The sequence below is a fragment of the Rhamphochromis sp. 'chilingali' genome (assembly GCF_963969265.1).
Source record: "Rhamphochromis sp. 'chilingali' genome assembly, chromosome: 11".
Taxonomy (NCBI): Eukaryota; Metazoa; Chordata; class Actinopteri; order Cichliformes; family Cichlidae; genus Rhamphochromis; species Rhamphochromis sp. 'chilingali'.
In genome coordinates this window covers 30766026-30910204 of record NC_137938.1, presented here as the reverse complement: position 1 = coordinate 30910204, position 144179 = coordinate 30766026, and the positions used below count along the sequence as shown (strand labels likewise).

Here is a 144179-nt window from a genome sequence, read left to right as displayed (position 1 = left end):
TTTCTTGAGCCTAGTCTACACATACAGGCATGTGTATGATACAGTGAGAGGTATGATATTGTGTTTGGTTAGATGTGAGGACATTTATTGAATCAATGCTTGTGTCTGTTATTACTGTGGGTGACCTTGGTTCTTTGGTTCTGGGTTGTTACCTGCTCAATTGCAGATGGGTCACATGTTAAACCATTTATTTATAACCTCCAGGCTTTTAATAGATCAGATGTGCTTCGGTAAAACGTCAACTCGTTTTTCAGAATTAATTTTAGGAATTAAGCACATTTTAACAAGGTTACAGACGGTAACTGAAAACAAGGACCCGCAAGATTGTCTTGGCATTAAAACTATACAAAAATCATAAATCAGTCTTCACATTTTAATATTCTATTTATAAATTACATTAATATTTTTTTATTGATATTAACATCAATATTAATATAGTAGTTTCTGAATATCCAGTAGTCTTCTGAAGAATTTACTTTGCAGCATTCAAACAGACAAAGCTTTCTTCTTGCAGATCCATTGGTTCTTCTCATCACAGCTGACTGATTTAAATCCTTGGTTTTGGAGAGAGATTGCACAGTGACCATCAGAAGGAGATGACTGGTCGATCCAGGAGCTGAGGAAAGTAACAAATTTGCTCAAGGTTGATGGACACTTGTACATTGTAACTAATTTATTCCAAATTTGGCAAATATTTTAATTGTCTCTTACTTATTAGTCAGATTCCTTCCATCCAGCCACTTCCATTTCCCATCTTCAACTCTCAGGCCAATCCAGTATCCTTTGTTTTCATTATTTTGCCAACTCTTTTCACGAATAATTTTCTGAAAACAGAGGGAAAATGATCAGAGATATTTAAATACTTTGCTTAAACCGCTGACTGAGTTCAGATCTATTTAACTAAGTCTGTAATAAAGAGTCTCTCTGTGCTGTCATTACCATTTCTTCTTCATTAATTGCAACAGCCAAATCTGAAATCTTTCCTCTGCAGTCTTTTCGAGCTTCTTCCCAGGTTTTCCATTCACCTTGGTCAGCATTATTAGTTGCATAGCAGCTGGAATTTAATTCCCAGCCCTTCTGACAAGCGTTACACTTTCTGTCTGCAAAGATGGAGATCAATTAATAAACATCACTGCATATTGCTGTTAAATTTGGTATTATTGTAGGTAATGTAATTGGAACATACTGTTATTTTCTCGGGGACAGTAGGCATCAATGCTCCACTGAGCTCGACTAACATTGAGCTCATCCCATGGTGTCGTCATCTGTTGCGTTTGTTCTGTTAGGTTTTTCTTCTCTGCCTCCAGGTCCTTATTCTGAGTCTTCAGCTCCTCATTTTTCCCTTTAAGTTTCTGGTTTTCTTTTGTCAGGTTTGTCACCTCTTTATCTAAGACATTAAAGACTTGAGTCAGGTTGTTCATCTGGAGTGTGAGCTTGGTTTGGTTCCTCTTCAAGTCTTCATTGTCTGAGCTGAGTTGGTTGTTGAGTTTTGTCAGGTTATGATTGACAGCATTTAAAGTTGTTTGGTTTTCTTTCAGTTGGTTCAGCTCAGTTTCATCAATCTCATAAATTAATGTGACATCTGCAAAATTAAAATTTGTTTTTTAGAATATGGTGGATCTCAATTTATTTATTTATTCATTTATTATCATTTTACTACTGTTTAAAGTATTTCCTCTTCTGTTCTAATTAAACGTTTTTAGTTTAGTCTTTTTTAGATTTATTTAAATCTTTTAGTATGAATTAAATCCACTCAGATAATAAAAAGTATAAAATGCATTTTTATTGGGAATTCATTTTTTAAATGCAGAGTCCACAACTACATTGGTTGTGTCACCAGTTACAGCATAAAGACTTCCCCTATGACTGCTGTTGTATTTCCTTGTGTATCACCTCACCTTAAAACCAATTATGTTACTATAGAACATTTCCAATGTCAAATAACAGCTTTGTTTGGGATAATTGTATCTTTAGATACATTTTGAAACATTAAATTGAATTAAATGAAACATAAATTGTAAAATATTGTTTAGCATAATTTTCTGTGAAATTTCTTGCTAACAGATCTGCAAAATCAGAAAGAGAAAGTACCATAAGTGTGACTGATGTATGAATGTTTTCATACTTACGGTAGACACTGACTGCTATGATGCCCAATGCCAAAATTATACAAAGCATGCCCAAACAACAAGCCAACTGCTGATAGTGGCGACATCTACGGTTTGATTTCTTGTCGGGCAAGAATTCTGCAGAAGCTAAACAACAGATAGAAATATATAATTTTAGCTTTCTGAATAATTTTAAGTTTTATAAGTTTTATAAGTTTTATTCAAAGTTACAATTTGGTTTTGTTTTGTTTCCTTTTGTCTCACTGTCTCACAGCAGAAAAATACAAATCGCAAAGGTTTTGATGAGGCTATCTTGAAAATTTTCTGTAATTCATATGAGGCAATCAAACTGTTAAAAGCACTTGTTTTTAGACTTTAAAAACACAGAATAGTTAGCTTTTAATAATGCACTTCATAAGCACTTAATGCTAACTCAAAATCTCAAGTTTGTCAGACAAATAGGCTGACACTTCCTCATTCTTTAAGGAGTTGGACTTGATTATCACTTCTTACATATGTAACAACAAGAATCCTAGAATCTCAAAACTACATCTACATAAATCCAAATTGAAGGGAGGTCTGAGTTTACCAATATTCAAACATTATTATTGGGCTTCAAATGTAAAAGTGCTGACCTTCTGGCACCAGACATTCCCATCATTTAATCAGCTTAGGCATTTTGTCCAACTTAACACAACTTTTTTAATGTGCTCCTGAGCCCTCCTTATTCCAAACATCTGATTTCTACAATTGTACATTTGTTTGATGACAGTGTTGAGGCGTGGATTACGAGGATAAGAGACGCTTGGAGGGATGAACTGGGTATAGAAATATTGGAATCAATGTGGGACAAGTGCTTATCCAAAATTAATTCCTGCCCTTTTAACAGCCGACATCAATTAATACAATTTAAAGTTGTCCATCAGCTACACTACTCCAAGGTTCGACTACACAAAATGTATTCTTCAACTTCCCCCATATGTGACAGATGTAAAATATCAGATAGAATACTGGCTCATGCTTTATGGCATTGTCCCTCATTGACTAATTTCTGGTCAAGATTATTTGATTGGTACTCTAAAGCTTCCGGAATCTTCGTCTTGCAGTTTTTGGTTGCATACATTCCAGAACTATTCCTGCAACTACGCGGGTACCAGTCGATCTTGGAATGATGGTTGCGAAAAGACTTATCCTAAAGGAATGGAAGTCTGATGTTCCTCCCTCCTTCAATGTCTGGCTCAATTACATGCTATCAGTCATACAAATGGAAAATATTCGATACCTACAAACTTCTGCAGTAAATGTTTTCTCAAAATCCTGGACTCTGTTTTTTAATTACCTTGGGAAAGCCCTGGTTATATGAACATGTGTCATGGCACTGTGGTTTCTCTGTTTGTTACAAATGCATGATATTTGATTTACTCTGGATACTGGTAGTTTTTATTATTACTGTGCTATTTCTTGTCTTCTTGCCCTGCCTTAGCACCTGAGCTGTATTTATTTGTTTGTTGATGGGGTTTTCTATATTGAAAAATTAAAATAAAATATTGCAAAAGAAATGTTTTCAGTTGCATGGGTTTTCATTTGACTACTCACCATTTGTGACAGGAGTTTGTTCTGTTGCCTTATTTTGCACCTTTACTTCATCATATACTGTTTCTTCCTTTTTAACTGAAAGGTTTAAAAATGAATTAGTAATCACAAGTTATCAAATAACAGGACATTCTAATGCTTATTTCATTATTTGGACTTAACATTACAGTATCTTTAATCCATGTTTTCCCCCTGTCTTATAACTATTGCCTAAGAGGAAGAAAGGATCAACTGCCTTAAAAACCTCTAAATATGCTTCATTACATTCTTCTGAAATCTTTTTTCTTTTTTTGGTCACATTGTAATCTTTGGTGGAGGTTGCTTAAATGGGAAGTGAAAATATTAGTGTGTGGCTTCACATCCATTATACTGAAAATATTACATAAATACCCTGAGTTGATTAATCTCTTTTTCTTTCGCTTTTTCTTTCTTTTCAAATGGACCAATATGGCAAGGCCGGGATGGTCCACTTGGTAGAGTGAATCCATTGGGCATCTTTCTTGGCCTTTAGACAACAATTCTGATGGCAAAAGAACCAGGCGGGGAAAAATGAAGAAATGCTTTCATGTTTTTCATTTGACTACTCACCATTTGTGACAGGAGTTTGTTCTGTTGCCTTATTTTGCACCTTTACTTCATCATACACTGTTTCTTCCCTTTTAACTGAAAGGTTTAAAAATGAATTAGTAATCACAAGTTATCAAATAACAAGACATTCTAATGCTCATTTCATTATTTGGACTTAACATTACAGTATCTTTAATCCATGTTTTCCCCCCTGTCTTATAACTATTGCCTAAGAGGAAGAAAGGATCAACTGCCTTAAAAACCTTTAAATATGCTTCATTACATTCTTCTGAAATCTTTTTTCATTTTTTGGTCACATTGTATTCTTCGGTGCAGGTTGCTTAAACAGGAAGTGAAAATAATAGTGTGTATCTTCACATCCATTATACTGAAAAGACTACACAAGTACTCTGAGTTTATGAATCTCTTTTTCTTTACGCTGTACATTTGAAAGGCTTAACTTACCTTCTGATCTTTGTTGTTGGTTAGGTTTAAATACAACTGATGCGTAGTTAACCTCGTCCTCTGCCATCCTTACAGTCTTTCTGTTTGGTTTTTTGTGACTCGTAGACGGAGAAGAGTATTGTATTTGAACCACAGGACATACATGAGAGAAGTTGTTTTTTCCTGAGTTATGTTAAGTCTGTTTGTAACACCAACTTCTGCTTTTGGCTTTAAATGTAATTGCATACATGTCTGGCTGGAAGAACCTCAAACACTTTACAGTGTGATGAAAAGATAATACTATTACTGTGAGCGGTGAATATGTTGTTAACAGATACCTAATGTGTACCTTAGACATTAAATTTTGATTTTATATAAACTGTGAAGCAAAGCAATTCAATTTATCATCCCTCTGTGCTGTTATTAGTAGGTTTATTTCCAACTTGGCCCATAGACTATATGTTTCTTCCTGTGGTTCGGCCCAAGAAATTTTTTTCTGGCATCGGCCTAATTATGATTTCTTGTAGATGGTGACAGGCTCTCACTATTTTGTAGCTGTAGAAGTTCATAGTTACCAAACCAAAGCTTGATTCAACTTTTGCTAACACACACATTTTATCTTTGATCTTCCTTGTTCCATAATAAGGTTATGGATTTCATAAGCTCATATTATTTTTGCATTATCAGGGTTAACGATTCATATACGTCACTGTGAATTTAGTCAGATTTATTTAAATAAAAATGTGTATTAACTGTTGGTTAGGGTTTTCAAGATCACTTGTTTCAGTCTGCTTAATACTGTGAAGTCTAAACTAAAAACGTATTGACACTGAGTCCTTTAAAGGTTTAAATTCCTAATAAAGTGGGATACAGAGGAGAGGGAAGTATGGAAGGTTCCATGGCTCAGCTCAAATTCAGCTAGAAAAAAGTGCCAGTGGTGAAAGAGTTAATTTTATAAATTAGATCACTGCTTCTCTCTCTGCCCTTTCACTGCTATATCCACCCCTGCTACTCCAACCCTCTATCTCATTTCATATCTGCTTTCCTTCATCCCACTTAGTCACTCCATCCATCTTCCTCTCCTCTCCCCTCCCCTCCTCTCCCTTTCCAGCCTTGAGTCTCCTCCCTCTCCACCCCCCTCCCCTTTTGTCCATGTGCCCGGCCCCTTCATTAAGCCTAGTATGAAAGGAAACCCTCTTGCAGACAGTCACATTTCAGGGGTCTCCCAGAAGCCTCACTCTCACGCTGTCTCAGGCCTGGATACAGGGATATAGGCAGTTGCCAATTTCTAATCAGCATACCTTTGAGTGAGGCTTCAGTTTTTCATATCTCTTATTTTTAACACTGACATGGAGCTCCACAGTTTACAAAGGACCACCCACACCAACCACCTGGGTGAGGAGAAGCAGCAAATGCTGAACCTAAATCGACGACTCGGGACCTACCTGAACCGAGTTAAACTCCTAGAGGAGGAAAACATGCTGCTTGCAAAGGAGATACAAGCTATGAGACACAATAATCAAGGTGCTTTGACACGCAGAAGAGGCCTGGAGGAAGAGTTGCGGCAGGCAAGACTGGAAGTAGATGCAGTCTGGAGAGATAGGGTCCTCACAGAGCTGGAAGTTGGCAAGTTGACTGAGGAACTTCAAGCGCTGGACTTGTGGAGACAGAGGGAGGCTGAAGAAAAAGTGAAGGCCAAGACAAAGCTGGAGCAAAGCAGGAAGGAGTTGGAGGAGGAACAGAGGGCACAGATTTGGCTTAGAGAGAAGGTCAACCAGCTGGAGCATGAGATGAGACTCCTGATCCAAACACATGGGGAGGATGTAGCCCACCTGGAAGCCACACTGACCCATTCTAGAGCTACATTATCTTACACATTTTCTCAAAAGGGCAACCATACACCGAATCTCCTTCAGCTGGGGCATGAATACTCTCAGAGTGCCACCAGAGCATGGCAGGAGGCAGCAGAGGCTTATCAGGACCAGCTGACTCGGTTAGAGGAGTCACTTAACCAGGCCAGGAGCCGTTTGACCCAAGTGGGTCAGGAGAAACGTGAGAGCCAGCTGAAGCTCCAAGCCCTGGAGAAGGAGATCATCTCAGCTCAGGAAATCAGACAGCATCTGGAGAAAACTGTTGCCCAGCAGACAGACAAATACAGCCAAGAGATGCAGCAGCTCCAGGTGAGTGAAACAATCCATACATGTTGGGATGCAACAGTTATTACAACAGTTGCAATAGTTGAATGTACATGATATTCAATCCAATTATTACCCTTTGAAACTGAAAATTGTTCCGCATATTCACACATTAGGCAACTTCTGACTGGTTGGAAAAGAATGCCAACAAAATCATTGGGTGTTGGTTGTGAAATATGCAATAAGTCATTGTGGTTAATGTCACAGTCTAAGATAACAAATGGACAAACCACAGTGGAATTTGAACATGTGACTCGTGACAGCTGGACAAAATAGAGTCTGTGGATATCTACTGTCACTACATTTGACTAGCCATGTCCTAAGAGATCAAATACTCAGTAAAAAGAACAAGAATACTAGATACATTTTATTTGAATATAGATTTTCCTGGAAATATTCAAGGCCTCCAGCAAAATACGCAAGAAGCTCCACTAAAGGCTTTTGGAAGCATTTATGAGTCCTCTCCCCCCCAAGGGATTTTGCTCCCTTGGCATCCACATTTTATATGCTGATGAAATGAACACATTTGGTTATGAAAGCAACTGGGGGCTACGTATTTGTAGGCTGGGGTTGATGGGATTAGTTCTGGGTCACAGTTAGGTCTGAGGGGTGAAGCACCTACACTAAATACTTTTTATGGCATTTCTTTTTCTCTCACTGAGGTCCCAGATCACTAGCAGGCAGTTATATTGCTTGTAACAGTGTGTAAATCTAAAAGCACGCTAGTGTGATAAGTAAAACAGGTTGAATAACTTAGATGCAGTAATAATAAAAGCCTGTAAACAACCCACCACATATAACAAGCAAAAGAACAAGGAGATTTATTCCTGCTTAATATAGCACAACACTGAATTCTTTTCCAATGCTTTTTTTTAACCTCTTCCTTTTCCTCTTCTGCTTCCTGTTTTGGCAGGAGCACTTGGAGTCCTTAGAGGTGGAGAAGCATGAGCTTGGTCAACAGATCAATCATATCATAATGGAGAACCGAGGCCTGACGCAGCTGAAAATGTCTCTAGGTCTCGAAGTAGCAACATACAGGTACACTGAACTGCCTGTTGCACTGTCAATTCTAAAGCACCTTTAACACTTATTTTTCTACCCGATAGTAGAAGTAGAAGCTAAAGTGTACTTTACCTTAGAATTTTTTTTACTATTTTTTTCATGAGTGTGTAATGTATCAAAAAAAATGGGTTACTTTGCACATGGAGTATCTTTCAAAGTGAAATAAAGTTTGTCTTGTGTGCTTCAGTAACAGAATATAAGATTAGTGGTTACAAAATTATCATATTTATCTCTGTCAAATTTATTGTGAGTCATTATTTCATCAGCAGTACTACCTGATTTCGCAATGCCACTATTGCATGAGGTTCACACAGTTTGCAGAAGGTCTTCTGTTTTATTTATTAATAAAGAGACTGTCTAATGCTGTGTCTGCCAGCCCCCCTTCCTTCTGTATTATCTGTGGCTGAAGATGCTTCATGCTCTTTGTGATTTAAAATGAAACATTAGACTGATCTGCATACGTTTTCTATTTAAAGAAGTCGGCCTGTGCATTGACTTAGACGTCCCGTATCCAGGTTGCTGTTATATAGCATCAGTGCTTTACAGTGCAATGTAAAAACAATATTGCTTCACCAGGTAGGGTGATCTGAAACACTGAGCTGCTTGATGTCAGACAGTTGGGGCTGCACCTTGCAGTTGATTTTGACTTGCTTAGAGGCAAGTGCAGCTTCATGTGTTTTTGATAGGTGTTCGAAGAATCTCACTAAATGGCTAAATTATCATATTTCCAAAATCAGTTTTCAGAAAGAGTCTTTGTCTGTAAATTGGTTATTAATGCACAAAACAATCAGTGTTTTTGCTTTCCTGCAAAACTCTAAGAATGAACCAAACTGACGTGGAAAAAATATGATTTAAAGATTTACTTAAATAGGTTTTGAATTGCAAACTGACTCAAACTCCACATGCATACAGCTTAGCTATTAGCTCAGTTTACCATGTAAACGATGAGTTGCATGATTAATTTAACCCACTTAGAAGCTCAGTAACAGGGGATATGTTGTCTCTTCCAGTAGTTAGAGAAACTGACAAAGGAAAAGATGCCCACGGAGGGAGCAGCCTGTCTGGAAGGTCATTTCTTTGAAGCAGCAGCCTCTGTTGCCTTGAACTGAGTAACTTATCCATTATGAAGCTCTATAGCCCACATCCCCACCCCACCCTCAAAATATTGACCCTCACCCTTTAGTGAGAAGCTACCAATTTCTCAGCTATGGGAGTCTAGAATTACAGCGTAGGGGAGCAGATGGAGACAGGACATTACTAGAGGACAAATCTGAATGTCATTTATACCATGTTCAATTGTGATTCTATGCCAAAAAGAAGAAATTATTTTGTAATAGAGCTAATTATTTAAGTATGTGTTGGAATGGAAACAACAGTGGTTCAAACATGAGAATGGAAACAGTTGTATTAGTGCTGCATGAGCTGCTTGTAAAATCTGCTGTCATCGTATGTGTGTTCATGAGAGTCCCCCCTGTTGTTGTGTATGTGAGGAGGTTTGTGGACTGCAGATGGCTCCTCAATGGCACTGCCTTTCCTTCATTACCATAACAACAGACCTCAGTCTTTTCTTTCTGCTTGAGAACAGCTAGAGTCTCCCTTCGCTCCTCTTCCCACCCACAGCTCAATGTGCAGCATCATGTTTGCATCCTCCAAATCTTATCCTGGAACCTCAGGACGTAATTGTGTCTTGTTGTCCATCTCCACAGAGCTTTGCTGGATGGTGAAAGCCTGAGGGGAGACGTGTCTGTGTTAAATCAGCCAAGAAACATTTCCATCACAGGTAATTAAAGTAAACTGTATTAACACATCCGCAGCATCATCACCACTGATTTTACCTCTGGCTTGTTTAGAACCACAGCATGTCACATTAATCCTCTTGCTTTTGTCCACTCTTCTTACTACTTTAAAACTCATCATTTTTCTCTAAGTATAGCTGAAATTATTCTAAGTAAAGGCTCCTCAGAGAGGGAGACATGTTTGATTCAGTTGTAATCGCGTTAGTCTCACTGGAGACTGGTGCTGGTGGGGGGGGGGGGGGGGGCTTGACTAAAAGGGCTGAGCTGAGGTAGGCACTTTGGGTCTTGTAATGCAAGCCAGCTATGACAGTCCCCAAAGGTTATTGAGCCATATGGCTTTGCTTTCCAGTAACTTAGACAGCAGAGAAAGGAAACTGCGATCAATATCTCCCCATTAGTGTCCAAACCCGGTTGACAACACACAATACACATACTCAATACACATTTAAAAACGCATTGTAGATGCCAGTTTTCCTCAGAAAAGTACACACACTGACTAATGTTTTGTGGAGATACCTCAGCATGTAGAAAAACTGTCAGGATTAAAGGATTAGGTTAGTAACATTTAAATGACACGTGTTGAAATGATTGTTGTACATCATTATTATTACAGTAGCTAAGGTCATTGTGTATTCATGAGCTGCGCTCTTGTCTTCCACAGATGCAGTTTTCAGTTCTCAAGGGGTTAAAAAGAATTACCAGACTCAGCTGTCTGCTAGCCGCAAAACCACTTCTCTCTCATCAATTCGCAGCATAGCAGAACCAACAGTAATGTCTACCACTCTATTTTTAAGTAGAAAACCTGTAACGTCAAATGAAACACCAAAGACTTCAGAGAAATGTCCTGATGCAAGAAAGGCAGAAACATGGGAAACCCCTTATCCAAAAATAATGCAGGATGGAGCTGTTGAAAATTTCAGACCACAGGAAGTTTGTGAAAAAGTCACGTATGCTGAGCCTTTGTCGCCTCCTAATGAGCCAGAAACGAATGCTAAAGCACCATCAGGGGACGAGGAAGCAGACTGGAACGATGTTGATGTTAAATGCTCTGATGAAAGGCCAATTGTTGAGTCAGTTGTCAGTTGTCAGGTTGAATCTACCCTCAGCACTGAGCAATCCTTTAATGATGAAGTTGGCCGTCACCAGTTTACAGCACCCAGCTATACACCATATCATGCAAATTTGAAAGAAGAGCCCAGCAGTTTCCCAGATGAGTCTGATGAGGATGTAGCTTTGTTAGGGGAAGCTGAAGAGCAATATAAGCAACAGGATCCACTTGATGCATGTGTAAGGGAAGTGTGTACAGGCAAAGATACAGGGCATATTCAAGAAGAGAGTTCAGATTCTGAAACAGAGGCAGTGCTTGAACCGACACCCGAATCCAGGCCTTGCAGCCCAGAATCTCAATGCGTTTTTAACCAAGCTGTTGATAAAAATTTAGATGAAAATGTTACAAATGATGTCGATCCAACTGAAATAAAACAAGAAATAAGTTGTTCTATGATAGAGACAAACCAAATGGATGTCGAAGATAAATTATACCCTGATGGAGAAGAGATGGATACATGGGATAGTGTAATAGAGAGGAAGACTGATGTAAAGAAAGACGATTGCAATACAAATGATGAAGTAAAAGGACAACATGCTGAACCAGAGGAGGACATATCAGCAAGAGAACAAGTGAATGAGCAGAAAGGAAGCATTATGCAGGATTTTGCTACAGTTGTACAGCAAGGCAACATTATGACTTCTTCCCTGATTGACAAGCAAGCAGATGACCAAGAGCATGCTGCATTAGAGCAAGAACTCGTTCCACTTCCTGATAATGAAGGAGATGATGATGATGAAGACTCTCAAAATGTTTCCATGTCTTGGAAGACTGAGGTGGAGGGTGACAGTTATGCTCAGGATAACACTCTGGCTGATACTCGTCCTCTGATCCGATACAAAAGCGATGAGACTGATGCCAACACTCAGGCGTCACACATGGATGAGAGTGAGTCCAGTGAAGGTGAGCAGGAAAAAAAGATCGGAGAGACAGGAACTGGAACGTGGAGTGAAAGCAAGGCAAAGAAATTTGGAACAATGGAAGATCTGTGTGAAGAAGTTGAGGGAGAAACAATGGATGATGAATATAATCTGAGTTACACTCATATCAAAGATGGGGATGATGATGACGGTACAACTGTAAGTGAGCGCGTTATCCAGGTGAATGATAAAGAAAGTGCAGAAGAAGGGATCAGAGATGGCCGTGAGGGACATTCAGATGAAGAAACTGAAGAACTAACAGAACACATGGTACCTGCAAATGTAGCCTATGACGAAGAGTTGGAAACGGACAAACTTGTGGAGCAGGAATTAGAAAATCTGTGCACAGACAGCTATAGTGCTCACTTTGCGCAGCAGCAAGACGGCGACCAACTGCTATACACGAATGACGAGTCTGACCGTGAGATAACAGAGGAAGAAGAGGACATGTCTTACTGTGAGACTGGAACAAAGGTGAACCATGAACTTGTATCTTCCACTACAATTATAGATCAAACTTCTGAAAACCCAAGTGTCAGTGATTTGGCGGATATGACGCATCACATAGACACTGTGGATGTAGAGGACATCCACTATGAAGATCAAGAAGTGAAAGATACCCCAGAGAAAAGAGAAGAAGAGGGTGGGCCTAATGTGTCCATGGTGACGCATGCTGATATAGCAGAAGATCAGTCTGGATTTAGCAAATTTATGAGCAGTCCTGAGATGGAAGAAATCAACAACTCAGTGGATCCAAATTCTGTGTTACTCGTGACAACAGATGAGGAAAATGTGCAGGATATGGCAGCTCAGGATGAGGTAAAAGATGCTTTCCCTCTTGAAGTTATCGGTCAGTCTCAAGAACAAGATGAGAGTGATAAAGATTGCCAGGAGCTTCCTGAAGCTGAATGGGAAGTTCTAGGAGACCCAAGAGAGGATTCTGAAGCCAGGGATGAGATTGAATATGATGATAAATGTCAAAAAGTGCCAGAAACCACAAACGAGGGTGATGTTATACACCAGGAGGAGCCCCTTGAGATTCCCAATGAAAGTACAGCTGATGAAAATGGTATTTTTAAGGCAAATGATCCAGCAAACAATGGGCTCAATGGTCTCTTTTCCTCTGGCATAAAGAGTGACTTCTGGGTGTCCTCTTTAGAGAGCGGTGCCACCGGTGAACCAGCTGATGCCTGCAATGAAGCAGCTGAGCAAACTAATGAGAATCTGGGATTTGTTGACAACCTAGTCTGGGAGATTACAAAAAACCAGAATGCCTTTAACGGCAAGTCCAGGGTGGATATTGAGTCAGCGCTCACTACTAAGAGCGAGCACGAACAAATGGATAAACAAGTAAAGCAGGTGTTGGGTAGAAATGTTAGCGAGGGGGAGTTGGTTCATTCTGAGGAGTCTGAAGCTGAAGCTGAATTGTGGTCATCTGGAGAGGAACCAGCATAAAATTGTGTGAAGTTTTAGATGTAGTGTTAGTCAAAAGTGTGTTTTCTTTAAAACCAAAGTTGTGCCTTGGTGCGCTCCTTAGTGACGCTAACCACCAATGTGCCAATTCTGTCTACAAACATACTGAGCATTTGCTGTGTTTCACGTTTTCCTCATTCCTAATTGTTTAAAGGTTTCAGTCAATTAGTGTGCATGCTGTGGAAAAAGATTGGGGGCTTTTGCATGAGGGAACGGCACGATGAAAGAACAAAGAATGTCATTTGAAAGTCAAAGCATTTATTGATTGTTTGCTAATCTGATTGTACTGACTAGTGGGAATCAATAATAGCAGAAGGGTAGAATTACTTGTCGAGCTACTATTCAAAGAAACGACAGGCAGCTAGTGTTTCTGTTAGTGAGTTATTTCATTTAACTAGACCAGAGTTGACTTGGTGCATGTTTTACACATGTAAAATGAATAACTGGTGGTAAAATGGCATAAATCAGTTTAGATAAGCAGATAGTTGTGTTTGTATTTGGCTGATCTCAACGAATAAAGGTTTTTCCATTCATGAAAATATATAATGCACTACGGTACAGTTCCAGTTCCAAAATAAACAATAGCTTCTAGACATTCTGTCTTTTTGTCTTTTTGAACTTATTTGCTTGCACAGTGCCCCTCATCGATGCATTTAATTCCACATCACAATGACATTTTTTACTGGTGTAAATATACTCCTACTTATCACTAGTAAAGGTTAAAGCTAAACTGAAATATTTTAATGGTCAAGTTTGTTTTTGGTAAACATTATTAACATCTTATTAGCCTTTTACAAAAACATATCAGTTAGCACCTGAATTTATTAACTTTTTACACATTTTTAAAGAACCTTCCTGCAGGCTAGAATCCAACATAAGAAAATTAAGCTTTTAATAACAAATAAATGACCAGTAGATTTTATTTGGGTTTAAATCAGATCAAACAAAAAGCTGTTTGATGTGAATGAGACAAGCCTCTCAAAAGTGCTGAACTTTTCCTTTAGAGTACAGCTGTATTCTTAAGAGAAGGTCAAGAAAAGCAGCTGCTTGCCGCCTTCCAGCAACATCCATCTCCATTTCCTTTGGGGTTTGCATAGAAGAAGGGAGTAAAGCTCGTATGTGCCTGGACTTGGCAACAGCCCAGTTTTCACTGACCTCGAAGCAGGCGAGACAACAAAGCACCACCGAGGGTCTCCGCAAGCATGCAGCCATCCCATGAGGCGACCAGGGGAAAAGTACGAAAGAGAACAATGTATGACCTCATCTCCTCTCCTTCACAACCCCGCCCCCACTCCCCCTACCCCCCTCATGTCTTTCATTAGTCAGTTTACCGAACAATGATGGCTATTTCAGTGGGTGCTCGCCTCCTCACTGCCCATATCTGCCCAATGGGAGATTCAGTTAGGAAGGAAACTGCGGACGGTTGCATTCAGGATGACAAAGCTGAAGAGCTGGAATGGCATTACAGCAGCTGTCTGGCATGCTCCTATTCTCCACCCATCAATAGAGCTGTTCTACCAAAGACATTCTCTCTTCAGTCACTAAATAAAACTAGAAGAAATGTATTAATCTGTTAAGAGGAGAACAGCAAGAGCAACTACACATAAGCTGAGACATTCGCTAAATGGAGTTGATTTGGGCTTGTGTCCCATCTGTGCATTAATTTCACTTATTTCACTATTTCATTATTTAAGATCTGTTACAAAGCTATTCACATAGCATAGTTTTTGCTATTTGATGACTACAAACCACATTATGTTTAATAATTAAAATGTGACATATTGGTATCTCCCCTTTTTAAATTTTGACGTTGCACATATGCAAGTGTCTGTGTAGTTAAAGTAAGCCTGTCTCTGTTTTCAGATTTGAAGAAACTTGGCACAAATCAGCGGTGACCACTATTCATCTTCGTGGTTGGATTTGTCTTTTGATGGCAGCATGAATCATTATATTCCTTGGCAGCTTAACATAGAAAAACCTTGTTGCTGAGGGTTAAACATACTGTCAACAACATGTGTATACTCCATTCCAAGTTTTGACTAACAAGCTCCCTAGTGATCACAATCTGGGCTACTAATGAAGTATTGTTGTGTTTGAGGTAAGTTATCAGCACAACTACAGCATGTTTGGGTACCCCGCAGACCATAAGAAACACAAAATACTTTTAGAGCCAGTTGTGGTGGGTTTAATTTGTGCTGTGTTCCAGTTTCTTGCAAACTGAACCACAGGTACTTTCTCTGGATTTCTGCCATAATTTTATTCTCTAAAGGGCAACTACCTTAAAGGAATACATACAATTTGAGTGAAATTCTTTGTTAGTTTTAACACTGGTAACCAAAGGTCCAGCTGTGACCAATTATTGATTATTGGTCACTGTTGATTAACATGGGGGAGGTGTGTTTCTACAAATCCATTATAAGAGAATTGAACTCTTTGTGGTAGTACTTGCACACATGTGCCCCAGTTGTCATCTGCTAACCACCATCCATCTCCATTGATTTACTCTTGATTGGTATGAATAATGGAGGAGCCAGCTACAGAGCCAGACTGAGAAGGAAGAGGTTTCTCCCACTTCAGACCACCTTTACATCATGAAAGACATCATGGACATATGAGCCATATAGCCTAAGTAAACAGATGGTGCCAATGTTAAAGTCCAGCAAGAGATAAATCAACACTCATCCATTGTGTCACATGCAGCTGTCTTTAAAATAAATGCATGAGACACAAGCCAAAGAAATTCAAGTGTCTGTTTTCTGAGGTCATAAATTTGCTTTTCAAATTCAAACAATCAATTTAATATTGCTATTAGATATTATGCTATGCTATCTTTAATTTTATCCTTAATCAATCCCCCAAATGGAAAATGGTGATGTGCACAGAGCGTTAACTTGCATAGTATCAAAGGATGTCATCAATAATATCAATGAATAGTTTTTCTCTGGGGACCATAAATATAAGCACTGAATCTTGCTCAGTTGTGAGATGTCTTGCTGTGTTATTCAGTGCTGAATAAATTATCATAAAACAATGAAAAAGGTGAAACTGCTGGTTCAGATTCTCAACAGAGAATCTCTCACCCACTTTACATTTTAAACACTTTCTCTACGCAGTTGTTTTTTTTTATTGTCACAAACTAAAGAAATATTTGTCCTGTTAACACTCAGGCCACTGACCTCATAACTGTAATTTATTAATGTGCTACAATAATTTAGAAACCAAAACTAATTTGCTTACAATTAGTCTAACCTGATCATCACATAAAACATAAACTAAATGCTTAAAACACAAATCCCCACACGTCTCTGACAAGCTTAAAACCCGACAACTGAATAAACAACAAAATCATGTTACCGTCAGCAGAGATGAGTTCCAGCATGAATTTCCTGTTAATTAACATATACAACAATGCCTGTATGCAAAATTTAAATGGTAAATGGACTAATTCTTATATATGATGTTATATAACACTTTTATACTCTGAGCACTCAAGGCTCTTTACACAATTTGCCTCATTGGAGAGCAGAATGGAGCAGCCAGGGATCAAACTACCAACCTTTAGTAGATGACCTGCTCCACCACCTGAGGTAAACCTACCCCACTTATACAAGCTAAAGTCATGCAAACCAACTCCTTAAACCCAAACTGCAAACTCAAGTTGAATGTTTTTAGCTGGGTGTGGTCAGTATTGTGCTGCTACTTCTTGTTACACTTCTGGAGATCAGACCATGCACAGTATGTTAACTTTCTATGTTTTGTTACATTGACTAACTCATAAGACCCTCTAAAGCCAATATTATTAGTAAGTCATTAGGTTCTTGTTGCACTCCAATGATCTATTCTTTATCTCCTCTAAGTATTACACTTGTTTTTCATTTTCTCCACCTTGTTCCTCTAAAACAAATATTCCATATGCATCTCAACCCTGCTCTGTCCTGCCTAAACAGAAGCATCTATCTGTGTGTGGACAAGGCTTAAAGACTCTTGAGCATATTATATCACTATCATATCCTACCTATCAAACCATCAGGCTCCAGGCAGTGTTAAAATAGAACAGAAGTTGCACCGCGCTGTGCAATCTGCTGATGACAGCTGCAAGTTGCTTTAATAATCTAGGATGAGTGAGACTGCAGGAATGACACAGGAATCAAAGCTCTAATCCTCCACGAGAACAATATTAGCAAAAGTTGTGACCTGTAGTTCTGAGTTCATATTCAGCTGGTTGAATAGTAGTAGAAGCTATTGTAGTCTTCACAAAATGACAGATTCAAATGTCCATTCACTTTTTAATAAAATTATATTAAATGCTTCAGAAACCATTTAATGTGATCTCATCTGATATTATACATATATACAAGAATTATACAGTCCTACAAATTACATCCATATCTCCATATTCATTTCATGTTTCTATGAGTTGATTATTAGATATTATAATATTTTATGTCCAGTTCAGCGTTAGGTGAATGAGGCGTAGGCAGAGGAGAGGTGGTTCAGTTCCTCTATTGATATAGCTTTGTGTGTTTCTGCCAGATGTCCACACAGTAATTCAGTTAGTGCGCAGAAATGAAGTTAGACTTTAGCTGCCCGACAGTCCACTCCCATAAACACAGAGACACATATAAGAGGTAAAGGGGAAGAAGCTGAGTCATAATTCTTTCACTTCTCATTTTCTGATCAACCTCAAATTACACTCTGAACACAAAATTTAAAAATCACACGTATAGTTTTTTTTTTACTATACATATTCAAATCACACAGTGAACAGTAAGCTCTAGAAAGATATGATTACAGTCAGAAAATGGCTGCCTTCATGACTCAGCAGTAGGAAGTGGGGTTGTATGTCTCGCAGACAATGCCTGGACTGTCCAATATGACTTTTGACTGATCTGTCTGAGGGCGTGTGTGGTTATTATTAGCAGCCTCTTGAGCCAGGAGAATATGAGTCTATCTGAGACATGCACCTGATCATTGCTGTGGACAAGCCAGCTGAACGTGCCAGATGACAGCCTGCGGTCAGTTCAAGCAGTCCTGAGTTGGGTTGGTTGAGCAATTGTGTGGGTATCCCCTTTTTGTCTCACATACCCAACCAACTATTTAAATGTCTTTTTGTCCTGAAGCCCATTCGTAAGAAAAAAGGAATGCTACGACTAATTACAGACATCACTACTCTACCCCCTGACAGAAAAAGCAGGCTGTGATCTTCCTCTTTATCACTTTAGTGCTGTACTGTACATTCATATAAAGAAACATCTTAAAAAACATATTTAAAAAGAGAGAGAGAAATATCCATATTGGGGTTTATAAAATACACATTTACTTGGTTTGTACAAGCCTGGTACTATATATCAGCAATATTAAATACTGGCATAGTTTCTTTAACACTTTGCTTGGTACAAATTTTTGATGATTTCATGTTAATGTGAACTAAAATCACCTTGTTGAATCTATGCCACAAATAATTAAAGGAATTCTAAAAGCAAAAGAGAATCCATCCCATTATTAGCAATGTGTACCTCATAAAGTGTCCAGGGAATGTAGCGATCTGTTGTGCAGACCTGTGCAGACTGGATTTCTTCAAAGTGGAGAACACTAAGGCTTTTCGAGTGAGGAACTACAGGTTTTGGCACTTCTGCGATTGCGTCATTTATCCCTCAGGTTTATTTCTTGAAAAAAAAAAATACTCAGAAAAAAGTTCATGTTGGCATGTTTTCACGTTGAAATCATTTGAATTCGTGGGCACATTGTGATCTACAGTTACATAGCTACATGCAAATGCTCCTGAAAGCAGCTGTGTAAGATGCTGCTATTCATGGAAAGTAGCTCCACATATTTGACCTGGCAGATTTTTATGCCAGATGCCTTTCCTGACACAATCCCCAAGGGAATTGGATCTCCTCTTGAGACTGAAGCAGGTGTGTTTTTGTTAGGCGAATGTGTGAATCCATACAGTATGGCGCCACCAAGTAGCATTATTGCTTTCCAGATACAGATGTTAACACAAATTGTTAACTGTGGGATATATATGTGCAAAGCAACAGCTGACTATGGATAATATAGACATGTGTAGAAACATTTATTTAGCTGTATTGTTAATTTGTTTCAAATATAATTTTATACGCTCATCACATCTTCCAGATGTACTTCCAATCGCACTTTTGCAAATCACTCTGCTGCACTCTCAGTTTGTAGGCTGCGAAATAAAAATAGACTTTAACACACTGGCAAGTAGAATGAGCTTGGGAAGGTGTGCGTCTAATTATTTCTCTTGTGTTTCTGAAGCTCATTAAAGTTGTCATACATTGTTTTTCCTGTAATCGCCAAATAATTATCCTTTGATACCACATACTGTAAAGCTTTGTTTACCCATCATCACAAAGCAATTATCTTTGATTTTGAGACATATGTTGAGATGAAGGAATAATTGCTTGTTATATTAAGATAATTGGACAAATTGTTTTCTTGCGATTTAACTCCAGGAAATCAGCATGTTGTTTTAGAAAGTCAAGTAAGTTCAAATGTACTAACATATTTTTAAAACCCTCTTTAGAAGTAGATTGCATCCACTAGGCAGGCTGCTTCTTATATTTAATGGTTAAAAGCTTCAGCTCAGTGTTTAGTGTATTGTGCCACTTTTCTTGGAAACAGATGACTTCACTTTAAACACTAGACTGGAATCAACAGGGAGCAGGAAACCACCCTGCCAAATTGTTCTTAAGCACCATCCATCCATCTTCTTCCGCTTATCTAATTCAGGATTGTGGCTGAGCTAGGGCCTGTCCCAGCTGTCATAGGGCAAGAGGTGGGGTACAGCTCGGACAGATCACCAGTCTATCACAGGGTTAACACAGAGAGACAGTCAACTATTGAGGCTCTCATTCACACCTACAGCCTATTTAAAATCACTAATTAACTTAACATGGATGTCTTTGGACTCTGGGAGGAAGACAGAGTAAGTTTTCTATTCATGTATATATGCGATTAGTCTCAGATGGCTCAATATAAATAAAAGAAATTTTCTGAAACATTTAGCTTTATCTGTCCTTTATCATTGGGTTCAAATGTGGAAAAACCCCACAAAAGCTGTGAATATTTTTCCTTTGCGGAGCAGTCACACATCACATTTTATTGCTCTGCACTTAGTGGCAGTTACAGCACTGTGCAAAACTCTCAGGCCACCCCTCATTTCTCTATATTTAGCTTCCCCGGACTCAAATACTCTTGTATTTTTTCTAACTTTTGTACAGTACTGTAAGTCCATAAGTATTTTGAGAATGACACGCACTCTGTATACTGTCACATTGTTTTTAAAATGAGAACTTAAGATGTGTCTGAAACACAGACTTGTAGCTTTAATTTAACAGGTTTTAACAAAACTGTTGCATTAACTGTTTAGGTATTACAGCCATTGCTATGCAGACATCTACACTTAATCAGTCACTGATAACAAAGAAGTTTCATCCAAGTGTTAAAATCACTCCATATATTTAAAATCATATTGGTCTGTCCTGTTACTTTTAAGCCTCTGAAAACTGGAGACAAACACTAATACCAAACACTCTGGTGCCCTCTAGTGGTGGCAACACCATGATGCATCAAATCAGACTAAAAAAAAGGAATCCAAATAAGTTACACAAACTCAAACTTTTTTCTGTAGGTCAACTCGTCTATTTAATATATAAAATACGGTAAAACATACGCAAAAAGGGGAGGGTAAGAGGGGACCAATGGATACTTTGGTACAATAACAAACACTTTTTTTTGTAAAAGCAGTATAGAATTTGTAATAACATATCAGTGCATACTTTATTTATGAAAATATACACAAATTGTATATCATTCTCCAAAAACAAAAACAAAATTATCTTTACAACAAAAAAGCAGACTAGCCGAACACAATATATTAGCTATAATTTATTTAAACTTTTTTTTCTTTAATTTCACTTTTTTTTTTATGTAATCCTGTGTGATGTGTTTTTGTGTCAATATTACATTTTATTTCCTATAACATGATTCACACTTCTGTTGTTTTGAAACGCCCATGCATTGACATAATTGTGTCTGGTCAGAAATAAGTTAGACGTGTCACGCTGCCCCACCCCCTTTAGACTCAGAGGTTTGTACATTGGACTCAAAGTTTTGCAGCATTGAAGCGATTTGTCGACTCAATCAGCGATTCCATCCACAGCCACACGTGGAAACTAATATCACTACTCGTGTGTTGCTTGTTACGTGTTATAAAAATCGTGCAACATTAGTAACACCCTTGTTGAAGAAGAAAGAAAAATCCCAAAAAATGAAAACAAAAATATATTTATAGAATATTCTTATATAATAAAATAAAATTCCAAAGAAAACAAGAGGTCTAACCTACACAAAAAAAACCAAAAAACAAAAACAACAACAACAAAAAAAAAAAAAAAGAAAATGCAGAAACCTATATCATCATGACAGCTACTATCAGTGTGGCTGTGGTAATGATGATAAGAATAATAATAACAATAATATCAATTGTCAGAGAACAATTAAAAACAGACTGTCACCAGCACAAATTAACACTGGAAAGTGAGTGAGACTTCTAAACATCATTGTACAGGAGCATATATCTCTCTTTCAGGGGGGGATGCAAGTTCTTAGAACGGCTTCTCAGCACGATTGTCTGTTGTGTGATTACAGCGACCCCTAGTGTTGTTCTAAAGAACATGTTAGGGCTTCACGAGGGCTCTCACCTGCCTGCTCACAAACAATCTCATTTCTTGGACGAAACATAACAACTTGCAGACTTTTTTTGTTTCTCTTTTTTTTTTTTTTGTTCGAAGCTCAGGGCACAACAGTCTTAACAGTCAAAGTGTTTACACTCTGGGGATTTATGTTAACTCTGCCAAGCACTCAGAAAAGCAATATTGACACTCAGACTTGTCACAGAGGATGAATGTGTGTGTGTGTGTGTGTGTGTGTGTGGGGGGGGGGGGGGGGGTGTGTGAGTGAGTGACAGACGGAGAAAAAGGAAATGAGAAATCACTGATGAACTGAAGGGCGGATGATGGCAGTAGTGTGTGGGATGAAGCTGCAAGTCGAATAGAGTTGGGAGGGGGGTTGGTGGTGGTTGTGTTTCTCATGGAAATGACCCCAAAATAATTTGACTTGTCATTTCAGCGCTGACACCCGCTATCTGGACGGAGTAAACAGAAGAGGAGTGTGTAATGAAATGTGTGCGTGTGTTTGTTTGTCTGGGTGTAAGATTAAGCTTCCAGAGAGGAGGGGAGAAAAAAAAAAAAAACCAAGTGAGTGACAGGGGTGAGAGAGAGGTGACGAGGGCCTGCCCATGAGAAGGATGTGGTGGCTGGATGCGGTAAAACCTAAAGTCGACAAGTCTGCGTTGGATTTGGGAGGTAGTCATTAAAAGATCAAGAGTCATTCTGAAACCTCCGGCTTAGCGACGAACGACACCCAAACGCCAGTGCTTTTAACAAGCAAATGGACGGAGGCTGAGAGTGCTTTTAGGAAAAATAAATACATGAATTTGCACTTTTGACCACCACGTTTAAAAAGAAAAAGAAAAACCTAAATCAACCGTTGCCACCTTTATAGAGTAGAAAAATTACATCCTTCACTTCTCTTTTCCTTCATAGTCTTCTTAAACTCTCCATAATATAAAACTGCAGCCAACCAGTGACAGGCGAAGGAGAGATCCTTTAAATATAGAAACATGGCTTTTAATTGGAGGAAAAGGTAAACCTCTAAAAGGAGAAGAAGAAAAAAAAAAGAGGGATCAGGGAAATCCTTGGCTTGCTTAATCATAAACTATGTATTTATTCTAGAGTTTGACTGATATGGTGGTAGCGGATAATAATCTTTTGCATCAAGTTGCACAAAATACCCAATATTTGGCAGTCGCTGCACGAGGAAAAATTCCAGTAAAGTTTAATTTAGCTAAATGATACAATAGGAATGGCATTTTTTTTGTTTTTTGTTTTTACTAATCTTTAGTTTTTAGCAGGTTTCAAATAAATGCTTCCATAAAAGATTCATTTGAAAGATGAAACTACATCAGCAATGACTTTGAAAGATTTACAATTAGTAACTGAATTTGACGTAGACAGTGCTACACAGCTATAAGAAAATTTCTGTTCCAATTTTTATACAACATAACTCTTTTGTTTGAAAAAAAAAATGTAAACAACTCCTTAAATTGGACTTATGATCCTTTTCCTTGCTTTCTATCCAACGTATGCAGCTCACACTAAACATATCCAATCCTTTCAGCCCTAAATGTTCGATTTTTGTTTTCTACTCTTGGTTCTTTACAAAGCCAGTTGCAGCAGTCATTTGAGACACGAAGCACTGGCCATGGCCACCTACCTGCTATTCCAAGTCTTTTTCTTGTGAGGGGCAGGCAAATAGAAAAGAAAAAGTAGTTGGCTTAAAGGGAGAGGTGAGGCTGCTTTCACAGAGTTGATAAACTGAGGGTCTGCAAAAAAGATATACAAGGATTTATTTGAACTGTGAGTCATGCAAAGCTACCCTGATAAACTTTAAGTTTGAAAATCTGGAGCTGGAAATGGGAATAAGAAGTCTCATTTAAAAAACTGCTTCAATCTATTAACTTAATATATTGACTCTTGCAATTATTGAATTATTAATTTAATTAATTAAATTGCTCCAATTAGGCAACCACACTGAGACCCTTACTGTAGCTTGTAAATTACTTAAATTAAACTACATCAAAAGAGAATTTTGAGAAATAAATAAAAATTGCAATATGTTACATGTACCTGCCATTTTTAGGTTGTTATCCAGCCAAATACATCAGTCTAACTCTAGTGTGTGCGTGCTGTGCGTGCGTGTCAGAGGTGGGAGTTAAGGTAAAGTGTCCTCCATCAGCAACAGAGTCCTAATCATTGCTCACTCTAAACAGTCCGAGTCACCACGGCTACGTCTTCCCTTCCTGCCTCTACAACACCCTCTCTGGGCTCGTCCACATATTACACTTTATATACACACATAAATAATAATAATATAACAGAGACAGATCCACTGAGAATCAATGTTTGTTTGTTTTTGTTTTTTTCCACTTCCTTAAGGGATATCCTGCCGAATATATAGTTTATATATACAATCCCTGTCGTCTGGTCTAGTCTCTTGCCCCAAATGCAGAGCTGCCCTTGCTACCGCCTGAAGCTGTTTAAATATATACTTGAATATGATTTTTTTTTTTTAACCTTCAAAAGAAAAAAAAAAAACCTTATCCCTGTCACACAAAAGCCACAAAGGTTACAGATTGCTTATATACATGGTACCTCACGATTCTCCTCTTTGAACATCAGCTATCTATTCAAAACATGAATTGCTCACAAAAATAATTTCACCTGTGTGCGTTGCAGGTGTGTGTTCAAGGATGAAATTGAAAGTGAAGATTTATCCAAATTCACTTGGTTTAAAAAAAAAAAAAAAAAAAAAAAAAAAAGCAAAAAAGAAAACAACCAGTTGAGGTAACAAACCCGTATACACACACACGCACACAAACAAACCAAACACACACCTTTCTCAGCATCTGTAGTTGACACGATGTGGGCGAAACGAGGAGAATCTGCGTCATGTGTCGTTGAGCTGTGGCAGCTCGTCCCTGATTCAAAGAAAAGCAGTCTTTTACCTCGGCAACAAATCACGTTCCTCGTTTTACAGCTGGTCTGCGTGGTTCTGATTAAATAAAGACCCCTGGTGGTCGCCATTCTTGTACAGGACCCAATGCCGGCCATGTTGATGGAGCCGCCGACTTGACTGAGAAGGGAGGCAAGTTATTCTTTTAGTGTCTTCATATTCAAAATGAATCCAAACTCTAAATGTCAACAGTCAAGACAGAGGGACAAAACTCCACGCTTTAAAAAAAAGAAAAGGAAGAAGAAGAAGAAGAAAAAAAAAAAAAAAAAAGAGCACAGCTGCTCCTCTTAGAAAACAAACAAAAATCTAGAGTGATAGCAATACAACTGTGGATGGGCGGATGTGTACATCGATGTGGACTCGTTGGTGGCACCGTTTTAATACAGCGCTGTCATATTTGATCAAAACCTACCAGACAGTAAAGATATGAAGGTGAGAGATTGCCACCAGCCGTGAATCATGGCAGGGGCATGCTGGGAAACCAAGTCTGGCTTGTCTGCTTTTCCAGAAACTGTCAAGAAGTCCATGTGGCCAAATTTAATCAGGCCACAGTTCCTAACCACTGCAGCCTGATTACAAACTCATTCACTTCTATCCGAATCCAGCTGAATGATGCGCAGCATGGTCTTTTTTTTTGATAAATAATTCCTGGTCTTGTTGGGTTTGGTGTATGTCAGTGAGAATACATTACAGTTCAAACGTGACTGCACATTGCTATACGAGTGAGTGTCCACATGTGCGAGTATGTTAGCATGCTTGTGTCATGTATGTATCCATGTGAGGTTTACTGTGTAGACAGCAGGTTACTGGGTTGGTGGTGGGTGGATTTTGTCTGTGCGTATGCAATGTGGATATTGGGGCTGCTGGAGCTGGTGGGGCATGTACACAATCCACAAGTACACATCTCCATCCTCCATCTGTCCATCGATCCGTTTATGTGACCCAGGTGTCCAGTCTCATTCTCTTGACGTTGGTCCCATCCTGTTCTTGAGGCTCTGCTGATGAGGGCCGCAGAAGGACCATGGTGGGCTGCTGGGCTCCGGCGCCGACCTGGTGGTGATAATCCAGACCCCCACCTCGACCCTGGGTGCCATCGTCTCGGTCGCTGCCTTCATATGAGCTGCCGTTGCTGCTGAGACTGTCAACAGGTGAGCGGCCTTGGCCTCCCGCTTCAAGACGCAGAGTACCAGGGTAGGCGATGGACACCAGACCTTGTCCCTGGAGTTGACTCTGGCCCACTCCAACTCCAGCCACCCCACTGGTGGAGCTGGGAGTGCTGCGGTCACGGTTTGGTGAGACGGGTTCGGACTTGATATTGACGTTGGGGTTTGTGTTGACTGTCAGTGCGGCACCCTGTACTCCCACTTGCCTGGAGAAATGACGGATAGAAGAAGAAAGAAAAGAACAAGAAGCATTATGTCAGTATGAAATTACACAACTACACGTATTATCCATCAAAAGTACATGAGAGCAGATCTTCATTAGACAAAAGTTTGCAGGGATGGAACACAGAGCTCAGCCAAAACTGTAAAAGAATGGTCGCTTTAAAATGAATGGATCAAAGAATTCAGTAAACATATGCTGGACTTGTAAAATGAAAAGCAGGATTTTCAAGCAAAAGGCACCCAGGTAACACTATACACTCGGAACACGAAGGCGTGTGTGGACTTAAGCACATGGAGAACAAAGACACAAAGAACAGATAAGGCTACATTTAAGGGCACATTAAAGCAAATTCAGTAAGCCATGCAGCTGAAACACTCGGATATTAGGTTTGATCCCATAAGGTCTACAGCTGAACATCATACTGGAGCATCAAAAAAGATACTCAAGCCATTATTCAGTGGATGCAAGTAGCTAAACAAGAACATCTGCATTTTGTATTTGCTCTGTTTTATATCTTTGTTTGTGATACAACAGCTATTAAAGGGCCTAAAGAACATGTTTCCTAAAATAAATGAAAGAATGACACATCACACATTTTGAAGGGTTTAAATATGATAAGAAGTACGACAGAAATTAAATATATTTTAGTTGTCGTTTGCTAAAATTATGTTTATTAAAAAAAACTGGGAAAATCTGTTGCAGTGTAAAAATATAAAAATATTGGAATTGAAATGTTTTTACATGTCTATTTTAAAGTTATATTTTGTCTTTGCTGTACTTTGTATTTTATTCTTATGGGAAAATTTTAGGCACACCAAGGAGCAGTGCAAACCAAGACTACAATTAACACACAACCTGTAAGGCTTTTGGTTCAGGGTTTTTTTTTAATTTTTTTTTTAAACACTATACTGTTATACTATCCTGTCATACTTGATCTGGTAAGGTTGCTTTCCTCCATGCCTGGGCCACTTCCACAGCTCTTTAATGAGCAAATCTCCCTTTGTGCTTGTGGATTTTTATCTCCATCTGTCCATTTTTTCTGCCAGGTGCGCCCCTGATTCCTTCTCAGAAAGCAGCTAACTTTTACTTTCCCTTGTACTCAAAAGAGCATCTTTTTCACAAGGTCACAAATTACGCATCCTCCACTCTTCTATTCTGTTTTCGTGTGCAAGGTCATTGCCATGTTCGTTTTTAGCTGCATATGCCACAGAGCATCTTTCCCGGCCGATATGGTCCATGCTATGAGAGCGGCATCGGTATTATATTCAAATAGACAACTAAAGCAGCAGCGTGATCTTCCTTCCTTAATGGCTTTTTTTCATGCTGTCCATAATTTTTTTTAGCATTAAAACCAAAATTTCTCTTGTGCTGTTCGTTCCCCCCGGAACATTTTAACATTATGTCACATTTGATTTGACTTGATTATTATTAGTTTACAAATCTATCAGCAGTTCTCTTAAACCTCCAAGTAGCGCCAACCAAGAGCGTCACAGTAGAGTGTAAATTATGCTCTATTGTTATATATGATAAATTGTATTCACTTGGTGTTTTGTAAGTTAGATCAGCATAAAACGTATTTTCCAGATAAACAGAAAATATTTAGATTCACACGTGAAATGTTCACAGGTTTTCAAATGAACCAATCCACACCTAACTCCTTGACTGCGCTGCCCTAAGATCTTCAAGACAATTATATGCCAAAAAGCTTTCGTCTTTGTCACCATCTCTGCTTCTACCTGCCAAAACTCTTTGATCAGCACCACCTCACCCTCCTCCGCTGGCTGGAGGCTGAGTCGAACCTGTCACTGTGGCTGACACCGACTGTTGACGCTGCGGTGTGGCTCGCTCCTTTTAACGCAGTCGACATGATTTTTTGGATTGGGCTCGTTCTATCTTTCCCTCTCCTCCAGCTTGACATGGTGGATCTGAATTTGAAGCTCCCAATTACTGCGTTTCGCCCCTTGGGTGTGTTCTAATATGTCATATCATGAGCCATCTGCACCACTGTATCTCTAATATTCCCTCAATTACTGGCAGACTGAGAGGGGAATTTAAGATAGGACTCCTCCAGGCGATCTGGGTCCGTGGCACTCAAATGTGCTCGCTGTCTTCCTCTGTCTGACACACACTTAAAGTTGTGCACTCTTCCTGCCTTACATAAAAATGCTCCTTCCCTCCCGTACTGTCTTACAAACACACCTACACACACACACAACGACACAAATCCCTTGGTAGGACGATGCTCACGCCGTCTCTCTCGTACCCACTTCATCAAACCTGCGTGTCGTGGCTCGGGACGGTACAGGTAGATGGATGATGGTGCCACAGGGGTGCCGTTGCTATGGCGAGTGAAAACGGCTGAGTCAACAGTCCAGTGACAGTGATGAAGGCGAGAGCGGCAGGCTACCCCCGAGCACTAACAACATGGTGAGCACAGCCAGAAGCAGACACTTGGTTACAGTGCGGTTTGTTGAGCTGCAGCCGTGTTTCCCAAAATGCTCTGCTTTTCTCAGGATGAGAATTGGGAAGAGAAAAAAAAAAAGTTCATCTTTTCAAGAATTTTAACTCCAATCAGACTGTTGACCTGTGCACTATCAATGAAATACTAGTCTATTAATACTGCTGATCTTTTTAAGGGGTGTTACAGATCAAGATCAGTTTACTAATCACGAGTAGGCCTACTCATCAGCTCAGCAGGAGCTTTTTCAGGACTGAGAAATTAGCCCTGGTGATGTAACAGTGATGCTATCAGTATTACTTTGGCTTAACAGAAACATTTTACAAACTGAAGTACAGAATGAAGGAATAAACAGGTACTGGCGTAGCTGACTTCTTGACTATTACTTTTGAGTTCAGCTTTCTAAATGGTGTTCTGCTGAGGATGTCCATTACTGAATCTTAGCTCCTCAGTTAGTAATTGCAAGCAGTTCCTTTGTCAGATTAGTTTAGTTGAACCATCTTGGTGGTACATTAAAAACAAAGGAAATATTATCTGCTTGACGCCATGATACTTTTGTTTCTTTCTTACTACTAACCACTGCTGTTTTGGAGTTAAAGTACCAAAAGGTTCCTTTGTGAAGCAGATATTTTGGGAAAGCGGCATGCTGCAGCTGTGTGGCTTAAGTGTAAAGAGTACTATACCAGCAGAGGCCCTCCTCCCTACCAAAGAGCAAGTTGGGCTGAGAAGCCAAGCTGTGGAGGGAGGTGGAAAAAGAGACAAGCAAGTTTTAAAAAGCTAAAACAGCAGGGAGACAGTGGGACGGAGACCAGTCATGGTCAATCCAGACACGCTTACGACAAAAAACAAAGGGCCTTAACAGCTGCTTCGGTCAGGCTGGGATGTTGTTAGAGGCAGAGTCGTGAAAAGCAAGAAGTGCTTAAGCCTGTGCTGAGAAAATGTGATCCACATGCAAAGCACTTTTACAGACACTTTCAGTAAAACTGAAATGGTTGAGTTTCCTAAAATGGGATCAGGCAAATTGGCAATCTGTAGTACAAACTCTCCTTAAAGGAATATACCACTAATTTTCTGTGTAGTTTGCAGAGACCTTTATACTTAAAGTCATTTTTGAAATTCTATTCTTCTTTAACTTTCTTTTGCCTCTGCGTCAGTTGTGAAATTGTAATAAATTCATGCTAATTAGTCTGTTTATTAAAGTCTGCTTATTAAAGTTGAGTCCACGTGGTGCCAAAAATCAGCTTGCTGTTGCTAAATAAAGATTTCTGAGCCCCATAAAGTAATTCTGCAATTTAACAATCTAACATGTGACCATCTTATATAAATGTAATGGATAAATAAACAAATTACCCACATGGCACACACTTAATAGAAATAAAATTGTATTTTTATTGTACAGGTAGAGGGATGTAAAATGAATCCCCCGTGGTTTCTAATCTAGGGTTTGAGAAAATACTGATTCCCACCAGGAGGTTTAACTGCTCATACTCTGACAGCATGTACACATCATGCCCTGCCAACAAACAGTGTGTCCTCTCAGCAATTTATCAGAGTGTGCACCGTCTCCAAAAGTTCTTCCTTTTTTTCAGTTTGTGTTTACGAGTTAGGAAACAAGTATAACGAAAAAGAAAAGCTGGGCACAAAAAAAAAAAAAAAAAAAAAAAAAAAAAAAAAAAAAAAAGAGTTGGAAACCAATAATTTTTTTTAAGCTCCGTACTGATTGATTAGTAGCTATGTACATTAAAACATCACTTGTGTACTAGCAAACAGCCACCCCTGAAAGTGGGTCTGTTTGTTTCCTGTGAATGTCCCAAACGGAGGCTGTGTCTGCTGATAACACATCGACTCAGTGAGGAAACAAACCATGGCGACATGTCCTGCAAAACCAGTATGCAGAGACCACTTCTCCATAAACACAGACAAGCTGAATGCAAGGCTGCGCAGCGAGGGGATTTAGGGGCAGCCGTGACATTAACATTTAGATTAGGAAGTCAGGTCGAAGATGAGAGTCAACAGGTGTACACCAAATTAACTGAGCCTGACCAGGAAAGCAGGAAATAAGCAGAATGACAGAACTAGTGGAAGAAGGGATGATTAAAACGAGGGAAATGGAGAGAGTAAGTTGACAGGAATCATTTCCTTGTGAAGCCTGTGGTGAGGAAAAGTGTGGCCGACAGCGAAGGCGAGGCTCGCAGCCAAGCTGTCAATCACCATTTGATTGGAGGAGCTTGTTTGCTCGCTGTGAGGCTGCGGTGTGATGAAATCAGAAACAAAGCAGAGCAGTCTGGACTGCAGAAGAGCCCACGTCTGCTCATGCTGTCCTTAGGAAGGCACGATTTTCCGTTTTGCCGAGAGAACAGTTTGGCAAGCTGGGAAAGCATCCCACATTTTCTGTGGTGCTTGCTTGTTTTCAGTGGCAATGATTCTGTTATTCTGATCCCACACACAACACTGTAAATCCGCCTGGTGTCAATTCCAGTGTCACACCTGAGGTTGCTGAAACTCTGCCACAGTCAGCATCTGGGCGGCATGATTATGCAGAAAATGGGAGATCCTGCTTTTTCGTATTTTGAGGAATGTCTTGGTTATTTTATTATGAAAGAAATCCTTTGTTAGAGTAGCTCAAAAAGCGATGAAACATGGCGATCAAACAATTAAGGAGTAGAGCAAAGCAAAAACGCCAACTTTCCGCAGTTCCATGAGCTCAAACGTAAAACTTCCTGCTCCTTCTGTTTCTTTTCTTTTTGCAAATACTTGAACATACTTGAACTTTGAGCTTTTATCTTCCTACAAAATTCCTGAAAATCATTAGTATGTTAAGAATATTTTTGATATGAAAAATGCTCCATATTGCTGTCGGTATAAGAAACAGTTGTTGTATTATTACAGCCAACGCTCAAGGAAATCACTGCTGGCTGCTTTTTCAGGATCTCCGAGTGGTTCAATTGATTTGTTTGCAGAAGGATTTCATACAATCTGGACTGCCATTTGTTAACATTTACAAGGCGATATGAAGAGTTCTGCTGCATATGAGCTGGTGGTGACTGTTAACTATATGCTGCTTTTTCAAAGATGCTCAACCCCCTGGAGTCACAGCTGTTGTATACACTAACAAACAACCCATTATCATATTTTCCTGGATGATTTTCAGCTTGTCAGACAGAGGAACAAATAACAATCTCTTTCCTGACAGCTAGAATTATTCTAAGTGTCTTTAAAAAAAACAAAAAAACCAACAAAAAACACATTTCTCTTATTTGTTTTATTTTGAATCTGTTTTGTGATCAAGATTCGAAGCCAATGTTTAATTGAGATACATACATTTTGAACAAGAGGATAGCAGCACTTTAACGCCCCTGTCTGTGTGTATACGAGTATTTTACAGGGAATTAAATATCAACTGGAAATAAACACGTCTTTTTTTTTTTTTTTTGTAAGAAATAGCTGCACTTGACAGTGATTCTATACCGTCGAGCTCTAAATTATTCTTTTAGTCCCACTAGTGTAGGAAATTCAGACCAACGTGTACCTGAGCAGTTCAATCTTCTGTCTGACTGTCAGCTGAGAGTGACAGCTAAATGGCTGAAAAGTAAAATTTTAATGCACTAACAATGCTGGTGGCGCAGAGCTGTGCGCTGGTTTTGTGTTAGGAATTGAAAGCAGCACCCAGAGACTACTTCCATTCAAGAACATAGCAAGGTGCTGCTGCTGTCACACTGAAGCTTCTTCCTCTTTGTTGATGACACTTCCAAAGAGCTTCAGATCTAAGCTTTAGGTGGCATAAAAACTCCTAGAACCAGACTAGTCAAATGATAATCTGAGAGGGAAAAAAGGTGCTTTTGCCTCAGCAGAAGTGAACGAGCGGTGATACACGGAGAGAGCAAAGCAACAGGCATCACATCAAACATACAAATGGAACGAGAAGACTGGCTGATATTGTGTTTGTCATGTAATTGCATCAATTTTGTATTTCTTTTGGTTATTTTGGTCACAAACTGTCAAGTTATTATAGACTCATAATTCACTGTGGGAGTATAATAATTTGACAGATAAACAGTGTGGCAGAGCACCAGATGCTATCATGTCATTCACCTCAGGTTAGCAGCAAAATTGGAGATGCAGTTAACCATCTCCGCATTCTGTTTCTCTGCACCCCACATGCTGTGGAGAAAAAGGGGGGGAGGGAGGACAAAACAAGAGGCAGTTACAAGCTGCTCCCCCACCCACACATTAACCTAGCAAACCCAGAATGGTCACATAAAGACTTAGTTGTACCAACTTAATTTGTAAAGTAGAAATGCAGTTGATTAGACTCAGGTAAAGGTCACATCAGTTCTGCAAGTGTAAAAATAATATCGTGACATTTCACTTTTTAAATTGCTTTCATGGTCTTGCAAAGCACCAACAAAGGGAAGATAGGTTAAAAAAAAAAAAAAAAAAAAAAAGCTAACCTCGGTTAGAAGGACTTACAAAGAATGTCTCAATAATAAAGAAACATACTCCCAAACACAAACACTGAACTCAAAGAACGGACCCACCTTTGTAGCTGTGTTTGCAAAAGTAAGTTAGTTGTTTTAAACCTAAGAAACTTTTTAAGGAGCTGTTTTTCTTCATCAGTTGTCTGCTTCCTGTACTGCACTGAGCTGTGAAAAAAAACTGTTTACAAAGTAGCTTTTGAGTGCTGTATAATCAGTTAAAATATGATGGCTTGATTCAGCTACTAATGGTGTGTGTCTGCTCTGTAATGACCTCGCTTGTTTGGAATTTATAAGTTCGTCTGACTCGTTATAGATCTGGTCATCTGAAGGAGATAAGAACGTCCTTAGAGCACAATTTAACCATGCAATGCAAATCGAGCCTAGTGTGTCTGTTAATACGCACCAACATACACATTATTTTTGTTTTGTTTTTTTCAAAGGCAGTCTGTGGTTTCACAGATGCATTAGAAGTATCCATCACCGGATAGCCATCAAGACACCAAGAACAATGGGACTACTAAAGTAAGAAGACGGACCATCATTCTAGTGATGATTCCAGGCTTTTTTTGCTTTACAGCAAAGCAAAATATAAGGTCTGAGGGCACTCAGACCAGCTGCAGGGATTTATTTTTTAATTACAAATTAGCTCAAATTCTTCAGGGTAAACTTTGTTCTAAGAGTAACCTATTAGCTGGAAAATTAGGAAGACTTGAAAAATGGGAACGTCCAAGAGTGAGTCCACCTTTAAAGTTTTAAATCTAGAGTGCCACATAATGCAGCTAGAAGCAAAGCCTTGCAACCAGAAGCTAAAGACTGGGACCGCAGTGGGAGGTGGAGCTGAGCAGGGGGAAGTATCTAGGTCACCACGAAGATGAATAAACCGCAGCTTGGGTGATGTTACAGCTTTGTATACGACCATGTGCTATGGTTTGTGTAATGGATCATGTGACATGTGTGGCTCTTGTAAAAGTTTTACTGCTCAGGTATTTCAAGGAGAAGGTTAAAGGTTGTAAGATTAATGGATTCATCTCATTAACGGTGTTTTATAGTAAGAAAAGGGAGCTTACACCAAGTTGCTGAGTGATGCCAAGCTCAGTTGCTGTTGCTGCTGTTGCTGCTGCTGAGAGACTGCTGGTTGCTGTTGCTGTTGCTGTTGCCAAGCAGCCATGTTGCCAGGCACCAGCCCCGGTGGCGTGAACGTCTGGAGCGCTGTGAGATCTGCGCTCGTCAGCTGGTACTCTGAGATTAAGGGATGGAGGGGGAGACGCAGAGGGAGAAAGGCAGAGAGAGGAGACGGAGAGGAGGGGTGAGGGGGATTGTTTTACATCATACAACTTTCGGGTGCATCAATATTAATCAGCGCTAATCCATATTAATGGAGACCTTTGAAGTAGAATCACTCCAGAAGCTCTCACACAATGAACAAAGTGAATATTCATAGTGGTTTGTGGCATCACACTACAAGACTTCCAAGTTTTGCTGCCTTCCACAACTCACCAGTGTTGTAGGCCGTCTGCATGCCGGAGAAGGGCGCTAGGAGACTGGGTGTTGCCACGGAGACCACTGGTGTGGTGAGTGGCTGTGCCACCTGGGAGCCGCCTAGTCGTTGAGCATTCTGGGAACACAGAGAGATGGACAGAGGAAGCTGAACATTGGGGCATGTGAAGTAGAAGAAGTGATTCTAAAAACAAAGTCTGCATTGAGCTACTGACAAGTAGCAAGTTGATTTTCATATGCAACATTTCCTCTTGGTATAAACATCTGCAAGTCTCTCTCTGCACAGTGTAGTTAATCCATGCTAAAACACTTGCACTGTTAAATTCACAACCAAATCCTTCTGATGTTTTTCATGTTGAGGAATCTCTGATAAGACACGCAGTATTTGAAAGAGAGGGTTTGGTTATAAATCTCAGATGGATGTTTTAGCCAGAATGGTTTCATAGATCCAGTGTTGCGGCTCCATGTCGTGAGAAAACCTGGTCTGGATCCACAACAAATCATCTCTTTTTCTCCTTATATGGACTGAGTGTAGAGGTTCACGGCACATGACTTCATCCATTTTCAACAGCAATAATGATAATGGTTAGCATGTGCTTTTCACTGTACAGCAGAGTGGAAGCAGAGACTGTAATGTACCCAAGGTCAGCTACTACTTAAATAATTTTACTAAAACCACAGCTTGCTCTACTTCTATTTCAAATAAAAACAGACACATTATCTCCTGCATTCTACTCTGTGCTTTACAAAGTACAAGTGCAGCAACTCTAATTAACTTCCAGCTCTGAGTTTTACTGACACTTTAGAGGTTTTATTAAGAGATAGAAGCAAAGAAAACCTAATAACTAAAATCTAATATAATAAACATTTAGTTGATTTCACTTGCGCCTGTGCAGGGCATTGGAAGATTCATTATTCACCATGCCACAGCCAGAAGCATATCCGCTTCCAGCAAGAAAATCCAAGCACCTCAGTTCTCTCTGAGGTGTTTTAACTTTTCTGTGACACTTTAACATCGGCGTGCAAGATGAGAAATGTCTCGCATCTCAAGGTGGCGTTGGCACGGCAATGCTGTCGCCAGGGCCGGGTGCTTGTGTTATGTAGCATCACGGTGGAAGGTGTTATGAGAGGCATCGCTGTGCTGGAGAATCATGCTGACAGGAACGCATGCATCGACAAGGCTGACAGAAGAGAGACGAGAGGGGCTGAATGTGTGTAAGGACGTGTTTTTATTTAGTGCGTGCATGTGTGTGTGTACAGAAAGGAATGCAAGGCATGAATAAACAATGTGAGGTGTGCGTTTGCTCTGAGGGGTGGGTATTGGTATATTTATGCAAGGAAACACCCGTGAACCTGTCAACATGCATGTGTGTGTGCGTGTGTGTGTGTGTATGTGGACTGAAGAGGTCAGCGTATCTGAGTCTAACACGTCCATCTGTGTTCCAGGTTGGAGACTTTGTGAGCTTTCCTCACTCTGATCCTCAGAGTATCGACACTCGGATGAAACCAAACATGCACATGCTGAGCAGCTTTCACACACAGCAGAGAGTCAGGTGGTTGCTCCGGTTCCCTTGATGTTTTCTCTCTACAGTCTATTTGTGCTTCACAAATGTCACTTTAGGCTAGGCTCAACTGTCCCTTAAATATACACATTTTAAAATTCAATTTGCTTTCAGGTTTTCCTTCGCAATAATTCGCAATAATACTCCATCAATAACAAAAACTGGAAATCGTGAAAATGCAAGTGCTAAAAGACCAAGACTGTTTTCAATATATTTCAATTCAAAGGATAAAAAGCACAGTCTTTGTAAAAGAAAATACCTGGTCTCAAATGTTTTGGTAATATTTTACAAAGAGTACTGAGATTTAACCCTTTAAAGAATGAACCATGAAAAAACTGTCATGAAATTGTAAATTTTTTTATAAAGAGTGATTATTGAACCTTCAGCCAAATCAAAAAAATATAATAAATAAATAAATAAATATATTAAAATGCATTATTTATTTACATTTTTATTATAGTTGCTATATCTGGCATTTTCTCCACACAATCTATTGCTTAATCGATTGCTTTTCTTCTATACTATATATAAACTTTTTAAAAAATTATATCAAACACTAAGTTCTAAGTTCATTTTAGGTTATGTTTCCCAGACTCTTACAACCTTTGGTAAATACACATTAATTTGCAGTCTTGCAGAGAGTTGTTTAAGGAGACGGACAACCTGTCATGTTTTTATGAATCTTATTTTAGCTAAGAAATATTAAAAAACCCTCCTGTTAAAAGAAGATTTACACTTTTATGATTTGTGCACAGATTAAACATACACGATAAATTCTATAACACAGCTTTAGGGATGTTTATCACTAGTGTGCAGCTAAGCTTAGCTGATACCACCTTTTTCCAGTCTTAATGCCAACCTAAATGGAAGCTTCATATCACATCTTAGAAAGCAATACAGAGATTATCATTAAGCAGCTTTTGGATGTAACTTTATATTTACATAGCATCACATAGAAATGTTATCCATCTTTTCATCTGACTCTGAAAGAAAGCGTTTTTTTTGTTTTTTGTTTTTGTTTTTTTTTCCCCACTGGTCAAACTCTGCCTCGTGGTAAGCTTGTAGCTAATAAAGTCTAAAGACGTTTAAAATAATTAAACAGTGCCTTTTAAAACTTTATGTTCTGCATAATTGAGAGCGCATCTCATGAAAAGCTTTTCAGTCTAGTCGTATTGTAGCCATCTATATGCATTTAGTTCTCCGTTTAAGAAAATGATGTCTGTCAAATAAATGGAATATTAAAGTCCTTTCAGTCCTTGGGCCTAATGAATTAAGCATGCAAGGTATGTGGTTATGCAGAGCCTGCCTTTCTTGTATTGTGTATTGTTCCGAGACTTTCCCTGACAAACTTGAAGTTCAAGTCAAGTCTTGTAGGATTGAAACATCACAAGTTCAAGTCTTTTCATGACTTTAATCAAGCCATAAACTCTGTTGGCATTTACAAATCTTGTGGTGAAGCTTGTAGTGAAGCATAACCCTTACAGTCAAACTCATCCAGGAAAAGAAGCAAACAGATGATTTCTCCACTGTCTGTGTGTAGCTCTGATGCTCCAGTGGCTTTACACCTACTCTTCTCATAACACCAGTGCCACTGATTCAACCCTGAAGTGATGCGTTTGCTGACCGTGTCACACTCATGCTCGGTGAGATCACACACCACATCCATGAGCCTAAAACTCTAAAAGTCTATTCACCTCACTCACCAACTCCAGCTCTTCCTCAGTCTGCACGGCCGGTGGAAGAGGGGAGAGTAAAAAACAAAGGGCTGTTAAGTTTCTATAAAATCTAACTGGTGTAGAGATATGAACATGTTATGGTTACTTTGAGAATAATTATAGAGATGCATATCATGGTAATAAGATACTGAAAAGTGAAGGAGAAAGACTGGATCCAGAAGTCAGCTGCGGATCTGTCTGTCTGCCTTGTTAGAGACTGTACACCATGTATGGATGGACATTGTTGCTTTATTGTGTTTACAGATTTCTGGCTGTAGTAATAGAAATTATGTAATAGTGAGAAAGTTAGAACCATATTTAGAGAAGGAGAGCAGACATTATTATATTTTAAATTACATAAATTATTTCACTTTCTGGCCATTAAAAGGCACAGTGGCCACAGCAAAAAAGGAATCTGTGAACATGTCACACATGTGAGAACCACGTGAAACATTTTTATTTTCATCTTCTAAGCCTCTCAGTTATTCCAGACTACTGCCGAGTCCATCACCTGCACAATCTTCTTGTAGACTATTTTCTTCAGCCTGATGAATGTGGACAGGTTGTTCGCATCGCTGGAATAATTAATAACCAGAGTTTTCATATAAAGTAACTCATCTTTATAGTTAGATTTAGAACAAAGGAATCTAAGGGTAAAGTGTTTTAAACACTTCTAATTCCTGCTGTCAGAACTCAGAAATGTTCAAAGTTGGGTTGTGTCAGTTGTCGTTTTTAAGTGACCCAAACAATTATTACTTCAGCTGCCAATGGCGAGTCCCCGCAAAGTTGTGCAGCAGCAGAAATAAAGATGAAATGGTTTGGCAGTTTCATTGCATGACTCAAACTGGAAGTGGCTAAAGAGAAGTAGCAGTCGTGGAAATATGTTTTCATGATATGACACATACTGCTGGAGGCAGACAGGAGGTCCTCCTGGACAGTGACTTGCACAAAGATCCTGACAAAAATCTCCCACTGTAGCATTTATGTCATTTTTGTAATACATTTAAAATCTAGATTCATCAAGTTGCTCATTCAACATTGTGGAGGTTTGGACTATCAATGCAAACTGAATAGGATAGAAAATATGAATGGTTCACCCACGAGGCAGGCCCCTATTGTATATATTATAGGCTTCATCAAAAGGCACCGTAACAAAAAGAAAGGAAAGATTACTGATACTCATCATTGAGAGACTGGCTGTATTACACTTGAGAGATTAAAACATCTGAAGCCTTCATCGCATAATTTTGACTAATTCTGAACTGAAGTACTGCTTCCACTCATGATCTCCTTACCAGCTGCATGAGGCTCTTGCCACTCTGTGAGGTGATGACCCTCAGGTCCGGCTTACGGCTGTTGACCATCTGAGGGCTGGGTGGAGGTGGAGACTTAGCCGGGACTACTTTCCCCAGGCTGTTGCCATTGGATACAGAGAGGAGGCCTGGGGAGGCCCTGGCACTGATGTAGCCATTAGCTGGAGAGAAACAAATAAAGAAAGTGAGGTTCAGTGCAGAGGAAGTGTAGAAGAAGGTTGTGTGTTTGTCTGTTTTGATGCTTTTTATGTTTCTACCTGTGAACTAGTGACTTTTTGTGCTTGTCTGCCTGGATGTGTATATTCAGCTCTGCATGCGTGTGTGAGAGAGCTCTCATTAGTGAGTTGATCGCTCTGTCGCACCACATGCTCATCATTGTTTCTGTACCTCAAACAGCTTTTTTCTTTGCAAGATGATTCTCTGCAGCTTCTTCACATCAAAACCATGTCATGATCTCTCCAGATCTATGTTATTTCTTTATTTCCATGTTCACACTCACTCTCTACACATTTCCTCTTTTACTTTTACGTGTCTTGGCACTTGGTTAAAACAAAAACATGCAAATCTTTCTGGACACCTGCCATCTGTGAAACACTGTGAAAAACCCCCACTTCCTTAGAAACTTAGCTTTCATTGCCACTGAATTATTGCTAAATTGGTCTCTATGACACAGTCAAAAATCTTCCATGCAGTTTAACGATTACACTGTACTTTCAATACTGTGACTGCATATAATGTACATGTGTAAAACCATTATATTGTATTTACACACATGTAAATTATTACTTGTAGCAATACATGATATTATAAACTGTTTTTTGAGAAAAACAAAATAAAAATGTTTCTTTTATATAAACTAAGGTCCATAAGGTTTTGGAAAATAACAGTTTTTGTCATTTTTCTTCTGTACACCACCACAGTGAATACTCTGAAAATCAGATGAAGGGACAAGGCAATGTATACAAATGCATTTAATGTCCTTACAATTCATGCAGTAGCTTTTTAAAAAACATCTTTTTTGCATCTCATTCACCAAAATTGGAAAAAATGATCATTACAAAAATATTTACAGACCTAACTATTAGGGGTGCAACGATATTCGTATCGATATTGAACCGTTCGATACAGTGCTTTCGGTTCGGTACGCATATGTATCGAACAATACAACATTTGTAATTTATTTTATCAATTTTCCTTCTGACGATGCTGTCTGTGTTGAGCGCTCAGTGAATCTGTGTTCGACTACTCCGCCTAGGCTGCACTGTTGAGCGCAGATCCACTGAGCGCTCAACACAGACAGCATAGTCAGAAGGAAGAGCGCAGGGCAAGCTAGCGAGACAGAAGTTAAGCTCTCCTTGCAACAGGCAAATTGAACCTCATTCAGATCTGGCGTTTGGAATTATTTTGGTTTTCATGTGACGTATGACCCTGAAGGTAAGCGAGTCATGGACTAAAGTAAAACAGTATGTTGAATGTGCCATGCAATGCTCAATTACATTGGTGTGAACTAGTGTGTTAGCGCAGTTAGCTCGTTAACGTGTTGGCCGTCTAGCCCCATGCACGGAGTGATCGGCGGTAGCTCGTTAACGGAGATTTGCCGTGTTGTGGCGTTAAGGTCATTTCAACGAGATTAACCTGAAAGCACTAGTGGGAACACAACGAATATGACTGCACATTTACGCCGACATCATCCTAGTGCAAAGACAAGTGGAAGCAGACAAAAAAAAGCAAGCATGCTACTAACTTTAGCCGAGTCATTTAGACAGCTGTTAGCACATGATTCTCCTTATGCTGCTGAGAATATAGCCCAGAAGAAGCGGATAGTATAGCTTTTATTTTGGAAAGAGACATTTCTCTGTAATAAACTCTCTTTTCCAAAGATGAGTGATTCCTCAATCAGATACAGGGCTCGCAATATCGCTAGCCCGACGTCCCGGAGCTAGCGATTTTTTCAGTCGGGCTACCAAAATCTCTCTCTTCCCTGCCCGTCGGGCTATTGTAGGAAAAATATATGTCAATGCTTTTGCATTCTTTCGGAAATGTAGCTGGGTAATTATGTCATTGGCATCGGTGAGCCACTGTCAATATGTGACATATTGAAGTCGCGTTTGAATTTGCGCTTGTTTTTTTGCTTTCACTTTGCAATCGTGCGAACTGTGTATAGAGAGCGACAGCACTGATCTGTGAGTGATGATAATTTGTGCACCAATTCCTCTGACATCGTCTTATTAATCGTTAGCTTACTATGCAAACATGACAAGTGAAATCTCCCGCAGCAAGCTTAAACATGTGAGAGGTTGATCGTGCAGAGAATCGCTGAGCTTATGTGAGTGAGTGTGTAAAAGCATTTCAGTTCTGCTGAGCCAAATAAGACAGGTCAGGGTGAAGAAGTGACAGCCAAAGAAAAGCTTACCACAAAACGGAGAAGTTATGACAAATCAGACTATGAGGCAAAAAGAAAGTGCAGCTTTATGGTTTCATGGACAAAAGAATTTCTGTGGCTGCAATATGATGAGCTAAATAACCAGGGCTGCACATAAGTGGTCCGCAGGTGCGCATTCGCTGTCAAAATAAAAAACACGCACAAGGGTTAGGGTTAAATTCAAAAACTGTACTTTTGAGTTAAAATATATATTTATAATTTTAATAAATGACAAATTAAAAAGGCATGAACATTTTTTTGTATCGAAAAAATATCGAACCGTGACACCAAAGTATCGAACCGAACCGAACCGAACCGTGAATTTTGTGTATCGTTGCACCCCTACTAACTATGTGTAAATTGATCTAAGGGACTTTATATATAATATTTAACTTCATCTCTTAAGGCTTTCCTTCCAAATCATTTATTAAAATGAACAGATGTCAATTTGCCAAAAAATGAAGAATTATCCAATACACAAGATGCTTAAAAGAGTGCATATTAAGAAATTAAACCTGTTCTGATCTCACATGGAAGTCTGGTAATGTTTGTTTTGTGTTTTAGTTAATGAGAAATGTATGAAAAGTCAAAGATAATTTTTTAAGGCCATCTAGTCCAGATGAGTAGCTCACTGATAAGTTTTTAATAATTTCAACAGTGGAGCTTTACAAGGTCTTAAATATGCACAATACATTTAATTACGTTTAAGGTTAAATGAACTGGTTTTAGTCTTTTCATGAGGCTTGTTGACAGTATTCAAAGATAAAATAACTTCTGGTTTGCAGTGTAAAAGTTCTCTCCCCCTTGTTCTTTTGATCTTTAACGTCGATCAGGGCATTCCAGTAACATGTCTGGCCACATTACAGCATGCTACACCTGTTGAACGCACCCTCCTTTGAAATGGCACAACTGCCACATTCCAAACCTGAACACTGCCACACAACAGTTACTCTAAGAAACAAAGCCTGATTCGTGACGTGCTTCTGTCACAGAAAAACACTGCACGATACAATGCTGCTTCCTCTCCCATATTTACGTTCTTTTCTATTAGTAGGTTGTGTAGTGTATTTAAGATGGGTGTCGTTGGGGTTTTTTGTCTACTGTGTTTACCTTTGTTGCCTATTCATGTTAAATCAAGTTTAAAAAATTAAAACGAACGATGGATTTGGTGGTGATGTGGAAGATGGAGGATATCTGCTTGTCATAACAACAAGGCTCCAGCAGACAGCAGCCTGTTCGAGGCTAAAAGACAAGTAGGCTCAAACAGAGACTCAGTCACAGAGTATATAAAAAGGGGGACAGCAGGGACTTTCCCAGCCCTAACACACACACACACACACACACACACACACACACACACACACAGTATTCCCCTTGGACAGACAAGGGATATGTGTGATAGCAGTTCTCCATGACGCTGCCTCCAGACACAGTGGCATGTGACTCTGCTTCATCTCAGTCTCACACACACACCTCCCATAAACGAAACCTCACAACAACAACTAGAAGCGAACACTACCTCTGTTATCAGCTCAGCGGGAGGGAGACCGGGCAGAGAGGGAGGAAAGAGGAAAAGCACAATAGGAGCAAAGGAAGGAGTAATAGAGGGATAAATGGTGGAAAAGGGAAGGAGGCTTGAGAAGTTAAGGCAAAGCTTCTTAATGTGAAGCACCTTTAGACATCATGTGAGACAAAGAGACAAAGAGCTTTATAAAAAAACAAAAACAAAAGAAAGATATGAAGATGAAAAGTAGACCCTGACAAATAGATTTTAAAAAGAGTAAAATATGATTAAATATAACCTAAATAGGATTAGATGAACATTATGAAAGAAAATAAAGTTACAATACAGCTATAGTGCAGTACATGATAAGACCAAATTTACCCAAATTAAATTTAATCAGAGGCAGAGGCAAATAGAAAAATCCTCAGACTTGATTGAGCTGCCGTAGACTTGAACTTATCTGAGACTTTGTTGAAAATATATGAAGGAAAAAAACCCTGAATGCTGAGTCTTCATGTTTAGTTTTGACTCTGGGGATATTAAGCAGACCTGTTCTTGTCCTAGAAGATTTGACAGGTCTGGATAGTTCCTGACAGAGCAGTATCAGATTTGTTCTTTGGCCCTAAAACATGATATAGACAAAGAAAGAAAGCTGGAAACAAAAAGAGATAAAGCAGAGCTTAAATAATTGCACTGTATAGTATTACCATATAGTTTATGTTATTTCCTCCAAGTAGGAAAACAAAACAAATCTTCAATAACCCCTCAAAGAAAAGAAAATGATCATTACAAGAAAAAAAAAAAACTATTAGCCTTTAAACTGAATTTCAAGTGTGAAGAAGGAAGGCAAGAAATGATAGAAAAAAGGAGAATTAAGAAATTACTCAGAACTGTGGGAGGGAAAAGAGAAAGGAGAGAAGGAGGAACCAGTATGGTCAGGAACAAAGGAGACAGGGAACAACCAAAGAGTAAGGTATATGGAAAAAATCATTAGGAGGGAAGGAGAGACAGGACAGAGAAGGTACTGGAAGGACATGTGAATGCTGGGAGGAAAAAAAGATGTTGCAGAATGCAGCAAGGTAGAAACAGATGGAATGAGACAAGCCAGGAAGATAACAGTAGAGGATGTCAGAAGAAGGTACTGTAAGTCAAAAGACAAGAATGAGATGAAGCAATACGAGATGATAAAAGAAGAAAAGGATGGTGGAAGAAGTAGGACGGGAAGCAAGGAAGTAGACAAACTATGACCACGACAAGAGGACAAAGGAAGCTAGCAAGGAAGAAAGAAAGTGGGCTTGAAAAGTCATTTGTAAAGAAAAGACAAAACAGGATAAGGATGGAGATACTGAAAGCAACAGGGACAGAAGAAGGGGGGAAGAAGGAGGAAAGAAAAGATGCCAGCAGGTAATGAGGTAATGAGACAAGAAGCAGAGGGCATAAAGTGACCACATATTAGATATGACTGAAACAGAAAGGGAATACAGGAGGAGTGGCAAGAAAGCTACTTAGGAAAAAGGAATGAAGCACATAGGGATGAAAGGGTATCTGGTTACAGAGGCGGGGGGGTGGAAATAAGTAGCAACAGAGGAGGAGAAGATAATAAGGGAGGAGTAGAGATGAACAGAAAGGCTAGGAAAGGAAAAAAAAGCATTTAGGAAATGAGGGACAGAAGGTAGAGAGGTAATGCGAAAGGAAAAAGAAGAGTTTGTTTTTCAGCATCATCTGACCAGTGAGAACACCTGTGTCCTGTTGACGCACAGTGAACCCTCATTACATCAGGTGACTCGGGGAAATTCTGCGATCCTCCGTGTGTTTCATGCTGCACAATGTGCACCGAGCACTTGTGCATGTCTCTGATGGAAATCTGTTGCTGTTCACATTGTGTTCATGGCTCTGTGTAAACAGAGAGGGTGGTGGCGTCGTGGCGATCCAGAGTCAGGAGTTACAAACAATGTGAATACGAGTGTGAGCCTCTGCTCGAGTTTGTGACGCGTTTTTCACTCGCCCTCAAGCCAACTCCAAATCCCCTTAGAGAAAATAAAGATGGAGTGCTGAGATGCTTGTGTAGCCCTGTATGTGCATGGATATCTGCTTACACTATACTAGACAAGTGTTGGTTTTAGCTGGAATTTGGAGATGCAGATTACTGACACATTTTTGTGTTTACTGAAGTCATTTTTACAAGACTCCAGACGCATTCTTGTTTGGACACTAAGGGATGAAAAATGGTAAATTGTGGAAAAATATGTAACAGCAAGGAATAAAACACAAAGACAGTATAAAACATGGTCCCCCATTTCCTTGGAACTCTGAATTCTGAAACATCAACATCAGCTTTTTGAATGCTGCCATGCTTTCTTTTTTCATTTTGTTTTTTTTATTTTGAACGACAGAATTTAACTATTCAATTCTTTTTTTTTTTAATTACTGGAAAAACAAAATTGAGAAAATAACTTGAAATTTCGAGTTAGGCATCTTAAAAATTTGTGTTAGCTCTGCCAATCAGGAATCTCAGTGAAGGAAGTAATTTCCTTGTTACACGGAAGCAAATGGTGCAGACACGCACAATCAAAATCCAGGTAACATGGAGATAAGCTTCCTTATTGGCAGCACTAACTCGAGATTTCAAGTTTTTAACTTAAAATTTTGAGATACCTTAGTGAAATTTTTCAATTTTCTTGGAATTTGGAGTTAGGCATTTCCAAATTTTGAGTTATTAATTCAAAATTTTCTACTATAGATATAAATATATATATTTTTAGTGGTGGAAACAAGCTTCCATATTTACCTTATGTGGATTAAATGAATTAGAGGAGCAGATTCTGATTAGGAAGCCTATGAAACAACATGGCCACACCATAACTCATTAATTCAAGTGGATGAGTTACAAAAAAACCACCCCAATCAGAGCTGTTATAAAGGGGGAAAACAATGCAGCATCTGCTATAGGCATGCTTTCAATTGTTGTAAAGTCTGGCAATTTAACACAGCAGTCTATAGCAGACTTCCTTTTGGAGTTAGCCGCAAGTGGTCAAAAGAGAAATGTCAGTTTTTGCCACGTCCTCTTGCCTTCACTTTTCAGCTTTGGAGGTTGGCCCTGACCTTCAAAATGTACTTTTAAAAAACTGAAATCTACAATACAAATAAATCTGACTTATTTTCTAACATAACCAGCAACACAAAACAACTTAGCTTTACACGTAACTGTGAAAATCAACCGAAGAAGTAAAGGATGTATAATCCCATATTTCTAGCTGTATCTAGTAACAAATAGAAATTTGTCTTGATCTGCTGAGGTCTGGAGCTTTCTGCCTTGCCCACAGAATGCATTTGAATCGAGGGCACAAATGAAAATGGAAAAATGAAAAAAAAGATAAAAACCTACAACTAAGGTAAGGCAAAAAACAAACATACACATTTTTAGAGGAAAAAACTGCCCTACTTACAAAGAAATGTGAATTTTGAATAACAGAAAAGAAATTCTTTTGTGTTTATCTCTGGTCTTTGTTTTAATTCCATGCTTGCTTGTTTTCTACCCTCTCAGTATCTCTTTTACATTCTAATATAATAACAAACAGAAACTAAATAATTTTTATGTTTTCCTAAAAAGAACTACAAGAAAAATGTTAGACTTAACAGAAGAGTTCAAACTTGCAGATTTGTTTTTGTTTTTTATTCCAAGCAGTTAAAAATAGCATACGCTTATTGAGTTGTGGACCCCGTGTTTTCGTGCCGAGTCGTGAAGTGACTGTATTTTAATACTTCGTGTGTTTATATTTATTGTTTACACTGAGCATCCAGAAGCTCACATGAATATAAGTCCTATTCTGAGCATGAGTCACAGAACCGCTCTGAGACATCTGTGGCTTTATTTGTGTACGTTGACTGTTCGAATGCACTTTTCCATATACTTTACATGTGTTCTTGTCAGTGTCCGGGTGAACATGTGTGACTACCGTCAGTGTGTGTGTGATGTCTCTTATTACGCGAGGCTGGGCGTGGGAATGTGTGGAATGCTGGGTGACGTCAATGGTGACATTCCCGTAGCACTGACTCCCTGGACAACAGCTGAGAATGACAGATTCAAGAGGAGGGGAGGGGAAGAGGAAAAAAAAAAAAGAGGGGAAGAAGGGAGGAGAGAAGAAGAGAATGGAGAAGAAGAGATAAAAGGAGTAAAGCAGAGAAAAGAAGAAGATGGGAGAAAAATCTGAAGAAGTGAGGAACTTGAAAAGAGTGGGTTGTACAAAAAAGTAAGAAAGTAAGCAAAAAATAAGACTCCTAGGTATAGAAAGAAGACAGAAAAACTGGGATGAGGAGAGCAGCCATAAAGTGAAAGAGGAAACAAAAGATCTGGAAGAAGGGAGGGAAAAAAATAGGTAACACTGTCAGGATGGTAATGGGAGACACAAAAGATGAATAAAAAGAAGAAGAAGGAGCAGGCAGAGAGTGATTAATGAGATGAAGGAGTGAGATGGGAGGACGGAGTGGAGCAGCCATCCGGGTGGATCAGGTAACCTTAGATGAGTTCTGGTACAACGAGGTTTCATATTTCGACACACGAAGGAGTCGTGATGTGTTTACAGAAGTCCTCGTGGTCACATTCATCCAAATCGAAACACAGATATCCACCTACCTTCTGAGGGTCAACTCAGCACAGCCATTGACAACTAAACAAAGGCTTATTCTTACAAGAAAAATACAATGTGTGAAGAGTTTAATAAAGTTAACAATGACTCATTTCTGAAATACTGTTAAAAACAGCTCTTTGATCTTCAATAACAAGTCCAATTTACAGCATTATTAGTCAGGACATGACTTTAAATGCTTATTTATTGAATGATGACTTGCTTTTAGCAACACTTGGTAAAAAAAGAAAAGTCTCCACACTTTCATTAATAGCTTTGAAAAACTAATATCAATATTGAGCCTTGGCTTTCGAGTATTCCTCTCATACAGTGCAGGGAAGTTAATATAAATGCATTGATTCATTTTGGCCCACCTTACCCTGAGACAATGCGTTTATCAAGTGAATATAGACAGGAAAAAAGCTCCACACCTTTCCACCATATCTATTACTATGGGTTTGCTGGCAGTATCTTTCCCAGCTAATGGGATTTAAGGGGAGAGCTCTGGCTAGTGTCAAAGTCACCTCTGAGGAGAGTCCTTTGCCAAGACAGGGGACAGTTGGATCGGGGGGTGGGGAGGTGCTGAAGGTGGTGGTGAGCGGGGTGGGGCGGTAGATTATTCTAGAGAGAAGATGAGGGGGAACAGCTGAGAGAGACAGCATGAAAAGGGGGGGAGGGAAGCAGTGCAGCTAGAGGGTTGAATTGCGGGTGAGGGGTGGTGGGTAAGCACGGGAAGTGGTTTAAGTGAGGGGAGTTAAACAGGCTGCTCTTTTCAGCGCCAGATGACGTTGGAAAGGTGCGGGGTGGACGCCATTAATCCTATTTTTCAGATTTCCAGAACAAGATTTGACTGGTTGTTCATTTTTTTTAAGCTTGCCTCATTACAGACCATTGAATCACTCCTACGATTTGTTCAGTGATTAAAACAGATCTGGTCTTGTGATCACTGGAGTCTGTTTCCCTTGGTTGGAGAAACAATCAATCAATCAAAGCTTTGTAGGTCAGGATTAATATACAGTACAAATGCTGAGCAGACGTCCGATTCCACTTTTATATTAAGAAGACGACAAGAAATGATCCTAAATGATAAGAGTCTTAGTTTTGCATGGATGGAAAGAGCTTCATTGACAACGACTGTTAAACTGGCTAGTGCTTAAGTTATTACACTCTAGCTCCCAGCTAATCACGTTCTGACACTTTGCTTGTGTCCGTATGTGACAAATACTATTTTAAAACAGTGGCTATACTTTTATTGTTGATTTCTAATATTAGAAAGAACAAAAACAAAGAGAAGTGATGCATGGCACAATCATTGTTTTAATTTTTTTTAAATTTGATAAACTTTAGCTTTGTTTTGGTTTGATTTGCTTCATTTCCTTGGTTACCGTCTCACGCCAGTGACAAGATCAACAAAGCATTTTTGCCAGATGCCGAGGGACTCCTACTGAACTTCACTGGACTAACCCGCACAATTTAAAGTGGCATGCAGTTTGGCATATGAAGTCTGTGGGTGTAAGTGCGTCACAAAAGAAACAGTGACTGATGATGTCTACGTTAGATACTAAACAGGAAACGGAGCTGACAGAGAGAGCTGGTCAGTATATGTTGTTGTTCATTTCTTTCACTGTGATCCTCTGATGCACTGAAGGGTCAATAACAAAACAGAAGATGCCCGTATACACGCAGCCTCTGTCCACCAATCAGGATGCAGCATTAAGTGGCCATAATTGGTGTCGCTTAGCATTGCCAATCAATATCCAAGTGGCAGTTTCGCCCATTTTCAATGACACTTGTGTTATGTTTAGAGGGACATAAATCTCTAAACTCTCTTCTCAATGTACCACAGTACTCACGATGATGAAACCAAAATTAGTGAGACTGACTATTGATCGTTTGGGTCAAAATAAAGTAGAAATAAGACCCTTATCACCCTCACCAGGTGACATCAGCACAATGTCAGGCTGAATAAATGAAGTGAAACAACACGGCACTTTAGTGCGATTAGCATAGCTCACACCACCTTTTAAAAAGGACAGTTTACCCACAGCAAAATAATATCGACAAGAAAAAGCATCACATTCAGTACATAAAAAATAGTGGAAAAATTTAATTCAATTAAAAACTCATTAACAGTATCATAATTTGAGTATTTTAACATGCTATCGGGTGTTTTACATTTCTTTTTTTTTTTTAAATATCAAAGCTGCCAATTAAAAGTGAATGACTGTCATAATAATAATAATAACAATGACAACATATTCAGTAGTGGATTCAATCTTTTATATTCAATACCTTGAGTTGCACCACAATTTAAGCTGCCATAGAAATCATGAATCTGAGTAAACCTGAACTTACAGTTTGCTTCAAATACATTTATCAGTACTCTGCTCAATTTTCATAATTCATTAAACTGGCACTAAAAATGAAATTTCGAACTCACTTTGAGATTCATGTGTCACATTAAAGCCGGTAGACCCCAGACTGGCTTTCTAATATTGCCGAAGATTTGAATTTAAAAAACAGCTGAGAAGCTTCACAGAAGTTATTCTGTAACATCAACAGTTTCTTTTCCTCTTTTTAAAGTCTCTGCTTGCCTTTCTCCCTCACAACCTGAAACCCATTCTGTTCTTTGGACTGTTGACAAGCAGCTTGTACTGTGACCCTCAGCTGTCGCCAGTCAACAGGTGTTTCATGCTTGTGCTTGCATTTGTGAGTTCGTGTGTGTGCGTGTGTGTAGCTGTTTGAGTTGGCGTCCGAGTTGTGTGAGCCTGCTGCCACACAAAATATTCTGCATTGCTCTGTCTCTACGTCAGTTTCAGAAACCATGTCTCTTTAAAGAGTCCAGCCAAAATACAGAAAGCAAAGAGGTGTGTGTGTGTGCGCGTGTGTGTGTGTGTGTGTGCGTGCGTGCGTGCGCGCATCTTTGTACCAAAACTGGGAAGAAAGGTAAAAAGATAAAAGAAAACATTTACTTACGGACTGGACTCGGGCACGCTCCATTAGAGTTCCCCAAGTCTCCCCCTAACAGAGCACCTGGGATAATAGGAAAACACACCACGGTCACATAAATAACGCTAAATATTACCTCACATCAAACAGTTAATCTGAGTAGCACTAATCTAAAATGATGCATGAAAAATGAAATCATTAAATCAAGTATCATTAAAAAGTCCTACTGCAATCGATGCTCATTTCACTCACTGAAGGACCATAATTGGTTTCAATTCTGCATTTCCAGTTAATGTTTAAGTGTTAGTTTCATTACTTCTCAATGGCACTTATGTGATATTTTGAAGGGAAAAACTCTGAAAGACTAAATGCTCACCTAAAGCTAATTAAAAGTACAATATTATTTAAAAATGAAAGCTCTTCATTGGGAGGAAGACAGTCCATGTTTACAGTGTATTTAACTGCCAGTCAAACTCTCTTGTTACATATTTAAGATCATCAGAATAAACAAAATGTTATATCCAAAGGTATTTCCTCATTCTCCTCATAGGATTACTATGAGGCTACTGGAGTGCTTAGAGACATTATTCTAATGTTAATTTACTATAAATGTGTGAATGTTGAAGCAATTCTACTTTAATCATAAGTAGATGAGTTCTCCTTCTCACGGTTATTGATCGGCACAAACCCACAGTGATATTAACAAAAATCCTGACTTTGGAAAATAAACATCAAACACATTTTACCCTTGCAGTGTAGGTTTGAGAGATTTATCTTCAGAGATTCACAAGCCGGTCTTTAAAATGCTCTGTGTCCGATAACACCAATGTGCGAACATCACAGCATCATATGTGCTGCCTCCTGCACGCTCTATCCAAGCAGCTCTCCCGCCTAAATCACACAGAGTATTTCCAGTAGCGCGAAGGTGTCTGAAGCCGACCATTTCCTGCTGTCTGTCACATGTGAGCAAGGACAACTGTGGAAAATACTTTGCTCTGATTCTCCTGAAATGTGCATGTGTGACAACTGATTTTTTATTTTGTTTTGTTTTAGCTTAGCCCCACCAACAGCGCATCGCATCAAAGTGAATATCATTAAAGAAGCTGTGTTGCTGCTAAATGTTTAAAAAAGCAGGTTTGTAATAACACAAACTTGTGAGAGAGTTTTTCAGTATTTTTCCCAAATAACCAAAAGCATAAAACGCATAAAATAGTAATTTCACTGTTGTCATAAAATTAAATCTCATGTGCTTTGTCTCTAAGCACAGGAAACCGAGACATTTTTATACACTGCAACAGCTACATACATTTATCTTCATTCTAGCAAACATTATGCTTGCTTTTTCCTCACATCGCAGGCAGCATTTTTTCTGCACTGACACTTATTTTCCCTCGGTTGGTGCAATTTCAGTTCTTTGGCTCCAATGCGCTTTAGAAATTTGGGGTCATTAGGGGTGACTGAAAAAAATCTGGCTGGACAGACACATGGAAAAACACCAATAAGCAAAGACAATGAACCCAATGCAACTCTGATAATGTGGGATGCATAAAAGGGTACAGCGATGTATTTGCACTGCTGAGGTTATGAGGAGTAAGGGGAGGGGAGGAAAGGGGCGTCCATTACTGCTACGTGAAACCCACTTGCCTCAGAGAACGGCATGTTATGAAAGATGCTGTAATGCATTTGTTGCGAGTTACATCACCTAATTCTGACTTGCAATGAGATTACGCTGGTCGGAACAAAGCTTGATAAGTAACCTTGTCTGAGTCGCAAAAATGGGGCACAAATCCTTTTAGTCAGAGGTTGAAGGATTGGTTTGCCACACAGAGGCAGCGGGCGCACGGTGTACCAGCCAACCAGTCATAGAAATGATGGATGTCTGTCATTATAGGTAGTGTGCACTTATTTCAACAAGCAGAGGAGTTATTTAGACTGATGGAGCATGCAGGCTGCACAACACATCACTGGTCATTTTGCTGCTTGTCGACTCAGAAGATTCTCTATTAAAACGCTGCTGTTACATAAACCGTGCTTCTGCATAGACCGAGGGCACTTTATGAAATGGTCTTTAAGTAACTACATCACTATGACAACCATGAGTTTAAAAGTGGTTCAAATCATTTCAGTTACAAGAGAAATTTAGAAACCAGTACAATAACATGTTTGTCCACAGACTGACTGCTTGGGATGCAAAAAAAAAAAAAAGGAAAAAGAAAAAGGAAAAAAAATACAATTATTAAATGTCAAAACGAAACATTTGAAAACCGATAAAAATCAACTGTACGGAAAGTAGGCCAAACATCGACGGAGAACCACCAGCCACAGGTTTACACGGGGATTTGAGCCTCATATGCATAACACAGAGTGTTGACAGATGCTGCTAATTAACATTCAATGTGGCGTGACCCATATTTACAACAGTTTGCAGGTCATGTAGTTACTGAAAGTCCTTTTTCAAAATCCTTGAGACTAAGTGATTGTTTAATGGAATCAGCAATGTCTGAAAGACCTCTTTGTTCAATAATGTTTCCCTTCAAAATAAATAAAAACCGCTAAACTGTATTTCAAATGTTCAAAAAGACATAATTCAAGGCAAACTATTTTTGTCATCATGCAACGACACTAAGAACATTTTCCACTGACATGGCGTTGGTGCCAGTGTACGACTGGTTTCTCGCACTGTCAAGACTAAATAGCCCACAGAAGCACCGCACCACAAATCCGGCGCGCCCCATCATCAACATCGGCAGAGAAGGGAAATCATCAACGTCTGGCAGATTCAGCCTACAGAATCTGTATGCCATATTTTACACCCATGGAAATCACCTCAAATTCTTCGAGTAACAATGTATAATGACCGGTTATCAAACCTGACAAAATGTGGGCTGATTTCCAAAGACAGCAATGCAAAACTGGTTGTGAAACTGCACTGGCACCACACCGATAAGAAGAAGATGTATAATGACACCGTGGTTGCACGGAGTCTTTCTAAGAGGTTCAATCTGACTTGGACTCTATGACACAGGGGCAGCTGCAGTGGTCAAAAGGTTTTCCAGTTACTGTTACTTTTGTTGCATTTTTCCCCTCAAAAAACAGTTTTTTTATTTTTGTCTGTCATTAAATATGATAATCTCTTTGTGTGAGCTTTCACAGTAAACATGACTACACTTGTCAGGTTTTACAGAACTCTAAGGTTACACAAGGTTACGACTGAACTGCATTAAAAGCTGGAACACTGAATGTCAAATGGTTATCGGCCATTTTACTGAACAAAGAATTGCAGAATTTTAAGAATGATGTATTTCTGGCATTATTTAGATTAGGGGTACAAGTATGCACACATTTGAGAAACAGTGGCAAGCTGCAGCCACTAAAAGAAGAGGTTTTTAGTGGGTGCAGCCGAAAACAACAAAATATGAGATTTTAAAAGTTTTTTTTTTTAAATGTAAAAAATAAATAAATATATATATATATATATATATATATATATATATATATATATAAAATCATATTATAAAGACTTAATGTAGCCAGAAATTTCTAGTCTGTTCATTTTCTTTTTAAATATTGTCTCCATGTTTTCTCCAATACTTGTCAATCAAGCAGTGTGGGTGGCAGTCTAATGGCTTTTTTTCTTTAGTCATCTTTTGAAGAAGTTTTGAGATTTTGTCAGTTTGTCTTCTTTGTTCTTCAGTCTATCTCAAAACTGTCGATGTTTTCAAAAAAAGTAAAATTCATCAGTTGCCTAGCATCAGAGGATCCTTCACTGACAAAACCCAATCAATGTTTAGAACTGCAAATTGAAAACCTACACTGTTGATCGATCAATCAGCTGCTGGTATTAAAATTGGAAGTTTATGTATGAGAAGATGTTTCAGATGATTATTATAAGTTCACATTATCAATCCACACAGAAAACAGAGCATTTTATTTTGTTCATGCTGTTTCTTACCTGCACTGGCTGGCCGCTGTGGTAACCCTGGCGACACGGTGTTTCTCTGCAGAGCGGGTTGCTGTGGGGAAAGGAGCCGGGGATCTGTGAGGGTGGAGGTGACAAAGGAGGTGGTGGTGACCAGGGCGCCGGAAGGGTTGTTACTGAACTGAAGGGCCGCCGCTGCCGCTGCGTTCTGGTTGGATACTGGCACGGTGACTGGCATGGAGAAGGTGGGCTGTGGGACTGTAGACTGGTGGAATGACAGGAAGAGGGCAAAGATTAGAGTGTGGCCATGTTTATCCACCCTCACATATAATTATATATTATAAAAAAAATAATGAACAGGTGATCAGTTAGTGATCAGCAGCAGTGCAAACAAGCCTGCAGGTCACACACGCACACACACGCACACACACGCACACGCACGCACACACACGCACACAGCTGCAGCAATAAAACCGATCACAATGAGAAGAGTCTTCCCAAAACGAAACTTTAAAAAGTTACACAACAAAGGAGAGTCCTACTTTAAAGCAACAACATAAAAAGAAACGCAAGTGGAACATCTTCTGTTTTGCACGCTAATTATTGTTTCAAGAATTTGTAGCTATTCTTTCAAGCTTATTTCACCTTGATAAATATATTTTTCATTTAAAGGGCAATTTGTTGTGAAATAATACAGTAGTGAATTATTTCAGTAGTTCAGAATTACTTGAAAAGTAGAATTTTTTTTTTTACCCCAAACACTTTATCTGATTTGAATTTGGCTCCTCTTCAAGACTGTCTCCTTTTGCTCTGCTGGGCAGCTTTCAGTGCTGTTGCAAAATTTGATTTTAATTAAAGAAAAATGTTTGTATTGTAAATTTTATTGTACATCCAATATACATACGAAGAAGGAACTTTTAATCCTTGCATAATGACTGATGTCTCCACTTTTTAAAGTTAAAAAACAGTTAATAATTAAATAAATAAATACAGAGGGGGGGAAAAAAATCACTCTTCCCAAAACTAGAGCTTTGTATTCCAAAACAGGTCAGTGCACAAGAATAAAAATAGTATACAAAAAAAATTGCAAAAAACTGATTAGCATTGGGAATATTTGTTTCCTACACTGATAGATATTTTCACCTGTTTAAAGAAAATCAGATTCAAAAAGCTCAAATGCTGACACAAAAATAACTTCTTAAGTAGATCTTTGTTTTTCAAAGAAATCATTTATCATCATTAGCCTTAATGGCTAAAGTAATGAACAATAAACAGGAGTCCATGAATTCTGAATATCATATCATATGTTTCAGATCTAAAACTTTGCAGTTAGTAATAACTTTTAAATCATACCCGTAAGATATTAAAAATGATCCTCAATAACTGAAATCTACCTACACTGCATTGGTATTCTGTCACGGTGAAGATTTTTTGATTCTTTGCTTGTTTGTCAAGCTTCACTCTTGAGGCAGGAAATCAATTCAAAAGTATCAGACATGTCTGATGTTTGCTGTTTCTACTGTGCTTTAAAAGAACACAATTTTGTTTTGGAAATAAAACTCTTCAAAACAACCAAAAACACACACATCAAATCTCAAACACACGCAGACGCACCCAAACGCAGACACACGCACACTCACTCACTCAGTTGTCATGCAAGGTGACTTGGTGAAAAGGCCAAAAAGCTGTCTCGCCTTTCACTTTTCATGCCAGGTTAAAACTTGTCGCAGCAGCAGCAGGTTATTGCATCGGGTTATTGGTGACATTTCATAGCGTGCTTGTCACATTCCAGCAGCATCCCACCACCCCCACTGACATGTGCTCATCACTGGGGATTTAAGGAAATATTCAGCAGGAGCTTGCCTACCAAAATGGGCTTTACAATATTACTCTTGTTCTCAAAAATCCTGAAGACAGTCCACCTTTCTGTTCAAAAACGTATCAACTGCACTTTTTTTTTTTTAAAGAAATGATCAGTCTCGTCACCTGAGTTGATGAAGTGTATGACCAGACGTCCCCGAGTGCAAAAAAAGAGAGAGAAAAAAGGAAAATCAGGGGCAAGGACCTCGGGTTGTCCAGCAGTCCGACCCATTTCACCCTGTTCCAACTCAATCTGAAATAAGGACTTCTATATATAGAATATGGGCCACCGCTGCACTGTACTGTACTCAAACTGCCTGGGACCCAGTTTAATATCAAGGAGGACGAGGGCACCTTCCTGCCCTTGATCTCTACCTCTTTTCCCTCTGCACTGCATTGGAGATCACACGAAAATAAGGGAGTTATGGGACTGAAACCAAACCAAGTGCTAGTTTATTCAGTCAAATCTCAAAAATTGTTACTTGATCATAGGTTTTCCTCAAACAACTAAACAACTTTTTCCCAACTAATAAAGTGGTCTTTTTATATAAACCTCAACAACAAAAATAATCATCTTTATTCATTATTTTATAATTAGGGTTTTTTTTCGTCACACAAAGTCTAAACAGAGTAAAAACTGGCCCTTTTTTCATAAAACAAACAACAAATTATAGTTCCACAAAAAACCTTTCAATTTATTCGCTATGTTAGCCTTGAAAAATGACTAATCTTTATTAAATCTTCCAAATACATGAAATGTAAAATTCACTCTTCAGCCTACAAAGAGGAAGTTTGCAAAGCAGGCTGTACAGAGAGAGCTGTAAGTGGCTAACAGGGAGAGTGAAGAGAACGGCTAACAGCATTGCACCACTGCACACAGGCCAAGCAGAAGGTAAAGGAAGGGCATGGATAAATGGGAAAGGGTAGACAGAGGTGGGGTTAATCCAAAGTGGGCCAGAGGTGTATGAACGCAGAGCATAAGGATCCAGAAAGAGTTTATCCCTACAGTGGTTGGGAATGTTTTTTTTTCTTTTCAGTAATAGATTTCATTATATATTTTTTCTTACTGGGAGAACAACTACAAACAGAGGACAGAGCTGGAGTCTTTGCTGACGGCCATTTTTACCGAATACAAAGCAATCAAACTGTCACCTTTACCTGAGCCTGAAACGCTCTACTTTCCCATTAATCAAGTCTAAAACTTACTAAGCTACAGTTAAACTACGGTTAGAGAGAGAGAGAAAGATGGACTGCAGTCTGTATTTACAGATTTAAAGTTGGAATAATGGAACTGTGGTTTTAAATAAATTGACAATAAGTAATAGCATTCAGGACAGAAAATATCACTGAAGACAATGTGACCTTGATGGTATATTTGTGGTGATTTGGAATTATGAAAAATAGGATTTGAAAAAATCTAATTAGACGTTAGAAGCAGAGTCAATTTTTAATAATAATATAATAATTATAAATATCGTTTAAGCCACTTTAAACTGACCTATGAATCATTCAAACACAAGGTTAAGCCAAGGTATGAACCAGTGTTGTATCAATCAACCATCTATCAGCAGTCTTTTGCAAAAACATAATTTGTTCCCAAATTTAACAGTTGAACTACAGAAGATTCTCAAAAGTAATATATTTGGCAGGCATAAAACAGCATTTTTTCACAAACAAGGTGATTCACCAAAAATTTTGAATGTAGGGAAAAAAGGATAAAAGAGGGATAAAAAGCTGAGGTATAGCAAATAAGACAAGGACTGGACTGAAAAATCAGTGGCCACAGCTTTTATGAATCAAAACTTAAAATCTTTGCTTCAAATGTATGTTAGTTACATGTACGGCCATCTGTAAAACATGGTGGACACTATATCATGGTTTGGGGCTGGATTTAATTTCAACTAAAGAAAGACAAAAAAATATGACCCACCATGCAATACAATCTAGAAAGCATCTGATTGGTAAAATCACTATTTTTCAGTAGAATATATCTACAGTAAGCGTCTAGCTGAATAGAACAATGTACACTAGAACACTATAAGTCAAGGATTGGCCTCCAAACACCTAAACACTGCTGAAGCAGTGTGGGATCATCTTAACAGAAATCAAAAGGCAGAAAACATTCAAAGAAGAGCTTTGAATGTCCTTCAAGAAACCTGGAGAACTATTCCTGACGACTACTTAAAGAAGTTCTAAGAAAGCTTGCGTAAGAGAGTTTAGTAGTTATACCAGATATTGCCTTCCAAGCTTGTAATTGCATGTTTCTGTACCAACTTCCTATTATCCTGACTGAATATGAAAAATGAGAAATGACTCAAGAGTACCATGCATACCTTAAAAAACAATCCTCTTCAGCTGTCTGTCTCTTTATTGGTACTTTGTAATACATTTAGCCATCGACTGTTTGCTGCTCGCCACCATTCCACAAGACCTTCATATCTGTATCAGCCTCTGGTTGCTAGGAGATTGGTGACATAACTCCAAAACCTCTTCATTTATTCTGTAAATATGAATTTTAAATTTGTCTTGACCCTGCTCTCCACTGTGCTACACTGAGAATTAATCCATGTCTTTGGCAAATTACAAGAGAATTTACATCTGCCCACTCTGACTCCATTTAACACTGCTGCTCCTAATTGCAGAGAGGAGGGTTAACTGGGTACTGCTCCTCATCCTGTGGATTTAGCACAGAGGATGGGAACCATAGAAAAAAATAACAAGAACCTGTTAGGTAAATAATTGACTAGGAGCTTTTCCAGAGGCTCATGTGAGGAAGCTTAAGGCCTCTTCTGTGTGAAGAGAACAAAAAGAGGGGAGAGAAGGCTAACCTATTTTCCCTCGGAGGAGCTCTCTCAACAAGGGTGTGTTTCCTGGATGCAAGGGTAAATCAGAATGAATTAAACTCATGGCCTAGTTTCCCTTTTCCTCCCTCTTGTCCTGAAAGCCTTTGAAAGTTTTCTCTTTTTTCCCCTTTTTCAACTGTAGGATTGTCGCATCGTATTTGTAAGAGGCTGCAGATCTGAACACAGATGCAACATTGGAAAAGTGTTTGACGGACCTTTAGATGTCCCAGCAGTTGACCAGTAAATTAGCTTTAGTTGTTTAGTTCTATGCCCCCCTCACTCTAATTTCTTTCTGACGTCACCAATATTTGATCCTAAATAAATAAAAAGAGGCTGAATGACTCGCAGCTCACCTTCTCCAAAACATCTGATTCTCACTGAAAATTGTTTTATTTGCAGCTCTTAACAGAAACTATTAATAGGGATGCTGAGAGTCCTCATGCTTTCATGGCATGAAATTCAAAGCTAAACTAATCTCAAAACTAAATTAGATGTGATTAAGTGTGCAGCAGTTTCAATAACACCATGTTTCACTTGACATTCATACCAAGCTTATACAGGAGACAAAACATTCAGCTTCTTGCTGAAAGGCACCATGGAGGTGGTTGTTAAAAGGCAGAAATCTATTTCTTATTCAATTTCCTGGCCCAGAATCTCAGAGCCAGAAAAGGATCAAACCAGGGGCCCTCCGGTTAGGAGAAAAAAAACAAAAACCCAAAGCTCTTTTCTCTTGCCTACTACAGTGCCAGTTTAACAGGAAAAGATACGTTAGCTGGGGGCTCGTTTAGCCAAGTGTCCTGCCCGTTCTCCCTCACCACTCTCTTCCTACCTTGGGAGGTATTTGAGTACAAGTGGGATTAAGCTTGTATATCCCGGCCCCTATCTGTCATGCTGGGGATTATGATGCTGAGGGGAGGAGTGGCAGGTGGTGCTGCATGTTTCTGATTACTGGTTGACCGTGAAAGGTGTGCTGGAAAACCAGACAGGTAGGCAGGCTGACTGGGACACCGAGGGGCAGAGTGATGTCGGGGCAGCTTGTCGCTAGAGTCATTTGCTAGCAGCGTTACGCTAGCATACAAATGGCATGAGCCAAGAGCTGTAGCTCTCTAAGTGCAGTAGATTGAATCCGCTTCTTCTTCTTCTGTGGTTTTCTCTTTTGAGAAAGTCTTTTTAGAGCTATTTGTCTCACACAGCACAGAGAGGCTGATGGAGGCAGGGTGGATATCAGGAGGGGAGAGATTCACTGAGCTGATTAATCTGAGAGGCAGCTCATTTTCTCCATTATGCTCTGATGTATGTGAGATTTTAGTAAATTAATATTAACATTAGCACTTGATGTCATTTTGAAGAAAGCCTTTTCTTCCCTCCAAACCACCAGTGTGTTTTTTATACTAGTTTTGTCCATAAAACTGCTTTTAATTTAACAAATAGTGTGTTTCAAGCCTTTAAACTGAAAACCAGGCGAAGGCATAGTCTTTCCATCGCTCTAGCTGTAAACTAGATATGTAGCTGACAATGCATACATTATACATTGTTCATAATTATATTGCTTTTCACAGTCCTATTTTCATAAACATATGAACAATTACAATTACAGCATGATTATGAGACTAGTCATGCATACCACAAAACAAGCCTAATACAGTAAAGAACAACAATAAGAAAAAAGAAAAACGCCTCCACCCTCCATAAAGGTGTAACACCAAAGGTGTGACTGTAGTAAACAACTACTGCCTAACTATTCTGCAGAACCTCAAAGTGACTGTGTCCCATCCCAAGCGACCAATCAGGGGGCCGGCAGACAGGAAGAGGAGCTGTAAATTAAGTGCTAGTCATTAAAGTGACATTAATGGCATTATTGAGCAGAGAGGAAAAAATGAATCACAGAGAAATTGGCAAAGAAGTAGAGCGGTAAAAGGGGATTGGCAGAGCGCCAGTCAGGAGGCAGAACCTGGATAATGTCAGGAGCCCATCGGAGGAACAGGACTACACTGGGACTAAAGTGACCTCAGTAATGCTGCTAATAACAGCCGGTTATCAACTGCACTCTGGCTTTCTATGTGTTATCTGAGAAACAGACACAGCCCTGGTGGATACAGACTATCTGAAATTGCAACGCTCTTTCTTTAATGTTGCTAAGTATTACACAATTGGTGCATTCAGTCAAAAAAAAAAAAAATCTGACTGCTCGAAGGCATGCTCCAAACGTGTTGATTATTACCATAAAACATGATTTCCCCTTGCAATATTAGTTGCTATGCCAACTTTTGTGAGAACCAGGGACCTAGTTATCGCTCCTCTCCCTCTGTTGTTTATTCTTGTACGTTTGCGAACTTGCAGAGGCATCAGAAACATTGTATTAAAAGCCATAATACTCCTGAGAATGTGCTTCACTGTGATGACTGTAACTTCAGATGAATAATCACAGTTAGCATGCCCTATTTGGTGTCATGCTGCTTTTTTAAGGATCACTTTCTGTCTTACACATGCGCAGCGCTGCAAAAAACAAAACAAAACAGCAAAAAAAGAATATTATTTGTCTTTTTTATGAGTCCTAGGAAATTTAACTGCAGAAAACGAATCTCCATGTACCCCATAAATTATGTCTATCTGAGCTATGTTACTTTAAAGTTATTATATTCGTGTTGGTTGTTGAAAAGACCAAACAACATTGGAAACACAACTTTAGGCTTTCTTACAAAAAAATAATACCATTCCATTAATTAATGATGAATGTGAACATTAGTTAAAATTTTACTTTTAAGAGGCTTCCCTTATGAACTTGGCTGCTCTTATTTCTTGCTGAAGCACACACCATCAGTGGGGTGGGGTGGTTGTGGGTAGTGATTTGGGGGATGGGGATAGGTGCTATTGGTAAGCGGTGAAGTAGAGAAGGTAAAGGAGTGGGGAATGGTGAAGGCGAGTGCTCTGTGAGTAGTCAGGCCACCATCAGCAGCCGGAAATCTCCGGTTGTCCGGTCAGCGGCAGCAGCAAGGTACCAACATGAAGAGGGGGCAGGGTTACGCAGAGTGGTGGGAGGTACTCACTGACAGCCTATAGTTCTGCATCATTTTATCAAACTCCTCGTCAATTTTTTTGTATTTCTCTTCAGTGCGGGGGGTGAGGGAGAAGGGCTCCTCGGGGTCTGGGCTCTCAGAGTCCCGGTGCTCTTTCTTGTTCAGAGCCTTCGATCCCCAAACAAAAGAAGAGAAGGCAGACAGGGAGAGAGAAAGAGAGAGAGAGAAAGAGAGAGAGAGGAAAGTAGAGAAAAAAGGGAGAAGAAGAAAAGGGTAGGTTAGATAAGGTGACAAAAATGTGATTGTACTCACGCCGTAGCGCTTGAAGAGGCTGTCCAGGTCCTCGGTCTTGCGGTCATTTAGCGGGCTTTGGTCGATGGAGTCGTCGCCGTCGGGCTCAGGGCTGTTGCAACCGTTAAAGCCTTTCTTTCGCAACGTCTGAAGCGGTTAAAGAGGGGTAGAGGAGGAGAAGGAAGCACATTTACATTTCATTTTTCCATGCACATATTGAAATTAGCACACAGTGAAAGATTTTCATTTCTCAAACACAAATGAACATCTTGATTGCATAAAATGTGCTGACTCCTACGCTATTCATTGTATAAACATGAGCCAGCTAAGGTCAGATGGAACAATTTGACCCTGATGATGACATAAAAAGAGTTTGTCTTTTTTTCCTTGCGGCACCTTCTGTGAGCAGAAAAGCTGCCTTACAGAACACACATTCTCAACTTCAACCTTTGAAAATCCTCTGTCGATTTGTGAGGTCAAAGTTCGTAACATCTGCCACCCACCTGAAAGCAAGTTATTAAGGAAGAAACTGTACTTGCTTATCCAGCAGGTGCACTCAGGAAGTTATGGTTTAAAGGGCTGAAAAACTACTGAGTCTTATTCCAACCGCAGAAAGCTTTCAAATCGGAGGATGTGGTCTGAGAGAACAAGGCCAATAAACTATGTGCATGTCAGAAGATACAGCGAGGCATCACACTTGTGCACACGTTGGCTAATCAACAGTGTTAGTAATTGGTGTGAAGCTTTGCACTGAGGAATGTGGTAAAGTAAAGCAAAAGGGTAAAGGGTGAGCTAGGAAGCATGTGCTGGTATTAGCACTTCAGCTAACGGCAGACAGGTTGCGTCAGTGTTCGCACACTTTGGAAAGGGCGAGAAATGGAAGAGGGAGACCGACGGGCGAGAGAGGGAGATAGAGGCTCTTATTTTGAGAGGATTGTGCTAAACAAGATTTGCTGTTAAGTAGCTTTGCCTGGTGGGCCCTTGACCACAGAGCCAAGCAGAGAGATCCTCGTAGCAAAATGGATCTTAAACTGGAGCTGGAGATCCTACTGTGGTCCAAATACAAGCTTTAGCCTTGAGTGGTGCGAAAAGAAAGAAATCCCTCGCCTTGAAATCTATCCCAAAGGAAAAATAGACTATAACCATGGCCAAAAAAAAGAAAAGAAGAAAAAAGACTCTAGTTCTCACTCCAGCAAGTCATTCCATCCAAAACATTTTTTTATTGAATAAAAAAAAAAAAAAAAAAAGAAAAAGGAGGGGAGGGGAGGGGGCATCTGTCTGCGAAGCACTATATTTTAAGCAGCACTCTGTAGAAATCAACTGATTTCAAGAATTATCAAATGACCTTCAGTGTCTTACAAAAAAGAAGCATCATTAAGTCATAGGAAAGTGGCTGTTTAATGAACAAGCAATCACAGGAAAAGAATTTCTTTAAAAGCTCGTAAATCTAGTTTCTAGTATTAACTGTAATGTGCAGTCATGTGAAAAAAGTGAAAAACTAAGTAAGCTCTTATTGCTTCCATTGGTATTATGAGATTAAGGTGCTGCTAATCATATGTGCTTGATTAGATGATCATCAGCAAGTGTGAGCACCTCTATAAAAGCAGGCATACAGATGTGAGCATCCCAGCGAATTCCCCCCAAAGTGAGACCGTGGAAAGCACAGAGAACAACAAGAGCTACATCTCAGAGTCTACAGGCCAAAGTCACGACTTTACAATTACAAAGACACTGAATGATTATGGTTGGTTTTGAAGGGCTGCTGGGAGAAAACTACTTAGGTGTGGAGATGTTTGGCCAAATTGCACCACATTTGTAGAAAACCAAACACAGCATATGAACACAGAGCAAATACTAACAGTGATGATTCTGGCTTGTTCTGCAGATATGGGACCAGGGCATTTTTCAGTGATTGAGTCGACTATGATTAAACAGCTAGAACTGGGTCATGCAACAGAACAATGATTCCAAGTACACCAGCAAATCTGGTGTCTCGATGGTGCAGTAAAACCAGACCTCAAGCTCACTGAAATGCTGTGATGGAACCTCATTGAAAGGTGTGAATAAACAAATGCCTTCGTACCTGAATGAACCCAAGGAACACTGGAAAGAAGAGTGGGCCAGAATTCCTCCACAACGATGTGAGAGAATCATAGTCACACGGAAAGTGATTACTTCAAGTTACTGCTGTTAGGAATGGCTCTACAAGCTACTGAATCATAGGGTTGGGCATAGTTTTTCCACAGTATTGTGAAACAGTCCTTTTTCATATGTAAGTGTAATTTGGGGGTTGAACAAAAACATGTAGTCTACCTAATTTGTAGTTCAGTATGTAAAACAAATAAAACCACTGGCATCTTTTGACATTCAATTACACACAACATATAATGCAGGGCACTGTTACATGTATCACCCAACAGATATTATATTCAATATCTCATGCACCCTTTACTTTCTTTAATTAACAAGCACTTGCCGTGTCAGGTGCGACTATAGTCTAGTGGCGGTCTGATTAAAACCTAACCATGTGTTACATGAGTGCACAGCACACAATCATTGTTAAGTGAGAATGATTCAACTGCATGCAATTCAGCCTCTAAAGTGAAGCTGGCGGGAAGTCGTTGTATCGAGAGCTCCAGACTAAACCCCGAGGAGGAAGAGACAGAGATTCTTTTCATTTTTGATGTATTAGCCTGAAATCCTAAAAACAGGTGAGGGCAAGAGGGTAATGATGCCATTTGGATGTAAGGGTAAAAAGACTTTCAGTGTTAATAACAATACTGCTCTTTGATATGAATCTCATTAAAAACCAAAGCCATTATTATTATCGCAGTGTCAAAGCTGCTTTTTTATCTACCCACAGAAACGGGTTATTAGAAAGATTTGTTCCAACATGGAGACAGTCTCCTGATTCAGCTGTTAACTCTCACCAGAACAAGTAAGGGCTCTGATCTGCAGCTTAATGTAAATTTCACACACAGGAGCAGCCACCATGCGCTTTGTTGTGCACAGTTCATAGAAAACACACTCTGCTGAAGCAGATGTGTGTGCGCACTGACCTAAAAATTGAGAGAATAAAAGAACTACATAAAATAAATAAAAATAGAACAACTTTCAACTTGAAAATGACGGCATGTGACAGAGGGCTGTGTGGAGGACGTGATAGAAGCGTGGACCTCCTGCCCTGACTGTCAGGACACAAAGAGATAAAGAGCCTGCAAACAAAACTGTGATGACACTGGAGCCATGTTGGTGCACTGTTCACATGTAGTGACACACATTTGTACTTTGATACTTGTGAGGAGAGACAAAGTTCCAGTTTTGCATTTCCTAAGCCTAATTTAAAAGGTAGATGGTTACACCAACCAAAAAATTAATCTCCTTCAATTTAAGCTTTAGTTCAATTAAACCTTGATCCTACTTTCATAGATCTGCGACCAAAACGTCGTCAAATATCAGTCCTCATTAGAGTTGATATGATGAACAGGGCCAAAATACAAATGGATTTGGTGATCATATACTTTTTTTTTTTTTTTTTAATAATAAGAACAAAAATAATGACAATAAGACCAAACATGCAACTGTCTTTGGGGTTTGGACAAAATTCCCTAAATGCCCTCGATCTTCTTAAAATCGTCCCATTTGAATTTCTGTACTTGATTAAATCTGGCATTATTTGTCATAAAGATGCAGCTATCATGCATATGCTATTAAGGCGCCATGTGTTATTAACTCTGACACAAACATCATTTCCCCCAAAGGACAATAAAAACATTTCTTACAATGCTTCCACTAATGCTTCCAATAAGGACAGTGTTCATTCATTTTCATTGTCTTTATGCCATCGTGGCAATAGATTCACCAGTTAGTTGGCATACAAACTTACCTTCATCTGTAACTTCTTCAGCACGTAGTACTGAAGTCTAAATGCTTCTGCTTATTGCTTTTCCTAATTTGAGGCCGTAATTATCCACTGAGATTGCTAGCTTACTCTATTTTCTGCCAAAGAAGCAGGCCATGGAATAAGGTCAGAATGACACTGCATTTCAGTTCCACTGAAGTACAAAACGCCCGACCCATAAATCAAAAATCTGAACGGATTACCACTGGTCAAATATTCCTTTGTTTCCTCTCCATCTGACACTTTCAAATTCATATAAAAAGCAACAATCCTAATGGACACACTGACATATGGATGCAAACAGACGTACAGTAGGCTTCCTTCTCACACTGTCTCTACTTGCTTTCACACACACTTGATATTTTTTGGACATCACAGGCTTGCCTCTCTGTCTTTCTCTCATGTAAACTCCACTGATATTTTGTGAACATTACAGTGTAAACATGGGCATCTTTCCCCCTCTCTCACTCGCTCTCACTTTCTTTGTTTGTTTTCCCACTCTCTCTCAGACTGAACATTTTGTGTTACATTGCATTACATTCACATTCTCTCTTTCGCTCACACTCACACACACCCCTCTGTTGTGCACTGATCAGCTTGTCTCTCAGTCAGCCATCTGTTCACCTGTCCGCTGTCTCCCTCTCTCCCACTTTCCCTCTCGCTCTCTCGCTCTATTGTGTTGCCAGGGTAAGATTCACCCTGCAGAGCACCACGCCAGCCTCTAACTGGCTATGACTGCTCGCAAGCCCCGCCCCCACCTCACTCTCTTCGTTCCCCTCTGGCTCGCTCGTTCGCCCACCCGCCTGTCCGCCCGCCCTCTGTTTCCAGCTCTCCATGAAACGCTGCTGCTGCTTTGTCCTGTCTCTTTTTGTCTTTCTCTCGGCCTCTCATCTCTCAGCCCACCACCTTTAACGTAGCTCTCGCTCGCTCACAGTGCAAGTGCAAACTCTCGCACTTGTCCTTCTGTGTTTTTCCACCCTTAACATCTCTCGCCATTGCTTCCTTGAAATGTCTCCATACGCAATACTCCCCAGTCGCTCATTTCCTCTCATCAACCTTCATTCTCTCCTCTGTTTCAGTTTCTTTTCCATTCCTCTTTTGCCCTGTCTCTTGTTCCCAGAGCTTTTCCCATCATAATTTCCTTCCCTTTTCCTCTCTCTTTCCTGCTCCAACCTTTTATCCCTTACTCTGAAAATGTGTTTGAAGCCTCTATGTGTCTAAGTCGTGAGTGAAAGTCACTGTACGACTGCATGCATAGTGTCAGTATTTGACGTTTGATAACAGTGGCAATAATACTTTGAGTGTATCAGGTTCCCTTCCTGGTTTTTTGCATTTCCTTTTATTTTTCTCACTTTTGCCTCTATCAGCTTTATCGTCACATTCATTTGGAAGGTGCCAGAAAAACAGACCTTTACCTAAAACATACATGTGTGTTTGGGTGTCACCATATCTAGCCATGTATAAGTTTAAGAGATACACACACTGCCTCTGAAAGCAACTCTGGGCTCTGTGACTTGCCCAAGGACACTTTGGGAGGTGGGAAGGCCCAGATATGAAACTGCCGAACAGCACCGCTTGCACAGTTTTCCTGTTTAGCCACTTTAGATGTTTAAATTCTTATCTATGATAAAGTAATTGTTCAACATGGCAAAAAGACCATGAAACCTATCTTTGTTATCAAGAAGAACAAAGAGTCTTGCAACTGATAGCGTAACCTCTACACAAACCTAATTTCAACATCATCAAGTTAACTTGGAATCAGCTGTAATCCACAGAAACTTTGGCCAGTCCTCCAAAACAACTGGAACAATCACAACTGCTTTAAGAACAAAGGAGGGTCGGACTAATCACTGATTTGTACTGTACTTTAACTAAAGTTAAAGGATGTGAGTCACCAAACTATTGTCTGGTGTTCATAAGGCCACTGATCACTCCTCATTAGAAAAATTTATCTGAGAATTACAAACCGATTTCAGTGCTATGAAGGCAAATAAGACAGATAAAAATACAACTGACTTCTAAAGTGGCATTTACTTTACATACGAGTACCAAATTCCCCACTTTGACTTAGTGTTGCTGCGCTGCAGGTCAGCACAGAATCAAAATCTATGTAAAAGGAAGGTGGCCACTTGACTGGATGAATTTTGAAATCTATTCAGGAACCAAAGACTGGATTTTGTTCTTCATCACTTCTAACAGAAGTATATTTCAACATTATGCACTCCACACTGTATATAAATGCCACTTGTTTTGCACATATTCAACTCTGTATATTTTATATATTTTTTTTTATTATTATTATTATTATTATTATTATTATTATTATTATTATTATTATTATTATTATTATTATTATATTTTATTTTTTTTACTATTTAATTTGTAAAAATGTGTACACACACACACACACACACACACACACACACACACACACACACACACACACACACACACACACACACACACAGAGGAAAATATTTAGTATACACATCCAGAAATGCATACACTATTATATATTGTACATATATTTATTAGTTTCAGGTTGGCCATTCTTGTATTTTGCTCGTTTGTGTTGTTGTGTTTGCACATCTCTGTTGCTTGTGGGGCTCGCACACAAGAATTTCACTCGCATGTGCTGTGCCAGTGTGCCTGCACATGTGATGTGACAATAAAAGTGATTTGATTTGATTTGATATTAGGAAGGGATGTTTTAGTGACAAACATGATCATGAAGGATAAACAGAATATTAACAGAGACATGTAAAAATCTTTCCTTTAACTGATTATTATAGTTTTCTAATCTCACTGTCTAACACTTTTATTTGCCCGGTACAGTATGTGCTGTTTATTGTTAGGCTTTCTTTTGGACTATGACGGTGCAGGTTATATGGTCCCAAAAGTACTTAGGTAGCAGGCAGAGTCCCTGCTGTCTAGGCCTGGTAAGTGCAAAGCAAACTGTAATGTCACCTCCCATTGTGGCTTGTCAAATACAGAAATGCAGAAGAAAGTCTCTCCCTCTCTCACGCATGCAGCCCCCTACAGTCAGTCATTTGGGGCATCGTATCCACAGTCTCAGCACAGCAGTGGCTGCCAGGCTCCTCAGATGTTGTATTATAGATCAGCACTTGTTTTTTCTCATGTCAGTAACCTGCCAAGCCGTGAGACGTGAGGAAGTCATGTCCTCGCTGCCCACAAAAAACCAAAAAACAAAAAACAAAAAAAAAAAAAAAAAAAAAAAAAAAAACACACACTCGCTATCGTGTGGGTTCAGAATGTATTTTTTTGAACGCCTTGTTAAAACAGAAAATCAATAAATAAAATAAAATAAAACAGAAAAGAACGTAAATGCATTTCCTCGTCCTGCTCTCTGTCACTTTTGTATTTAGATTAATTATGCTTCCTGTTCCTAGTGCTCCCCTGTGTGAAGTATTAATTATGCATTAATTTCAGGGTCAAAAGCGCATTTAACATGAAAATGTAAATGAAAACTCAACTATATGTTATGCATTGTGATGGTCTAAGTAAGTGGGTTTTTTTCTAATTAAAGTATAAAATTCAGGAAGTTAGGTTGGAATAATCATTTAAACATTTGGACAAAGTTTAGTTTATGACTTGTAGACTTCCTTTAATTTCTAACCATTTAGTTTATTAAAAACCATCACTGCATAAACAGCCATTACCCCTCCAGCTCTCACTGGAATTATTTGTCCATGAAAATAATGGACTTCTCTCACTTAGCCCTCAAGAGGCCTCTGGATGGTTTGCTATGTATCAGAGGAAGCTGATCGTGCATGATGCCCTACATCAACTACAGATGACCTGTAAGCCAATCAGTCTTATTGATATATGACCGCCTACACTAATGACAACTAAACAAAATATTTCGAAGCCTATTTTTCTGCCCTCTAGGAGTACGTGTTCCTCATTCAGAATCTCCATAACACGCCTCATTCTGGGAGTGAGTCACATATTTTATAATCAAGGACTTCCAGTACTTAATATTGTTTTAATGAAATCTTGGCCCCTTTTCAGCACAGGGCTGTTAATTATTTCATAAGGTCAGGATCTCTGTTCTGAACACAATGCTGTGAATGTGTGGTATAATACTGACCATAACTGAAGGCATTGTATTGCATTCCTTAACCTTGAAGTTCAACTGCAAAAAACAGTGAAGTAATAATAAGAAATAAATTTGAATAATTTTGAGGCAATGACTAAACATAAGACAAGTTTATATCTTGGTTTCAAATCAAGTTGTGTGAATGTATCAGGTCACAAACCCCCAAAAAAAATCTAATTTAAAAGGGAGAACGCATTACAATTCTACTTGTAACGTAAAACAAATAAATAAATCCAAAAATCCTAATTATGGTTGAGCTTTGGGCCTTTCACACAAGTTTTGTGATTCAGAAACTTGGAAGAAACAAATCCCAGTAAGAGTGGTGACCACTAATGTAAGCACCAATAAACCTTCCTATGACCCCTTCTACTCCAGATTAGGACCTTGGGCATGGCAGGTCTTAGCAGGAGGACCACAGAGTTCAGACAGCAAAGAAGGATTATATGAGGAGCATCTACGGGACAACACAGGCATCAGCTTTCTGCGAGAGGACGTCAGAGGAGAAGTGGGCATGCAACTCTGCAGAGGGGTGAATTTCTCACTGTGCACTAAGTGGGGTAATCTGGGGTTGTATACTATTTGTTTGAAGCGCTATGGGCTATTGTAGCAACAAACTCAATCTGTTGCTTAGTAGGAAAATACTGACAAGTAATGTTTCGCAATATGTGAGTCTCCCCTGGCTGCAGCCCAGGAGGATCAGGGCGGTGCCCAAAGTCCTTAAGCACGAGCATTGAAGCTCTTGGTGAGATCTGTCTTCCCTGAGCCGCTTAAAGGAAAAAGGGCATCCCCCTTCTCCGCCCATCTTGCTTTCTCTCCTCAGCTATTCATCCCCACTCTTTTAGCATTGCGCTCGCTTGTGTTCCCTCTGTCTCTCGCTCACTTCCCTTCTTTGCCCTGATTGGGATCTGCAGTCAAGCGGATTAACACATTCTGACAGGAGAGGCAGGCTGCCCACACACACTTTCAAGCAGCACGTGCATCTCAGAGAGAGGCTGTGTGTGCATATGCACAGCCTCTCAAGCTTGCACTGAAGTGAAGGAATGTCTAACTGTGTGATGAATAGAGTCCACACACCCACACCCATATACACACCTCAATATGAACTTAAGTGCATCTAGGCATTTAGGCCCAGAGGTGCATGCATGTACAGCATAGACAGAGCAACATACACGAAGCATAGACTGTGTACGCACGTGCACGTATCAGTTTGCGTGTGCCTGCGTGACTATATCCACACTTCATAATTTATACTCAAAAGCACTTGCAGAGGCAGAGCAGCAAATGGGCACATTTTGAGACTATCCAATTATCCCCTCTCTCTTCTCCCTCTCCCTCACTCTCGCGCTCCGTCACTCGGTATGTCTCAGCTCTGTCCTTGACCAGCGATGTTACACCATGTGCCAGTGCAGATAATCTTTAATAATTATTGTATAATTCGCCAATCTTGTCACACTGACTGTTCGACTGTACAGGGCGCCACTGAAAGCCCCTCACCCTCTATGTCTAGCATTTCTGTAACGCACGTCCAGTCACAGTTGCGGCATTTAAATGTACAAAATGTACAAAATGATAATTATCATTTATTGCACATGGAGATAAAAAGTATTTTACAATATTCACAAGTCTGTTCAAGCTGTTTAAACGGCGGTTCTCTTTTGGACAAGAACATGTTAACAGATTTAGGTCATTTTTACTTTGCAAATTTTCTGCATTTCTTTACAGCAATTATTTAATAAAACTAAATAATTCCTGCTAGTGTTTCACAGTAAGAGCCCTTCAGAGAAGTAAAGACATTGGGCTCTTGTCCCTTATAACTTGCCAAGAAAATATCTAATGAAATCTTAGTCAAAACTGAGTTATTAAAAGGATACATGTGATGATCTTCTTTATTTTTGTTACAGTCAACAACCAACACTATATTTATTCTAGTAACAAGTACTTTGAGGGCATCCAAAGCCAGATCTATCTTATTTCGCTGTGTCACAAAGCTCCATTGTTTATCCAAAAACTTTCAGCAAACCACACATTTGTACTGGGGAACTTTTCCTTTCATTGCCACAAACACAGACACTGTTGAGTACTTTCTTTTGACCAAATTCTACATGGACATTCCTAACTTGAGCACCCAGCGTGTATTTATCTGCCAACAAGTCCCCAACAAATACACTGTTCGTTACAGACAAATGTTTACAATAACTCTGCTTCCAAAAAGGTGATTACACTGTGTGAAACAAAATTCAATGATTTGCAAATGATTAAAAGCCTGTAAGTGATTTAAAAAAGTAAAAACTAAACTAAACTGAGAAATGCTATTGTCAGTGATGTTCATTTTGAATTTTATGCCAGCAAAAATGCTTTAAAAACGTAGGACCAGGGGCATGTTTACCACTGTGTTGCATCATCTTTTTTTTTTCAAATGTTTTGTCAGCCAAATGTTTTCCAATTTCCAGCTAATGCAGAATATCAGCTCCTTAACAGCTGTCAATGGTTCTGCTTTTCAACAACCTGTTTTGGAGCTAAATATTACACATTTCCCTCCACTACGTTTATGCAATGGTTGTATTTACTCATTACCTTGGAGATTTAGGTTTCCCATACAAAAAGTGACAAAGACACATTTAAATAAGCTGCAGTTTTACTTAATTGCTATTTTGTGCAGCTATTAGCAGTACACTATATAACGTATTCTGAACAAGGTTCTGAGGGTTTTATTTTTAATACTGAAATGACTCATGCTACTCTACTGGTAATGTGAAATAGCAAGAATTCATGGAAAATGTCAGGGGCAAACGACACTGATACCTGCCCAACAAGGTGGTGTTTAATGCAGTACATCTGTGGAAGGGGACAGTTGAGGACAAATGCTGGCGAATGTTGCTTAATGCCTCCTGACTTATTAAGAGAATGGGTGGCAGGCAGTATAAAGGCCGGTATAGGCAGGAAGCTCCCATGTAGGACACACACACACACAAACACACACACAGAAGCTGACACAACCAAGAGGCTCACCAAGCCTGAATATTGTATGAGGCGTTCTCATGGGCCACTGCAGAGCGTGCAAACAGAAAGAGGTGGACTTATGCATACACACATACACACTCAAACATAGATACACACACACTAATGAACACACAAAAAGAGACAGAATGAGACAGAGTGGCACACTCGAAAACACAAACACATGTACGCACACAAACAGAGCCAGTGGAGCTTGAGCTGATGTGGCCCGGAGCAGCCCAACGCCCACACACACACACACACACACACACACACACACACACACACACACACACACACACACACACACACACACACACACACACACACACACACACACACACACACACACACACACACACACTTAAGAGCCATCTGCAGCTGAAGATACAGCCTACAGAAAGGCTTTACTGCTGACACTCTGAGACAGACAGAAAGAGAAGGACAAGAAAGAAGGGAAAAACTGTCGTGACCGAGTGAATCAGGAGATTACGAGGAAGCGAAGCCAGGAAGGGTAGAAGGAAGAGAGAAACTGACAGACAGAAAGGTGAAGGGAAAATTATGGCCTCAAACTCTCAGTCTTACCTTCAGCCCACTCAAACACAAAACTGCTTCACCAACACTTTCACTGAGATTTCAGCAATTACTGAATGCAAGCCCTTATTGGATGAAATTCCCCTTAGGAGCATTCTGCTCAGGCCCCAAAGATTTCATGCCTCTACACAACCAAATAATAACCAATAATGACAAATCCCAAAACTCAGGAAGTTTAGGAGTATGTTCAGACAAAGTCCCCTTTGTGAAATAAATTAGATAAATCTGTTATTCATTGCATTTTCTTTAGGCTTAATGTAGCTAGGCTGGCAAATTCCTTTTTGTCCATGTGTGATTTTAGAGTGCTATTTTGGCCATTTCTGATGAGAACCAAATGATCCCATCAACAGAAAAACAGATGGAAATCAGATCTAGTTGAATGTGGAATTTACTTTCTGCTATATATGAAGTAATTCAAGCTTCAAGTATGACCCTCTCTTGTATTCAAGGAAAATGGTTTCCCAACAGTTCTGGTCTGAAAAGCTTTTTATAATCAGAAATTCCTCAGGAAAACTGTTGGAAAGAGGATTTAATCTCACAGCCAGAGAATACTCAGATGCAAACCCAGAGCTGGGACTTTTGTGATCCAGGACCTGAATTCAATCAATGAGTCCTTCAGGTAGGTTCCTACAATGGAAAATAGCGCTCTCCATTCAAAAACACCTTTAGCACATAACTGTAGCTAGCCATTGATTTAGGTGTTTGTGGACAGTTTGAGAGAACTTGAAAAAGAATTACGCCTTAAAGCAGCAGTTAGAGGTCAGATGAGCTTCTGAGTGCTTCATAAATCGAATCAAACAATGTTTGCAGCCTGTGGGTTTCTTCCAATAACGTATTTGAAATAGCCTGAAAAAGGGAAATAAAACTCATCATTTGCTGTCAAAGTTCATCACTCCAGGGACACAGGTTGGTATCGCTTACTTCATAAATGTAGTGAATCAAAAACTAGTGGAGAACAAAAGGTTCGAATAATATTTATTGCTGTAGTATCAATCTCAATTTTATAGGACTACGTTCTGCAATTTAGAAGCAGCTGATAAAAGAGGGAATCACTCCCACTCTATTATGTTGTTGTTCTCAGGCCATTGCCAACACAAGGTTTTATTCCAAAATCATAAGGGCAATTTGACAAAAAATTCAGATTGGGAAATTGCTGCTGACACAGATCAGGTAATGCTAGTGCCCAACTAATAATGGCCTAAATCCATTCATGAGCTAGCCATCTCATTTTTTCAAACCTTGCTGTTTTGCTGTGCGTTGTTTGAAATACGATTTAGCCCGAGCATTCAACATGACAGTAAAGCCATGGCGGTGACTGCATGTTGACAATGTTTGTGGTTGACTGATCGTGAACTCCTGCAGCAATATTCAGTGAGAAAAAAAACCTCAAAGCCAGGCGAGATCCAGCTTTAAGTCAACGCTCCATATGAAGCGTAAGTGCTGTACTGCAGTGCACACGGCTCGCTGAATCATACCTAACCATCTCGTGTTGAATTCATAAGAGGGTCCTTATGTATAAAAGGGTCAGCAAGGCATGTGAATATGTTCCATGTTCGCCTGACAAGCTCCAGCGAAGCCTTTTCCCACAGGGAGGAAAGACGTTAGGAAGCAAATGGATTCCTATTACAAAAACATAAAAATGGAACTGACGGACTGCCCTCACACTTTCTCTGCTGACCTAACCCGTTGACCTCTCTTCTAGTAAATATGTAAATGAACAAAGATTTTTTTTCTCAGAAGTTTCTTCCTCTAACTGGTGGGCATTTTATGCTGAAGTGGTTTCCAACTGGTTCTAGGCGTTGTCCTTTGGCTTGTTGGTGTTTTGTTGTTGTTGTCAGAGAGGTCTCCAGGTAACAATACGACCAAAGCCAGAGTGTTAAGGGGGGCGGGGGATAAGATGGGGAGGCCCAGCTGTTCCTATCTCTCTACTCCCATTAAGCTCAAAGGCACCGAGCCAGAATCCAACCATAAACAGCACTGGGACTGACTGGACTCCACAATTCTGAACTGGGCAATAGTAAAGAAATACTAAAATATATAGTTACTTTTCAGTAACAAGGGATTTCAGGAAAGAACAGTGGGTTATAAAAAGTTTTTTAAAAAATGTAATGACACCTCTAAAAATGCAGTGTTTAACCACTTCAGTTTCTTAAAGCCTAATTTATAATGCATAACAATTTAGAAGAAGGTTAGATTGCTACAAACACTGAAGGTTAGTGTGACTTTGGCTTCTTTATAGATTAAACATGATGTAATATATCACATCAGCAGATTTTTTTTTAAGCTAAGCTACCTTAATCACCCTCTGCCTCTAACCTGCCTACAAGTAAACAGGCATGACAGTGATATCAATCTCTAATCTTATTCTTGGGAAGAAAGTTAATCAATACACATCTGAAAATGTCCAGCTTCCCCTTTTAATGACTTGATGTACAATAAACTATGATACTCAAAGCCTTATTGCAACAGAAGGCAACACAGTTTGTTCAGGAAGTGTATCTAGGTCAAGATTACTTTAAGCCTAGCATCTGCTAAAATAAATAAATGTATTAATTAATTAAAATAAAGGTAATCAAATGGAAAGTGGACCTTTTAAGGATGTTAAAAAGATTTTGAGGTGTTAAAGACGCAGTTGTTTCCTGCTGTTTGACCCACTGCCCTCCCTCCCGTCTCCACGCTTTACCTCGATAATGTCAGCGTTAGTCCGGCTCTCGTGTGGCTCGTTGTACTCGGTGTACTTCAGCAAGACCTTGTCCATGTCAGTGCTGGCATACTGGAACAGCTTGTTGGAGTGGTTAAAGATGATGAGAGCGATCTCGCAGTCGCACAGGACGCTCAGCTCGTAGGCCTTCTTCATCAAACCAAACTTCCTCTTGGTGAACGTCACCTGATGACAAAAACGAAAACTGAGCTGAGAGAGCTCTAACACAATCTTAGTAAAATTATTCATAGTTCCCTAAAACAATTGTAATTTTATAACATTATAAACGACACTCTATTAATGAAGTTAAACTGAAATGAAAACAAGGGCATTATCTACATATTCTGACATTTTATTTCTTGTTCTAAGGCAAGAAGGTTTTCATGGAGTCTCTTGGTCCTGAATGATGATGTGGGCCACGGAGCTAGAGTGTGGATCTGGCAACAAGCCACAGATTATAGATTTTTAGTGAAAGATCTATTTCAATTTTCACGAGAGGAAAATTTTCTTCAGGGTCTGTTTAGAGTAATGTTCACTTACGAAATTAAAATGTCAAAATGTACAGGTCGCAACCATTTACAGAAAAAAAGAAAGAAAAATACATGCTGATAACCATATTTCTTTCATTCAACCCAAATCGCATACTAACGCTAAGACAAACTGGATACTAAACCTAAACTAAAGCCAATATTTTGAAAAGGATGCAGGCGGTGCACACAAGTTCTACTCAGCATTTTTTTTTTTTTACAAATAATAAATAAAATAAATGAAGCAAGTGAAAGGGATTTTGTTATTTCAGCTTGAAATACAACACATTTTGAATGTGTTTGAATAAAAACATATAGATATAAATAAAAAAAATCTGTTCACCAGAATTTAAAAAACCTATAATCTGCAAATAAGACACAAGGCATGATGAAACTGAAAGGAACACACTGGGAAATCTGTCAAATGCTGAGAGTAAAACTGATACTAAATATGACTGTAGAATAAGCGACAGCTAGCATCTGTCAAAGCTCCCCTAAAGCTCTCTAATTGTCATGTTATATCCTGTTTTATCTGATGAAAAACCAAAGAGTAAAACTGACAACTTGCAGCTTTACAGTAAATTATCTGACCTCACTGTGACTCTCAATCTTGGCAGGAAAGTAAAAAAGCACATTTACGCAAATGTTGAGCTTTTCCCCCTCAAGACCTGACTTAATATCATTTTGGACCAGAGCCATTCAAACCAGCTTATTCTCAGTTAAACTGAAAGTGTAATTTGAGCTTTTTGCACTTCCAGACTCTAATGACGGCACAAATCGTGCTCTGAAGCGTATGGTTTGGGTATCTGAGACAAAGCAAGACTGACTGCATGGAAGCACTGTGTATTAAACATACAAGATAGAGACATTTTTAGGAAAAAAAGACTCCTAGACAGAATGTCTAAACATGCTCTTTCAAGTACTCAGATTGTATTTTGTGCACAGACTTTCACTTCAGTCCGTACACTCCTTTCTCTCCCGTCACACTCGCTCTGTGTCACTTTCACACTATGATATGCTCTTTTCCATGCTCTCTTTCTATGTCACACACTCTCTCCCGCTCTCTTTTCTGCACTTTCCTTCTCTCACACGTTATTTCTCCCTTTCCCTTATGCGCACACACACACACACACACACACACACACACACACACACACACACACACAAGCCCGCTCAGTTGTGAACAAGCTGAACAGAACTGGGAGTGTTGCTAAAGCACAGGGTCCCTTGTTGTCTGCCGGTTGGCTTTAGAAGCGCTTCCCCGCTATAACCAACTGGTATTTACAATCCAGAGAGATTTGGCTTTGTTTGGATTAAACACACAGGATTGCACAAACACAAACACATGCAAGGAGAAGAAGATTAGCAGAAGAAAAAGAAGAAAAAGCTTCAGGTACTGCTACAATATCGAGCATTTGATATGGGAGAAATGGAAATAAAAGTCAATGTGTACACAGATGGTGTTGAAGAGGCAGAAAGATTTCAAGCATGCTGCACTTCAGGCCACACCCACGAATGACATCAACACATTTTCCATCAGACGTGCAAGCCAAAAACCTGCTGTGACATCAATGATTGTGGCTGTGACCTGAAGTGCAGCATGCTTACAAGTTTCCTGCAGTTTACTGCACTTTCTTATGTAACCTTAAGTCCTAAAGTCCCTTTAAATCTTTGATTCTCATTCTAAGAAAGCTTTTTGTTCTGTACATCTGGAGATTGGTGACGTTTACTGAGGGAGAGGGAGTCACATGTTTGACCTTGAAGATTTTTAGCTATTTTACATTAATTTCAGTAATGGACTGATTGGTTTACTTTTTTTGCTTTTAAATTGGAAAAAAAAAAATCAAGAATATTTCTGACATTTTTAATATTAAGTGAAGTGTTTTTACAAACGTTGCACTGATTTCACTGCAATTTTTTACAGATATTCGAGACCTTTAAAAAAGTCTTCATCAAAATTTAATCGCATTTACTAGGCTTTTAAGAGCAAAACTGCAACCCTAATGGAATAACCATCTTCTGGTTTTATGTTTAAGAATGAGAGTGTTGAGCTTTTTTTGTCCATTTATGGTAATTACAATGCATTATAATATATCTGTCGCCAAATAAACGTATTAATGATATTCTGATACTGCCTCTAGGGTTTACCTGCATCGACAGAGGCCACATTTCTGTGGCAGAAGGATGCTCCGCTGGCAGCTGAGTTCTGAACTGAAACTATAATTGAAATGAATTGAATACAGAAAGAAAGAGAGAACAAATAGAGTGGTAGAGATAAGATAGAGACACTGAGGATGAAAGCAGGAAAAGCAGCAAGTGAGACCTTCAATCTGTGCATCGTTCTCTCCTACAATCACTTCATCTCTTCCATCTCTTGCTCCTTTCTGCACCCGACATGTTTAAGCCTCCCTCATCCCTCCTTCTCCTCTCTTATTTTCTCGCCCTCGTTTTCTCTTCCTCTCTTCTCTCTCTCTTGCTTTTTCCACATCCTCCCTTCCTCCCTCCCTTCGCACTCGCTCACTCATTGCTTCCTGCTGCCACAAATCAAATTATATCGGGGTCGTATCCATGGGCAACCGACTCCTCTCCTCCCCTCCGCCCCCCATTTCCCACCTCATCACACACTGCTACCATCATCTCACCCCCCACACCCCCTCCCCATCTTTATCTCTCTGCCTATCTACATATCTCTCCACTCCTCTTCCTCTCTTTCTCTCTCTCTGTCTCACACACACAGACACACACACAGAATGAGCAGATAAATTATGTGGCGATGTTGGTAAGGGAGGAAATTACAGTTGTGCGGGATGACAAGACTGGTAATGTAGAGAGAAGCCACTGCAAACAACAACTGCTCCCTAAAAAAATTATAAGGTCATCCACCAGTGCTTAAAGCAAACAAAATCAGTCCCACATCCCAAACAAAACCTCTGTCCGTCTTTCTTTTTTTAGAAAAAAGTAAGCAGTGGGGTAGTGACTTTTGGTCTGAGCTTCAATCTTGCTGTTTACCACAAAGGATAAACAAGCTGGAGGTAATTGACATTAAGAGCTGAATTGCCAGGTAACCAATGGCAACTGAAGAATAAGACATCCTCAGTGAGAAGAGTAAGAAAGAAAGGGGGCGAGTGGTTTCATTTGAGTGCGTGTGCGTGCGTGCATGTGTCTTGGCGAGGTTGTGGTTGTGTGGCAGATGGATGAGGAAACCACCACTGACAACCACAACCTCCTCTTGCTGTTTCCTGTAGCCAAAACCCTCTCTTTCATTTGCTAGCTTACAGTCTCGCTCACACATACAGTTTGAACAGTTGAGGAAAAAATTAATTAATAAATAAATAAATACACCGGGTCTCACTATACTAATCAGTACAGGTACGAGCTTTCAAGGATCTACAGAACAATGATATGCTATTTTTATTTTAAAATGTTAAGCGATTCAAAAGTTATTGTAAATAAAACTGTATCTACTGGAATTGCATTTGTTGTGTGTAAAAGAGAGACAGAATTGAACTGTAAATTGCCATTACAATATCCTCTTCACTTTTAATTAAGGTGCTCCTCTAGTAATATTTTAATTGCCAAGAACTGTGCTACAAACAAACAAATGAGCAAAATAATCAGCTGCTTCTCCAGAGTCTCTCTTGTCCTATGGTATCGCTACACTGTATTGTCCTTCATTTTTTTCCACATATGAATTCTGGAAAATGTTGGGAGAATGATGCTGGACCATTTGTCAAAGCTCTGCTTTTCCACAGCACACCGCAGGAGATAGTCCACTTCAGAGAGAGTTTTTACTACTGGAAATACTGATTTAGGCCAGAACGCCGCCTGGGTTGAGTGTGCAGGATACAGTACACACAGTATCCCTCTGCTAGCTATGAATTCACCAGACAACTATGTGTGCCATCGGTGCAAATCGGTGCAATAGCTGACAGGTAAAAAAACAAAAAACAAAACATCAAGTGTCTAATATTAGTGTGTTAGAGATTTGTTTTCTCATGTGCTATTCTGTTGAATAATGCCTAGAAGTTTAGAGTTACAGTGCATGTGCAAAATTGAATCTTGATCTGCTTTCCAACGTGGGTTATCTCAGCACAGGGGTTTTTCTGCACGTTGGACTACAGTTCACGATGAACTACAGAACAGGATGAGAGCTACAAATTGCAGTCTAAGAGAGTGGCATTGGATCCATTTATATGCAAGATAAGAAACTATGGAGAATAATTCAAATGGTATCGAGATTGCTCTTGATAGTGCTCGGGTCAACTTGCAGTTAGCTTCTTTCTCTTGCAGCCTCTTCTAGCTCTTTTTGAGGGGAGCACTAAGTGTTCCAAGCTACCCAAGCATGTTTTGGGTATACCCTGGGGTCTTCGGCCAGAAGGACATGCTCAAAAAAATCCCACCTCACAGATGCCTTAAGAGGCTTCCTAGTCCGATGCCCAAACCACCTCATCTGGCTCCTTTTAATATGGAGGAGCAGCAGCTCTGCCCAGACACCCTTCCGAGGAAGCTCATTTCCACTACTTGTATCTCATTTTTTCGGTCACTACCCACAGCTTGTGGCCACAGGTGTGGGTAGGAATGGAGATCAACAGCTTTGCTTTCACAATCACTTCTCACTTCAAGAGAGCAGGCCGATACAATGTCCACATCGCTGCGGACACCACACAACAGATTGATGCTTAATGCTTCATAAATCGTTAGACTTTTAAATACTTCTTTATGCATGACTATATTCCAACAACTACTAAAAGTTATCTGTTCTAAAATGTTAATCCTGTGGACTCTCAGTAAATTTGCTATAACTACAACTACTTGCACCACCTGCAACTCAACACCTCAAAGACTAAGGAACTGGTTGTGGACTTCGGGAGGTCCAGAGCAGGTCCACTGCCGGTTCAGATAGAGGGGGAGGAGGTGGAGGTGGTCAACGAGTACAAGTACCTCGGGCTGTGGGTGGACAATAAACTGGACTGGTCATGCAACACAGAGCACCTGTATAAAAAAGCCCAAAGCCGACTGTACTTCCTCAGGAGGCTGAGGTCTTTTAACATCTGCAGGAAGCTCCTGAGGATGTTTTACCAGTCGGTGGTTGCTGGAGTACTTTTCTATGCTGTGGTGTGCTGGGGGAGCAGCACAGCAAAGAAGGACTCATGCAGGCTGGAGAAACTGATCAGGAAGGCTGGCTCTGTGGTCGGCATGAAGCTGGACACTCTGGTGACAGTGGCAGAGAAAAGGACATTAAAGAAACTGCTGGACATTATGGACAATGCTGGGCATCCTCTGCACACGGCCATAAACAATCAGAAGAGTCTGTTCAGTGACAGGTTGCTTCTCCCCAAGACAAGAACTAACAGACTTAAAAACTCCTTTGTCCCACACGCCATCAAACTGTTTAACTCCTCTCTGGAGGGGAGAGGGAGGGGAAACAGGAGGACAAATACAATACCTTGTGCAATACTTTTTGTAAATAGTCAACAGTGCAATAGACTCAATACTTGAAATGTGCAATTCACTTGTATTTTTATTTTTTATTCCTATTTATTCTATTTATCCCCTTTGTATATTTTATTTATATTTGTCTCTGTATTTATATATGTGTGTGTGTGTGTATATATATATATATATATATATCAATTCTGTAACTGTAACTTCGGTCGTTGCTGTGCTTTTTTGGAAGTCGAATTTCCCAGAGGAACCCACCCGAGGGATTAATAAAGTTCTATCTTATCTCTCTTATCTTACTTCAGTTAGGAGACTGATTATTCTTCAACAATGGGCTACACTTGAAAAAAATTTAGATCAGCTGAAATGCTGAAATTCAACTTATTTAGCAGTGAAAGAAAAAATTCTGCACAATTATCTTTTTCCATTCACAGATATTTTAAAACATTTATTGAAAGCTGCTTCAAGGCTCATAAAAAAGTACTGCACATGAGATTTTTTCATGTGTAAAAGATCATGCAGATTCAGAAACATGGCTTAGAATTGTATGTTTTGCTAGATGGAAGCAAAAAGCAAATGCTCAACTTTGTAGAACAATCTTTAGCTTGGAAAAGTTCATGTTCAGATTTTAGCTGAATTATGAACGTATGCATCAAAGCTGTAACGTTGGCTGGGGGTGCCGCTGAGGATTAGTTTACACCTGACTCATATCTATTTTTTTTTTTCTACAGATGGGTATGTGAATTCCCACTGGAACATTTTGCATGAAATTGCCCCAATAATTGATCTACAGGCCTACAATTAATTCAACAGCGATGTTAAAAACCCCCCAAAAAATTAATGGCACGACAAGCTTAAATTAGTTTACTTTTAGAGTCAGCGACAATACAGAAATACTCATTACAATATGCTAAATCTGTATCAGGAGCTGGTTTAAATGTTAAAATCAATAAATATTTGCATAAATGTAAAGAAGTGCTTTGATGTGTCTAATAGCTGATCATCTGAATTAACCATAAACTGATAAAGTCCCATTTGCTTACTGCACATGCATGTTTTATTTAACAGTTTCTAATCTGAATGATCAGAAAATGCTTTGCAATGGGAGTTGAGGCACAAGGGTTTCTTAATATTTAAAACTACACATCATAGAGACGTCTGTGAAATCACGTTTTCTCCAATCAGTTTGGTATGATGGACTAATAATAGTGACGCTAAATGCACGACTACAATACTCATTAGACTTAACAAAGAAAAACAGATGGAGAAGCAGTGTACTGGAGAGCAACTGCCCCAAAATCTGATGCAAAATCAGAATCAAAATATCATCTCTAACTTTGGGGTCAGTGTTAGCAAAACAAAAAGATAAATCTTAAGCGGATAGTTTATACTAGCATCCCTGGAGTAATAGTTTTAAGTGAGTTTTCTTGTTCCTTGAAATTTAATTTCCAAAACAAGCCGATGATGAATGTAATTCTTGCATTGCACTATGCACTACAGCTGTTGCTTAACATAAATCTGATTAGCGATTCAGGATTCTTTGATTTCTGGCAGCGAATCTTTCTTCTTCTTACATCTTCTTGCTAAAATGGGTCACAGTGTTAATGAAAAGTCAACTCTTTCTGTGTTATCTTTGATGTGACAAACACTCTTCCATAAAAAGAAATAAACAAATAAATCAAAGCATTCCAACATGCCAGTCCTGTTCTTTTTCATGCGTCTTTGTCTTTGTAAGAAATGTGGTATTTGAGATGTTGTCATGTTTCCAGCCGGGGCCCACACTCTGAACGCTGTTTATTTTGCAGAGCTTATGGCAGCATCTCTGAATCAACATGTAGGAGGGTGACGGGCTGCATGTACTCCAAAATTCATTTGATTTCCTTTCAGAAGCTGCACTGTTCATTAGCTGAAGCAACACAGAGAAAGCATCTAAAAACCACTTATTTCATAGTCTGTTCCATATCAAACACTAAATGTCATTGAGAGAACAACTGAATCCTGCTTTACTGTGTCAACTGCTCTCACTGAGAACATCAGATAAACAAGAAAAAAAAAAAAGGGGGGGGGGGGGGGAGAAGGTGAAATGTAAATGCTCACTACAGCTTCGGTTCGATAGGAGCATCAGAATGTCATCACGCTGACTGGTTTGACAAAGTGATTAAGAAATCATTTTCTGCGGGGAAATCGCTTGATCGCAGTCAATGATTAATTTGGGATTGTGACATTATGATCATGTATTACCACAGAGTTCATCACCTTATTGATAAACTGTTCAACACCTGACACAAACACTGGCTGCTCGAGCAGAAACAGCTACAACCCATTCCTCCTTTATGTCCAATTGTGTACTGATGAATAACAAGTCATCATACTTCACCGACCCCCTGCAGGCACTGCTTCCTCTTCTTTATCGAAATGCAACCTGCTAAGATTGATGAGAAGAAAACTGAGGATGATTTTCCAAACCCTACGGCCACCTCGCTTTTACACTGCTCGGGTCTTATTCAGTCAGGCACCTTGTTTCTCTCCCTACGCCTGTCTCCATCTTGTTTTTCTTCTCTCTCTGTTTTTGAAGGTGGGCACGTCAAATCCATTACTCAATCTGCTCAATGGAGCGAAGCCCATTTACCAGTTGACTCATTTTAGATGGATCATTTACCCTTTCATCCTCTCTGACAATGCCACTGATGTAACCAGAGGGACCGAGTCTGTTTTTTGGGGAAATATCATACTTTTTTTTTTCTTGCCTTTTTTCACTGTAGGAAGGGGAGGTGTCAGAGAAACCCCCCGACACATATGAGCCTCATAAAACACAATGCTATTATACTGTTCTGTTGTGGCACTCTTGAGAGAGCTGCAACTATGTTGTTCATGCTACATGGGACATATGAAAAACGGAAAGGATCCCTGTGGGAATTTCTTATTGCCTGAGCTAAAGTATTCTGTCACCACAATGGAATTCAGTGCTGGAAAAGTGAAAATGATCATTTCTTTCTTAGATCTGAGCAGGACAGATGAGAGCTATACAGAGAAATCAGCTCAGTGAAAGCCTGCATCTACTGGCTATATATGGGTCATTTAACACTCCCGACTGGATCGTGAAGTTTAGCTCAGAAATTAAACAAATATGTGTGTGGTTGTTAATTTTGTCTTTAGCCTTCAGTGTAACCATTTAGCTACAGCATAGCTAATGAGTGCATTAACAAAGTTAACAACAATGTCTGGACTGTGTGCTGCCTGTGTTTTCTGCTGCAAGTTTCTCAAGCAAGTGGAAACTGAGACCGAAGAAGATAAAGTAATGACACAAACTGTCCCACGATCACTCCAGATGGGTCAAATACAACTGCCTTGTGGTACAGTGGTGCTATCAGCAGAAGAAACCCACTCGGCGACATATCAAAGTCATCTAGTGTTGTCTGTGCAGAGATACTTACCCCATTTTAACAACTGCAAGGTCCAGCTTTATTATAAATGTACATCATAATGTATAAGCTGTGCAATTCATTTCTTATATGAACAACATAATGTCTATAGCAATGGACCACATTTGCAAACAAGCTATTTAATGTGTTCATTTTATATTACAAGTTCCTTACAATAATTATGCCAGTTTTTATGAAATTACGCTCCTGAAAAAATTAAATAAAACTCAATATTAAATCTTGATTACCTAACACTGCATGACATTTATCATATTCTTCACTACAAGGGCGTCTGGGATTTCCTTATGCATGCACATGAAACAGGGTCAATACAGGATTCATTTTCAAATACCACAGGACTGATCCACAAATCCAGCTATTTATAATTATCCAGCTACTTATATTAACTTTGTTGAAAACTTTAGTTCTTTAATTTTGGTTTCTGAAACAGGAAAGTTTAACAGGAGTTTCTTTCCATATCATGACAGTTCAGGTCATTTGTTCTAACCTGTTTGTTGCGTTCGTCAGTGATCCTCTGAATCTGGATCTTTTTCCTCCCCATGGTTCTGGTGTTGCAGTGGGAGGATCAGGGGAAAGTGACAAGATGTGAGGTCACGGATGGCTGCTGTTACTTTTCCTCCTCTTTGAATCTCTATTCGCTTTCAGTTTGCCCTCGCTGTGCACACTGACCCTGTTTGAAGGACCCAGGCAGGGAGGCTTTCACCAGCAAGATAGAAAAAAACAAAAACAAAAAAAGAGGGAGAAGGAAGAAAGGAAGAACGGGGCTCTGTGTACAGCACGCTTTTCAGATCATGGTCCTGTTTCTGGGGGCAGGTCATCCACACTCAAGCTGAACTAGGATCTTCTGCCCTCCCCTTCACCTCAGCTGGGCAGCTTCTGGAAAACAACACAAGAGACATTTATCAGGCTGAGAGAGACAGAGATTCTGAAAAGGGCAAGGAGAGCGAGGCTTTGTTTGTATATTATGACCTTATTTAGCTACTACAAACCCAACATATACAAGAGAATAAATGATGCAGCAATCCATTTGAGGCACTATCAAATCAGAAGCACATTTGGCTAAAATGAAGAGTAGGTGAGGGGGGTGGGAGTGTTTGTGGCTCTACATGCAGAGCAAGAGGCCCTCAGGGGCCCGCGAGTCGGGAGGCTGTGCTGTGTCAGCTTCATTAGAGGCATCACCGCCACATCACTGATCTGCTGGTCGCCCACGGCAACCGGCTGCCCGGCCCAGGCCGCCTGACACGCCGAATGTGAATCCCCGATCAGAGGCACATTAGAGAGTCTGCGGATTCTGCTCATTTCCCATTTTCAAAACACCGTCTTATGCATTGATCATTTCTCTACAGGAAGCTCAGTAGTGACAAGACAATATGACGATCTGCACTATGCTAAAGGGAATTATTCTCCCTTTAAATCCATGAAATATCCATATAAATAATCAATGTGGTTAAAATGCAATTTTCAGTCTTTTCAAACAGATTTTCTCACGAAAGATACCAGACACATCTGCAAACAAAATGAGTGGGCAGATCTCCAGTGACACTTCATATTTAAAAGACAGGATGGCGAATGTCATTTTCTGACCATTAATATCATTACGCCTTATTACCTAAACTGAATGCTGACCTAATTCCATGCAGAACAGCGAAAGATGACGAGTGTAAAAACGTGTGTCTAATTCACTCATACGTCTAACTAACCATGAAATAAGGGTGGTCTGGGATACGCTACGGTGCCTGATCAAAAACAGAGGATGGGTACATCACGAAGTCCATATTTTAAAAGGGCAAGTCAGAGCAAGAAAGCCCAGAGTGTTTCTGCAAATTCATGCAAACTCATGAATGAATGAGACGGCAGCAGCCCAGGAATGGCAACAGAGGCAAAGACCGTTTTAGGCCCTGTTACTACTATTTACGGTTCATCTTTAAAAATAGCACTCTATATATATATACATACAGATTGTGTGGACACACAGCACAGCCTGCACGTGCGCACACACACACACACACACACAGTGGCAGCCAAGTGGCAGAATTACAGAGCTAAATCATCTGGAAAGCAGCAAGTACACACATCAGGTCCGCAGCATTGTTTGCATTCCCTCTACCTGGGAGAGCAGCAGCAGAAGAACGCCCTCTATTTACATCCATTCTTATGAAACAAAGAACGTGAAATAGTCTGTCATGAGACTGACATTCCTTTTGTGCTGCTGTGGGAGCTGCACTGCATGCTCGTTTAGAGAGGATGCAATTGGCTTAGCTTTGGAGATGAGTTGCCTATGAATTATGCACTGATGGGAAAGAGTGGAAGGGGGCTGAAGAAAGAGTGTTATGAATGTCATAATTGCTTTGTAAAAAGGCTTGATGGAGAACTGGAGGCTGCCTGAGCCCGATTTTTTACACTAAGCATCTACAGTGAGCTGCAGGAACTGAATGTATTATACTGGCAAGATCTTTCACATATTTTGTTCCAGCCCCTTAAACAAAATTATTTTATAAAAATCCATCTCATCCGCTTTCGTTCATCCTCCTCGTCTCCATTTTCAGTATCACCAATTTAATAGGAAAACTAGCAAAGGATAATGAATTCTACCTGGATCACCTAATTAGTGTACTCCTGGAAAGAGCAGGCATTTCTTTATGTTGCACATTCATTCCTTTCATTCAGCTTCAAATGAAGGAAAGTAAAGAAGTGGTGGCGAAATATTTTAATAAAATAATAGGGTGTGCGTTCATTCTCTCTTTGTCAGCCACAGAGAGAGTAGGGGACTCACTGCAGTTGCAGTGAAGTTCAAAGGCAGCAAACTGAGGGATTTGTCTTTAGGCTGTGGGCTGATCACACATGAAAAGGCTGCTTTATCTGCCTGGGGTGGTCAAGTCTCGACCTTTTACCCTTCATGCTGCTGCAGCTCGCTTCCCATGTCTGATGTCAGGCAGAATCTCTGCTCTCACATGGGAAGCGGAGAGCCTGGAGTGTGTCTGTTACTTCACTGAGCAGACACGAGTGATAGAGAGGCTCTGGACAATGAAAAGATAAACACTGATAATTAGGAATCTACCGTGGACCCAGATTAGCACCCTGGGGAACGCCTAATGCGTTTATATGCTTTATTCCCCAAGAGGCCATTGAAAGGCTAGTCTTTAACAATTTATTATGGCTGGAGTTAGGAAAACTGAATAAAAGGAATATAGAACTTTTAAGGAAACTGCAATCATTGAAAGTACAGCTGTGCTACATTTCTATAGTTTTTAAGCACAAATATCGGCTGTTCAGGTCTGATGAAAAATTCATCATCTCTTTAGATAAATTGGGCAATTTGAAGTTGATAAAGCTCTGTGGCTTCTAATGCGAGATGTTTTCATACACTTTGTACCAAAGCAGAGACGCCCTACCACACAAGAAATCTAGAAATGAAAAAAAGTATTCGTACAAGATGTCAGTTCTTTTCTGTTCTTCTTAATTACATCAGTTTGGGGTTGTATTCAGTGTCCTTTGAAGATGCACACTACATTCTATAGTATGTACCAAAAAAACCCACCAGCCTCAAAATATCTGACAATTTAAAAAAAAAATGCAATCCATTATAATGTGCTGTTTCATAAAGACAAAAAAGGCACAATGCAGAAAAGTAAGCCAACTGAGAATCTGGTCATCAAATTAAAGAGCCTTAAGAGAGCATCATAAAGAGCATAAAAATGAAAAATACTGTTACTGTAGAAATGTGTCAGCTAAGTTCTAGAGAGGGCACATCAGGTCACAGCCTTAGGACAGTCTGTAACAAAGATTAGTCCATAAAAAGAATGGTTAGAAAATATTGCAGTGCATCACCATCCCTGACATCTACTACTGGCTGTTAAACATTTCAAAGCATCAAATCTTCTATTCCAATGATGTGGGTGGAAACCCACGAGGTACAGGGGCTATATTATGATTTTAACATTTATTCATGAGGAAAAAGTTGACAAGAATGCTCTATTCTGCAATAACTTGCTTCACTTTTATGCAGAGCCGTAGCTGGAAGCTTCATGTTGCAACTGTCTTTTACAGTCAGACAATAAAAAAATAAAAGAATCTTCCTTTGGGCAATCAGGGGTTAAATGACTTGCTAAAGGGCATGCCATCCAGATTTTCCCAGCCAGTCAAGGTTTGTGAACTACTGACCTTCCTTCTGACAACCTGCCTGGCTGCCCCCGAGGCTAACACTGCCCTCGATATTTCCAATTCAATACGACCAATGTTTCTGCTACGGGCTTAATGTGCCAGAACCTGGAGGGAAAGAGATACACTTGCATGCCACAAAATGTAGCAGGAAAAGAGGGTGTTTGGGTTAAACATGATCTCTGTCAGTATAGCATTCTGTTGGCTTTTACGATGGACGGCATGATGTAATCAGATGATGATCCATCTCTGTGTGTGCACACTAAAGTCTGACAGCTACTGTGAGATATTTGGGTCAGAAATGAGTGATAATTCAAGCAGAACAAAACCTGAAACAGGACAGTTTTAATTAAAATACACTATAAGTGCTTTATTTCAGCAGTTTTTCCCTGCTGTTATGGGTTCAGGCACGGGTTTTTTAGTGTCGCACTGCACCCTGCAATGTCAGCTAATAACTACAAATGTATGTTATATGCCATTTTCACTAGTGTGAATGAACATAGACTGCGTGGCATGTAAGAAAATGCTAATTTAGACATTGCCCCAACTTGACTCTTATATCATTGTACTGAGTTAATTTTTAAAAATGAGTTTGAGACAGAATACGCCTGGTTAAAAAGAAACATGATGATCCTAAGAAAAGTTATGACCATTGTTTTCCCCAATGATCTTTAAGCTGATGAATGTTTACTCGCTCATAATGAACAGAAAATACATTAGTCATTAAGCTTAAAACATTTTTGGGGGAAGGTTATCGGTATGCCCATATGATAAATCTCCAGTACAACACTAGCGCGTCTATATTGGTCAGGCCTGAGTATTATCTGTCTCTGTGCTTGTCTGTGTTTATGTGTGTTTTCCTGTATGTCCATTCTTTACCATCCTGGTGTGTAAAGTGGCAGTGGAGCAGCCTGGAGCAAAGAGATAACAGTCAGCGGTAGAGGGTTGGCCGTCAGGGGGAGGAGTAGTGGTGGTGGTGGTGAAGATGGTTCTCGGCTGCTGGAGCCTTGCCAAAGGACTACAGAGAAATCCATTACTTTTCCCACTCAGCACCAACATCTGCTAAAGCTGATCGCAACCAGCTCCACTGCAGACACCCACTATGTGCTGTCCATTCGAGCCCAAGCTATGATTACATCAACCTAGACTAAAATCAGTTTCTAACGCTTTATGGACAGAAAGCTGCCAATGTCATGGGAATTGTCTGAAACCTATATGTATGTGCTTATACCAATTGTAATGAGGGTCAATTTAAATACCCAGCAGACGTATAACGTTTAATGGTTATGAAAAAACTAACACAAATCCAGGAGTTAAACCAGCACAAAAATGCAAGCCGAGAACAAATTCAACACAGGAAATAAAATAAGCTGTAAAAACAGGCTGTTCTGAACTTAAGGACCAAGTAAAATGAAAAATAAAAAAAAAACCCAACAACACTGGCACAATGTTCACACAGTTGTTCAAAGAAAATTACTGAGGCAATAAACTCTCTTATTGTTGAGAAAAAGCATCCATTAAAGTTGCTAAAAAATGTCTTTTTCAGACAACAGACAGTGACCCTGAACAGAGGTACACAATCACCAGCCAGTGGCATTTAAGTGAAGAATACATAATCCAAAAAATGCCCCATGAATCACTGGCTGCTGTTTACCAATGTTGATGTAGCTGGCACTTCGGGGAGGTTCATGTGACTTCTGGCTAACAACACAAAGTGGAAAAGTATCGGGTGTTTTAAAGCCACAGTCAAGAAACACGAATTTTAAATAGCGTAAAAGATTCGATTCAAATTACACTTCGATAACTCTTACTGATGCTGGGATTGATAGTCAGTTTGTGTCAGACAGGACTGTCTGGTCAATTGATGTCAAATGTGTTTTGTTTTTTGGTCCTAAAATAAGTTTTCCCAGAAGATCTGACAGGAGGGAAATGGTAACAAATGGTGGCTGGTGATGTGCCAGCCACAATTTACTATGCATAATATGCTGACTATAAGAGAGTACCTCATAGAACTAAACTTGAAAAGAAAAAAAATCAGTAGAAAGCTAGGTATCACAAATTGCTCTCTGTAGCACAGCTTACGTGAAAAGAATCAAACCAGCAAACTTGTTGGTTTTTGCAATCACTGGCAAAAAGATACATGATCCTCTAAAGGAAGCTAAGCTAAAGTGCACTATCAGTAACAGTGACTGTTTGTCATGATATAAATATAAGAAAATTATATTGACTGCTAATGAAATATATAAAAATATCATTAAGCAGGCCCTGCTGGCAAAATATCACAGACATAGCCTAAATATCTGCACAGGAGTTCAGGGCTTCATGTTTCAAGATGTGTGCAGTTTGCCTGGATATAGCTGTTGAAGTCATGACCTCTGCACCAGGCTTGGAAAATGACTGATCTGTGGCTCACTTTGAGGTAGACATGGATCAATAATTTACCAATATTCATTTATCACTCAAGGTTCCATCAAAATAGGTCTGACAAGTTGGACAAAATACAATTTGACAAATGATCCAATCAGATGCGCTGTTCAACTGGGAATCAAATGAAATCAAATCAGCAGGTGTCTGAGGTGGTCTTGCACCTGTGGTTTAATTTGACCAAAAACAGAAAAGATGTAGCAGACCAGAAGAGTGATCAAAATGAACATGCTCTTCTGCCTCATTAAAAACAGAAGGACCAGAAATAAACTCTCCAGTGTTAGGGGCATTTAAAGGTTGAAGGTTAAATGGCAGGCTGAGCTCAAACCAGTGTTAATCGGTTGATTAATTCGTAAGCTGAAAATTAATTTGAAGACATTTCATTTTTCTTGCACAAATGAAAAGCATCCACTTGGGATTCTAACCACTTTTTTCCCCTGGTCTTTTCCAGTCCCCCCCCCTCCTGTCTTAATTGCAAACACATATAGGCACTGAGACACTGACATCTTGAAGGCATTAATGCCAAGGTTCATGCATTGCACACCAGCTTCAAGATGCATTACAATAATGAATCGGGTTTTGTAAGAGGAGGATGAAAAGTCTAATAGATTTGCTCCTCGCTGGGAAACAGATAGAACCATCAATGGGGCTGAGAGTGAAGGGTTGGGGGTTGGGAAAAGGTTGGCGTGTAACTGGGCCACTGAAAATGTGACCCGGCGAGCCCAACCTTGAGGGTGTTCTGCCAGCACCAGCTGTGTGATATTTACAGCCTGTTGCCTCATGTTCCCGGGCAACTGTTGGACACAGCTCCCAGCACACTCAAGCTTCAGATCACCCAGCATGCATCTTTACAATATCAACAAAACCCTATGGCTGATTTTGTGGAATATCAGCAGGTGGAGTAAAGGGAGGGCATGGTGACAAATAGTGGAGGAGGAGAGGGAGATGGACGAGGAGGAGGGAGCTGCTGGCCTCGTATCTGAAGCCTGGCTTATGATTGTGATTGTGCCTGTGCTTCAGCGCTGCCAACCCTGGCAGTGGAATATGATCTCCCCTTCCCCCCTCTCCTCTTAACCAATCATGGGTGAGACTTTAGAGAGGTGGGAAAGAGTGGGTAGGGCTGATGCAGTGCAAGGGCAGCACTTCTGAGGTGGTGGTGGTTTGGGGCAAGAGATGAGATGGGATGGGAGGGGTAGTAAGAAGATCTGTGCCTCATGGCTTGTGAATCACGCCCGCACTGCTGGGTCGCTATCAATACTGCAGTCTGCCCGAGCACGTACACACACTCCCAAACACGTATACAAAAAAACAAACAACAGCACGCACAAAAAGAAAAAACACACCTACGCACTTAACACAGGGCGCCCTAACTGTCACTGATCTGCTGTTTGTGCTCATAGCCTCTGGCATGAATACAGCAAAAATATCCCGATAATACCCATAATGCACGTATATACTGTATGCGAGTGCAAACACAGATTCACAAAGATGTCTTTTGTGCTGAATTTTAGAAACCATGTGGAGTATAGGGAACTTGTTGGCAGGCCATACAATACTTTAACTGTAATTTGTTGTCGATCTGAGACCTACCCCTGTCACTGCATCACCAACATGGACAATGTGGTTTGGCCTGTTGGGTTACATCATGACCAAAAGATAAAACCTCCTAACATGCTCAGGGGCACTCCTGTTCCTGAAAGGTGTGGACTGATTAGAGGAGCCAGTGGTAAGAGTTTAAAATGATAAACTGTAACCGCGTAAGAACTGTGACAAATAGGAAAAATGTGAAACCGTTTCTTGATTAGAAATCCTTCAGATTATCTAATAAGGGCTTGAGGCATTTTTTAAATGTATTTGAAGATCTGCTGTGGCCTTGCATGTATAAGAGGTCACTACAAGTTCTAAAGTTTTCGTGCATCGATTTAAAGGTGTATTACAGTCACTTAAAGTAAATCAAATTGAGTCTTCTAGATGCTTTTTCAAGAACTGAAACCGATGTCTAAAATCTCAGCTAAACATGCCATTGATGGTTATTTTTGTTTGATCAAATAACCTTATCTAAAATGACTTAATCTTCAGATACGTAGTGCTTGGAGATACTCAAATGTGCATAATTTGCTTCTTCTTACTGTTTGTGTAATTGTAAGTTGGATATATTTGTTTTTCAGACATGATAATTTCCCCTCAGGCTGAGAACTCCTGTGATCATAAATTTCTTTATTTACTGACAGTTTTAGGACATAAAAAAAAATGACATGATAAACTGGTATGATAATGACTAAATAAACAACTAATCAATCAACGCTGTGCCATTACATTGAACTAGCTCTTACATACAGTGTTTTGTTTTGTTTTTTTGGATCACAGCAAATTAAACAGCTGCAATTTGATTTATAAATGAGAGTTATTCTGGCAGCGGCAGTATTTAATGAATTTATTATTCATTCAAGTACTACCCATTACGTTGGGCTTTGTTTGTCTTTGAGATCAGATCATTTATAATCTATAATCTGCCTCATTAGGGCAAATAGTTTTGAAATGCAACTCTTGAGATGTCTGGTGGAATCCAGGTTTCCTCCCTGAAAGCTTTTCCCATCGTTTCAAATGTGCTGCGGCACAATAACAAAAGGTATGTGACAAAGAAGAATGCCCGCCAGACAAAACACTAATGACATCAATGTGACACTCGAGGACGAAGGGCGTGCATGCCCGAGTCAGCGTGCGTACGATAGTTTGACATCACTAGTCGAACATGTTTTCATCAATGGGACCTTATGCAAGAGCCAGACAGGTAAGATCAAGACAACCGGCTGGCTCTAACACATAGTGCTTTAACGCAAGTGCTGTCAGGTTTATTTTCATGAATGCAGGTGAGTGGGAGGAGGAATTCTGTTTTTTTTTTTTTTTTTCCAGCACGAAAATACCTACCTATTTTTATCATCCACCACAAACGTTATGTTTATTTATCTGTCATTAACTGTGTAATGTGGGCACCGCAAGTATGCTAAAGGTACTCAGTAATAATAAACACTCCACGGAGTGTGGCACACACACACACAAACACCACTGTTCTAAGAAGTAACTGTAGTCCTTTCAACAATTTCACTCTCCCTATAGAAAACATTTTTGGTAACAGATATACACAGACTCAGTCATGATTGCGTGTGTGTGTGTGTGTGTGTGTGTGTGTGTGTGTGTGTGTGTGTGTGTGTGTGTGTGTGTGTGTGTGTGTGTGTGTGTGTGTGTGTGTGTGTGTGTGGTCATTAGAAAGCACAAGCTCCTTCAGCTCAGAGAGGCATCTTTCAATCTAGTCACAGGAGATCGAGCCAGGTCGGCTTTGTTGTCAAGAAACCTTTCAAAACAAGTGCGGAGCAGCTGCTTGGAGACCTGCAAGTCCATCCACTCTTGTTCTGACTGGTTTAAAAAGCAGAAGGCACCAATCCAACTCAATAAAACTTGTAGAAATGAGAAAAAACATCACAACCATGTTGAGAAAGGAAAACTTATTTCCTGTCATCATCCCAAAATTAAATGATGATCACTATGGAGCAACCAACAACAGTGCAGCGCACGATCCATGTAATAATCTCCCATCTGTAGAACAAGACCCTTCAAATTCCTGATGTAATTCTTTTTCTACAAACAACACAAAGGCAGACAAATCAATTTAAGCCTGGAAATCAAAATAAGCCTATTATTTCTAGGATAAAACAACCTCCTGCTATTAACCTTGTGTTTTTCCTTTTCTTTTTTGGGAAAAAGCACAGTAAAAACAGGGTAATCGCAAAGGTTAAAGAACCCCAGCAGCTGTATTCAATGCGATATATCTCACCATACGTAAAGTACAGAACATAGTTTTAACAGGTGTCAAGGGCACAAGCGTCATGGCACTCAACTCACCATTAATGGTCATGCAAGCCTTCAATTCAAGGAAGAAAAAGAGCAGGTGTGACGTTATGAGCTTCACAACAACACAAGCTTTCGACCATAAATCACTACAACAGACCCTCCCTCCACTCTTGAGCCTCTCTCAGCACATTGGGGACTTGGGTAGATGTCAGTTCAGCAGCTGACAAAGGACAGCCGGCCACACAGCAAGTCACCTCGCACTCTTCCATATCTACCTCGTAAAGACCTACTGATTGCTTCCTGGACTGATTAGAGACCCGAGAAATCTCTGAATGTTCATGAAAAACATCTTTTTTCAGAACTTCAGCTAAAACGTGACTTTTAAACAGAGACGAGGTAGTGTGAAATCTTAAAAGAAAAAAAAACGACTTTCTCTCTTCATGGTTTTAAGAAACATAGCATTCATTTCACATCAAATCAATTTAATCAAACCAACTGTAACATCTCTATCGACTGCTCTTACCAGCGAAGATTTTTGGTGCCAAAAAGTTGTTTTGGAAGTTCTATGACACAGCAGAAAACAAAACACAATGTTGAGGTCAATAGTTCCAAAGTAGTCCAAGTCAAAGATTGCAGAGGTATACAAAGTCCTGAATAGAAAGACAGTCCGGCTTAGAGCAGCACATGTGCCACTCCACCCACCATCGACTGCCGAAGTGACAACTGCTGGTGGAACACCTCACTCTGGACGCCCCAAATTACCCTTCTTACTGGACCCCAAGCACCACCAAGCCCCCTCCTCTGCTGCTGCTTCTTGTCACTCTACCTCACTCCTCACAATTAAACAGTACACTCATCCCACTCTCTACCCATAAACCCCTCCCAGGTCACCCTTTGCCCTAATATGCCTTCAGCAACTGCCACCAATTCATCATAGTCTATGTTAGCAAATGAGGTGTGTGTTGGTCAGCTCTTTAAAGAATTTTTTTCCCCGCATTTCAGCACATTTAATGCAAATCCTTGCATTTCCAATTTTTTAGTAGGTCAAAATTTAACTTTATTGAATTATAACTAATTGAACAATAGATTATTTTCTAAATATAAATCTCATTCCTTGAAGTTTAAACTGATAGTTAAAATACGAAACTTGACATTATATGCCACAGCAAAAAAACAAAAACAAAAAAAAAAACAACAAAACAAAAAAAACAGTGCAGTACACTATCAAAAAAATCTGCATTTTTGTTCAGCATAAAATTATTATTATCTCATATCTGATCTGATTATTTTACTCAAACTTTCACTTTAGTGATCATCACAGCCAGATTGATCTGCTCCACTATGGTAAAATAATACAGTGAGATTTTTTTTTTCCATGTACTGCCAACAAACAATGGAAAAATATGCCCCCCCCAAAAAACATGTTGGAATGCTGAAATCGTCAGCTGACAAATGCAAAAGTTAATAACTTGTGTTTTGATAACTAAACCTAATTTTACTAAGCTTCTGACATAGTGTTTATTGTAATTCCCAGTTTATAGGCTAAACAGAATATGGCTATATGTATGTGTCCCAAATGAGTGAGGGAGTCACTAGCTGCCTAACTGAGGGTGTGAGATCCTTGTTGCACACCAGTCTATCCCTCGTGCACGTGTGTCTATACATCTTCCATTTGGATCATAAGCTGCTAGCAACAGGGTGGCAGCTGCCTACATACCTTTTGATCCTCTGGACTCTCTGAGGACCCCACCCCCCAAAAATCTGGACACATACACACACACAAAGGCAATGCAATGCAATACACACATATACTCGAATGCTCAGCTGTCGGAGAATTCAACACAGCGGTAATGTCTTGTGCCCTTCTGCCCTACCGTTCAATATGCGATTTTGAAATTCTGCTGTTAAACTTCAACAGCTACACTGCAACATCTCCACCTTCCCATCATCTCCAATGTGGACCACTGCTGACGGTTCTTATCTGATGCCATATCCAAATCCTAGAAGATCTGATCTTGGTAAGATACGGTTGTTTGACAGCAACCACTGTAAAAGGAACGCTTCGCTCTCTGTGACTTTTTTGCAACAGCGACTCTGCTTCCCAAGACATGAATCTCAGCCCGTGCCCTTTCCTGACCTTGAAATCTCCAAAGGGGGGCCGGAGGGTGTGGGAAATGGGAGGCCACTAGTCTGCTAAACAGTTGTGTCATTGAGTTTCCACACACAGTGAATACATGTATGGGTGCAGGCACGTATGTGCCAAGAACCCAACGGGTTAAACAAGGGGCAAAAATTCCAAAGGCCATATTCATCTTGCAGCAGTAACTTATATGGATAAATCTGTAAAAGGAGAGAAGAAAAAATATTTTCCCTTTGTGTATCTGGAACAGGAAATCTGCCCATGGTTAGGAAAATATACACCACTACTAAACCCAACAATCCTAATGTCAGAGTATTGAGGGCACAATTACTTCAACAACAAACACGGTTGCTCAGATGGCCTTATCTTTCTGCCCCGTTCTCCAGGTTTTTTCCCCCGCTTGCCATCCACATTTGTCATCCGTGTGCACGACTGCCTGGGGGCTCTCCGTGTTGAACACACGGTGTTGGCCCGGAGCCTAAAATGGGGATCTATGAGCCTACCTCCGCTCTCACTGACAACTGACTGCAAGCGCGGGCCAAGACTGTGTGGTGCTGGCTACATGTGGTGGGGATCCGGCACTGAGGAGAGGTGGGGGAGGCACAAACACTAAGCAAAGGATATCTATTCTCTCCTCTTTAGCAGAGCAGTAAAAGAAAGCAGCTCCTTTGCCCAGAGGCAAGTGTATTTATGTTTAAAGGAAACACAAAAGCATATAAGCTTCAGCTCTTGCAATGATAAACATCCATCCATGTAACTGCAAATCCTTGGAACAGCTGCAGAGAAGGCAAAAAGATTTGTTTTTGCGTATTGTTCAATGTGAAAGGTGTGCCACCTGAGTGATGTGCCATGACAAAGAAAAACTCACGAGGTTTTGTTGAAGACAAGCTTATTTGGTACTTTGTCTTTGTACCAAATGACTAATAGGTTTGTGAATAAGCATGATATGCTTTCAAGGGTCTGACAGTGAATACCCTGATTATGTAAATCTGCCTCCCTCCCGAGGATGGGGTAAATTAAAAAAAAATGACAAAGCTTTTCTTTGGTGTGGCACTAGTGTGAGCCATTTTCTCGCATGTGACCTACATTATTAAGGAATTTTCCACATTTTCACATCCTTACGACAAATCTCACAGCATAATAAAGCTCAGAAGATGAACATTTCCAACAGAACGTACTCATCCAAACAATGAGGCTGTCTAATTACTCCACATTATCTGTGCCAGCATCCAGAGCCAATCTTCGTTTTACTTACATTTCATGTTAGAAATCTAGTGATTTCAAACCAGCAGGTTTTCAGATGCCCTAAAGCATCTTGAGTGGATCAAACCAATTTCAATTCAATTTTCACCATTTATTTTCACGTATGTCTATTCAGAAAATATAAGATAAGCACATTGAATTTGCTTTCATTTCTTTGCATCTGATTTTAGCCATTAAGGTAGGGATGTGATGCAAATGAAGAAGTACAAAACAATGAGGCAAAACCATTAACTCTTCTAAATCCTTTTATGTCATAATAAACTGGTTAATTGTTGAGATCATAATGACAAAAACAGTTGAAATCTGTTGTTAGAATTCCCGCAGCCATTGACGTCTCTTTTTGTGGGACCAATAAAGATGTGCAGTTTAACAATGTAAATCAATATATCAGTCAAGAAGTTACGAAAAAGATAAATGATTTGTAAAGCAAGTAATTGTTTGCCACTTAATAAATCAATAGATCCAGTTTGGCACTCTAGTATTTAGAGTTCTACTTTAATTCAAAACTGCCTTCAAAATGAGCAAGTTCCAACTGAAACACATTAGATTAGCAAAAATTTTAAAAATGTAATTAATTAAATGAAGCTGGAGGAGTTCTGTACAGAATCCAGACGGATATGATCACTGTTCCAGTTTGTTGTGGCTGAGCTCAAAGGGAATGCTTTTCATTTACTGATCAGTCTGCCTTCCTTCCTTTTCTCACATGCGGCCACGTAGATCACAGATACAGAAGTTGCAGAAATGAGCTTGCTCCGATAGGGCCCTGAGCTCACCCTTAAGGGGCGTCCACACAGGAAGTAATTCGTTCGTCATGCATTGCTTTGTTGCTGACAGCTGGCAACCGTGTTTGCCAGACATTCCAGACTCCAGTCGCCTAGGTAACCCTCTAATACATTTAAAACTTTGCTATATGTCAATCAATGGTATCCTGCACTCTCACTAGCAGTCGCTTCAATCTCTTGCTTTCAAGTCATAAAAAAGTTTAACTCGGGACCTGCACACTTTGCGTCGCCAGCAATTGCTTTCCATGGTCTCTGCTAGCTGCGAAATTAAAGTCATCACTTCCTCTGTGGACATCTTCAGAGATAAGCCATGGAGCTTCTCTGCATCAGAAGGATCTATTTGAGGTAGTTTGGGCACTACCAAAGTAGAGTCAATGTCCAGTCTACAACCAACCACAACACCATAAATTCACTGGCTCTGGTGTCAGAATTGGCATCGTCAGTGGTTTTGGTAAGGGCGTGTGTAAAAAATTCTGCAACGACTCAACGATGTAGCCCACAGATTGTATCTGCCAATATTTTTCCATGTAAATTATCCCATCTTTTGCTTTACTCTTCTGAAAATACACCAGAGCAGGAGTGACTGTACACCAGCACTGTCAACATGTCAGGGGAAAGTAGGGAGAAGCGGCCACCCACTGAGGTTTTTCAGGCATATCCATGGTTGGATAAGCTTATAACATTTTCAAAGAAATAAATCTAAACTACACACAGAATGTGAGCTACTTAAAAATAGCACGAGACTGCACTGGAACACCTTTAGGGACTGCTGTATGTCACAGTACCGACCAGTATTGTATTTGTCTTTATCTAATCTAGCCCTTGCTCACTCAATCTGGGGAAATTTGGTATCTCCTAGCCCCTGGAGCTGTCGCAGCTATAGGTTAGAAGTCAAGAGCAGCAAGACAAGCCCCAACAGACGCAGCAACCTGTTCCCTTCAACTGTCTGCCTCACTCAGCTGGCTCCACAAAGGCTGCAACCCCCCCACCCCATAAAAGCCTCTTGTTGCAGCTCCAAGCGCACCGCTTTTCTAGGCTGTCACTGCCCAACACAGGAACAGTTTTAGGGACAGATTATTAACATCAAACTCCCCTTTGAATCTGTCTTTAATATAACACGAAGCACTAAATTAAGCAGCGCTCTGATTTCTGCTTATTTTATGGAGTAATCAATGAAGTACCATTGCCTTCGTAAGGGAAATCAATCCCTGTTGACTAACAACATGCCTTCCTGTGTACAGTATACATTTTAATATGTAAAGTGTAGTAGTAAGCTTTTTCCATGTCCCTGCCAAGCGATTTAAAGTAAAATTACAGCTGGCTCAGTTATTCTAATTAATGACCTGTGCGTGAAACTTTATCATATTTTAATCTATCAAGTAAATTAAAGCCATAAATCACTCAACACCTGTGACTCCCACACCAGCATGACATAGTGCATTGTGCAGGACAACAGACATTCAGCTTACGCCCTGAAGGAAAAAAAAAACCAAAAAAAAAAAAAAAACCCACACAACAAGAGCAGACATCTGGAATCAAAAGATCACCTATGTTAATTTCAAAGAGCTGTTGAGATCGAGAGGTCTGGAGGAGGAAAATTATCTCCTAAATGGTCATTCTACATAACAAGAGACCTTTATTACCACAGATTTCAAAGCTCACTTGCTCTGACCTCCTGTAATCTATACGATTGGTTGTTAGTGATGTTGGTGACTTGGGAGCTTATTATATGTCTGTACTTACTATAAATTATTATTTGGAAGCCCATCAGCTGAGTGAATAGAAGGAAAAAAAAATCAGAACACATGGAGGCGTGGGGTGTGGTGTGGGCTGGTTCTTCTGTGACTCTCTCAGCCTGTGGATAATCTCACAACTTCATACACCGCTTTGCTCTGCAGCTGCTAATGGCAGTCTTTGTTCTGCTTTGAGCTGCAGTGAGCACATAAACCAGCCCCCACCTGCTGCAGGTTCTGGTTAGAGGAGCCCTCCAGATCTCCAGAGCAGAGCTGCAGTCCATGCTTTGGACTTGGTGTAACCACAAAACAAGATCCTCTTTGGAGAAGCAAGTAAAGCATGCCTGTGGTAAACACTACATGTTGCCATATAATTACCTGTAATTGTACTACTGAAATGTTTGAAGTGTTACAAAGCCTTTTGCCAAACACAGAGAGGATTATTTCATGCCACCTGGACTGACAATAAGCTCAAACTGGCTGATATAGTGGCCCAGCCCTCCATACCAATAGCAGGAGGAATAATAAAAATGAACCAATCTGAATTTACTGGGCCAAATGTAAACAATGTCTTCTTACATCAGGATAAGCAGAGATATCACTATTTTATTTTCACATTACTATAAGTGTTTCAGGAGCATTCAAATCAGCTTAGATCTCGAAGGTTACTGCTCCTAGAAACTACTAAAACCGTTTCTTCAGCTGTGGTTTGTCGGTTCATTTGCTACTGATTGGTTAGGGGAAAACGAAACAAAATAAGCCCCCTTGCACAAAGAATCTATCAACACGCAACTACTGCCAAACAGAAAGAATAAAGGAAAACAGAAAAGCAGTTCAAGATGAACATTAAATGTGATTTAATTTACCATATTTTTTAAATGATACATGCAGCTATTCTATCAAGCACAAAGATGAAAGAGTGGAAGTTAGCTGACGTGGTCAAAATTACTTCTCGACACTAAAAGATCAGTGTCAGAGCCAACAGCTGAAACCAAAGCGCTATCAAAGTTTCCACAATGTCAAACTGAAACACAGTCTGCTTAGCTCTAGGACCACGCTGTCAGGTCATGAGTCACACCTTTGAAAGTTGCTACCACATTCTTCTTACTGTCTAACAAATAAAAGTTTAGATAGCACTAAATATTGAAAATTACTTTCCTAACATTTAAACTTGAAGTTTTTTGATCATGACTGATTCTTTTGGACTCATTTTTGTACAGTAAGATCTTAATTATATTTAAAGTTTTAGGGTTTGGTTCAATTGCAAAAAAACAAACAAAACAAAGACATCTGTCATGTAAGGAATCAAACTTGCTGCTCATAAAGAGACAAAATAGAGACATTGTTTCAGAGATGCTTTCTGATTCTGATTTTTTTTTTCTTAAACTGAACAATTGAGTCAAAGTGCAATGAACAGAAAAGAGGCAACGTAAGCACAAGCCGCTGTGTTGTGCACTAACAAATCCCCAGAGGGGACAAGGCGTTTGATGTGCAATGGGGCGGTGAGTGCCACACAGAGCCAGCCCTCCCCCCAACCTCCACAAGCTCCCTGACATTGACTAACAGACATGCACACAAGCGCACACACAGATACACACACTTCTCCTCAGAAACAGCTGACGTTTTAACAGGCTTACAACAGCTGACAGGCTACAGGTGGGGCAGAGGGGACCCTTCATAAGTCCTCTAACCCACCCCTCCTCCTTTTAGTACCCGGCTCATAATTCCCCCTTTGCAATCCACACACACACAGAGACGCACACACCTGTTGTGACTCCAGAGGAATTGTCCTCTGTGAAAACCCTTACTTCATACTGTATCACCCACCTACTCTCACAGACACACACTCTGTCTCCCCCTCAGTACATTAAAAACAGGGCTTTATGACCCTTCAGCATGTGTTTGAGTGGTTCGAGTGTGTGTTTGCTCTGTCCGACTGTAACAACAGATGCTACCAGAGAAGAGAACTACGGGCTAAAAGCACTAAGCTCCTTTGCCTTGCTTCAGTGAAGCCGGTGCTGGCATTACAGCGAGGAGAAAACCATGCTGTCATGTTAATCCATAATCATTTTAACCCACAATAACCCTGGTTTTCACATCAATCACCACTGTGTAAAAACAGTTTGACTGTATGTGGATCTTATAATCCTAAGGTCACATTAAAGTCTGTTTATTATCACAGAGTATTAATATTCTTTAGATTGTTGAGAGAGAAACTTTTCGGGCTTTTAGATTCTGCAGCCACACAATGCAATTCTTCCTTTGATGGAGACAGAAAAGCTCTGTCACACAAGCCTTATTCAGGAATTTGGAGATACCACCCCTCTTGAACATTCTCCAAACGCTTTTGTCAGACATAGTTCTCTCCAAAGTGAATTGTGGTGAAGCGCAGCTGAGATATTTAGGACAAGTATCTGTTTGTAAAAAGGAGGAAAGCTGGAAAGAAGAGAGGGGATTTGAAAGCGCAGCACTTCTTTGGATTGGATGAGAAACCATGGGGTGAAAGAGAAAAAGAAAAAGAAAAAACACATATCTGGATTATGTATTCTTGCTGGGTGTGCAAAACAGAGCAGAAAACAAGTTTCCATAACTTCGAGTGCAGAGTTTTTCTTCTCTTTTCATCCAAAAGGTTCCACTACAACAGGGAGTTATTTACCAATATTCAGTCATATTTGATTGTATAACTTAATAGGAGAAGAACACATAAGATAGGAGATAGCTGGTAGACTTTTCTCAGGCTTCAATCAGGAACTTTAAGAGAAAATTAACAAGTAACAGAACTGATAAAGAGCTGCTCAATTCAGACATTAATTTTATCATTATATTATCAGCTATACACCCTAGCCGGCTAATGTGAGTTACCGCCAATGGCTAACGTTAGCGTGTGTGCTGGCCAGGTTAACATTTATGATGACTGTTTAATCTCTGTTATTGAAATGAAAGCTTTACTGAGCTACCAAGTCGCTTTCATAAAGGAAGCGACGTGCACTGACTGAAGGTGGGGGGAGTACTATGTATTTTTTTGTAGCCACTCATGATTTTTACATGTACTAATCATGCCTGCTCCATATCATTCTGCATTTCTATTGAATGTATAGCAAATGGTGTGATGCACAAGTGTTCCACAGGCAGCCCACTTGTGCTGTGCTTTGCTGGACACAGCAGGGTGCCGCTATTGCACAGTGCATAGAAAAGAATTGGTTGCAAAGTCCAACACAGCACATGCATCCTATGTGAAAGGCCCTCAGTCTTTAAGATGCTTTGCCAAGATACCTGCGCTACTGTTCATGTGTTCAGCTGCTAGTGAGGGAAAGGGTTATGGGCCTTCTTGCAGCCGTGTTTTATGAAGTTCTGTGTCAGCAGGAGGAGGCAAAGGTGTCACTCCTGGTATTTACACTGTGGCAACTGAGTATCTAATCTGACAAATTTTAATATAAGTCAGCGTCAGAGTATCAACTTTTCTGACACACATACTCAGTATGTCATGGTCCTGGGTTGTGCGACCCAGTGTTTTGTGTTTAGTCTATTTTGATGTTTATTGTTTGTTTAGGTTCATTAAGTTATTCCAGCTCATTTGTAATTATATTACCCTTGTATTAAGCCTCCCTTGCCCTTCATGTGTTTATGTATGTGTGTCTTGTGTTGTCAAGTTCATGCTGTCGCTTCTGTCATCTTCCCCTGTACTCCGTCTCCCTGGTTCGTGCGTCTACCTGTCATGAGTCATGTCTGCGTGGTTATGTTTAGTTCATGTCATGTCTAATCTCCATGTTTCCTGTTTTACTTTGAAAGTCTGTATTCAATGTCAGTGTATTTAATTTCACCTCTCCTGTCCTGTCGTTAGGTTCATGTGTGTCAGCTGTGCTCCCATGTGTGGCCACTTCCCCTGATCATCCCTCATGTGTATTTAGTCTCGATGTTTCATGCAGTCTGTGTCGCGTCGTCTGTGTTCCCACCCTCCATGTTGCCACAGCCAGTCTTTTGTATTCATAGTTATGATTTCCTGTGTCTTCATAGTTTATCCTGGTATCACTTTCCCAGTTTAGTTATAGTTTAGTTTTGTCACTGCGCTTCTGCCCTGTTTGCACTCCTTGTCTTCAGCCACAATAAAGGCTCGCTTTTCGTTCAACTCAGTTTCGTGTCCACGCCTGTGTCTGCACCTGAGTCCGCCACACACTCTCTACACGGTCTGCCACTGCGACCGTGACACAGTACACATACGAACTACAGTACAATACAATAATATTTTTGAGCTGTATCTGTTGTATGTGAATTATGACAGTTGCAAGCACATAGAAAAGCAGCTGGATATTATTATAGATCTACAGCTACTTAGGAAGGATGGATCAATGGGTGATGAATGATCAAAATCTGTTGCTTTGACATCAGACACTAATATAGAATTCCAGTTTTGCTTCTTCTGTCATTAATTACAGTCTGGCCATAACAACTAACCAGTGGATAAACTCATTAGAACTTTAACTATTGCAGTGGTAATTCAGTTAGTCACACATCTGGTTATCCAGTTTAGAGGAAGTTAAAGGCTGTTGTTAAATCACTAATAAATGTAGTTAAAGTATTCTGGAAAGATCACAGACAGACATGGTTTCTGTTTCCACAAAACAAGTAAAGAAACATTGTGATGCTGATGAGTGCACTGCAAAAGCATTTGAACATATTCTTATCTAGTCTTCCCTCTGCTCTTGTTTTTCCCTTGCACTCTCGCCGCCTTTCTTTTATTTCTTAAGAGAGCGGGAGGACTCTTTCTCTCTGAGCCTGGTGGTGTTCCAGCTGTAATGTGATAACCAGTTCAATAACATAAACAACTGCCAGAATCCTCCAGAGGAAGGATGCAGAGAGAGCGGGAGTGTGTGTTTGTGAGTGTGCGTGTGTGTGAGTCAGTGGGTGGATGTCTGTGTGTTTGGCTTTACATGGGAGCGCATGTGGGCTGGAGAGCAGGAGAGGCCTGGGCGAGAGGTGAGGACGAGTCAGCCATTGAACACCATCAAATAAAATGTTATCTAATGCCTGCACTGACACGGCCCGCCAGAAAACAAGTACACTCTCTATCGACTGAAAACACGGCTGTGCTTTTGCCCGCGAAAACACTCCTCGCTGACGCCGTGAGCTGGGTTTGCACATCAGAAAAGAGACATGGATTTCAGCTGCACTTAGAAAAGCCATCAGAGTATCTGAAGCCTTTGTAAGAACAAATTTAGTGACTTTTAAGACCTTTCTAATATCTCCAAAAACAAGAAAAATACTATTTTCTTACAAAAAGATCCAAGAAAAGGAGCAGCATCAAAAACTGTTCCTTTGTGCAAAAGTGTTATTACAGAATGGCTGGCATCAGCACCTCTTGAACTTGATTTAAAATTAATTATCATGAACAGTATATTATACATCAATCCCCCACAGTGTATTTAAACCCAATGATTACAAAAAGTGTGCAACTAAAGCATAAATAGCTTAATTACCCATTATCTCTTAACCAAATCTCACCATCTTCATCATCACGTGGAAACATCTTATTCACTTCCTGTAGTTTTAGCCAGTCTCCTATAGTGAACTTCAGAGGTGGTATGAAAGTACTAATCATTCTGTCCTTTAACTGGAAGTTCCCCATATATGATTGAGTAGAAGTGACTTGGTTTTTCTTCAAGTGTGTAGCTAATGGATTTTCTCATGATCATGATCTCATGAGACCTCCGCTGCCTCACAAGGTAAATTCTGCTCCATTGCACTTCCCCTTAGTAAAACAGTATAAAATCTTAAACGTCATAAAAAGATGAAGCAGCACAGTTTCAATACGAAGATATATTTTGAACCTCATGCTCTCAGTCACTGACAGATACCAGTGTTTGTGCATAAACACACACACACACACACACACACACACACGCCTGAAGCCATAGCGACATCACATGCAAATACACAAGCAGAAGGAAGTGTGCAACTTTGGAAGAGTGGAAAGGGGATTTTTCAAGCTCCTCCTTCCTCTACTTCTTCTCTCTCTGGAAATAATCCCAACTGGGGTAAGGCTGTTCTACAGAAAAAGAAGAGGAACAAGGATGAATAAACACCCCCCCCTCCCTCCCTCCATGCATATTCTTTCTCCACATTAGCTTATGGCTATCTTAATGAGCCTTGTGCAGATGGTCCCATAACACTGCCACAGCTGTGTGACTGTAAAACGATGCCACGCCCCAGCAAGGAGGAGGCTGTTATGCATTCATATATTCAAATGAGGCCGTAACCTCGCGTTGGGCTTTACTGGAAGTGGATGAGAGGTGTGGGAGGTGTCTGATTAAGAGTGGGGAGAATGGGCGATGAGATAGAGGCTAGATGATAATGACGGAGAGCAAGAAAATGGCAAGATTTCAGATTAAAGACAGACAGAGTAAATAAGAAAGATGATAGGAAAAGACCGAAAGAGCACGAAAGAGAATGGGAAAAAGAAAGAAGGAGAGAGGCTTAGTGAGAGACGAGGAGAGTGTGAGAAGCCTGGGTGTAGCGTTTCAGCTCCTGGCTCTTGCTGCTTGCTATTTCAGCTGTGCTGGAGTGCTGGCCAGCAGCCCCTGCTCTCACGCCATCGTAACCCCGTCAGTATGGTGGCACAGCAATTCGGTTGCATTCACAACTGACAACTGAGAGTCTCCCAATTTCTACTTCCCCCCCCCCGTCTTACAAAGATCACATTTTTCCCTCCTTGGTGTGACTGGCAAAAAAAAAAAAAAAAAAAAAAATGCTGACTGGAGTCACAGTTTCTTTCCAATCCCAATTGAGACCACACAGATCTGTGCCACCAACTCAGATCCCCATGTGTTATAGCCTTCACAGACTCTGATTAGAATCCTCAAAAAGGACCATAGAGACCAAGTTAATCTCACGTCATTTATCAGTGATGATACCCAGACCTTTTGGTAACATGACAGCTAAACTGAGCCACCAACAGCAAAGACAAAACAAAGCAGGAATGAAAACCAAAAACTTAATCAGTTTGTAATCATGGAGTTGCCTAAAGGTAGAAACTAAAGGAATGTGGGGAAGCCCAAACAAAATATCACCCAATGTCCTCTTCACAGCCTGGTACAATTAAGTTGTCTGGTCTTTTTAGCTAGTTTCTCTCTTCAGAACAACCTTATGGGGTGCTTAATCTTAGGACATACTAGCACAGGCAGCTATAGCCCAGAGCTTTCTGCTAGGCTTCTCATCCTCTAATTTAGGTTACTGAACTCAACCTCTAAAAAGTCTTTGTGATATTGCTGCCTTTTGGAGCATTTTAATGGAATTATCTTACAAATAATGTAGAGTGTTGTCTGGAACATCCTGTCCAAGAGGTTTGTGCTCCAGTGTTGTATGTTATTAGTCTGTTGCACCTACAGTGGGGCAAAAAAGTATTTAGTCAGCCACCGATTGTGCAAGTTCCCCCACTTAAAATGATGACAGAGGTCAGTAATTTGCACCAGAGGTACACTTCAACTGTGAGAGACAGAATGTGAAAAAATAAAATCCATGAATCCACATGGTAGGATTTGTAAAGAATTTATTCGTAAATTAGGGTGGAAAATAAGTATTTGGTCACCTCAAACAAGGAAAATCTCTGGCTCTCACAGACCTGTAACGTCTTCTGTAAGAAGCTTTTCTGTCCCCCACTCGTTACCTGTATGAATGGCACCTGTTTGAACTCATCATCTGTATAAAAGACACCTGTCCACAGCCTCAAACAGTCAGACTCCAAACTCCGCCATGGCCAAGACCAAAGAGCTTTCGAAGGACACCAGGAAAAGTATTGTAGACCTGCACCAGACTGGGAAGAGTGAATCTACAATAGGCAAGCAGCTTGGTGTGAAAAAAATCAACTGTGGGAGCAATCATCAGAAAATGGAAGACATACAAGACCACTGATAATCTCCCTCGATCTGGGGCTCCACGCAAGATCTCATCCCGTGGGGTCAAAATGATCATGAGAACGGTGAGCAAAGATCCCAGAACCACACGGGGGGACCTGGTGAATGACCTGCAGAGAGCTGGGACCAAAGTAACAAAGGTCACCATCAGTAACACACTACAACGGCAGGGAATCAAATCCCGCAGTGCCAGACCTGTTCCGCTGCTGAAGCCAGTGCATGTCCAGGCCCGTCTGAAGTTTGCCAGAGAGCACATGGATGATACAGCAGAGGATTGGGAGAATGTCATGTGGTCAGATGAAACCAAAGTAGAACTTTTTGGTATAAACTCCACTCGTCGTGTTTGGAGGAAGAAGAATACTGAGTTGCATCCCAAGAACACCATACCTACTGTGGAGCATGGGGGTGGAAACATCATGCTATGGGGCTGTTTTTCTGCCAAGGGGACAGGACGACTGATCCGTGTTAAGGACAGAATGAATGGGGCCATGTATCGTGAGATTTTGAGCCAAAACCTCCTTCCATCAGTGAGAACTTTGAAGATGAAACGAGGCTGGGTTTTCCAACATGACAATGATCCAAAACACACTGCCCGGGCAACAAAGGAGTGGCTCCGTAAGAAGCATTTGAAAGTCCTGGAGTGGCCTAGCCAGTCTCCAGACCTCAACCCCATAGAAAATCTGTGGCGGGAGTTGAAAGTCCGTGTTGCTCGGCGACAGCCCCAAAACATCACTGCTCTCGAGAAGATCTGCATGGAGGAATGGGCCAAAATACCAGCTACTGTGTGTGCAAACCTGGTAAAGACCTATAGTAAACGTTTGACCTCTGTTATTGCCAACAAAGGTTATGTTACAAAGTATTGAGTTGTATTTTTGTTATTGACCAAATACTTATTTTCCACCCTGATTTACGAATAAATTCTTTACAAATCCTACCATGTGAATTCATGGATTTTTTTTCCACATTCTGTCTCTCACAGTTGAAGTGTACCTCTGGTGCAAATTACTGACCTCTGTCATCATTTTAGGTGGGGGAACTTGCACAATCGGTGGCTGACTAAATACTTTTTTGCCCCACTGTATAAGGTTTATGAAAATCAAGCTTACAAGGTTGAAGCCAAGATAGTGGGTTTAAAATTTAGAGTATGGAAATCACTGGGTATCATCAAGGCGGTTGTGTCACTTCAAGTTTATCGTTCATACAATGAACTCACGCATGATTCCCCCTCAACACCACCAAATGCAAAATAGTTCAGGGTTAAAAGTGTATAGTAAATTCAACTATTCAGACGGTACCATGAAAGCCACAAGTGACTTTATTTCTTTCTCTTTTTTTTACCCATTTCAACTGCTTCCTTCTGTAAGGCGAAGAGTTTGAAAAATCTGGCGTTCACTTTAACAAAACAGTTCCTGGCAAAAGTTTTGAGTCAGCAAAAGACTTCTGATTATGAAACATTTCTGTTTCTGGAGGCAGAATGATCCGTGTTTCTGAATACTGAATGATGCATCTGAGGTAGTACACTTTCCTAAAACAGATGCATGACATTTGAAACAAAAATCTCTTCTCTTATACATCTTTTTTTTCCCTCTTGTAGCTTCCTCCGGTCTTGTAGGTGTGCTCCTTGATCCATGTCCCAACTTCATCTTTTTTTTTGCTTGCTTCTTCCTTTTTAATCTTTTTGCGAGGGATTGTTCTCAGAGTTCTCTGGCAACAATACCAGATAGACCTCCAGTGAACCATCAGTGTGCACAAAGGAGACTGCAGCTTGAGTCATTCAACAGAGAAGCCTTAATCTAAGCTAAATATAATGCTGTGGATTGCTGGCCATTGTTGATTCTGATTCTCAGTAATCCTCCTGGTATCTGCTGCTCTTACTGGATTTCTGGCGAAGTCAGGAACCTTCGATTCCAGCTGTGTTATAAAATGCCGATTTTGTGATGCTATGAAAGCAAGGTCCATTACTATGAGACAGAAATCCAAACTAGGACACTTGTTTTTTTATTTCCTTTAAACATCAGTAGGACACTGGAGTGAGTATGAAAGCATTAAGTTTTGAATTAAAGTCAGAAGCAAGACAATACAGATCAAGTTGACCTTATTTAATAAAGTTTCACTCAGTAGAAGTATTCCAGTTTATGGATTTAAATCAAATGTTCATTGATATTAGAGGTTTAAATATGTTGAGTCCAAGTCATCTAATTTTTTGATCTCATAAACACAAAAATGTTATTTAGATTAAATAAGCAACAGTGCAAGCAGCTTATTTGATTATTTCTGCTTTTACTAAGTGCTGTTTGTTTAGTTTATCATTTCTCTTCTTTTCACTTTCTTTTTTCTCTGTTTAAGAACTCCAAGCTTACTAAGTGCATAGGAGAATTTTTAAATAAAAAGGCTGTAATGCTGAAGGTTGTCAGAAGCTGAACTAAATGGATTCAAACTGAACGCAAGTGGATTTTGATAGTACGGCCTTGTCAAGGTCAAACCAAGATTGGTTTTCTGCAGTGCAACCCTGAGAGTGCTGCGAGTGCCCATCAAGCCCTGTTACTAAAGGTTAATCCTGCAAATTGTGTTGGGTTTAAGTTGCATTAAACCTACAGAGAAGCAGCGGGCTGTGTCTTGATCCAGGGCCAGTGGCCTTTGATCCCACTGAACACTGTACGATATCCATTTGGCTAGTTTTGCATTAGATTATTTCTTTGGTAACAAGTGTATTAAAAGAAGGAAAACACAACTTAATCTGGATAAAGTGCTACAGTGAAGCACACTGCACAAGGCAACAGAGTGGGATCACAAAACACCACAGACTCCAGGAGATGAAATGTAATGAGAGGGGCAGAGACCTGCAGACTCCAAAATCCCTGATCAAAACAAATGTTACGTGCATTCAGTGTTTTTATTTTCTCATCTGCTTCTACCTCGTAGTCAAAACGAGGTCAGCCCAGATTTCCATTTTGGCTCCAAAGCTGGTTTTCCAGCAATTTCTTCAGAGGCAGACCAAATATATTTAGCACCCTGAACAAGATATTTTTAGCCAAGAAGGAAAAAAAAGCCAACAACTGAGGGATTTACCATTCAGTTTTTTTGTTTTTTTCCCATTTCTCTTCAACTTTTATGCACCAGACCTTCACATAATAATTGCATCTCACAGAGCGAGCAAACACGGTATACATCAACAACCTTTGGAAATTATTGCACATTTTTATCAGCGCTGAAACCAAACTTTTTTTTTTTTTTTTTCAGTGCTATTAAGTAGTTCAGGATTCAGCATCTAGCTCAAGGGCACTGGCAGAACACTCAGGCTCCTGTGACCTTTCAGATTACCAGAAGGGCTCTTTAAAGTCCAGGCCACCCTCCTGCTCTACTTCCCCAGAATCTGTCATCTGAGGACAAGGAAGAGAAATTCTCTGCTGCTGTTGATCAGGGAGATGAATGGAAAGTCTGTGGTAAACCACAGAGGGCTGATTATGATTTAGGTCATAATTAGAATCAACAGAGAGCAAATTTTGTCAAACAGGAATTTGGGATCAAACTTTCTCTATAAGATCAGAGTCCTTGAGTGACATATAAAGGTGAGACCAGCAGTCACCTTCCATATAGAAAGCCACAACATCTCAAGTTGTTTTCATAGCAACAAAACTTCCAAATATTCTGCATCATATTTTGCTGATCAGTATAGAGCAGAGGTATATCTCACAGGTTTCCTCTTCAGTGGACAAAGTGTAATGGCCATATTGATTAAATGGCCCCGGGAACTAAATATCCCCAGAACCTTATTCACAAACCAATTCAGGAACCAACACGAGAGCATTAGCTCAACTGAAAACACTGATTGGTTGGCAAATTGGATCAATAATGGATTAAATGAACTCCCTTTCATACTATAATGACACTAACTTCTCATTATGCCACCTTTGCTTGTTCACAGCGAATGGAACAAATGGCACTGAGGCTCCAGTGTGTTTTCAGATAACATGCTGATGTACCCGAATCAGAGGTGTGACGTGAAACAGAACAGAGTCGTGGTGTCTGGTGTAGAGTGCACCATAATACTGGATCTCCCTTTCCCACAGACATTGATTCAGTCTCTGGGACTTGACTCTGGTGCCGGCTTAAAGGTGCAACAACAATATCTGCCTATTCCATTCCTTTACCTTTCACACAAAACACATACAGAATATAAGCACAACAGTCCTGCACTGAACACACTGTATGAAACTGGTCATTGTCAGCATGAATATTACCTTACACCTGCCATTAAACCTAATTCAGTGCTAGAAAGTTTTGGTATCAACTGCAAAGAAGTATCAAAATAGTCTTGTATCCAAAGCTACCATTAAATACCTGATGGTGTGATTTTAGAATGGATCCCAAATTAGAGTTTTGCCAGTTTTAATCTATTTGATGGAGGCAAAGTTACTTTTACTTCAAAAGCAATTAGAAAATTGTTTTTGTAGAGAAACAGGCATTAAGTTACAAAAAAAATCTATAAATAAAAGGTTAGTTTTGGTATTTGTAACAGCAGTGGCATTGATTTTTTTTCCTAGCCGCCTGCATGTAGATGAGTCTGTAGACATGTCATTGCAGTTTGGAGCTTCTGTTTCATATGTTACTGACAGTGAGAGCTCCAGAGCCCCAGAAAGTCCATTCTAATAGTTCCAGTCATTGATATACCTTTTTTCTGATGGTCACTTGCACTTTTCTATTTCCTGTGGCAAATAATTTTTTAGAAGATTATAGTTTGATTCTTGATCCAGTTGGCCAATCAGAATCAGAACCTAAAATATGACATTTCTGCCCACAGCACAATAGATAGAGGGTTACTAATGCATTTAAACTTAGGTTAACCAGCTCTTGGATATACTGAGATGTCTGGTTTTCATAACTGAAAATGTTTTCATTTTTTGGAAAGTAAAAAAGATAGAAACTTCACTTCTGATTGACTGATTGCAGTTTTGCATTCAAAACTATAACTTAAAACTTTAATTCTAGAAAGAAATGTGGTTGCTGTTTGAACAAGCTGATGTGAAGCAATAAAAAAATGACTGCTGACATGAAAGAGAAGCACATTCTAGGATTCTTTTAAATCTACAAGTGAACTTAAGAGGTCTGCTTATAAAATATTTATGTATTTTGAAGATTGAATCATCTGTTTTATTAAATATTGAATGGTGAATTTAACGGGGCAAAAGTGTTTCAAATGAATTCTTGCAGACATGTTTGACATTTTATTGACCTCTCACATAGTGATACAACATCTTCTCACTATTCAGTCAAATGAAGACAAGTAGAAAGACAAATTGCAGTATATTACAGCATCAAAAGCTTAGAATGTTTCTCTAATGACCATCTCAAGTATTTAGGTTTTAAACAGGTTTAATGCTAACCTTATGCAAATGCTAGCTACCTTTATCAAAACAAAAATATACCAAAGGCTTTTTGGGTTCCTTTCTAACATTCATGGACTACTACTCAAATAAACAACCTATAGTATTAACACTTTGAGGAGGAGATGGACAACACTCCTAATCACATCCCTAGTTACATACAAATGTGAATTTTTTTTTTTTTTTACAATGTAGCTACTAATTTTCTCAAAAGTACTAGACAATGTTATACTATTTTGGTACTCTTTGATGAAAAATGGTTTTTCAAGTAGTAACTTACATTTTAATTTTATATCCATCTTGTCCTGTGCCTTTTAGATATCATCTGTCAGTCAAGCAGTATGGATGGGAATGATGTCTCCTCCTCAATGAACTTTCAGAGAGTATCATAAAATCATCAATCAAATCAATTGTTCTTACTGGAATGTTTCTCAGAGGAAAAAACAGAATAAGTAAATGTTTAAAACTACATAGAAGAAAATATTTGATTCCAAAATTACAAGACATCTCTGAGTAAGGAGCAATAAAATAATTAAATAATTTATAATACTCAAATTAAAAACAGTTAGCCAATTGATATTATTTGTCATATTTTGTACCTTAGCTCTTAACTTAAGATTTTTACATCATTGTTATTTTAGTATTTGCATTCTGAAGAGCAGATTAGACATTACTGTCCTGAAACATGCTGAGGATCTCACCCAGACCACAGCCTGTCCAACACAAACACAGCTAAACTAACAAGAAGTCTCCATTGAGCTGTTTGAAGCAGCCTCCATCCCGCACAGCCATAATCAACACTCCACTCCACGACTCGAAAATCACTCCACTCGTTAAGCTACCTCTTCACAGAAACACACACACACTTCAGTCTTCCTCAGGGTGGGCCCTGATCACCTCCCTGCCCTCCGGACTGACTCCCCCCACATCTCCCCAACCCGATCTTCTTCCCTCTTCTCTATGTGCTCATTACCTTAATTGATGTTTAACCCATAGATCAGCAGCTGATGATGGCCCAATTAAGAGCTTGCTGGAGGACAGGGATTAGTCCTGTGTAAGTAAGGGAGTTTGTTGGCCTGCAGTTACAGCTTTTGTGTACCCTGATTTTTCACTTTGGCCTTAAGGGTCAAATCAGAGAGACCATGTTGGCAAGTACTTACAGGCTACATGAGGAAACAATTACAGTATGTACATTAGGGAATTTTCACCAGTCACGACAGCAAAGCTGGTAATATTTTCAGCTCGTGAGTCTGTGTACATTTGTCTTCAGTGCCAAATGTGGCCCTGAAGGGGACCTGGTTCTGGTTTGAGTACTTTGGCAGGTGTTTGTATGTCTGTACAGAAATTTTGTCAACATGAGTGAATGACTCCAGAAGTTGGGTGGCCAAGGGGACCCACAACTGTCTGTTTGTCCGCATGTTGACAACATAAGAGCTTCAGTACCATCCAAGATTAATTTAAAAAACAAACAAAAAACACTCATGTGTTCGAACCATATGCATCATATACCGGTGGAGTCCAGTGCTGCCCAAAGTGACTAGTTTCATTATCAGTGAAAACACTTTTCTCTGTTGCCCCAATTTTATTTTTTTTTATATATATATATATATATATATATATATATATATATATATATATATATATATATATAGGCGATATATCGAGTTTTTTAAAAATATCGATATATTTTCATACGAGATATAAGATGTGACAATATCGTTTATATCGATATAGTCTATGTTACGTTATAATTATACTTGTGGAGCCGCAGGTTTGCCTCTCTTTCGTCCACTTTTGTCTCTACGCAACGTTACTCGGCCTCGCCTCTCCTTCACTGAACACAACTCCGCCTCCCCCATAACTTCACCTGCAGGCAATGACAAGATGAAAGCGGAAAATCTCCGTTAGCGAGTTACCGTGCGTGGGGCTGGACGGCGTCAACGTGTTAGCGAGCTAACCGCGCTAACGACATGCAGCCAGGAGGGGCTGCACGGCCTAAAATCCTTTCATTTTCTCAAAAATCGACAGTGCGCCTTATGTATGAATTCTGGTTGTGCTTACTGACCGCGAACCGATTTTATGTGGTACACAGCGCTCAGCAATCTGTCAAAAAATGTTTTAATATGACTTTGCTATTCTACGGAGCTGCACCGCTTGATGGATTGTCGGAGGATTACGGCTACCGAGGAGGAGCCTCGCGGAGTGATACGTACTGTGTGTGTGTGTGTGTGTGTGTGTGTGTGTGTATAAGGACCACAAATGGCACCTGTTCAGAGACGTGGTGCAGCTGTGAAATCTGTCTCTTTGTTATTATGCTCAGCGTCTATTAGTTTACATTTTGACTGCACAATTGTGAGCTTTTTGTTATGCACAAAAACAACATTGTTTTCTTTTATTTATGGACCATGATTATTTAATAAATGCTGATAATTTATTTTTGAGTAATTTCTTCATGTACATCTACGCTGTATATAAATAAAAGTGCCCGTGTGACATCTGGGACACAGTGTGACTAAGAACTCTCTTTTTGTTCTTAACTTATGGCTTTAAAAAAAAAAAAATCGAGATATATATCTTATATCGCCATCCAGCTAAAAAATATCGAGATATGAATTTTGGGTCATATCGCCCAGCCCTAATATATATATATATATATATATATATATATATATATATATATACATACATAAACGTCCAACACAGACTCCACCAACCATATCTTTTTCAATTTAAGAAGCCTACATCAATTTAATTTACAGGTTGATGATTTTAATTTGGTGGTCAACCAAAACACGCCATTGCTGCAGCAGCTCTTTTCACCTTCTGGCTTCTTTAAATCGCTCGTGCATAAAAGCCCAGTCTGTTCTGAGCGACATAAAAAAAACATTGTTTGCATATTTTTATGAACATAGCATAGTGAGGTTTAGTTACACAAAACTGGTAACTAAACCTCACCATTCATGTGCACACATTCAAGCCAGAGCCATAAACAAGTCACAACATTACAGGATGGCGTTAATATTTCCTGGATTATATGTGTTATATTGTCATGGATTACTCACAAACAAGCCATCTGAGGACAGGTCAGAGACATGAAAATACAGTAACCCAGACACTGATTTCCATATCAGATGTAAAGTTTCTGACAGTCTGCCTGTTTTGCAGTTATTTCTGTTTTGTTTTGGGTTTTTTTAAACATAGCTTTATGGACATGCGAGCAAGGCAAAGGTTAACTACATACATATTATCTTTTGTGACTTTGCAGACCTTTTGCATGCACAAAAAATTATGTAAAATGTTAAATGGTACATTAAAGATCGTAAAAATTGATATGGCTAAACAAGATATTTCAGGTCTTAAACAGTTTTAGTTCCTGCCAATAAAATAACTCAAGTTTAGAAATATCTCTTTTCCCTGATGTATTCAGAGGTTTATTTTTCACTGCTTTAACATCGCATAAAATAGAAATTACAAAAATCTAAACAATCTGTGACGATGTTTGAAACCAAATAATAAATGCATGCTTTTATGGGGTGGTATAGTACTTTTAACAAGGTGAGACAGATGGTGTTCTCACTTCACTGAGATCCTGGAACACTGATATTCAATGCCACGTGTAAACCATGAGGAAATATCCTAAATCCCACGTAAATGTTTCAAAGAGTTTAAGAAATACAAAGGTGGATCCTGTTTTTTTTTTTGTTTTGTTTTTTGTAAAAAAAAAAAAAAAAAAAAAAAAAAAAAAAAGGACCAAAAGATAATCATATGCTGGACGAATAATCAGATTTCTTCTCTTCTTTTTTTCGTCCAAGTGTTCCCAGCTGGTATGAAAACAAAAGCTGATAAATTACAGCAGAGCTCAGAGCCGAGCACGGTCATGCTTTGCCAAAAAAAGCATTTCAGATCTCCCTGATATCTTTATCGCCAGTAGTTCTTGTCAGGAGACGTAACACTTCTTGGAAAGTTTGTTTAAATTCAAATTTTGGCATAACCAAACCCACGATCGCAGATACTTACCGTTTGTCCTGATATCTGATTTTATTTAATCATTTTAAGAAATACAGCAATGTTCAATTGATAGTTTTCTGTAATTCAAATTCTTTGTCAGTTGCACATAAAGGCTGTTTTCCAAACCACGACAATAGCAATTTGACAAAAAAAAACAACAACAAACAAAAAGCCTTATCTCAGGGTCCGCATGTTTTTTTCCAGTGCTTTCAGCCACATCCCGTGGTCTTCCATTAGTAGACAGGAAATGTTCCGCTTTAATAAAAGCTATTTTGGTATTCCATTCGTGAAGTTAAAATCAATTTTAAATATTTCACAGCATTACTACAGAGAGATATACACACAGATTTGAAATTTTGCAGTAGATTTAATTTCGATTTACTACCACTAAATTGTATTTCAAGTATCGATGCCCCCAGATTGCCAAAGAAAATGTTGGCTTGATTGGTTAAATGGATTTTTGCAATACTTAGCGCAAGTAACAGCAAACTGTATCCGTGTCATGTAACATTGTTCGATAAGTCCTATTTATTTTGTTTTGCTTGTAATCCGAGCATGTATAACTAAAAATAAATCAAATCTAAAAATCTAACACACTGAACTCTTCCACTCGAGGTCAGGGGAAAGACAACAAACAGTAGGCGCGATGAGCCGCGCGAGGAGTGGCAAATCTCGCCTGGGCTGGTTCCTCCACTACACGTGGGGCTTCTCTGGCTGCAAGCACAGAAGGGAGGCCATTTTAAAAATCACAGCAGGGGGAGAGTGGATTGTGAGGTGAAGCTTGCTGCTGCTACTTCCCACATTAAAAGGCTGATGGTCTCCTCTTGGTACAAAAACACCTTTGGCTTTAAGTTCCATTAACAGAGCGGGAGTGAGGACATTTTTTTTCCTCTTTCAATGTGCCAGGCTAAAGCATTGCCCTGCAATGATTGAATCATGGCCATAATAGCAGAAGGCAGAGGCCTGCTGTGCGGCTGAGTTCTTCCTGTTCTCCTTGCTCAGCGTGGGAACAGCCATGGATAGAATCTGCCCTGGAATCAGCACACAAAAGAGGCCATGAAAGCAACAGGACCAGAGCAGGTAGTAATTGCTCCTTTCTGCTGAAATGCTCCGTCAGTTTGAAAAGGAGCATGGCTTGTGGTGCAAGGCTTTCAGTTTGACAACGGTGAAGGGGTGACGCTTATCTAACCCAACCTACAAGAAAGGCTTTTGCGCCATCGTGGGATGAGAGCGTGGGTCAGCTGAGGGTGAAAACACAGGGAAAACACATACCCAACACAGATGCTTTACTACTATTATACAAGGCCAAGTCTGAGCTGAAAGGGTAAACAGGCAAATCAATGAGATGGCAGGTGACTTGCCCTGCACAACATGGTAGCTACAGTAGCACAGCTTGCCTCTATTCAGCAACTTTCTTATTTCTTTTCTCTTCAGTTTCCTTGGTGCTGAAATATAAAACAGGGTTTTTAAGTTCCACGGCATGCTGATGTAATTTTCTGCTCTCACTAGCTAATGTGGCCTTGGCTTCAGCAGTGATTAAAGCCCATCAATACCCAGCCCAGCCAACAAACAAATTGATTAATGAAAATTAGACCTCAGACTTTTCCACTATGAAAGTCAGGAAGGTCTTGACTAATGGAGGGCTCTGGAAAATCTGTCAGGGAACAAATGCACTGCTGCTCACTTGTTCCTTAGTTTAATTCAAATCTCTGGTACAGTGTCTAAGCTTTCATTATCCCAACGTAGGTAAGAAGTGTTAGAATTTGGTCGTATTTTATCAAAGCTGCTGCTTCAATTAATGATCAGGTTTAACTAGCACATTAACTAGCAGGCATACTGCCAGAGCCCAATTATCTAAATACCCACATAAATTTAAGAAAACACACTTGCAACATTAGTACCTCGTGCATTTTTTAGTCATATCACATTACAATTCTTGGTAAATAGAAGGTTTTTTTTTCTAAGCACTTTAATGACATTTCATGCCTCCTCCTGCAGTTTAAGACCAACATGCCTCCTTAAAGTGCTCGGAAAGATTACAAAAAGTTATTACTTCAAATCTCCACATGGCATGGTAAATGGGGGCAAGGTAAACAAACATTATCCAACTTGCTGGTTAGTACTGATTTCAAATTAGTCAACCTTCTGAGTCCTTCTGGATAAATGGCAGAGAGTGGTGAAAAGGAAACCAGAGCACTGATGAATGATTAAATACAGAACTCATTCCTTTTAAGAGGCATTTTATTCTTTCTTCATAAAACTGTGATGGCATCGTTAGATAACATCTCTTGATTTCATTATACTGTGAATTATTCCACTAGTCACACCCCTTTGATGTTAACGAACTGAATGTTAAATAACTTCTAGATTGAGTTGACTGGCCAGTTGATCAGGGGAAAAAAAAATTTAACTCCGCAGAAAGAGGTGAGGTTCAATCGGTTAGGCATTCTTATTGTTTCAACAGGCTGGTCCTAGAGGTAATTACACAGGAATTACATATGACAGGCAGGTCTGTCAACAACCTTTGACGTTGCTTATCATTTTGAAAAAAATAATCCGCCTAGCGTGAGTCATTTATTAAAAAGGTTGCTGCTGGCTATTTCAACACATAATCCTTACGTGCGCACTAGTGTCTTTAGCAGGTGGCTTGCTTCATTTATGCATTTGCTAGAATTAAACTTTAGAGGCCTTTTCTATGTCCAAGAGATAAGAAAGAATATAACACGTAACATCAGTACCACAGTGGTTCAATGCAAAACATAAATTTATATATTAAAATAACATTGAATGGTTTTTTTTAAGATTTTTGCCACTTTATTTTACTTTTTGAGTGTTCTGCTTCCTTGATAATTAAAATAAGTAAATATTCAATAATTAAAAGACCAGTTGCTGAAGATGGTCCCCTGTAGAAGATGTGAACTGCTGCTTTTGAGCCTCATGTAAAATTCACCAATGGAGAGCTGTTGAGAGCTGGAGCTGGTCAATGTTGAGCACTGCAGAGCAAAGCGCTGTGTGGAAGTCCACAAACATGCCAGCTATCACCAGTTGTTGGATTGACAGCGGCAGGTTGGAGAGTTTTAACACGTCGTCCAACCCCAGCCCTAATATGAACTAATTAGCTGACTAAATTCAAATGAAATTAATGAATAACTCAGTCGGTTCAGTCATTTATCATCAAAACATTTTCTTCTCACAGCTTCTCCAAAGGGAGGATTTGCAGCTTCTCATATTGAAAATTAAATTAACATTTTAAATTAATTTATTATTTGGCCAATTCACAATTTTCAAACACTTAACTAAACTTTTTTTTTTAGTTAAGTATGAAAAAACAATCAGCAGCCTCAGCATTAATGCAATTGCATGCGTTGATACATATAAGGACACGTCCTACGAAGCCATCAAACTGAATGTTTAAATGCTGTACACACAAGAAACCACAGGGCTGTGTATTTAAACACGTTCAGCTATGTCACTGTGCTTCTGACAGACACCGACAATCTCTGCAATGTCTGGAAAATGCGCCGGCTGACTGCCTGTGTTTGCAGTTCAGCAGGAAGCTGCACCAGGAGAGAATGATTGTACTTCCTCGAATTTGCAGAAGCAAAGAGAAGGAGGGGGCACACTCCCCCCACTGTGTTTTGACTGTGTCCAACAGAGCACACGATGGGAGCACATGGTAGAGCTCTGGCATGGAAAACCTCAACCAAACCTGGTTTTGTTCGTTTTGTTTTTCCCCATGTTCTCAATCTCAACTCTTAATTTGGATTCAGCAAAATTTATTTCAAGATAATTCATTTCAACGATAAAAGTCATCTCTGTAAGTTCTATCCTAGCTTGGATGGTGTTTTGACTGGGAATGAGAGCTATGTACAGATTTGCCGGCAGTCACAGTTCTCAGGGACACAAAAGCCCATTATGACAGTTGAGCCTATACTGTAAGTTATCTGAAGCATAAGCCTCTTTTCATTGAACAAGTCCGGTTACAAAATAAATTTTGCTCAATTCATGGGTTGTATTCCTATATGGCCACACAAGCATAGGGGAGAGTACTTTGAGACTCTATTGCACACCTAAGAGCAACTATTTTGCCTCCTTTTAAAGGTGCACCAGAGTGCAGCAGTGGAATAAACTTCTGAAGGAGATGGCAATGTTTTATATAGGACCTCTGATAATGTCAGAATCAGGATTACAGCCAGCAGGGTCACACCTCACAATCTCGCATGGAAGTAAAAGGATAAGAGAGATAAGGTGATGCATTAGTAAGGGGGATAATCGCTGCCTGGACATTTTGATAATGTCAGAAACACAAAAAGCATTTCTTTCAATCAGTCCAACTTCAGATTTTACTCACATATCTTTTTAAAAAGATATGGCTGATGTAAACGTTAGTGTTTTTAGTACAAAACCTAAGCTAGAGATTGGGGGAGAACAGCATACAATACAGGTGTTAAGCTAGGGATGCTGCAGTTACACCCAAACCTGTGACCACCTTTACGTCTTAGACTTAAACTATACTAAGAATTAAACTGGGATACTGGCAGCTTCAAAACAGCGGCAAACTTTCAGGCAGCTATCACATTTAAGATGTTAGACCAAAGGAAAGCTGAAGGAGACCAGGAGAAGATCTGATGTTGGCAGGTCCAGTTTTCTGGATGACGTTCTGACTCTGTTTTGAAGACTGATTTCACTTGAGAGTTGTAATTTGTTACTTCTTAGAACTTAACTTTCATGTCTTGATGCACGACATGTTCATATTAAGATTAAAAAAGCAAGATAAAATCTATTTTCGGTCTTAAGTAGTAAATAAGCAAATTCTTCTGTGAATTTTAACAAGGTTTTTTTTATATATATTTTTTTTTAGCTTTCTGATTTGATGTTACTTGAAATGAGGAATTTAGTTGCAATTCGTGATACTTTTATATATTCATCAGTGGTTTAATGCCCACAGTCAGTTCTGCCCTCCATCTCCATATTACCTGTCTTATCAGGACAAACACTCATCTGTGGTGTAAGCTTCTAAGGCGAACATGCCCTACTGACAAAGACTCACAGAGAACACCTAATCTGTTCTCCTCTGGCTGCTGCGACGCTCGCTAGCACCCTTACCTGGACTGGCTCCCTGGAGAGCCACTGACACCTTTTTGGCAATCTGGACTTTACCTGCAGGCATTGTTGAACCGCTCATCTGCCAGTGTTGCGGTGCATTCCTCTGCTGCACTAGATAATGATGTAATAGATAACTGTTCCTCCTGCCTCCTGACATGCCAGACTCGTCTCTAGGGACATATTCTCATTGTCTTGCTGCCCTCTAATCCCAATCACCTGCCTCTCTGAGATGCTGTGCGTGGGAAAAGAAGGCAGACGGGCCCCTTCTGATTTCAAGCAAAACTCAGAGCTGACTTGACAGCAGCTTTATTTGGGTTTATTGATGCCATCATTACGGGCTGCTTCCACGAGTAAAATGGTTTCCGGGTTTCAGGGGGAAATTAGAAGTTTGATGGCACTCTCTCCCGGGAGAGAAGCAATTACGCACGGCAATGAGAGCACAATTGTCGGAAATGGGCTCATGAAAGAGACATAAAATAATTCAACAGCCGCGATAGCTTAAAGGATATGAGGGAAAGCGTCCGATGTGGTTTTTGATAAAGAAACACAATTTCACCAATCACTACAGTTTTCCTAGAGCAAAAACTGCGCTCTTCTCTCTTCATCTGCCCACTTTCTCCGCAATGTAAACCTGTCATTTAACACGTAAACGAAATTGATGGCGCAATAAAAGTTGCCAATAAACTAAACATGCGTTCTTTTCATGGAATGAAATTGCTTTGAAGAAATGAAGAGAAATCACGTCAAAACCCGGCTGACACTTGTCGTAAATCGTTTCTGACAGCTCTTAATGGAGTGTTATTACTGTTGCGCACAACGCTCAAATCCACCAGCTGAGAGATGCTGTTTACTGAAGGTCTGTGGGACTGAAACGTGCGAGCACGCAGTGAGAAGTGAGCTCTGACTGTGGCACTGGCATTAACTTAGCAAACTACACGAAGAACTGTTTTCTTGATACAAACACTGACAGACACTTGGGAGGTTTTACACGAGCACCGTGCACATCCTCCTCAGAGTTACCACAACCACGGCTCTGTGGCAGTTTTTCAACTCCGACACAAACATGCAAACACCACAACAACAAACAACACGGCGACTGGACACGCAGTTGCCAGAACTGCCCAAACACAGGAAGAGGCAGGAAAAAAATGAGGCAAACGTGAAATGCGGACACAAGCTGGTAAAGAGTGACTTACCCGGGCAGTGTCCACATCTGTTGGATGAGACGGGAGATTCAAGCGTTACACTTCGTTGCATTCAACGCGTTCAGGCGGTTTGGACGAAGATGAACTCTCCGCCGAGCGCGGTGGACTACCAATTAAAACAATTCTTCCTACTTGATGTACAATGTAACTATTTAGTTATGGCAAATGGTGCCTAATCTATCCTGAGTGGCATTGCTTTAAGATTGACAGGTGCGCGACCAATGGGGGGCGGCTGTCCGCGATGCCTCGACCAATGAAATTGTCGGTGCGGAGTTACTGGAAGGTGAGCTGAGAAGTAGGAAGGGCTGATGGCGACATCATGTGTTAAGAGTTTATATCCCTCCGCTTGTCTTGTTTTGAGAGCAAAGACACTCTCACTGCTTGTTATTGTGGGCTACATTAACCGGAAAATTGGAGCTTATGCGACTTAAGCATATTTTGATTGTTTTTCAATTCTTGCTTTAGTTGCTTTGAATTCCCCCCTTTCCCAGATCTCCCACCATTTAGGAGATTTTCGTATAATTTTCGCGGGGAAACGAATAAAAACAAACGTTTTAAATTATCGAGTGCCATCTTTTTCTCTCGCACAATAGATGTTTAGGTTGTACATTTACCTAGAAAGGCCAAAATACTGCCTCTTTTCAATATCCAGTCCCTGGATAAATGTTAGGCTACGTCCTTTATTTGTTCTATTCGCATAGGCAGTCCTATTATACATGTTGCAATTAAATGAATAAAAATTAACTATTTGATTTCCGCGTGGAAAAGTTGTGTTTGTACTGGGTGTCCACCGAGTGGGGTTCAGTAACTTTCCGCCGCCCTACTTAACCGTTCTTGGCGGAGGAACACGATGTTTACAGTGGGGACATAGGGACGTTACCTTGACACATGTAGTCAGTTGGCGCTTGTGGCGGAGCAGCGGGAGAAACACCTGCATGAAGATTACTTTTGCACCCTCCCGATTAGACTTCTTTCTTTCTATGTTAAAACATTTTACTCTTTCCAATTTCAACGGCGTGTGTGCGTTAGACCACGTCACGTTACGTCAGCACGGCGCAAATGGCTTGGCTTCGAGAAGTCGGCTAATAAGGCTCGTGCATGAGATAGCGTTACGACTACAAAAGGTGACGTCACGGTCCTGTAAAGTTAGTTCAGCGGTTTGTCAGTAACTTTTTAATACCCGTGAAATTATAAAATGGAATAAAGTCCGACTTAGAGACGTAGAAAATAGACTTTAAAAAAAAAGACCCACTTTGATGAATTTTCTGTGTCATACAAACTAATAAAAAATCTGCAAAATGCCTGCAAAGTAACTGACAGCTAAAATGTTCATTAAAATGTAGTCCGGGCGAAATATAAAGTACTTGGCAAGAAATAATACTTCTCTAAATGTTGGGATGAATGTAATTTGTTACTTTCCAGCATTTAATAAATCAGTGGAATGTCAGGTAAAATAATTTAAAATAGAATAACAAAAAAGAACTGAAGATGAACAAAACATATGATGTAGCATACCAGCATATACCATCTGCATGCCAAGAGTGTGTGAGTGTATTCCTGTACACGGGCCCACACCTGAATGTGATGTGTGGGCGTCATGCAGAGGGAATGTGCCACACAATCTGGACTACACTGTCACATTGCATGGTAATGCCACATATGACAACAGCAGCACACAGCAGGGAGTGGACAGCTGACTTCTCTCACACAGCAGCAAGATGGAAATGCTTCCCACAAGGGGAAGGAATTTGTGTTCAGGAATCTTCTAGTTTGCAGTGTTTTATCTCAGTGAAACTTGCTGATGTTGAGCAACAATATTTCACATAAAAACATACTGAGGGAAAGTAAGGCCGAATAGCTGGTAAAGCTTATTATACAACATCACAAATCTTAAGATGAAGATAAGATTTCCTTGTTACTGATAAAGTTGAATAAGGAAGAACCAAAGTGATGAATTAACAAACACTAGTAGCAGTATAGTGACAACAGCTCAGACACTAAGAGAGGGAGTGACAGAGAGAGAGATTACCCAGTGTTTTCTGCTTTACATAAGAGGCTTATACGGTGGGGTTTTTTGGAGGAGAATTGCAGTAGTCAGATGGACGTCCCGCTGTCCTCCTCTCTTACAGCTGGGTAGTCCAGCGGTCAGCTGCTCGCCCCCGGGGTCAGCGAAATGCCACGGGAAAAATGACAGCAAACAATCGCAGCCATAGAGTCTGGAATAAAAACAGGAAACGCAGCTCATGTCAGGCAGTACAAGTGGCATAATCAAAGCTACTGATCCTGCTGACATATAAGTTACTGCATTATTTAGAAGTTTAACTTTGTCGTTGTTGGATTGCACAGATTCCATTGTAGCGGCATAAACTGCTTTTGTGGGGACTTTTTCTTCTCACAATAATAGAAGTAAGTAGAGCTTTTCATTCAATCCAACTTGTACCTTTAGCTTGGCGCCCCCTGTTGAAGCAAAGATGCTACAGAATCAGAATCAGAATACTTTATTGATCCCTGGGGGAAATTATTTTTTGTTACAGTGCTCCATTTTAAACCAACATTAAGACAAGACAGACAATACGCTAACTACACGAGGCCCTGTTAACTGTAATTCATTCGATAATTCATTTGAGATCATATATAGTATGGAACTCCAAAGTGTTCAAAATTAAATAAATAAATAGGTCAAGATGAAATAAATAACTATGTGAATAAATAAGACACAGATATGTAATGTGAGAATGATATTGTGAAATAATGGAACACATTTTGAAAACAATGCTCATTATTGTGAAACATATTACATTCTGCTATATATATTTTCTTATTATTGTGAAATATTATTTCATGGTCATTATTTTTCACAATAACAGAGATTATTCCTGAGGCATTTTATTTATTTCCAGCCGTTTATATTCCAAAATCAAAGTCAGTCTTTATTTCAAAATCCCGTTTTTCCCGATGGTCTATTTATTTCATAATGCGACTTTTCAGCAGAATGACTTTGTCTGTCAATCAAGAAAGACAGGGCGGAGCCAGTTGTGTGATTGGTTGCTCCTTTACTCAGACATAAGTAATAGCACATGAATTGTCGATTTAGGTTTAATGGTGCAATGCATCTCCTATGCAGCTGGCGGCAGTATGCAGCTCAAAATAAACTTAAGGCACCGACAAATGCAAAACACTGGGCGCGAATAACGTTACAGGTGTATCAATTCTTGTGAAGGGCATGGCTGCAGGAAACAAGTCCGTTTCTGAGTTACTCAGAGAACTTGCTAACCGCTTAGATTGAACGTCTTCACCTCAGTCTGCGTATTGCAGCAGTGTACTGGAGATGAAGTGGTCCCTGGTCCAAGTTCTCATCACAACCGCACAGTGTTAACGTTAGCAAATGCTAACGCTATCACAGCTAGCTCCACTCCACGAAACGCTGTTCAGGGTAAGTAACGATATGTTATTATTGCTTGGTTAGTCTGTCTGTCTGGCAAAAATGAGCTTTTTAATCAGTTTAGTCACAGATTTTTTTTTAATACTGTTTTTTATCATAGCAAAGAATTCTATAAATTAGGTAAGAGAAAATAATTGTCTTCTGGGTTAATGTCTGTATTACTATTTACATTGTTGTAGGTAATAGTTATTCATGACTGTTTTAAAGTGGCTTATCTTCTGTGCTAATATGGAAGACAAGTAATCTATGTGAAAGAAAAAGCAATTTTAGTTCAACGTAGTGATTTTGTAAGTGGGTATAATTTGAAAATGCTTTTACTAGTACAGTGGATGTTCTTTAAATATTTAACATTTAAAGTGTGTGTCACTTTACAGACTCCAACTTCAGTTTTGGTTTGGTCTCACCGTTGTAGGTCATAACACAAACAAGTCGTCAAGTCAAGCAGCTGAGGAAAGGGCTTAAGGAAACCATGGTATGGCCGCTTCTGACAGAAAGATCAGACATCATTCCAACTTTTTAACCAAGGGAATCAGAGACTGCTCCCTGTTGTGAGGTAAGGTCAGGTCACATCTTTTAACATCTGAATAGTAAAGCTATTTGGTTAATTTATGAAGGATGAACATTAATTGTTGACACAAAACACCAATATACTGTTTTGTATGCGTGGGTTAGTTGAACAGCTGGGTTACATTTAATAAAAATACACCTAATGTTGCTGATGCTCTTAAGACTACAAGATAAGTAAAGCTATAAAATGACTGTGGCCTGCCACAGAAGATGAAGATGAAGAGGAATGCTCTCGAGGATAAATGCAGAGTGGCAGGTTACCTTCGGTCCTTCATTGAAAATGGTAAGTCTGCTGCGATAGGTATTTTGCCATTGGTTTTCTCTGATTATACTTTGGTAAATTACATACAGTCCAGTGATCTTGGGTCATTAACAAAGTACACTATAGTAGAGCTGGGCGATATGAGATTTTTTCATATCACGATATTTATTTTTATTTATTTTTTTATAAAAAGGACAAGAGCGGTGAGGTCTATCGCAATAGTTTAATTTTTCTATTGAGAAAAAGTTATTTCGCAATACATATCGTTATCGTTCTATCGCCCAGCTCTACGCTATAGTATAATTTTGTTTTGTTATTTGCTCCATGCAATACATAAGAGTGGTGGCATTATCAGTTGCACTAGAATTGTATGTAGACTACTTTTAGCTTTGTTAACATAAAAATATCTATAAAAGCTACAACAGCAATTTGAGTGGGGCAAAAATGTCTGGTGCCCTGTATGTAAGTGGTCATCTTTTATGGTATTTCTCCATAAAAGATTCAAAATAATGAATATAGGATGTCATTATAGTTTAAAACAATCTTCTGTTGCAACATCTTGTGCACAACAAAAAGCCCTCATCAAGTTTTGGACAGGATGGGAAGTCTTGCCGAGAAATGACTGTGGAAGTGGTCAACAGCAATCTTCCAAAGTCTTCCACCGGTTTTGAAGTACTAAGTCTTCCTGCACACTACTGTACCTATGAGTCATTTCTAATGGACATTCAGGTGTGTCTCAACTCTACTGACTCAGGTTTTGGTCTGGTTTACGATTGATTCCATAACCACATGGTAAAATTAGACCATTTCTTCTTTCTTGCATCACATTACTGTACTCGGTGTTCAAAGAAACGGACAATCTAGTGAGTTCTAGTTCTTTTTAATACACTTGACAGTGAAAAGTACAGGTGTGCATTTATGGCTTTTTTAATATAAACTGATGAAGAGTTCAGATATCAAAATCAGTTGTTCACTGTACATTATAAATTACACAATATGTTTTGTTTATACTCGCTACTGATACAAAAATTTCTAGAAAAAATTATTTGAATTAAGATGTTACACTACTCTACTGTGTTCATTGTATTAAATCTGCTCAGAGTTGACATGTACTGTATATCCAACCAAGAAATGAATATCATTAAAGTGACAGCTGTATAAAACAAATCCTGTTTTATAGCCACTCACCGTTTTGTTGAAAATGAAATTGGTTATGCTGTTTTGAGTCAGTATTAGCTACAAAGCTGTAGAAATTTAAAAAAAAAAAAAAAATCCTCCTGACATAGAAACTGATTAAATGTAATAATGTCTTTCTACAAGTGATTTTGAAGTATTGGTAGCACAGCAGGGTCTTGTTCATTCAGTGCATCTGGGAGCTGAATCTCAGGAATGGTGATCTCATTTGATGGGCAGCGATTATGTTGTCCTGTCCAGTCCACACCATAATCCTCATCAACCTGAAAGAGCATGCACATGTTTTAAATCTAAACTGAAGAGGTGTTTCCTGCAGCTGTTCCTAGATGGACTTATTGAGTCTGCCAGGGCCTGTGAGAGTTGCTTAGGCATTGGCTACCAACTAATTATTCATTCACCCATTCTAGGTCAGGATTGGTTCTCTTCAGGTATAACAAATTTAACTTTGTTTAAAGTATTGCCATCTATACCTGACAGGTGGGATAAAAGAGAATGGCTTGGGAGGCGCACAGCAAATCTCAAAGTTTTCCAATTAATGCTGAAAGAACCAAGGATGTAAATGTATTCTTGTTTTAGCTTTACCGAAGACACCAGAGAAAGTATATCTATAATGCTGCTGAAATAGACAAAACCATTTCAATAAACTCGCTATTTAACATCAACCTTGTTATGCGTTATCAGAGAACAATCAACTGCAAACAGCAATGAAACATTCAACTATGTACTATTTAAAGCACTAATGACCCTGTTGTCTAACAAGATGTGATAAGTAAGTAGACTGTGGAAAGCTGGTGGGTCTACTCTCTGTGTAAAAGGTTCCTACAGGCTCCACTGACCCCAGTCTCCGAGTTAACACACTAACAGCTAACACTGCTAAACGTGTCTCAACGCCGAGATGGCGCCGATAGCTTTAGCCGTAGCTGCCCCACTTAGTTTAGACAGTAACAAAAAAAAGTAAGCGATAATAATTCATTGTCAAACGTCATAATTAAGGTCAACACCTAAACAATGCTGTGTACAGAATCACACAGGTGCTCAATTACAGCATAAACTTACCTTAGACCATCCTCCGTCATTTTCCTCCTAATTGTGCTCGGAGACACAGAAAATGTATCGGCAATTACCCCGATGGTTATCCCGGACAGCACTAAAGTCCTGAGTGCTGCACCGGGATTTCTAGACGTGGACGGCCAACATTTGAAGACTGTTCTTCCTCGGCGTATTCCAAACGAACACGGTGCTGAATTGATCTTAAACCTTTGACAATGCTGTCATCGATGCGAACATCTTGAAGAGCAATTATCATCCCAAGCATTTCAGAAACATCTAAACGACTCAAAACAGTATCTACAGGTAAATGATCCCTCTCTATCTGATTTGCTTAAATGAGCAGAACTGGCTGAAGTTCACACCAGTCCGCCATCCTCCGTGACTTTTGACCTAGCACGCTGTTGCTAGCTGCAGTAGCCGTCCGCGGAGCCGGTATCCAGGAAAACTAGTCGATGGTAAACGATAAGCCAATAGGTGCAAAGGTCCAGCCCACTTACATTGATTGACAGACAAAGTCATTCTGCTGAAAAGTCGCATTATGAAATAAATAGACCATCGGGAAAAACGGGATTTTGAAATAAAGACTGACTTTGAAAAAAGGTCATTTTGGACTAAAAACGGCTGGAAATAAATAAAATGCCTCAGGAATAATCTCTGTTATTGTGAAAAATAATGACCATGAAATAATATTTCACAATAATAAGTAAATTTATATAGCAGAATGCAATATATTTCACAATAATGAGCATTTTTTTCAAAATGTGTTCCATTATTTCACAATATCATTCTCACATTACATATCTGTGTCTTATTTATTCACATAGTTATTTATTTCATCTTGACCTATTTATTTATTTAATTTTGAACACTTTGGAGTTCCATAATATAGAGCACTAAACAGATGAAGCACAAAGAGACCTGCATCACATACACATACACTGAGAAAAGCTGAACAAACTGGCTACTGAGCACTAGTCCGGTGTTAAATGTTATCTTCATGCAGTACCTGTCTGTGGCTGATTTTTATCTATTTTTGGTCTGTGGTAGATTATATTTTGCAGGGAAGACAAATTGCTGTTGCAGCATGCACTGACATTTTAGACAGTAGTCGTACATGAAAAACAGTTTTCTCACTCTGGTGTTGGAAAAAACGTGGCTGATCTGCACACAGCTGTTATCTCAACCTCACCTTTAGGAGGAACTGAAGTGGGTTTCACTGATGTTCTGAGGTGTGAATGGAAGTAAATCCCTGCACCAGGTTTAACATGTGTTAGAAAGCTTGTATAAACAACTTCAAAGGAGAGAAAAGCTACAAAACTTAAATTAAATTAATTGCTACAACCTATAAGCAATAGTTCAGAGTTGCTTCAATGTATTTTTATTATAGGCATGTCGTTGTCTTGTACTGTACTTGTACTGTAGTAGGCTTCTTCTTTCAAGGTGGCCACCAATGACCGTAAGTAGGTTACTTATGGGAAGGTGGTAGGCTAGTCATTGTAATTTTTGTCATTATTATAAATGAAAGGGGTGGAAAATTGGTGTTGGTGCACTGGTGAGGCAAAACACTGAAGCATGTTTCACTGAGTCCCAGATCCCAAAGAGACAAACAGGAAAACATCAGAATCTCTTTAGTTGTAGAAATGCCTTTATTTTAATGTGAATCTGAAGATTGCAGTCAGTTGTGCCAGTGTCTCAACATTATATTTCATGTTGCCATGGTATTTTAATTGCTTGAGCTCGTGTTTGTGCAAACTGCAGTTGTGGGGGGGAAAGGGCTCAGTTGGGCTCAGTTGGTCTCATTTAGCAGAAAGTTCAGAGATATAAGCAGGAATTCAGTAACCCCTCTACTGTCCATCAGCTTGAATTCCCAACCCACAATGCTCCTGAAGACTGCTAATGTGTTTGGGAGGGCATGAGGTCACTATGGCTGGAGAACACTGCAGAAAATGACCGGTGTTATGCAATCAAAAGAAGACTCTTCTTTCATGAACCAATGAATACTGACAACTGCTCCATGTTTGTGCACTAGCTCCAAATTGTTAACCTCTCAGAGCACTGCATGTTTTGAAGACAGAATGATGAATTAGCTTAGTATTTTTGAAGCTACTGAGCTGGCATATTAAATCTTATAATCAGAGTGCTGAATAAAAAATTAGAATATCTTTTGTGTATAAAGTATTCACAAAAGACGGCATGGACAGCATTCTGTACTGGTGTGTAGAGGTGAGGCTCATTGCTAGTCAGACAACCCCTTTAGTCTGCACTCAAATTAGCTACTGGATGTTATTTTCAAAAGTTTATATCAAGATTTAAGACTTTCTGAGAAAAGTTGTCACTGAGCTTGCTGATCCCTTAACCTCTCCTCAGATTGTCTTAAAATGTGATTTTTTTGTACTTTCTTTAAAATTATGTGTAAAAAGTTTCACTTCAAGTGCAAATGGTTGTCTGTGTGTATGTGTTAGCCCTGCGACAGACTGGCGACCTGTCCAGGGTGTACCCTGGCCCCCGAGACGCTGAAAAGGATAAGCGCTAGAGAATGGATGGATGGAAGTTTCACTTCAAATAGTGCCATCATCAAATCAGACTCTGATCATCTCTGTTTTCTCTGTATTATTGTGGGGCAACTGCTGTTGGGATTTAATGCTATATAAATAAAATTGAGCTTGTTAATATGCAGCCTGGAGCCCAATAAGCACAAGACAAATTCATTTCTGAAAATTGACCAAGACCAAGAGGCAAAAGTGTCAAGAAGCAGTATTTAATTTTAAGGGAATAGTACTGTATTTTCCACATATTCATTTTGTTTTCTTTCTTTTTTTAAATGTACTTTAAGATATTTGTTGTGCAGTAAAAATCAAATAAGAGTTCCATAACAGATGTTTGCTTTGATTACACAAACATTATGTAGGAGTAGGTAATGGAGCCATTCATTTGTAAACAAATGGACTAAATAGCTTGAGGATATTATGTAATATTATACTACAGTATGTTTCTAACTAAGCAGGCAGCTTATTCTCTTTGTCTTGACAAGAACTTATTTAAAGATATGTTTGAAAGAAATGTGAAACATATAAAAGTGGAATCAGAGGTGACATGCGACAATATATTTGGATGCAAACTATAATGTGATATCTATAATCCATGTATTCCAGTATAACTTCCTAAATGTTAGCACCTCCTTAGCACTTATTCAATAAATTTGTTTTGAAGATAAAAGACATTTTCTGATGATTTGTCCTTAATTGACCTTGAAGAAGCACTCAGAGGTCTAAAGGAATGATATTTAGAATCCACATATTTCATTCCCTATAGGCTTATATGTCGCCAATACAAACAATGGCAGTAAGAAACATAGTTCTATTTAAAACTATAATAGTATAATTACCTTCAGCTCAATCTATTGGATGTAAGTAAAATTTGAAGGATTATTAACCTGATCCCCTCTACACCCCTGCAAAGTTTTATCAGAATTCATTCAAAACTATTGTGACTACAGACAGAAGGGCATGAATGCAAAATTTATTTATTTATTTTATTTAGGACAGTGCATGTTAATGAACATAAATGTAAAAAAAAATTACATGAATGTAAACATACCAGATTATAGCCAAGGGCTAATTTCCATCTGTTGTCCTTAAGCATAAAAAAAATAGACATAATAATTCATAAAAATCATCATTCATTCATAATAAAAACTCCATCACCAAACTTACACATACACACCATTCTGTTCCCAAATAAAACATTAAAACTATACAAATCATAATCTCCTCAACAGAGGGAAATATTTGCATTCAGTAACACAGTCATGAGTTAGGGGACTGTAAAGTTGAGAGCCTGTGAACTGATGCATGGTTACTATAACAACCCACAGTCTGCCTATGAGGAAATCAAATAAACAATACCAGACATGTCAAGGTCTGATTGTACAGTTATCATTTTCCAAACTTAAAAATTTTATTATTTATACTTTTAATAATATTAATGATAATTGGAGGTCAGAGTCAGATGGTGACACCATATGAGGACCCTGATATGATACCATAACCTGGCACAGCTTGATCTTTAAGGCTCCATTCATTTTCACACATTTCCTCTCACAGTCCTGTCACGCTGTGAAACATCGCTGCACAGATGGACGACTTGTTTGCGTCTGTATAAGTCAAATTTAAGCCGCTCTGCTGACCTTCTGCTTCTCTCACTCCCAGGTATAATTTATGAAAACACTCAGCAGTGTCAATGTAAATGGATACATTAATGGAAAAGGTTGAATGAATGAGTGTAGAAATTAATGAATGTGGATTCCCCCCCAGTACACAAGGCAACGATAACAACAACAATAGTGAATGAGTCATGATGATTTAAAAAGCTTCGCCTAAGATCTCCCACAAACACGATTAAATCCCATATTTGTACAGGAAATAAAATCAGCTTTATACTGGATGATTTGATTTATAACTGACATTATATATGTCCCTTTAACTTTAACTAGAGCTCTCTAATACTATTTTTTAAGACGCATGACCTTTCCAAAGAAATCCAAGTATTAAAATCAACATTGTGCTAATCTGCTTCTTATTGCTGGACCTATTTGTTCCAGCTAAAGATGTAAATCTTTAGAAACATGGGAATGATATTGTTCCAGTCCTCTAAAGACTTTCCTAGCAAAGCTGGGCACTATTTCACCAAACTTTACTCAAACAGGAGGAAATGTTGCCTCAGTATTCAGTGGGAGATTAATCTTGTGTAGTCTATTGAACATTTGAGGGAGCCGGATGGTGAAAATAAATGTCATAGTATGGCATCCCAGTTCATCTAAATCAGTATAAAACATGCTATGTGCAGTACAGATGCACAGACCTTGATGTCCATGTATTTACCCAACACGAGACTTAAGCTGCGAGCCTGGATTCTGTGTTGACGCTTCATGGGTTATGACCTCACCATTTGGTCCTGAGAGTACCCAGCTGGTAGATTAGAGTTTTCATCTGCATGTTAGGAAGACATGCTATATGTTTTCCTCTTATGCACTGAGCAAAGTATCTAAGCACTGTAGGTCCTTGCAATCGAATGACCTTTTAGCAGAATGACTGCAATAATTCATCCTCAGTGACTTAACATGTATTATTTACTGGTACTTCTATGCAGAGGGAAATGCAAGAGTAGAATAAAGTTGCATTTATGTGATGATTTCAAAACCATGAAAAATAGAAAGACACAGTTCTCATCTGTGATCCTTTGTTCCTCGTGAGACATATGCTTGTCTGGTCAGATGCAGCTAAAGCTGAATTATAGTTATATAATAGACATGAATATAATGTGTAGACTCTCAGCTTTCATTTGATGGTATCCACATTCAAATCAAATGAAAGGTTTAGGAGTTTTAGCTTCTTAACATGTGCCACCTTCTTTTTAAAAGGGAACAAGAGTAATTGAATTGACTCAAGGTTATTTAATAGGCTGGTGTGTGCAGTTCCTTTGCTGTGCCATAATCAAAAGGCCTGGAGTTGATTTGAGGTGTGGTGCTTGCATTTGGAAGATTTTGCTGTGAACAGACAACATGCAGTCAAAAGTGCAGCTCAAACAAGCCATCCTTAATCTGCAAAAACAGAAAAATCCCATTCAAGAAATTGCTACAATATTAGGAGTGGCAAAATCTACAGTTTGGTACATCCTGAGAAGGAAAGAAAGCACTGGTGAACTTGGCAACACAAAAACACCTGGATGTCTGCAGAAGACAACAGTGGTGGATGATTGCAGAATCATTTCTATGGCAAAGAGAAACCGCTTCACAACAACCAGCCAAGTGAACAACACTCTCCAGGAAGAAGGTGTATCGATATCCAAGTCTACTGTAAAGACAAGACTACGTGAAAGTGAATACAGAGGGTTCACTGCGAGGTGCAAACCACTCATAGGCCTCAAGAATAAAAAGGCTAGACTGGACTTTGCTAAAAAAAAAAATTTTTAAAAATTAAAAAAAGAAAAACACATCCAAAGAAGCCATCACAGTTTATGAAAAACATTCTTTGGATAGATGAAACCAAGATCAACCTCGACCAGAATGATGGCAAGAAAGAAGTATGGAGAAGGCGTGCAACAGCACATAATCCAAAGCCTACCACATCATAGGTAAAACACAGTGGAGGCAGTGTGATGGTTTGGGTGTGCATGGCTGCCAGTGGGACTGGGACACTAGTGTTTATTGATGATGTGACACAGGTGAGAAGCAGCCGAATGAATTCTGAGGTGTTCAAAGACATACCGTCTGCTCAAATCCAGCTAAATGCAGTCAAATTGATTGGGCTTAGTTTCTTTATACAGATGGACAATGACCCCAAACATGCAGGCAAAGTTACCCAAGAGTTCATAAAGCAAAGATGTGGAATTTTCTTGAATGGCCAAGTCACTCAGCTGATCTTAACCCATGCATTTCACTTGTTGAAGACTAAACTTCGGACAGAAAGGCCAACAAACAAACAAACACCTGAAAGCTGCTGCAGTAAAGGCCTGGAAGGAGGAAACACAGCATCTGGTCATGTCCATGAGTCCATGAGTTCAAGACTTCAGGCTGTTATTACCAGCAAAGGGATTTTTATCCAAGTATTAGAAATACATACATACATACATTTTGATTTTTATTGTTTAGCATTCAAATTCAAATCTCAGTGAAAACAGTGGAAAAAAAAAACAGTGAAAACAGAACAAAAATCTACCATAAAGAAAGAAAGCATGAGACAAGGCTAATCAAAAGGTATTGGCTGAAGCATTTGCTTATTACGCCAACCCTTTTCACAAAATATCTTTTTGTATGCAGCTCCTGTACACAGGGCTTGAAGAAAATAATAAAACAAAGCAAAAACCAAACAAATAAACAAACAAACAAACAAACAAACAAACAAACAAAAAATGAACATTTTAAGTTATTTCATTTGCCCAATTACATTTGAACCCCTGAAATCAAGGGATTGCGTTAAAAATGCTTTAGATTCTCATATTTTTATGCAATCTTTTTATTCAAACCACTGAAATAAAGCTGAAAGTCTGCACTTCAATTGCATGTGAGTTGTTTCACTTAAAAATCATTGTGGTAATGTTCAGAACAAAATTGGAAAAAAGTTGTCTCTGTCCAAATATTTATGGACCTAACTGTATATTAAAGTGACAACATTTACACAGAAGCGTCAGCAGTGACTCTACCACAACAGCATTGCTGTGACAAGTTCATGACCGAGTTATGGACAAATACTGGGAAGGGAAAGCAACTTAAGGAAAGACAAGTAAAGAAGACAGTGAAGATTCAGGCACAGAGATGAAAAGGTGACTAAAAAGATTAATCAGGAATTTTGTCAACTTCGAAACTTTGTTCCGTCTATGTAGATATTGCTGAGTTTCTGGTTATTATTTGCAACTTTGCTCCTGTCACTACAAACCAAAAAGCCTAGCAAATCTGAACTGAGATTAAAAATAATAAAATTTAAGGCTTGTCTTATTTCTTGAACCTGCTTCCAGTCTGACTCCCTACTTTCAACATCCATCTTTTCTCTTTTTCACTCTTATCTTCTTTGCTCTCTCTGTCACTCGTTATCGCTCTTTATCTTTTGTCAGTCTCACTTCTCGTGTTTTTTTCCCTTTCCTCTCCTGATCTCTCTCTTATCTGTCTGCCCTAATCTTCTCCCCTCCTTGTTTACTTGTCTCTCTACTCTGTGCCTTTTTACTTGCTTGCCAGATGATGATTTTTGGAGATTTTGCTTTTCTCGTTGGGTCTTCTTTGAACCACCAAGCTCGCTATGCCTGTGAAAATCCAGCCAGATTTCCTCTTTTTCACAGTAGATTTGTTCTTCAGATTCACATAGCCTGCTCAGAGTGATTTTCAAAGCCTTTGGTGTCGTGTGTGTGTTTTTTGTTGTTGAAATTCCTCATGTTGGGTTTTATTTAGCAGTTTTGCAGAATTGTTTGCTCAGTTCTGCAGTGGGAAAACAAGAAATTCTAACTATTTGAACAGAAATATACTGATATAGTATCTTTAGAAATAAAATTTTTACTCTCAGCACAAAGTTCCGATGTTGTTGTCCTCTACATACATGGACATCATCAAAGATTTTAGTCTCTCCAATCTTGCTTCACATACTCGTAACAAGCTACTTTTCAAGAAACAGGTACTGCACCTTTTTACCACGAGATGTGAATTTTTGTCTGTTAATAATTTGTTTGTCTTTCTGCCTGGAAAAATTAACTACTCTGATTTGCTGAAAGACTGTGGGGCAAATCATTTAAACTTCTGTGCCTAATGTTTGGTCTAGCACCTAAATGTCAGCCCCTAATTATCAGGAAATGTTTTGGGGACTTGTGTAGCTCATACAAATTATAGCCTATACTTTTGTTTTCACAGCACATTTTCCGTGTGACTCAGACATCTCCTTTCAGCAGCCAAGCTCAGAAACCGCCTGTTGACATTGCAAACAGACACAGTCACAGACTAACCGCTGAAGAAAAGCGCTAGAGTAGCTAAATTAAATGAAAAGAGGAGATATTTTTTCCAAGTAGTGTGTGGAAGCAGAACCATAGATCAAATCAGAGAGAATATAGGATTTATGTCCTCCAATAAGTGAATAAGAACTATATTTATCAATGCAGCTTTGGTTTTGAATTTACACAGTCTGACATGGTGGACATTTATATATGCTTAAAACACAATGCACAGCTTTTTCCTGTCTCTTCTATCTTAACTAACTCATTTATCTTAACTCTATCAATAACTGAGACAATGATCCTGTTTTTTTTTTTTTAAGTGAAGTCTTATTTTCTGTCTCTGCTTTGATTCAAAGTTTAGGCTATTTTGCAGGTTGCAGCTTTAGGTTGAAGTTAAATAACCATTGGCGCTCCTTACACCCAATCAGTTAGTATAAGGGACTTGTCATATAATTTATTTCATCCCTTCATATTTCTTCTATATCTGCTCTCCCTATTAGTCTCCCCGTTCAGCTCTGTGTGCTGGGTGTGGTGCACATCATTAAGCACAGGATCATAAAGTTTGGGGATCATAATGAAAAGGAAATCGAATAAATTTTTGTCTTTTTCTGAACAGAAATCTCACTGTATCTGTTCGATACACTGTGTAAAACTTCCTAGCTCCTCTATACAGAAAATACCAGACTTTAATCTGGCCTGACCGGTTATATGTAGCATCATATGTGCATAGTGTATTCCTTGCAAAAGATGACTCCAGCATCTCTGCCAGTGAAGATGAGGCACTTTTTAAAGTGAATTCCTATTTTCTGTCTCTACTTTGATTCAATTTTACCATATTTTATAGAGTGCAGCTTTAAATTGCAATATTAAATAATCATTGGTGCTCACAGCAGCCAATCAATTAGTATAAGGTACTCTTCATCCAATTTATCTCATCCCTTCTCATTTCCCTCTCCATCCTCTCTCCCTATTAGTCTCCCCCTTCTGTTTTGTGTGTTGGTCTGTGTGTGTGGGTGCACATCCCTCTCTCCACAGTGACCCACTGCTCTGCTGCACTCCGCTTCCACAGCATCCCTCTGGCTGCCTAGCAACGCTCAGTGTCCATGGCAACAGAGCCAACAAACACCCCCACACCTCTTCAGCTTGCACCCTTCAATTAGGGCTAAAGTGTGGCAATCAGGAGTGAAGAGTCACACAGCAGATTAACAGGGAGGGACATCAGGAACCGGGGTGTACAGGTTGGAGATGAATGTTACAGTTTTCTGCAGTCAGCCTGCAGTCAGCTAATGCCAGTGCAAACAGCAAGGAACTACTAATTTAGGTCTGAGACCACTCAGAGATCGAGATGGGGTCAAGCAGAAATCTACACTTATGGGTGCTGTGCAGCTGTGCATTGTTTTTTTCGCCCCCCTTATTATAAATGACTGACATGTGTAGCGTTCGTCCTTATGGTGAGGAAAGTTTCCAACAGACTTATGTCATTTTCTATATGCTCAGGTATAATATACAAGTTTGTATATCTTCTTTTAATGTTTTTTCTTTATTTTTGCTACTTTCTACATTGTAGAATACTTAAGACATGAAATATATGAAGCACAATATATGGAATTATGAAGCAAAGAAAAAAAATTGATAAATAACTCTAAATTTGTTTTATATTTTAGATTCTTGAAAGTAGCCACTCTTTGCTTTGCTGACTGCGCTGCAAACCTTTGGGTCTTCTCTCACTGAGCTTCATGATCAGCTGGAATGGTTTTCACTTCACAGGTGTGCCTTGTCAGGGTTCATTTGTCATTTAAGAACTGAGGGTCAGTCAGTAAAATTGCTCAGACTTTGAATGTGTCCCCAAGTGCAGTCACAAAAACCATCAAGCGCTATGAAGAAACTGGCTCACATGAGGACCGCCCCAGAAAAGGAAGACCAAGAGTCACCTCTGCTGCTGAGGATATATTCATCCGAGTCACCAGCCTCAGAAACCAAAAGTTAACAGAACCTCAGAATACAGCCCAGAAAAATGCCACACAGCATTCCAGTAGCAGACACATCTCTACATCAACTCTTCAGAGGAGATCAGGCCTTTATGGTCAAATAGCTGCTAAGAAACCAGTCCTAAGGAAAAGCTAAGGAAATTTGTGCTTTGGCCTGATGAGTCCAAATTTGAGATCATTGGTTCCACCCGCTGTGTCTTTGTGCATTGCAGAAAACGTGCATGGATGCCCTCTACATGCACGGTTCCCACCGTGAAGCTTGGAGGGGGAGGTGTGATGGGGTGGGGTGGGGATGCTTTGCTGGTGACACTGTTGGGGATTTGTTCAAAACTGAAGGCACGCTGGACCAGCATGGCTACCACAGCATCCTGCAGCAACATGCCATCCCATCTGGTTTAGTTGGACCGTCATTTATTTTTCAACAGGACGATGACCCCAAACACACCTCCAGGCTGTGTAAGGGCTATTTGACCAAGAAGGAGAGTGATGGAGTGCTGCTCCAGATTGCCTGGGTTCCAGTCACCTGACCTAAACCCAGTTGAGATGGTTCAGGATGGGGTGGATCGCAGAGTGAAGGCAAAAAGGCCAACAAGTGCTCAGCATCTCTGGGAACTCCCAGAGATGCTCATCTCATCGAGAGAAAGCCAAGAGTGTGCAAAGCAGTAATCAAAGCAAAGGGCGGCAATTTTGAAGAATCTAAAAAACATGTTTTTAGTTATTTCACACTTTTTTTACTACACAATTCCATAAGTGT

General features: G+C 39.6%; 3 protein-coding genes across 19 annotated transcripts; 1 reads left to right on the top strand and 2 right to left on the bottom strand.

Annotated features, from left to right (window-relative positions):
• Positions 1 to 68: 68 nt before the first annotated feature.
• Positions 69 to 4369, bottom strand: LOC308405311 (uncharacterized protein). The gene is made up of 7 exons (XM_080895853.1): positions 4290 to 4369; positions 3705 to 3779; positions 2130 to 2255; positions 1187 to 1582; positions 940 to 1100; positions 712 to 824; positions 69 to 616 (listed from the first exon to the last, which is right to left on the bottom strand). The coding sequence occupies exons 3-7, from the start codon at positions 2176 to 2178 to the stop codon at positions 487 to 489; spliced, it is 849 nt and encodes a 282-aa protein (XP_080751979.1). The 5' UTR covers positions 2179 to 2255; positions 3705 to 3779; positions 4290 to 4369; the 3' UTR covers positions 69 to 486.
• A 1519-nt stretch (positions 4370 to 5888) lies between these two features.
• nes (nestin) lies at positions 5889 to 13857 on the top strand. Its single transcript, XM_080895852.1, has 4 exons — positions 5889 to 6892; positions 7821 to 7945; positions 9676 to 9749; positions 10427 to 13857. Exons 1-4 carry the CDS (start codon positions 6062 to 6064, stop codon positions 13246 to 13248), a joined length of 3852 nt encoding a protein of 1283 aa, XP_080751978.1. The 5' UTR covers positions 5889 to 6061; the 3' UTR covers positions 13249 to 13857.
• Positions 13858 to 23431: 9574 nt separating this feature from the next.
• mef2d (myocyte enhancer factor 2d) lies at positions 23432 to 126626 on the bottom strand. 17 transcript variants are annotated; one of them, XM_080896948.1, is made up of 13 exons: positions 97625 to 97738; positions 97446 to 97485; positions 86979 to 87367; positions 77062 to 77265; positions 62506 to 62913; positions 54789 to 55020; positions 50864 to 50920; positions 39319 to 39497; positions 38003 to 38032; positions 34747 to 34864; positions 34317 to 34488; positions 32864 to 32932; positions 23432 to 26296 (listed from the first exon to the last, which is right to left on the bottom strand). In XM_080896948.1, the coding sequence occupies exons 3-13, from the start codon at positions 87030 to 87032 to the stop codon at positions 25861 to 25863; spliced, it is 1959 nt and encodes a 652-aa protein (XP_080753074.1). In that variant the 5' UTR covers positions 87033 to 87367; positions 97446 to 97485; positions 97625 to 97738; the 3' UTR covers positions 23432 to 25860. The 17 variants fall into 17 exon arrangements, with proteins under 17 accessions (XP_080753074.1, XP_080753076.1, XP_080753075.1 ...); XM_080896950.1 differs by having other exon boundaries at positions 86979 to 87364; XM_080896949.1 differs by lacking the exons at positions 97446 to 97485; positions 97625 to 97738 and adding an exon at positions 126442 to 126626.
• Positions 126627 to 144179: the final 17553 nt, after the last annotated feature.

Coding starts and splice junctions, on each gene's coding strand:
- LOC308405311 (XM_080895853.1), bottom strand. CDS start 2,178: ATGCTTTGTATAATTTTGGCATTGGGCATCATAGCAGTCAGTGTCTAC. Junction 1,101..1,186: donor CTGTCCCCGAGAAAATAACA/GTATGTTCCAAT, acceptor CCATCTTTGCAG/ACAGAAAGTGTAACGCTTGT. Junction 617..711: donor GGAAGGAATCTGACTAATAA/GTAAGAGACAAT, acceptor TACTTTCCTCAG/CTCCTGGATCGACCAGTCAT.
- nes (XM_080895852.1), top strand. CDS start 6,062: ATGGAGCTCCACAGTTTACAAAGGACCACCCACACCAACCACCTGGGT. Junction 7,946..9,675: donor CTCGAAGTAGCAACATACAG/GTACACTGAACT, acceptor CCATCTCCACAG/AGCTTTGCTGGATGGTGAAA. Junction 9,750..10,426: donor AAGAAACATTTCCATCACAG/GTAATTAAAGTA, acceptor TGTCTTCCACAG/ATGCAGTTTTCAGTTCTCAA.
- mef2d (XM_080896949.1), bottom strand. CDS start 87,032: ATGGGGAGGAAAAAGATCCAGATTCAGAGGATCACTGACGAACGCAAC. Junction 77,266..86,978: donor CTGACGAACGCAACAAACAG/GTTAGAACAAAT, acceptor TTTTGTCATCAG/GTGACGTTCACCAAGAGGAA. Junction 34,865..38,002: donor AGCTGGAGTTGGTGAGTGAG/GTGAATAGACTT, acceptor CTGTGTTCCCAG/AATGCTCAACGACTAGGCGG.